We start from the raw sequence: 127,462 nt of genomic DNA, 5'->3' as shown, positions 1-127,462 counted from the left end.
GCCTGGAATCCCTTCCAGCCCAGCCCCTTTGCTGCATGTCACCTATGCTCTTGCTCCCTTTTAAAAAATAGATACATAAAGGCCCCTGTGGACCAAAAAAGAAAAGGAGAATGTTTGGATGAGGAATGGGTGGAGTTGTCTAGAGTATTAAGCACTACATCACGAACAACACCTGCTGAGTTCTTCATAGGACCATTATCGCCGTCAAATCACGAATGTGTTCAGGAGAAGTGAATATTGCATCACAATGTGTCCGTCTGAATGCAAGTTGCTCAGGGCCACAAACGAGGAAACATTTACCAAACCCTGAAATACGCAGATATGTACCATGCAGTCTTAAGGTAAAAAAAAAACAAAACAAAGGCAATAATGTTCTTTGCCAAGTGCTTTATACGTGCACAAATCAGATGGAGTCAAATCAAATTGTACAGTTTCAATAGGCTTTCTCAATGTTATTAAACCCAATAAATAGATTTCTGTATAGAAAACAGAGATGGGTTCATAATGTTCAGAAAAGTGTAAATGCCTTTTTTAAAGCCACTTCTTTTTGTGGGTGGGGGAAACGTTTATGGGACAGTGTGCAAAAGTTGCAGTTTCGCTATTTGGCTACTACTGTCAAGATCATTACTCATGTTGCCAAATCAAGTCTAATTTGATGCCACATGTTTGAAGTAAACAAAAGTAAGAAATTATCGGTTGATAATTAAGGAAAGATCTTATAAGCAACTGTCATGGTTGATGTAACCAGTCGCCATTAAGTGAACTGCAGTCAGAATCCTGACGGCCATGCTTATGCACATGCTCACAATCTGTCAGCAGCTACACGCAAGTGTCCAGGGCAAAAGTTACACTGTTATTATCATAAAGTAGTTTAAACTATGTTTGCTATAACAGACTATCAGGTTTTTTTTCATGTGTGCCCTGCAGCCGGCACTACAATTTCCCCAGACATGTTCCAGATGGGTGATACGTGAGAACGCAAACGACTGCATCAGACACACCAGACATTCTGTGGAGTTCCACAGAAGTATCATCGCTGGCAGTGAGGTAGTGTGCACGGTGAAATCAGCTGCTGCTTTTTAATGCCTGAATGTAGCTCATCGAGGTTACGTGTAAGAGGCGTACCGATACACAGGAACAGCCATCATTATGGGTAAGTGGGAAGGCTAATCCATCATCTTTAATGTGCTGCAACAAATAAAAAAACTTTCACAGTCTACTTCTTACATCAGGTCCTGCTTCCTGTGCGCTCTATCCAAGTGCCACTAGTAATTCCAGTTGTGACCACAAGAATTTCCTTTGTGTCGTGCATGTATGAATAAGAAGTCGCACATCCTCTTTTGCTCGTGTCAGAAACTTCAGTCTCTCCAGCTCAGGTTTGGTTTTGGTCTCCAAAGCCCATTTGGGGGAGGCTCCTCCGTGAATCATCAATGCTGAGCTTTAGCATCAGTAAAATGCGGATCTTTTTCTTCTGGCCTGTCCAGTCATTTGATAAAACTCGCTATATATTTTTTTTTGTGCTTATGTGGACTTTGTATTGGATTGTATGCCGTGTGAGGCAAATTTCTAAGGGAACGTTAGCATCTTGCACACTGTTGGTGCTGTAAATGAAACATTTCTGGATTTACCCGAAGAATTTGACTTGAATTCTTCACACAGAAATCAGTCCACGGGATGTTACAGGCAACGGACAAAGTCATGGAAGTCACAGTTGCTTCACATTCTTATATATGTTACCTTTAATCACATAAAACCCAGAGTGATCCGATTAGTTTTAAAATGACTAACAGGAATTTATGATACATCCTACATTAATTCATGATTTATAAAGTCATCATGACTCATGCATTAGTTCCGCATTATTTGAGCATGCCATTTTGTACCCTTACTATTACACTGCACTGCTAGCTAAAAGCTTTTCTAAATGACTGGCCATATGCTCTGTGGCTGTAATCCTGATTATTATTGATTCCAAGAAAAGAAGGAAAATTCTGCTGCTTTGCTGAAGAGTAACAGTGCAGAACTGACATTAGTCTGCCTTAGGGGTCTAAACCTCACACATTCTGCCTGAAACATCACGATAAAAATCAAAGGTTTGCTGCTGTAAACAACTGTGTTTTACAGGGACGCTTTCATTACTCACAAAAGAATTCACCAGTTTATTTTTTTTTACTTCTAGTTTTTTTTTTACCAACTTCCATTTTTCTCAATTTATTAGAAAATAAAAACAACTTCCACTTCCATTGCCAGCCAGTCATTCCCAAGGTCTGGGATAATGGCCTATTTTTGTGCTCAAGGCTGAATAGACATACAGTTGTTTCTGTTGTTCTGACTCCCTGTTGTGCTGAAGTTAAAGTGAGATACTGCGCTGTCATTACTGGCATCCATGTACTGGGTAATGCAGAAACAAGCTTATTCATAAAGTTAAAGCCAAGCTCATCTCCATACAGTTCATTTGTCATTGCAGAGCTCCTTCTCTGGCCTTGTGTACCAGTAAATTTAGCTGTCAGCCCTCAAAACGAGTTCATTTCTCACTGCATCAAGGCTGTTTCTTCCAGGTGTGTGTGTTGTGTTAGCCCATGTTTATGGATACGTTCTCTTCTGCATGGCTGCATCGTACCATGTGTTAACTTTTGGGCTTTACATTCAGGTAATCACAGACAGGGATTCTCTATTATCAGTGATGTTCTAAGGTTAATTGGATATTAGCTGAAGATGTGAGTCACATGAAGACAACTTTATTGAGCAATTACTGCGCATCCTGATAAAAGACATCTTAAATATTTTGGAGTTCTTGTGGGATCAGATAAAAATAGGGTGCAGATGAGCGGAATTATCATCTGAGGTCTTTGAGATGCACTGATGACGTCCCGAGTTTGTGTGAAGATTAAGCCTCAGAAAAGGGAAACACACTCACTTGCTACCTAGAGACAAAACTGGAGCTTTGTTCTTATGTACAGTTGTGCATCGCCTCTGTGCAAATATGTGGTTTGTGACTGCAGATGAGATATTCACACATCAAAAAGAAATGTAATTTGTAACACTGCCTTGAGGCATCACATAACCTCTCTTTGATTAGATTCTGCACAAGGGACTGTTTGCTGCAGAATATGGACTCTTTGCAAGACAGTCGTGTGTGTGTGTGTGTGTGTGTGTGTGTGTGTGTGTGTGTGTGTGTATGTGTGTGTGCATCTTTGTTGAAACGCTCGATGGTGGCAGAAAGCTCAGAGAGGTAAGCATGGAGCTGGAGGGTAGATGCTGATATAACGGTCTGGCATTATCAACTGCCACTCAGCATTAGTTGGCCCCTTACCCTCACTCCATGTCGGCACCCCCGCACTGACTCACACTCTACCGCCTGCTAGGCCACTCACACAGTTTAACACCGGTGCACCATGCTTGCATTTAATGGAATACGCACACTGGAGAACACATACACACCTCACAGTAATAGTTCCATTTCTCCCTTTGTTATATGCTCTCTAACACGCACACATACATGCACAGAGACAAACACACTTCCCCTTTCCAACACTAATGTACATTACAGACAAATGAACCTTAGGAGGAGGTTGGGGCATGCTGTCACTGATGGCTCCCAGTAGAAACTGCTAAGACAAGAGGCGATGACTACACGTGGATGGCCTTTTGTTCCATTTAATTAACTTTTTCTTTTGCACTGTTGGTATTGCACTGAGCAGGGTGGCAGGGTCGTGAAGCAGAGCTGAAAAATCGACATGCTTCAAATGCTGGAAGATAGGGAGAGATGAATGCAGCCATTCTGGCCACAATTATAGTAATGCAGGATGGGGATCTCTCAGCAAGTGTGCTAATGCAGCTCCCTCACTCAGCACAGCAAAGGGTCTGTACCTGGAAGTGATAAAATAGAGCTCGTGATTAACAGAAGCTTTTTACGCCCACGCCACTATGTCAGACGAGGTAAGAACAAGTAATTGTACCGTAAGGTTCCTGCAACACAATGCAATGCTTGGACTTGACGATGTGCTGGGTTCGGGCGCCCACACTATCATCTGCCGTACGAATTCAGCAGGTACATGCTTTTCAAAAAGCTTGAAACTGGTTAGCACAAAAAAATTCTGACATATGTGTATACTGTCACCAGAACCTTCACTTTGAAGGAGTTGTCACAGCTACGTTGCCCATGTCTTACTGTCAAAATAAAAGCTTTGACATGTTTGCCTCCATGTCTGCCTGACCTCATCTTTGAATGGTGCTGTGTGAAACAACGATTACATGTCATACAGTATGTACCTTCCCCAGCCATCTAAGCTAGGTGCCTCTGCCATCATGTGACATTGTGAGGCTGGTGAGGAGCATGGGGTTATATAAGTGCTGTATTTAATGCATAATCATGTTTTATTTTCTTCCTGTAACCGTATATACATTTTTAAACCTAACCACTTGTCAAGTGTGTTTTATTGAATCGAGAGAGGAACCCAGACAGCGTAGGACAACACACTACATTTATATCTATGCGGAATAAAGAGAAAACACAGCAAAAGAATGCTCTTTATGATCTCAAACGGAGAAAACTGACCATAATAACTCCTCTTTCCCTCCTGCTCGTCAGACTGTGACAGTACAGGCTGTAAATAGAAATAAAGACTTAAGCTTAAAAGCTTAAAATGATCACTCAGTCAGAACAAGATTGTTCACAATCGTTGCTCCTTACGAAGCCGTTGAGAGGCGGCTGGACTTCTGGCGATCTATTTTTTCAGAACGTACATTTTTTTAACATGATGAGCGATGTTGACAAAAAAATCATGTTTTTACGCCTCAGCTTCTCATGGTAGATGTTGACTCCAAAGCTCCCAACGCAACGAGGCCAATACCAGGTTCAATGTGGATATTCAGTATGTACATTTTGGCCCGAACCTTGCCAACTTCAAAGTCGAGTTGCCTCGGATGTATTAAATTGTCCCATTGTGAGGATACACTTGTAAATATCTTTAGGAGCTTGGGGTTTGAATAGTGAGGTCTGAGGATCACAAGGAACTGATTAAGACAGTGCCTCGAATTGACAGAGCAAGCCTGACCTCCGTAAGGCTCTGTTTCCGGGTCTCATCATGGGTCTGAGTCACCAGCTCTTTTTCACATGCAGTTTTCATTTCTATACATGGATGACAAATGAACAGATTGCGGTGCATAATAAATGTGTGATGCCTTTCTTTCAGAACCTAGATTCTGGAGAGGATATCTGTCCAATGCTGAAGGTTGAGGCACTTTCTAAAGAGGGTGAATAGGTATGCAAATGTTTTCAAAACTAAAGGGAACAGAAAGGATAATGAACCTACCCTGAAATGTGACTTAATTTGCAAGTGGGTTTGATGGTTGATGAAAGGAAGGTTGTTAGGAGACGATGAAAGCGGCAATAAACAGAATTACGACAGAGTAACACAGTGATTGAGAAGAGAAGAAAAATTGAGAAGAAAGAGAAAAAATATGTTTACTTAGTCAAACTAAGCTCTGTGGATGTTTCAGTAACAGCTTCCATGTTGCCTGCCCTTCAAGTAGTTCTTGATTGTTCTTGATAAACCTGACTTGGGACCCATAAGTGCATAACATGCTAACATACACTGTTAGACACTGGGATGGGAGAGCCAGCTAGTTTTTCAGATCCTCTGGTACAGCCAACAGATATCCAGGTAATACAGGAAGCATTCTCGATCAGATTTACTGTTCCATGTGCCAATTATTGTATAGATGCAAAAACAAACTGAATAAAATAGCTTAATTATGGTATGACTGACAATTATTTTGAGACCATTTACCCTATTGAGTGTGTTCTTCTTCCTTTGTGCTCCAAATGATGTTGACCTGAATGCAACTAAATCCCACTAAGATGTGTTTGATCAATACCATGAGCCCTTAAAATGGACAACAAATAGAAAGCAAAACTTTTGGAACCAAAATCATGACAATCTATGGACAGCAGGTCTTATCAGATGTGAAGTAGCATGACACTGCTGCAGAGACACAATCGCAGAGTAGCTTTTCACATGGCTATGTCGTCTCGACTTGACCATAAAAGATGTAATTTTATGGTCCTTTTAGGCCCCTTGGCCAAATTCATAATTGATGCATGAACACAAAAAGCATGCACGCATCTTTTCCTACATACAAACTCGTATTTATGAAGAATGAACGTGCGGTGAGAATGTGTTCTCAAAAAAAAGGCAACATCTTAAGATGTAACAAAACAGTCATTTCACAGAGCTTGCTTATTAGCATGGTAGTATTTTTTTTCAGATTTTTTTTCGTTCATTTTCATATGGTCTTGTTTAACTGTGAGTACTATAATTAACGGTAATAGTAATGTTTGTGCATCAGGGAGGCTGTGCTGACAGTGTTGGAAGACCTTGTTTGTGCAACTTTCAAAAGGGAACCCATATGAAGATGTCACCCAGTTTATCTGGCACAAGATAGGTTGTGCACCACTGTAGGCTTCTAATGCTGTTTAAGAAAACAGTTAACATACGATGTGCCACTTGTGTCTCCCTCCTGATCATCTCCAATGAAAGCTGTGTACTGCACAGGATGTGTTCATCCACTGGAGAAAGCAGTTGCAGGCACTCTATCTGTAGCGCTGATATTTTTTGATCGAGGTGATATGTGCTTTTCCTATTCATTTGTAATAAAGCTAAAGCTTAAAAAGCTTGGACGCTTTTGCTACTTTTGTCTGTTCAGCAGTTTTTGATGTTTGTGTTTCTAGAACTTAGGACCACCAAATAAAACAGATTTAAATCTCTCACAGTTCACTGATGAGTGTCTCATTTCACATTTGTTAAGACTGAGCTTTACCTTTGTTGTCACTGTCACTTGTTTAGTTGTGGTACAAACAGTTTTTGTATATTCTGATGATTTGTAAGAAAGAGTCTGCAACTTTTCCTGGCTAAAAATGGAAGAAGTAAGGTTTTGCTCGCCCAAAAAAAAAAAAGTGTAGTAATACTTTTGCCTCTGTGCTACACAGTTTTAGTCATGAAACCTCACCAAGGTTTAGGCATCTGCATTCCTACAGTTTTTAGGAGTAGTCAATGGGTTCATCAACTCAATGTAAGAAGAGCACTGATACACAGAGAAGAATAATAACTGATTTCATAACTGAAGTTTATGAAGGGGTGGAGGAGAAACCATTATTTCTTAGATGGTTCCCTCTGGGAACAAGTAAAGGCATTGGCCATTCAAAATATGAACCAATATCCCTTTGATTTCCCTTAAAATGGAGTGCTGCTTTAAAAAAAAAAAAAAAAAAAAAGAATGGTGAGTAAATAAATGTTTTGAATGAAAAAGAAGGCCCTGAAGGTAACAACTTCAAATGTTCCCTGAAATGTGTGGCTCCCATTCTTGCTGGTTCTTTAAATCTTTTGCAAGCACTGCATGTTATACAAGCTTTTGAATGTACACCGTCCCTTCATAAGTAATCTGTGATGGGTTAATATATGTATTCACCTTGATAAATAAGGTGTTAAAAGTCATATTTAAATCTATACGCAACATAAATGATGATAAGAGCAGCCAGTGACTGCCAAACACCTATTAGGCCTATAAAAGGACTTATGGTGGGAGTGTTAGGGCCCTCTTTGAAAATGGATTCAATGTGAAAAATGTGTGCACATTGTGGTGATTGTTGTCCCATTTTCTCATTGTCTGCTACTCAGAAATGATTTCCCCCCCCCTGGAATATTAGCTGTAAAACGTGCATTGCAAGCTTTGAGGAACTGGGGGTGTCAGTGACGGATGGTGTTGGAGGCCAGAAGCAGGCAATGAATTTGAGGTTGATGAGGCGACTCATAACAGGGCGTGCGACATCAGTGCTCACCATCAATCTCTTCCCCTCTCCCCTGTAGACACCTGGCACATGCATCAGCAAACACACTGCTGAAAGAGAATTGAACCTAACCCTGACAAAAATGCATACACACTGCAGTGCAAGGCCTCATGACAAGACACTAGGCCTGTAGCCGAATACCTCTAATGTAATACAGTAGAGCCTAGCACGAGACTTTATTAGAACACTAGTTTGCATCCACCTCGTTTGCTGTCACTGCGCTTAAGGGCACAGATGGAAAACTCGCAGATATGGTACAGTTTTGCAGGCACATGTCTTTTATTCACGTGAATGAAGTAAAAGGGGTGTCAGTGCAGGTGGTAAAACTGACTCAGCTCCTGCTGAATCACATCCGGTGCTTGCAGTGGCTACTCAAGACCACTTACCAGGTGGATTTCTTTGAAGTGTAAATTGCACACTTGCCATAAAAAAATTGCCAAATTTCAAGACTTGTGCATCCATATGCATTGATGTGTTTTATTTTATCTTTGACACATTTTTCACAAATTAAATTGTTTTACTATAAAACAATTCTGTTACACTCTCGTTGTCAAGCTACCAAATTTTGCTGAGGTTCAGAGAGATTTTCCCTTGACCCACCGAGCCTTGCATCTTAACCAGGACTCAAATTCCATTCCTTTCAACAGTTAAACTGCACCCAAAGAATGCATCTGTTTTCCATGGGCAGAGCCAATTCATGATGGTCTTGTACTGAAATAAAACGTTGCTTTTTTCAGGATACCACTACTATGGATATAAGCCTAACTATGTGGTCAGGACATTTCTGAATGCAGTAACCACTTATATTTTTTAATTTGCTTGCGTTTTACTCAGGGAAGTCATTTTTAAATGACTTAATGCGCTTTCAAAGATGTGAAAATGCTTTAATTATTTGTGTGGTGAATAATATAGGATTAAAGAATTCATATGCAATCTCTTTCATGCATTTGGTCTGGAAGTGCCTCTTAAATTGGGTGAATGAGATGCCCTGCAGATCATCAACAATTTGCCAGCTCGAAATAGCTTTCTTTTATGAACAAAGCCTATTAAAAAGGCTTTACTTACACAATTTTCTGCTTCAAAGGTAAATGGATGTATTGTGTTTCTGCAGCAGCTCTGTCAACAAATGTCAGACTATTTTTTATGACTAAGAAAAATAACTCACATTACAAATAATCTGACACCTTTGCAGAAACATTGTTAGTTTTCTTGCTGGCCTGTAATTACTGTAGTGTTTGCCTAATGCTGGCAAAGGCTGCACTACAGATGTGCCTTGAGGAAAACCAGCAAAAGGAAAGATGAGTCCTCCAAAACTCCTTGTTGAAGTGAAAACTGTTATCGGTTATCAGCGCACAACCCGACTGGAAGGGAAGTAATTTGAAAGCTGTTTGAAATGTAGTAATTTGCCAGTGTGACTCATCGCTGACACCTACAGTGACAAAACCTCTGATCCTCCAAAGGAAGAACAGGGTAACGTAACTGTGCAAGTGTGTGTGAGCGTGTGTGTGTGTGTAAGATAAACCATGGTGTTTGAGGTTAGCAGACACAAAGCTATAGAAAGAAATGTAGCTTTAGTTGGTTAGTTGCATAATCATGGATCATATATTTCCTTGTTATTGTAAAAAAAAAATTCGATATACCGCTCTGAGCTCCAGTTGGTGACCTTTAATTAGTATAATAAAAAAAGTCCTCTTGATCACACACACTTTTATTATTCACTGTCAACTGATGTTTCTATTTATAGACATTTGGTCCACATTTAATACTGACACCTCATAATATATGGAAATAATCTCAGTGTTGGTTTTACAGGCTATCTGAGGTTGGCAATAAATATCAAACTGATATCAGGCAGGAAGCTGTTGTCCAGTTAATACAATTTTAACGACAGCCTGATGGTATCAAAGGAAATGGAGCACACTCACTTAAGGTGTCAGGGTGAGGAAAATTATCATGATTAATCCAGGGTTACAGCAAGGCAGGAATGTAATCAGTCTCTCACTTGTTAATCATTATCTCTCTCTGATTAATTTTGGCTCAAAAAGACATCATGCTTCATTGTGTTGGGCAAAGTCCTTAAACAAGACTTTTAATCATAGGCCCTGTATAAAGAGAATTATCAGGCATTGGACTTGTAACACGTACAAAATGACAAAGATGGTGACTACAGCCACGTGTGGAATTTTACCATAAAACAGCTTCAGTTTCAAGTCAGCCAACAAATCCGAACAGAACTGTCAGTGTATCTTGAGAATGATTCCACCCACTGAGTGGAGTTTTACCTAATCTATTGTCTCTGCCTTTTCTTTTCCTCCTATATGACCAACAGGTCAAGTGTTAATATGAATGTAAATGTTAATGAGTTCCACAGATGATTGGTCACAACGATCCTAGTTGAGACCAACAGCATTTAATCTAAAATGATAGTCATTGTTTTTTCTAACAATCCCACATGTAGCAGAGGCAGCCATGTTGAATGTTTTGCCATTCAGGGTCCATTAATGCAAGTGCTCAGGTTGGTCTGGTTGGAACAGTGACATAGATGCATAATTCTCTCTAGAAGTGAAATGAAAAAAGGAACTGCTGTCATGCCTGTGATATTTTGAGCAGAGCATGTCAAATATTTGATTCATATATTTTACTGTCAAGTGTGACCTTAAACCCATAAAGGTTTAAAAATATGAATAAAATTCCAAACTAACCTTAATCCCTCCCACAAGATTAGCATTTTATTAGATATCTGGAATTTATCGTGTCTGGAACTGCTCCATTTCAAGGGCTTTAGAATTTTTAAATATTCGATAAATCTGCAAAGTGTTAAACATATTTGCTTGATAAGGCTCTTAAAAATGTGCCAAATGTTTACACGTCACAAATATGTGGGAGTATAATTCTTGTAGGGAAAAAAGATACAACGATATGATAAATATGTGAAAATCTCAATTTGGCAGGAATAGTCAAGTACAGGAAAACTGTTTATTTTCAAGTGTGTATATTACTCTTTTAACATTTTTGCCTGACCAATAATCGCATTCAAGTGTGAAACTTTAATCTTTACATCCCAGAATTAAGTGGGAAAATGAATTAATATCACGGAGGTGGCTGTTTTCAAAGCTTTGATAAGATTTTATGAGGCAACATGTCGAAAACATGAAATAATTCTGTCTTGCATTCTCTAAATACATTTTCCAACAATGTCATGCCAGTTTTAAAGGCCTCACAGGGACCCAAAACAACCTTCGATTGTTGTTATGCGACATGCTACAAAAGTGGTGGTTGGAAGTAAAGTACACGTGAGTTTTTAGAAATTATCTGATGCTTACTTCTTGAGAGATACTGCTGTGGCCACAGCCCAACATACAGCACATGTCTTTTATTCATGTGAATGAAGTAAAAGGGGTGTCAGTGCAGGTGGTAAAACTGACTCAGCTCTTGCTGAATCACATCCAGTGCTTGCGGTGGCTAATCAAGACCACTTACCAGGTGGATTTCTTTGAAGTGTAAATTAAGTATCTCAGCTGGTTACCCAAAAGTTATTGCGATTAAAGATAAAGTTGCCGAACAGCTATGAAGTGTGTTGATGTTAGATAAGCCTTTTGATCCATTAGTGCGTTTCACATATTGGATTTTCACCATGCTAACCGATAACAGGGTTGTTCTTAAAGAGGTAGATTGGCATACATTAAGTATAAAAAAGGAAAGGAGACATATCATGCCCTCTTTTGACACCATTTCCTGAGGTCTTGACAAAAAAAAGAAAAGAAAAAGGTTTTATCAGAGTTCATTCTGATGGGGACAACCATAGTAAATCTAATGATACCTACACACTGTCAAGCTTGGAGTTGGCTTTATTACAGAGCATTTTCAACTAGAATGCTAACACGCTAAATAATAATTCTTACATACAGATGGTAAGGATCCCTCTTAGGCATGATGTTCGAGTCACGTGTTGTACTGACCTAAGATAGTGAAGTAGTCCCACTAAAAGAGATTGACAAAAAAAACAGATTATCTCTTATCATTGCTGGAACATTGCTCCTCAAAGATAAAGTCTGTCCATATCAAATCAGTCCACAGCTCCTATATCTTCTCAGACTGGTGGTCACAATGGGGTAAGCTCTGGGCAGCTGACGACAGAGTACTCCATGTGCTCAATTCCTGGAACAAGCTCAACAGTGGCTTCCACAAAAATGGAACAGCTCACTCGATTACATACTGTCAGGCCTAGGCGCTCCTAGATCTTTGTTACAAATCATATGTGTGAAATGCCTAACCCTTACTAAAGGAAAAGGACTATTCTCTTCACATGAAAATTCCAGATGAAATTTCATTGTTCTCATGAGCAGATGACATTTATCTGAATTATGTCCATGGACCGGTGATTAGGAAAAAAAACTCAGAAAAAAAAGAGACATAGATAGTAAGAAAGCAAAGATGTTCTTCTTCTTCCAAAACTAATACCCAGCCACCTTCTGAGAATACTGGATATTAGTTTACATAATCTGTCTTTTTTTTTTTTATTCCCTGAGACAGCCAAAGAAAAGGTCTTCATGTTGCCAGTGGGTAAATCCAGAGCTTTAAAATGAAAAAGGAGCTTTAAAATGAAAAATAAAAGACTGAGTAAAGCTTACATCCAGTAGCTGAGTATTCACTAAATCCATTTTCCAGATAGCAGAGTAAAATGAAACTTCCCATTTCTTTGTCTGTCACTTCTGCTAATCCAGACACCGATCTGCCTGAAACAAAGCTGTTTTCTGTATGCAACTAAATGTCATAAACTCCCTCCACCATTATCATATTATTTCATCACCTCCCCTGTTATGGTTACATGCATTTTGTATCATTCCCTTTTCCCAGTTCTTGCAAATGTTCTCCTTTATATGTGTTATCTAATGTATAAACATGCAGATCACTGAGTTTATGTTTTGAGTATTGACATGATTAACAAAAAACAATAAAGTTTTTGCCCTAAAACATAGAATAATTTTAGGCTTTATTTGTTAAAAACAGTCATCTCTCTGGCCCATTGTCACTTTTAGAATCATTTCCATGAAGAAACCAAAGAGTCTTATCACTTGTTACCACAGAGATTGGCTAAACCCTTTGATCATGGACAATGCCAATGTTTTGAAAATGCAAGCAGACATTTTCTATTTTACATTTCAGAGAACTAGTTATGCAGCTCTAAAAAACAGCACAGGAAATTAAAAATAAAGAATTAAATGTATCATTTGGGCAGTCCCTGATCATGTAGAATCTAATGCATTTTTATTCAGTAGTCCTACTTTTCTGTCTGCACATCTTAAAAGGAAAAAAAAATCTGACTGGACTTGATGTAAAAGCTTTTCAGGTGCTACGGATAATGAATTAGTTTGGGACTTGGCAACAAAATGCCTGTGGTCAGCTGCCTTGGTCACACACTTAATACGTCCAAGTGCATCAGTGATATATGCAGTGTTCATTCAGAGAGCTTCAGTGTTGTAATTGAAACATTTTATCTTGTGCCCATCCTGATCTGGACAGATATCTTGCAGATTAACTGCTACACTTAAGATTTTCTTTTTCCTCCTGATGGACAGTCTCCCCCGGGGAAAAAAATCACTTCATGAGGTTAAGTTTACTGAATCTTAACATTGCCCTTGGAGCCCTAACAATAAGGAAGAGAGTCAAAGCTCTGAGTCTATCATTATGTTTTAAGTTGTGCTTAACAGTCGCTGATCTGTTGAATTTGCATGAAACTGTTTTTCTCTAGAGGTTTTCTCAATCTGCTGATGTATCCACATGTCAGCGGATGTCTGACATCACGAATAAGCATATTTGTATGCCTCTGCACAGCTTTGCCACAGGAAGTGAGTGCTTGTTAGACAGCAACAGTGCATGTGAACTGTACCAACAATATAGGCTGCATATTCCCACTGTAGTCCCAATAGTGGCGATGTTTCCTTTTGAAGTGAAATCAGTGGAGTAAGTAAGTAAGACAAAGTAAGTCATGGCACAAGAAGCAGAACATCATTGCAGGGCATTGCCTTTAACATGGTTTTTATGCAGGCATATGACGTGTGCTGTATAACCTAAAAAAACTGGAATGCATTAATATCAGGATTTTTTTTTGCTTCATTGTGAGTTGATACACCTGTTACTGTCACTACCAGATGTGAATTACTGTATGAGTCATGCGTAAACTGCAGTGAACCCACCCTTTTCTCTTATCCATTCAGCACAGGGAAAGGGGTGAGTTAAGACTACAATAGGGGTTACATAACTATATCTTTAATAGGCTGTTGCTAGCTACTGGTTTGACCAAAGAAAGGTTGGCAGTCAGAGATGTAAAGATGGCCACCTACGGACCTTGATGGCTATTTAAGTGTCTAACTCAGCAAAAATAATTGGCTCAGATGTTCACAACAAGGCTAAAACCAACAGAATGACACAGACTAGAACTCAGTACTGTCCCTTTTAATGCACAATATACCACGTACATGCAATGCTCGAGTCTATGAGTAACGCAAATCACGTGGTTACAACGTCCTGCAGTCTGCTACTCAGCACAGCCTACATCTCACAATGCGTCTTGCCAAGATGCCTGGAATTGGAAAACAGTTAAAGTTTTTCATATAAATGTATCAAGAACCCTAAAGATGAGGAAGACGTGAAAACACGCTGATAGAAGGATGGGAACGAACAAAGCTGCATCCTCTACAGTGATCCTTTCAGACAGTAGTTTTACAACCTTTCCACAGAGACCTTTAGGATGTGTTGCCATGTTACATTTTGAAGCACAACTCCATATAATGTCCATTTTTCTTTTGTAACAATTGAACATCTTGATATTTTTTAAACACCATCATGTCTACATCTTTTTTTGTTGCTACTTTATCAGTTTCTTTTTTCATTTTTTATTGAACTTTTTTTAACTTTTGGGTCAGGGGGGCGACCGTATGCTTTTTCATTTAAAAACAAATCTCTCATTAGGCGTCAAGCTGCATGGCAGCTGGCTTTAAAAATATACAACCAAAATAACCCTTGATGTAACCTTAAAATTTGGAATTACGTGGTTAGAGTTAGGGAATAAACTTAAATTACCACCACAAACTGTTATTATACTTTACTCAGCAGCATAGACATTCGGTTCCTTTAGCTGTGGAAGGCCAGACCTACCATTTCACTCCCTAGCCTTTGAAAGCGCAACATAAAAATTTGAAACGCAAGTGGCCCTGTGTCCTTGATTTAATTTTTTTTAATTAACTTAGTCAGTGGCAATCTTATGTGACGTGTAATGTTAGCTGTAGTCGGTATATAAAGAATTATATTTGCCATATTCAATAAGTAGAATCTATTGTGATAAAATCAATAAAGCCTCAGAAATTCTCCCATCCGTTTGTCTGTCCATTACGGTTCAGGGGTTGATGATACAATTCAGTCAAACCTTGGAGTGGGCTTGACTGAACTCAGACAGCTGGAAAAGATTGATCACAGATCACATGCTGTTTCAAGAGCAGGTCCTCTTGCTCAACTGGATTTGGACTAAAGCATGGACAGTACGTATCCATTTCTTAGCACTCCGAGGTATTTGCAACCCAGTGTCATGAGAGACTGTGAAATAGTCATGTGATGTTAACAGCTTCACGCTAAAGGCTAAAAAATGACACAATACTATGAATTTCTTAATACTTACTGTGTTTTCCAAATACAGCTTGAGTTCCTATTCATCAGCATATTGATGTTCTTCGCCTCTATACCTGCTCCAGTGTGATAATGTACTTTTTTTTAGGTCTCACTGAAGTTGAATTGACCTTTGTCAATTGTTATATTATATTATATTCCAGCATTGTTATTCCCGTCATGTCATGAGAAGGCTGCCAGGATACGTTTATTACGTCGGGATATGTTACCATCCCACAATTTGCAGCCAAGGATTGTAAAACTACTTTTCAACATGTGGAAAACTGTATGCATTACATGTTTCCTGCTGGGCTGGATGGCTGCAAATAAGTAAGTATCAGGATAAAAAGGTACATTCCTTATGTTTTATGATATTAAAACCTTGTTTGATGTAGTTGGATTTTGTTTTTATCAATTAAATTTCACTTGAAGATCATTTTGTAATACCATCACAAACAAATAAAAGACAGTAGTTGTTTTACATCGTCAGTTGCTGTTGAGAAGGTCAGCATTAGCAGTCACAGTGAACACAGCAGCAATCATCCGAGGTGAGGATTTAGTAAGAGTCAAGGACCGCAGAGGACACTGATCACTGCCTATCTGCAGCCACAATCTGGCATAAAAAGAGGTATGAGAAGCACGATTAGAGCAAACACAAACATGCATTAACTGGAAAAGCAGTGCAAGACCTGTTAAACAACCCGATTTCCATCTGTGGGAGCCTGAGCTGGTCACATGTCAAGCTGGATTTTCAAACCATTCAGAGAACTGTAGGACACTTGGATAACATGTAATAGAAAGACAGCATCTTTTTATTCAGTCTGCAGTTTTCCTTTTGCGAACAGGTAGTTTAGCTGCCATCACTGGATCAGCAGTATGTTGAATGCAATGAGTTGTGTTAAACAACATGCTGCAAGCCATGTCATATATTGCCACAGCTGGCATGAATTGGGAGCCAGTAGGAAGGCAGGATTGACAAAATGGGCCCAGTTTTACTGTCCTGGTCAAGCATTTGAAGCTGTCTTTGTAACAGCTTGAGGGAACCAAAATGTTAAAGCCATCTGGTTGCCATTTTGATCATTGTAATGGGTTGGATTTTTGTTTGCAAAGATGTGGATGTAAAATTGGTGTTTTAAAGCTGGTTTTTATGTGTCAATAAACCTAAGCTTTTTATTTTTATTTTTCCAGGCATATTTTGGAGCAATTTAGTATTTACTGACAGCACAGAGCAATAAGGAAACGCGAACAAATGTGAATGACTTGCAACAAAAGCCTTAAGGTTAAAAGTGAAATGTTTGAAGATAATGTAGCCTCATGATGTGTGTTTTTTAATCCCAAGGTTTTCTGAACTCCCCTGGTTCTAGGTACTTGTGACACAAAGTCAACAATGAGAGGGTATCTTTTGTCAACACAGTCCAACAACATACAGCTTTGTGGTGAAGGATTTTATTTAGGCTTTAAAAGTTGCAGTTTTTCCTGAGGGATCCTGGGAACCAGCAGCAACAAAAGGCCCAATTCTGTGTCTCTTCACCTCTGCTGCAACAACCAACTGCTAATTGGGTCTATCCTCTGCAAGAGAGGCCATAACTTTGCAGTGCAAAAAAGAGCAGTGGACTTTGCCTTATTCAACAAGGTGAAAGACATAAGCAAAGCCCTGTTTGCATGTATTCAGTTTTTAGTATCTAACATACAGTACTGTGCAAAAGTCTTGAACTCCCTCTCATTTCTTTCTATACTGCCAGAAAAATGAGAAATAGTTGCAGCGCATTATTGAAATATGGGAAAATAAATATATACATATGATATGAGACAAAATTGTAGAGTGTGTACAATTCTAAGGAGTTTGAAAGTCAATATTTGTTATGAGCTCCTTTATTCTTCAACACAGTCTGAACCCTCTTAGACAAGCTTTCTGTCATTTCTTTAAGTATTCTTCAGGAATAGTTCACCAGGCTTCTTGAAGGACATCCCAAAGCTCTTCTTTGGATGTCGGCTGCCTTTTGTTCCGTTCTCTCTCAGGATGATCCCACACTGCTTCAATAATGTTGAGGTCCGGGCTCTGGGGAGGATTCATCCCTCCATCAGACCTGCTGCCACTGATTTTCAGCCCACTTCTTGTGTCATTTGGCACAGCTCAGCCTTTTCTCCCTGTTTCCCTTCCTTAAGAATGGCTTCCTGACAGCCACCCTTCCATGGAGCCCATTTCTGATGAGGCTTCAGTGAACAGTAGATGGATCAGCTGAAGGTTCAGATGTATCTCTCAGCTATTAGGTTTCTTCCTATTCTTAAGGACATCACTTCCAGATACTGTTCCTCTATTGAAGTTAGGTTTTTTTTTTAGGTCTGACACTACTTCTTTTGTTCACTAAATGTCTAATTTCCTAACTAATTTTTTCCTTTTTCTTCTTAATAGCTTAGTTGTCTGTTATGTTTAGATGCAACGCTGATTCATCCCTTGAATTAGGTGCCTTTTTGATGCTCGAATGATACATAGGACAGGGTTGAGTGGCTCAGCAAACAAAAGTGAACATTCCCCTGAAAATGATCATGTACTGGAAATGAGTGAAAAAGCAGCCAATGTTCAGAGAAAAACTCTAAGAGACCCTCAAAAAGCCTGAGGAACTATTGCTCAGGGCCACTTACAATTACAAGAAAATTCTGTCTCCTGGCAAAATATAAGAAATGAGGGGTTGACTGAAGACTTTTGCACAGTACTGCAGTTCTAGCTCAGTTAGGCAATATCACTATTAAAGTGACATTAATGTATAGAGCCCGCTTAATTGAACTGCCAACCAGAGTGATCTCTCTCAGGAATGGACCGACCCAATGCTGATCCAACGTATTGAATCAGTTGAAAAAAACATGCAGAGATGATGGTACATTACAAATTTAAAAGATCAGAGATACAAATATCCTCGACAGTCAGTTGTTGTCTTGATCTTTAAGGGCTTTAATAGTTAAAGCTGGAGACAAGTCTCAGACAAATTTCATGAAACTCAACCAGGTTTTTTTTGTATTTTGTTTTGTTAAGTTTTTGTCAAATATGTAGACAGACAGCAATGATCAAAATGGATCCAAAGTGACCATTAACAAGGCCCTGGAACAGGCAGAATCATTGAAAAATGGAATGAATAGCTAAATTCATATAAATTTTATTACTATAGGCTTCTAATCAGCTTATAAAACATTTTATATCTGCAAATATCAATATTTATTTATGTATTTTTATTTGTTTGTTTTTGCGCACACATTTGAAGTAAATCTATCTTATTTTCATAGTTGCTCTGAAAGATATATTCAGAAAGTGGGCTACGTGGCCTTGAGGCAATCATTTAAATGCCACAGACTGATACTATCATCAAGCCACAGTATTTGCCAAGCATATTTATTTTGTGCATCCAACTCGTGCGCTATTAAGAGTCTGTATTGTTTGATGTCTGCTTCAAGCAACTTCTAAATTCGAGCCATAAAATTTCAGATGTTTCAAATAAATGTGGGGTAATCTGTTGGAGTTTGGCACTGTAATGTTGAGTCATTCGCCCTCTGCAAGGCTGGGATTTTGAATTATGACTGCTGAATGTTGAGTTGTGCATTCCCCGCATATCTATGCAAATTCATAAACTTCAAAAGTTGACGAGTAAAAGTTTCAGTTTGATTTGATGAGTTAAAGCTGCAGAGTGAGGAGGTGTCACACAACTTCTCTTGCACCATTGCACTGCTGTCTTGACGTAAACTGATCCAGACAGATTATTTTGTACTGCATTAGGTTTGACTGTTGTGTCACAGGTAATCTGTTCAAAATAAAGATTTAGAAGTATTTTTAGATTCATTCACGTGGGCCAGAAGAAAGTATCTTTATCAGGAATGTCCAGGATGTAAACGAGATTAATGTGCTCATGTTGGAACAAGATTATAAATAATACTCCGGGAAACCCTTGAGCAATCAAACTGTGTGACTTTGTTAATGAACACACAGCTTATGACATCGGGGTGCGGAATACCTCGCATTATCACTGTCGGAGGATAATGGCGCATGATCCCCTGTGACAAACTGTAACAACTAATGCCGAATACAAAAAAATATTGCACTCAAAATGCGATATTTCATCAGGCAGCTTTGCTAAATATTTGTGAAGGCTCTCCCGGGGATAAAACATCTATCAAGAACAGAAGCATACTGGCATACATCCGCTTAGCCACATGTTTTGTGTAACTAATTGGATAACCACACCAACTAAAGCACGAAATTGCCTTTTTTTTTTTTTTTATCCCTCCTGCAACAGCAGTGGATGCAAGCCCTCTCTGCAGGGCGTTGGTGGGGCACACACATTTTATGAGTCATACATTAAATATGCTCACTCTTCCTACTCATATCATAAACACTCAGGGAGTTGGACATTCAGAAGAGATTCTCTCCTCTCTGTCCGTTTGAGTATTTGTCATTCCTACTCCTGGTGCCTCCTAAATCTTTTCTTCAGCCGACTGGTACTGAAAAGTGCTGCTTTGACCCTCCTTGCTGCGTGAATTTTGAAAAAAAAAATTCATTTGTTTTTAGTGTGTGTGTGTGATTGTGTGTGTCTTTGTGTGTGTGTGTTTGGCTGAGAAGATAAGAGATTAGCATGAGTCAGATAATGATTCAGGACACCAGGTGGCAAATGTCTCAAATCATGCTCTCCCTCTTTCTCCCTCTCATTTCCTCTCACTTGTTCACAGCCTCCTCTACTTTCTTCACAGCACCCACTACCACTGCTGCTCTTTTGCTCCCCGCCTTCTTTCACCATTCCCACTCTCGTCTCCTCACAATTTGTCTCTTAAGTCTCCACAAAACTCCCTCTCACTCCTCTTCCTCCCGATGTCACTTCTTGTTCTCGCACTGCCTGCAAGTGTGCCAAACTTAATAACCCGCTGGTTCACGGGTGGGCGTGGAGAGGTTAACAGTGCAGATAAAGAGGGTAAAGACAAATCGAGTGAAGAGGGAAGGTGGTGGGGGTGCTGAAGGGAGATCGATGGCCAGATGTGGAGAGATAAACGGGAGCGTGTCGGATTGAGGTGGATATTGAGGACAAATCTCAAGGAATGTACAGTGGAATAAGCGGCTGCTTGTGTCGTGTGTGTGCCTGAAGGGAGAAGAGGGATGGTGGGTAATTTAGAAGGAGTGGGACATAGGAATGTGTAGTGAGAGGCAGAGAGGGTTATAGAGAGCTGTGTAGAGGTGGATGGAGGCAGGGATAGAGAGATAGAAGGAGGGGTGGTGATCCTGGGGGCCTGATGACTCATGGCTGTGCTGCGGTTTGTGCGTCACTGGCGCTGGCTGGAGGAGGAGATAGTGGAGAGGTCTACGCATTTAATTACAGCCTTCCAATTTAGACACACTGTACACACACACCTAAACACACACACTTGCACAAAATAATATCACAAATAATTGTCTTACAAGTACACTAATTGGTAACACACATGCATAAATGGAGGAGTTCGCACAGATGTTTGCAGCATCTTTGGGATACCTGCAGACTGAATGGAAATATTCTTTTTTTTTTCTCTCTCCTACGTTTCTTTGTCGTCACCGGTGTCAAGCTGTAACAATTACGGTTCATGAACGTGTTGAGGATGCACGCTTTCCGTCTGCAGCCATCCCATCCTAGACAGACCTTGAGGCACAAAACTTGTCAAGCCTCTCCCACCAAAAAAAATCAAAATACTGAATTGCAGCTGCACCACACAGTTTGTGACTAGAATATGAAACAGACAAGGAGAAATACAAGGGGATGTGCAGGACTCGCTTTGATGATGCAGTAAAGCGAACTCTTCTCTCAGATAATACAGCACGGTTGAGAGTTTTCACAATCCAGCCGGCGCCACATGATGTACAAGTTGTCCTGCTGGTTAAAGGTCATCCTTGTAAAAGCAGGATTTCTGCATCGCCCGTCATTTATGCTTTTAGATTTTTTATGGTTGAATAGTTTCGAACAACCTGTGCGAGGCTGGTGATTTTAAAATACCACATCTGTGGCATTTTGAAAGGCTTTACGTTGAAGCAAGCGTTGGAAAATGATCCACCAAATATCATAGTCTTTACGGGAAACTTGCCGTTCCTCTGCTGATTTCCAAACAGCGTCTCAATTTGAAAAGCTCTTTTAAACATCTGCTTCCCATCAAGCACCATGACAAAAAGAAAAGAAGGGATGCATGCAGAAACAACAATATTAAGAAGTAGAATAAGAGTATCATGAGTACCAGGAAATGGAGGGAGAGTCTTTGAATCAGAACTGAGCAAAGTGTAACAGCAGTATTACACGGGGTTGAGTGCACATATTTATGGGAACGTTTATTTACAGCAAAAAAGTCTGAACAGCTACGATACAGAATGAGCTTTAAAGATATTCTATGCTGTAGACTACTGATTTGTTTTGGATTTGTCATCTTTTAAACACAGCACATATTTACACATGCAGTACAATTTGATACATGTAGAATTTCATATGTAGTTCAGGATGATTCATTCTTGATTCTTGTAAAAAGAAATTGACAGATCTCCTAAACAAAACCAATTGAGTATTTTTAGTGGTTATAACCAGACATTTGAAAAAATGTTCCAACACGTGAAGGCAGGTAAAATGTCAAACTGCAGCTATACCCAACATAATATTACTCCTGCTATAAGATGCCGTTTTCACATGTTTGTTTATTTCCAGTGAACTGTAATTTGTGTGTATATTCACCATTTTATATTTAGCGGTTTTGTGATTTTCCGGGAAACTAAAAGGCTGATTCCAAAGGCCCCCCCTTGTCTTTTGCCGTGGCAGAAAAAGAGCTGCAAAACACAGGACATAAACGCTGTGTGTATGAAATCAAAGTAAAAGCTCATTTCTGAGCTTGCTGCTTTCACATTTAATCTCAAATGTATACATTTAAATTATTTAAATTATACAGCCTCTATTCACTAAGGCCCATCTTTATTTTAATTTCTCTTTTTTTGACTTCCTCTTCCGGTCCAGACACATTACCCTCCTTGTGCACCAATTACACCCTAAGAGGCAGTAAGCCTCACTCTTAAACAATAGGAGCAATCAGTTGCCCTCTCTAGCTCTCCCCCTCTGTGTTCCCCTTTGCTCCACTCTATTTTCCGGCAGAAGGTGCAGGGAGGATCATTTTTCCAAACAACAGAGAATGGCAGGAGGAGAAGAGGCAAAAAGAGATAAAGACAGAGAGAGATTGGCCAGGTCTTGTCAGTTCAGAGAGTCTAGAGGCGCAACTGACAATTCAACATTGCATGCAGATGTTTGCTGTCTTAAGCTGAGAAACGCAATTGCACAGCTCCTCTATAACCCTTGACAGAGAGTCTCTAAACCGTGAAATAGGCACAAACACAGCCACACTCTACTCACTAAAATGATTCTGCAACAAAGGGCCTGATGGAGATCTATATTTTTGTGAGTTCTAGAGAGAATGTGTCACATCTACAAGATCTCAAGGAGTGAAAGTATTAAAAAAGACAAACATGTATATCTCAGTTACTTTTTTTCAATTTCGTTTTGAGACTGAACTAATGTGGTTTGACTTCTTCCTAAATGCTGTAATTTCTTTTGTTTATTAGTGTGTTATTTTAATGATTTCATATATGTATGTGTGTGTGTGTGTGTATACATATATATAGAGAGAGATATATTTATATCTCTCCATATATATATCAATATATATATATATAAAGATTTATAAGATTTTCTAAAATAAAGGAATGATCTGTGAAATTTGTTATATCTAATATTTGCACAGTTCTACAAGTATTTGTTTTTTTTTTTACAATTATTATTATTAATTCAGGGGTGTTTTTCTCCCCAGCAGTTTCCCAGGTCCTTCAATTTAATGCCTATTTCCCCCTTCCATTCATGTCTGCTATCATGAGTCGTCAGCAGCTACGTCCCGAGGGAGGGAAATCCCAGCTGTCACTAAATAACTTTTCAGATCGCACCAATAAAGCTAATGTTCACGGACACTAAAGGCTGTGGAGTCCATTTAACAGCCACTTAATGCATGAGCACACAAGTGGCACACAAACATGCACGCATGTGTGCACACACAGACAGATTCACACACAGCGTGTTGTGGATTAACCTAACCAGGCTAATGATCTCCTCAATGGGACAACTGGGACTCTTCTGAGGCCGTCTTCAGCCTGGCGTCCCACTGGGACCGGGGGAGAGTCTCTGGGGTAATTATAATGTAAATGCTGCATTTGTGTGTGTGTTTGCGTGTGTGTGTGTGTGTGTGTGTGTGCTATCCTGCCTGTATTTGCTGTTCCAAGATTGGGCAACTCTACAACTGTACACTTTGTCAGGGAAGTTTTGTATGTGATGGCCGTAAAAATCGCAAAAAAATTCAGTTAGCAATTATTCGTTATTTACTGAGAAAATAAATACATATACAAACTCTGTTATGTATGCATCTGAGCACAATGTTATTATTGTTTCTTCTTATCCCCATTGTATGTTCAGTGTATGTTTGAATCCATTATATGAAAGAATGAAACTGTAAAAGCACAGTAACATAAAACAAATCTATCTAAAGAGTTTGGGATCAAATACTCAGCAAAGTTAGATCAAATTCTTTAGATTTTTTTTTCTCAGTAAACATGTGCTCACGTTGACAAATCTGAATTTTACAGTAAATTGTAGCATCCACATAGCATCCATTGGACATAAAGAGACAACATTTTAGAGCACCTGCTCCGAGAGATAATGACCATTTAAAATTAAAGGCAGGTGAGCAGAGGAGCAGAAATGGAGGGGAGAGTGTAATTGAGAGGGAGAGCGGGATGGGGTAAATGGATGTTTTACTGATGTGATTCTGACGCTGGGGGAAACAGTGAGAGGTAAGAGGGGGGACAGAAAATGAGGCGGCATCCTCACCTCTTTTTTTTTTCCACTCTGCCTTTGTTTCGGTTCATAGCCCTCATCATCACCCTCATCATCATCATAATTATTTCCCTTTCTTTCTTTCTTTCTGTCTGTCACTAGCCCTTCGTCCCACCCCTCTCTGTGACGCTCACCATGCCAATCATATCGTAACATGACATTATGGCTCGTTACAGCTGGGCTGAACGCTTTGCTGCTGGCGGCCAGCTTTCTGATTGTGACACACACAAAACAGAAACGCGACAATGACACGTCCTCAAAAGGCAAAAGCTCCATTTATTTATCTAATCTCGTCTCTGTTGCATCCCGGGCAGAATTGTAGGGGATGGAGCTTTATGTAATCTGGAGTTAAAGGTATGTCACACCAGCAGAAAGCAAAAATGGAAAGAGATAGTGAGAGGTCGGTGCTGGAAAAATAGAAGCTAACAAAGATAATCATAGGAGAGGCAGAGGTAGAAAAGAGAGCAATGAATGCTCAAGTAGCAGAAAAACATTGTGGTCATCTGCAGTGCGGTGAGTCACCTGTAGGCAAACACACATACACACACGTATGCGCACAAGCCCAAAAAGAGACAGCCTATGCAATCACAGCCCACAGATTTGTTGTTACAATGCCACACTGTCTCATGAACTGCGTCCCCTTAAAGATTTACATCGTCAAATCAAATAAACTGATGGAACACGAAAAAAAAATCAAGACTCTACAAAATGCTTCAACCTTTGAAAGCCTCGCTGGTAAATTCGAGTTATCATCCTGATGATTAACTGCCAAACAAAATGTTAATGAAAGAGAGAAATTAGTCTTTAGACTGTTACAGCCGGCACGATGTTGCTACTCTTGTAATTAGTTCAAACCAAATCTGTGGATGAAATCAGCCATCTGTATCTTGTATACATATTTCCATCTCCTACCCTTCTGCTCTTCCTCTTTTAGGTCAGGCTTGAAAAGGTTGCGTCAAATGTGCTGTGATCAGACTGATTCATTTTTTTACACATTACCAAACATACAAAGTATGTAAAGATAGAAAGTAGCTGCAAACAATGATTCGTTTTCTTTCCATCTGAGTCTTTTTAGGCATATATTTAGGCCGTGCGTGAGAAAAGTAGACAGAAAAGGCAAAGTGTAACACAATTCTTTTTCAGTGTTGCAAGAACATTTATTCTGACTCCTTGCTTTGTGTGTTTTCTTTCATTTTTTCAAATTGATCATGTGCTTACAAGTTTGAATTTTTTTTGTTGCCAAAGATTTTCGAAACCAGCAATCGGTGGCTGCCATTGATATTGCTCTTAAAGGGGCTTTACATTTCTATCACAGCCTGTATCGTCACCTTTGGACCACTCTGAGCGGCTTAATATTTGTTTCAAACCAGATAACAAAAATGTGCTTAATTTCCGTTTTCCTTTTTTTCTGCAACAAATAAAAGGTACCCTTTAGAAGCATGTCACATGGCCAGAGATTGCGTTATCGACCAACTGGCCTGTTTTCAATTGATTGTTTGGTCTATAAGGCAGGAGATAACTGAAAAAAATGCATGAAGACATCCTGCAACACATGTTGACATTAAAAAACACTTGGCCTATATTTTACGCTTATGTCTTCAGTTTTATTGTTTCAGGTTTAATTTCATACTGAGTTTGTTGATTTTTTTTAATCAGAATCAAAATATTTCTTCGCTCCGGTACAGGTAAAGAACTTTCAGGCAAAACTTTACATTTCACTGGCTCGTTGCTCGGTGGTTGTTAAAAGCATTCGTGCCGCAGCCTCACAGAAAACCAGAAGAGTGAAGGTGGTGATATTGTGCTGTTATTGGGATTTGAAATGTTGGGTCGTGTAGAGACAAACATTCAGATTCAAATAGGGACAAATCTTTTCATCATTCATTTTAATTCTCCCTATGTTCTACTCATATTCTTCATTCCTCCCTCCCCCCTTCATCTCTTTTCAAGCCTCATCACCGACAGCCAGCACTCCCACCGCTCCGCCTCCCCACCACATTCCCCTCCCCAGTTTCCCCCACCCATCTTCACATTCCTGAATGAGAATTGAGACTAATTCAGTCCATTTATATTAATAGTCGCAGCTCGTGCTCATTTAAGTTCTCTAAAAAGCGGCGAAAAGCAATATTCATGGTGTGGGAGTTGTGTGTCGTGAGCCACCACCCCACACTGTGGAACCTCAGCACTGCGCCTGCACTCTCTCCTGTGCAAATATGCTCACAGCTGCATCTTTTGAAGTATTTCAGCAACATTCTAGTTAAGTGATTTATGCAAGTTTCAGTAGACTGGAAACATTCAGGTGCGAAAGACCACAGAGAAGTGATTAGCTTTTTCCCTGTGTTACCATGGCAACAGTATAAATGACAGACATTTTGATTATTAGTATTTCACTACCACTTACTGAGTTTGGAACTTTACATTGTGAGGAAAGCAATGGGAGACATGTTGAGACTGTTCCTGCGCAGATGTCTTTGTCTTTGTCATGAGAATGAGCTGCTCCATCAGCGACCTTTAGAGTCTGACCACATATTTAGCCAAACTCTGTTCAAATATAGCGTGTGACACATGGACAAACATCCACTTTGGACCACATCCTAGAGAATTAAGATCATTCTCTGCTCACTTCAGAATCATTTAGAATTGATCTTATCAAATATCCATTTCTTTCAAAGACTTGAAATGTTATGGAGGATGATAACAGGGAACAAGAGCTATGTCCAGAGATAGAGATTGATTTATCCTCTTCATTTAATTGCGCTACTTGTTTGTTTGTGTGTGCACATCTCAGTTCTACACAAAAAAAGGAAGGGACACATTTTTTAACTATGTGCTTCTCTGGAGCACATTCAGGGTTTTTTCCTATTCCCTGGCACAAGTATAAGACTGTATTATTCAACTAAATCAGTTGAAATTGTGTTCATAAATCTTTATCCTTTCCTAGATCTGTGTCTTGACACGACTGTCTTGCAGGTCTGCTGAAAATGGCATCAGCTTTTGGGTTTGGGTCTCATGAATAGATTGGTGACGTCTTAATTAACAGCAATGAGAATTGAGGCTACATGTGTCACAGGATGTTGTGAGACAACTAACAGTTGGACTTGACATCATCATGATCAAAAAATCCTGAACTTACAATGAAACATGGTAGAGGTTTCATCGTGCTGTGTGGCCGCTTCACTTTCTCATTGAAAGTATCAACGGAAAAATAAACTCAGAAGATTGCCGAGGTTTTCTGGAGTGAAAGGCTTTTTAGAAAGGTAACAAACTAACAGAACAAAAGGGTGACAAAAGAACAAAAAGGCCGACTGCTTACAAATGCGTTAGCACTTCTGTTTTCTGCTCCATACCAAAGCAAAAACTTTGTCCTGGTTAGATTTGCTGCACAGGGCAACATGTTTTATCTAAAACCTACACGTCTGATAAAAGACACATCACAGTCAGGAAATGTCTTTGTTGTATAATTTGCTGACGGAAATACAAACTTCTAAAGCAATCGGGTGTCGGGCTAAATGCGTTCATGCGTGTTATTTATCCCAGCAGAGATGTCACTTTTTTTCTTTTTTTTTCATGTGTCAAGAAGTCAAAATAGTGCCAGAACTTCTTATATTACACAAACAGGTATGCTGCAAAGAAATGATAGTCCGGACACCTGTACCGAACTAATGAGCTACATACAACAGATGTTTGGATGTCTGGTCCAAGCTGTTTGACTGCTCCAGAAATAGTCTTGATGCATCAAGGTTCACATAAGCATTAATTGCTGTTAATCAAACTGAATCTGTCAGATGTGAAAACAACATTTAAAAGGACAGCTCTGGGTCCTTCCACCAAATCTGAGTTTGAAAGAAATAGACTTTTTTTTTTTTTTTTAAATCTTGGGAAGGAGCTGAAATCAGTTCTTACATAAAGGACCAGCGGAGCTTATCTCTCCCTAAACAGACGACTAATTACATATTTAGATACTGTATGAGATACATTTAAGAGACAATCCAGTTTTACACAGAACAGTTCCGTTTGATTTTGCACCACTTTCACCTCTAGATCTGAGCAGGGCATCTGGCAGGTGGGCCAGCTTTGGTTTACAAATTCAGCTCACTCTGTGCAAACTGGCACAGTAATGCTGCGCGCCCACTCTTATGTTTTTATTCTGACGCTAATATGTCAGTCACACCATCAACCAGAACCATTTACCATCAACATCAACCAGTTTTTGACACATCATGGCATATAGATGTACGGTTTCAACTTTACTTTATTTGCATCAGTTAATCAGAGATTTATCTGATAATCCAAAGTCAGGGGTGCATTTGTTCCCCCAACTAGTTGCTGCATGTGACAGGTGCAACTCTTTATGGTGCACTGGCACAGATGTAAGGGACTGAATCTGAGATCATCTTAACTAGTTTGACAGTAAGTCCTTCTATTTATATCTATTTCGTAAACCAGACGCGGCTTTGTTGTCTCTCTGTTGTCCCCACTTTTCTCAGTGTTTAGGGATCGATTTAAAGAGCTGACACTCAAATTATCACAAGCCGCTGGCTGGTTTTAGGTACGATGTGCTGAAGGTGAGGCCAGGTGCCTTTTTCCTCCCGTGACTTTCACGTCAGAACGATCACCTCCCACTTCACTTCCTCAAACAAGATTAAAAAAGAAGCTGAAAGTGAGAGAAACAGGTTGCCTTCTCTCCAAGGTCAACCAGCTGCCACAGTCAATGAGACTCTTCAGCCTATAAGCCGAAAAAAGCACCGAGTCGCTTTCAACCAAGAATTTGTTATCAATAAGACGTCCCTCTGACCCTACTCATCAAACAATAGCACATTACCATGCAGTATGTAAGCTTAATGAGAGGCTTTTTACTGACTCAATGTGTCCACAGAAACCTGTTTGCTGTCCGTGTGAGCAGTCTCTGAGACACCCTTTGGTGCTGTCTGTTTGTGTTTACTCCTGCGGACAAACCACCAGCTTCATCAAGGGTGCTATGGAAAGGACAGTGTGTCATGAGAAACCGAGCGGCACGGTGTCGCATTGTTTTAGTGGCTGGATGACTCACGGGAGACAAATCAGGGCTGGTGGCATTTCAGAGGGCTCGTCCATTGCATTAGGATGGCACTGTTAAATCAGCAGCGGAATTATAATGTGTTCCCGTGGTGCCTGTTTTAGCAGGTATGACAAGGAACTGATTAAGGCATAGTCTAACCTAATTACCGGAGAGGCTCGACAGTCACATGTCGTGACTGTAATTTGTTTTTGAGGAAGAAGAATACCACTCCTCTGCTGTCTCTCCTCACAAAGCTGACGAAGATTCCCAAAACATCAACCCATATTTATAGCACCTGCTTTACAATTTGAGTGCAGCATCACTATGACTGTTTCACGTAATTTCTATATGACTCACCGATGAAATTAAATGGCTCGTACATCATCAGAAGCAAATTCTCCTTTGCTTTAGTCATGGCTGAATTATTTTTCATCTGTACTGTCAATTTTTGGTGAGATGCGTCCACGCTCCAATTATCGGCTCCTTTGACGAAGTGTAAAATGCAAGTGAAGAGCTTGGCAGCATGGAGACTTAAACTGCAAATGCAGTCATAAATATGTTAGACGGACCCCACCCTCTCCCCATACCTCCCACCATCTCATTCAGATTTTTACCACATTTTAACATAATGGCTCTCTGTAGGGTTCTGCTTTCTCTGAGTGGCTGCCTTTGATTTTGTTTCTTTATTATCCTGCCTGTACTGATAAAAGGAAAATTACACAAGATTGCCCTCATAGTTAGGGCACAGCTTTAAATGCATTCATTTTGTTTTTCACTTTCAGCTCATACACATTTGAATGTCAAGCATACATCTATGGAGGCGACAGACTGAGTGTAATCCCTTTTTCTCCTCGCTTTCTCTTCTTCATGTATCCACCTCTGTTTTCTCTTTGTGTCTTGTCCGCTCCCTCTGACCACACGCTGCCGACGTGAGATAGCAACGTCTGTGTGTCCAGTGTGTCATGTGTGATAGCCTGTGACGTACTGCGTCACGTGCCAGCGGTTTTTCGGGTTCCACAAGAGGTGGCTTATTGTTGTTATCGTGTTTAGGCATCATCATTATCAGCTGGAGCAGACGCGGCAGGTCCCTCTGCGACATTGTTCACTCCAAAAACCCCTAAAGCTTTCGCCGCCAAAGCTACCCACAACATCATCAACAAATGGGCGGGGGGAGAACACGTCAAAAATCACTCTGGCGCTCTTTCAATGTCTCTCCTCTCATCCTCGGCCTGCCCACCGCCTCCTCCTCCTCTGCCTACCCTCTGCACTCTGTCTCCCTTTTTTTTTGCCTCTCTATTAAATGTTCAATTCTTTTGTCTCATCCACTCTTTCCTGTTCCATCGCACTCTATCTTTCTGCGTGACACGCTCTGCCCTTATCCCTTCTCTTGTGCCGCCATTATCTCAAACACCTATCTCCTCATCTTTCCTTCAATTCCACTCTTTCTTACTCAGGAAGAATTTCACAGCCTAGACGCACATATAAACCCCAGCATATTCTCTTACCCCCCCCCCCCCATCAATGCCACCTTCTACTCTCTCAACACCCCCACCCCCCAACCCTCTAATCCTAATCACACCACCACCGCCGTCATCAGCCCTTATCTCTCTCCACCAAATCTGCTGTGACTCAAAACAATTTCCTCTCATTTGCGTTTTTACCACCCCCCCGTCTCCTACACCTCTTTCAACCCAGCCACCCCCTCAAATAAACCCCCTCCACCTCCACAGTAGCCCGGCACTACCCATCCTGCACAAACCCCACCCAAACGCACAAAAACGCACACGTACAAACACACACCGTGAGAGGTCGCCATTAAGAATGACGGCTCGTCGTGTGTAAGCGGTGACTTGTCGGTGTCATCCAATGGAGCCTGGGAAGAACTGCAGTGTGACGTCACAGCGCACGCCAGCCCCGCTGGTTGGTGGAACATATTTACGTGTGTGTGATTCTGTGCGTGTGGTTGGGATGGGGGAGATGGAGAAATACAATTTGGCTGGTGGGAGGACCCGTTGGGCCTTGCTGCATCACTGAACCAGGAAAATGAGTGAGAGCCAACATTAGGTGTCACCCCGTTCATCTCCTGTTTGCCTCCGCTAATTTTCCTGCATATGTTCCTGTTCTTCTCTTCTCCGTTTGCCTCCCAAGACAAAGAAAGCAGTTGAATCTGCAAATATTGACCATGTATTTTCCCAATTCACATTCAACAGTCTTCTGCAGAGTCTCCTTAACTGGGTTCAATGACTGAACTCACCTAAAGGAGTACAAATGTTTATAATCTCTGATTAAATGACAGAAAAATCCATTCAAAGTTCAGCGAAGCAGCCTTCTGTGTCAGAAATTTTAGGTGCTTGAATTTCAGTAAGAACAAAACAGCACCACCCACTGGGAGGTTTTATACCCACAACTGGAGAGAGAAACACCTCATTGAGAGGTGTTACTAAGACAGAGGAACGCAGCGTGTACTACATGATGTGTTGACAGGATACAAACATGAGTGGCGCTTTACCCTGACTGACTGTGATTTATCTCAGTGAGGAAACGAATAAGCAGATCTGTCTCTGAGTGAACAACATAACATGATTTTATTCTCCGTCACTGTCACTGAATGCTTTGTTAGGTTTCAGCCGACAATGTGCAGTTCTTACTGGTAATAGAATTTCAAATATTGCCTATTTGCATATTGTGCACGTCCACTCCAATATATTTCTACTACTAGTTACTAGTTACTAATTAGATAAAGCCTCTACACGCTTGATTCTAGTGTAAGCTTTCAACATACAGCAACTTGTTAGAAATGATCCCAGTGGTTTCCAACCTTTTCGGCCTGTGACATCTTACAAAAAACACTGGGTCGTACATCATTTCACGCGGTTTAACTTCAGGAAATGTTCAAGTTATCCAACTTCTTACCAGAACAGACAAAAAAATTTAGACAAAAAGACCATAAAGTTTAAACAGGCTTTTGTATGAGAACTGTCTTCTCTGATCAATCATCTTACGACCCCCTTTTTTTCTTTTTTTCCTGCATATACATCTGGCTCCACTTCAAGCAGCTGCAGCAGTTTTCACGCTGCTGGGCTTTCAGACTGATGCCTCTGTATTGATGATCTAGTCATGTCATAGATAATGGCATATGAGTCAGAGAGAACAAAGCAGTAATTTTACTTCAATACTGAACATTTTGCTGTGGAATCTTTAGGTTTTTTGTGATATTTTTTACATTCCTGTACCAGTAATCCAAAACTGCAGTTCGTCTCTGTCGACACACGATCATATCTGTTGTGTGTTGTTGCATTTAATTTCATTATGTCTACACAAATACTTGTTCATTACAGTATTTGTGTAGATTTGGGCACAAATTCCTGCATTAAAGGCACAGGAAACATGTAATGGTGATTTTTTTTTCAATAAATAAAACCAAATTCTGTTTTTCTTTTTGTTGTCCTGCCTGTTTTTTCAAGAGCTGTTAACTCCCTCCTTGTAATTTTCTTCCTTAAAGGTGTTCTATACCATATTTTTTATACTAGCAATGGTTCAAATGACAGCATTTATCATAAATGTGGTCACTCATAGTTACAAAGGCACTTAGACACGTCACTTAACAGTGCACTGTGACTCAGTCCTCTATTATCATTCAGCTTTGGTTAGAGGACAATTGAAAATATAACAACAAATCTACAGACACAGATCAATCTAAGCCTTAAGACCAGAGACTGTATAATTTTTATCATTGCATGAATAGCATTACAATATATTTGTCTTTCATTTTTGGTGGTTTTGAAGATGTGACTTATTCTTTTATATAATCGTTAATTGTCAGCGTTATAACCACAGACAGGGAGAAACGGAGTGAAAGCTCTGTTACTCATGCAATGTGTTTAATCATATGCATGTGTATTTACACTTTGATTAAAAAACACTTAATTCGCTTGAACTTTGGTACACAAGTGAAGATCTGTGATGCTTTACTGACATTCAGCTCAGTTCCTTTGGGGAGTGTGCGGCTTGTCGGTAGGTCGGAGGTGGAGATCTCTGGCTTGTAGAAGTGCCCCTGCAGGCTGTCCATTCACAAAGACGGGTGGGCAAGGTGGGCAGACACAGCCTTAGTTATCGATTATTATCCGGGTAATTAGTTATCGATTACCTCTGGCTGTCCCTCTTTGTCTCTGAGGGAGATTGTACTGTACAGACATAATTCAGTTTGAAGCTGAGTTCTGTTTTTTTGCCAAATCTCATCGGAGAATGGAAGATTTAGCGAGAAAAAACACATGTGGCAGAGTGAATGGCCAGACGAAAACAGACGAATCACCTTCTCCTGCTGCTGGCAGTGTTGACTCATGCTGCAGATCCTGCCTCACAAGCCTCAAACTCAGGGTATCTGCAGACTACAAGAATGAAACGGTTAAGTTTTTAAAACTGGCAGGACCCGTGGTAAGACGCAGTATCTTATATCATTTTATTTCTCCAGTGTGACATTTTTAACTCAGAATGTTTTAAGTTACTGCAGTGATACTGAGAATGATTTCTAAGATAAAAGAAACAGCTGTCTCATTACCTTTTGTGGGCTGGTTTGCATGTCCCTTATGAAGACGAAGATAGTGAGCATTTTTGAGTTCCTTTTCATTTGAAAAACAGCTTGAATGTCTTTGTTAATCAAGCATCAAGGAAAATGTAGCATCATTTGTCGCTGTTCTCAAAGGATAAACTGAAACAAAACATTCAAATCCTCTCCAATAATCTCACATTTCTAGACTTGTTTATGCGCAATTAACAGATATTTAGCATTCACAAAAGCGCATTGTGCTGTATGTGCACAGGGGCCTCATCAGCTGAAAACTGTAATTTTATGAGTAGAAAAGCAAAACGCAACCCTGAATGTATCCACCTTTGACATAGAGTTTTATTTTTTTGCACAAGCCCAGAGCTTAATAGAAGAGGGTATTTAGTTTCCTTTTGTGCAGACATTATGATGCCATAAATCTGTCAAAAACCAACTCTATGTTTTGAAAAGAAAAGTATTTAAAGACATTTAGAGGTACAAAAGAGCTGATGGAAAACCGAAGCATGATGCATGTCAGCTTTCTGAGCAAATAAACCTGTTTTCTTACCTGAAGGCCTCCTGAAACAATTCTTCATGACTCAAAACTCAATCAACTACTCTTATGTGTTGTATTTGGAGTTTAATGTTTCATTCATAATTGGCCAAGTTCATTTGTGTTTTTAATGTTATGACAAAGAGAGAGCTTGATTCTGTTTTTCAGTTCATTTCACAGTTGATGAGCTTCCTGATCGGCTTCGTCAGCATGGTGTTCTGCGGTCACCTGGGGAAAACAGAGCTGGCAGCGGTGGCATTAGCAATAGCGGTGAGAGATCTTTTGTTTCTGCTTTAATGGAAATTCTGCTTTCAAAGATAACTTTGATAGCTTTGTTTTTGCATTTGAATAGACACTTTACTCATACATTCATCTTTTCAAGTGTGCTTTTCTGCTTTCTGGAGTTTTATTTAATGAAATCTAATTTCAATGTAGGTAATAAATGTCACAGGTATTTCCATTGGCTGTGGTTTGGCATCAGCATGTGACACTCTCATATCTCAGGTATTCACATTTTATTTATGGAACCAGCTCCTCAGCAGTTACAGCTACATTTGTCTTCCTGTGTCAGTTCTGACCTTATTCGTGCGACTCAGCCTTATTAACTTGTTTGGTTTTCTGATCCTCTTCCCCACAGACTTACGGGAGTGGTAACCTAAAACGTATTGGAGTGATTCTCCAAAGAGGAGTTTTGATTCTACTCTTATCCTGTTTCCCTTGTTGGGCTGTGCTTATTAACACGCAACCCATTTTGTTGGCTGTAAGACAGAGCACAGAGGTCGCCAGGTGAAGCCTTTCTGCGAAATTTGCGCATCATAACTATACAATACCACAAATTGGCATCCATGCTATACACTGTATACACTTGTTACATAAGCATCAAGTTGTTTAGAGTGTATTTTGAACTCATTGAAAAATGTCCTCTTTTCCGTCTGCTGTAAAGACTCTCTCAGCTGTATGTGAAGCTCTTTATGCCAGCTCTGCCAGTGAGTTCAGCTCCATGTCCTTTATGTCTCCATCTATATATACTGTATGGAATGGTTGCTGTGTAGCATCCTTGATCTAATTAACTCCATTCAGTGTGTTGAATTCTGCAGGCTGCCTTCATGTACCAGCTGCAGGGGAGGTATCTTCAGAATCAGGTGCTTTTCATAAGCAAAACTAAATAAGTTAAAAAGTTTATCTGTGGTGAGATTATTTTGTTTGAGTCTCAAACAGCGGAAGCACTGCCCGTGAAACTACATGCTTTCTCTCGTAGGGCATCATGTGGCCTCAGGTGCTATCTGGAGCGATGGGGAATGTTTTAAATGCATTCATCAATTACATTTTCCTCCATGTTCTGGATCTGGGGGTTGCGTGAGTACAACCACCAAAACTCTAATAGTTCTCTCAATTACCAAAGTGATTATTAATCATAACTGTCAGCTGGAGGTTTCATCTGACGCGTTGTTTTTGTGAACATGTGCCAGTAACTGTATGCTTTGCTTTTCTTCAATTCCTGGTGTTAAATCAACCTAACGCGCAACTGCAGTGGATCTGCAGCTGCCAACGCCATCTCACAATATTCCTTGGCGGTGTTCTTGTTTGTGTGCATTTACTCCAGAGGGCTGCACAGGGCTACATGGGATGGTAAGGTTTGGTGACTAAACTTAAATTTAATCATGATTATTTTAACAAAATCAGCTGACAAACACGTAGGAAGTTGAGGCGTTGCAGAGAGAGGTGTGGTAGAAATCTTCAGAGATCGCCATCGGTGGGTTGGGGTTGTTTTTTAAGCTTGGCAACAACTTTCAGCCAACATCCCATGGCAGATGATATGAATTCAACATATTCCATGCTTTCTTTCATCAACTTTATCCAAAAATAAATTAAAAAAACGGAAAATTAGAATGGGTGAAAAAAGGGATGTAGAAAAAGTTCAATAAAACAAATTAGAATAACAGACAGATTGGAAGGTTTTTGCATATTTCTGTCTCTAAAAGTGCAGAATATCATTAAACGATTAACTTAATCTGCATTTATTAATGTGTAAAGGGGAAGGGTGAAAGCCTAAGCTCATCATCCATAAAAGCGTAAAAGCGTTTTATCAGCAGCAGGCTTTGTGATGGAATGGGGTTGCATCATTGATCTTAGCAACAGCCCATTTACACTTCTTTGACTGCAACATATGCTGCCTTCAAGACAACACTTTTTCCAGGGACGTCGATGTATTTTTCAACAAGACCATGCAAAACCACATTCTGCACACATCACAAAGGCATGGCTGCAAAAGATGATGAGATACTTGGCTCTCCTGCCTGCAGTCATGTCCTGTCCCCAATAGGGAATCTGCAGAGGATTTCGAAGTGGAAAAATGTGGCAACTACCCTGTTCTGTTGAACACATTCTGGATGTTTTTACAGAAATGAAGTACCATCTGACAACCTTCGTGCTAATATTCTGAAGAGCAGATAGTCTTTAAGGTGTTTAAGCAGGGGATGTCCTCATCATCAATTTGTAAAAACGTTATTTTTCCAGGAATGTTTTGCAGGCTGCAGCTGAATTCTGTTGAAGAGAACAAATGTGAAATACCATGAGTTCATACTATTAATGATGAGAATCAGTGCTTGTTTATGCATTTTCCATATAATCTAACCTTTTTCTATTGTGGGGATGTACATTGTCCGAAGGTAATTTGTTTTTAAAGGTAATTGCTGTTCATTTTTTAATGTTCAGCTGAACTGCTTTGCTTTGACTGTAGGCTATGATAGCTTAGCCATTGATTGCTAAGTTACAGGTACTTGGTGTGTACAAACTGAATGCTATTTTGACAGTTCACAATAAGTGTCAATTTTTAAAATACTTTTTTTTTTAAATCAGCATAACTGCTTCAAAATTTCTGCTTTAAAATCAGAAAGCGTAAATACTGCTAATCATCTGCTTACTTATATTGATTAGCAAACAGCAGCATTCTGTTATTTAACACCTGCAAAAGATTTCTCCAAATTGCTTTAGCACGTATGTTAGCATACAAACTGTAGCATTTAGAGTGGCTGCAGATCCCGTTTTATCTGTTATCCAACATTAGCCTCGCTCTAATGAAGGATTGCTCTGCACTGTAGACACTGTTGCGCAGTGAAATGCAGCAAAGAGGCTAAGTAACTTCACAATGAGCACTGATACACACCAATAAGTCCTTCATTCCTCCCTTTATCTCCAAGGTTGGTCAGGAGACTGCCTGCAGGAATGGGGCTCCTTCCTCCACCTGGCCATCCCAAGCATGCTGATGCATTGTCTGGAGTGGTGGTTGTATGAGATTGCAGGGTTCCTGGCAGGCATCATCAGTGAGACAGAGCTAGGCGCACAGTCTATAGTTTATGAACTAGCTGCTATTGCGTACATGGTAATGTCACTTCTGTTTTTTGGCTTTTTTTTTGCCATTGTGTGCTAAAGTAAGATTCAATCATATACCTGTACGGTTTTGACCTTTAGGACCTCGCTCTGAAATCTTCACCATGTCTGGCTGGATCCTAATAGTTTTCATTTACGTCATCCTATTCCACAGTTTCCCATGGGTTTCTCTGTCGCTGCCAGTGTTCGTGTTGGAAATGCTCTTGGTGCTGGGAACACAGAGCAAGCAAAACTGTCCAGCAAGGTGTCCCTCATCTGTGCATGTGTGATTAAAGAATTTACTCTGCCAAAACCCATATATTTTCATCAACATTCAGACTCATTCATATTTCTAATAACTGCTGCTACCACTCAGTCTGATGCACAAGCAGTGTATATTGTATGTGTTAGTGGTTTATTGCTTTGTGATTAGATTAGCTTGTGATGGTTTACACACAACTTATTTTACTTTTATACTCTGCTAATGATTGTTATTTTTTATTTTTTTATCTAGTGTAGCTAAACTTTGAGAATTCATTTGTAATGTCAGGCTACAATAACCTTTGATTTGACTTGATAAATGTCAGAGGAGACAGTGACAATTTAGGTGGGTTGAGGCACAAGTTCTAGGATGCTTCTTCTTTTGTTCTGGTTTACAAACTTAAAATTGAATTGATTATTGAGTCTTTTATTTGATCTGTTTGTTGTTATTCATATATTTTGGCTCGTATATTTTTCACCTTTTAGAAAATGATCAGAACATCTTTCTTATACCCAATACAGTTATTGTTTCATGTGTCATTGGAGCCTGTCTGGGTGTGGCTAAGGATGTGATTGGTTACATTTTCACCACAGAGAAGTAAGTATATGTTAATATCTGTTTAAGATTCTTGGGTTTTTCTATTCTCATAAGCCGGCCTCTCATTTAGTTTAATATGTAACACCAGTCATCTTTACCAGCCAATGTGCTTGGATTTTTGCTTTTTGCTATTTCATTCTCCTTTACAAGGTAAAAGATGATGTAAGCTAAAAAAATATTTACTTCAACTTTGCACTTACTTGCCTGATTTCATGTTTACATGTCTTTAACTTCAGAGACATTATTCAGAGGGTGGCTGATATCATGAAGATATACGGTTTCATCCATGTCACTGAGGCTTTTTCTGTGAGAGAACAAAGTCATTTTAATCCTCTGCAGGGCAAAATAAATCTGGCATGTCGGCACAGATGTTAGATTTTGCTTTGTGTTACCTCCACAGGGTGTGACAGGAGGCATTGTCAGGGGAACGGGAAAGCAAATGATTGGAGCCGTGTGTAACCTGGTGGGATACTACTTAATTGGGTTTCCCATTGGAGTTTCTTTAATGTTCCCTGTCAAAATGGGCATTGTAGGTGAGGATGGATGAAATGTCTTATAAGTGGACAATTTAATGATACCTCCGTTTGAACTAACAAACTTTCCACTCTTCATCTCTGTTACAGGGCTTTGGTCAGGGTTTTTAATCTGTGTTGTGTTGCAGTCCACATTCTTTATAATTTTCCTGTGCAAGCTTAACTGGAAGAAAGTCACTGAGGAGGTAAGTGATTCCAGTGTCACAGAAGGAAAATGTTTAATTTAGGCAATTGCAGACAAAACAATGATAAATCAAACCTATCCAAGTTCAACAATAGAGCATGGGATTTTTGATATTGTATCTTGACTTTCACATATGAATATTCCTCATTTATATCTAAATAGGCACTGATTAGAGCAGGAGTCCATATTTCAGAGAAGGAAGATATAGGTAAGAAGACATTATTTTATGTACCTATTGCTAGAGTTGGTCATTTTTGGGGGGAACTACAAAATTAACCATGTGTTAAAACTCTCCCTCACAGCCCTGGAGTCTAGTGAAAAACAGGCCCATATAGAAGCCCGTCCAAGAGAGGAGAAGCTGGAAGTGCTCAGCACAGAGGAGCAGAATTCAGCTGATGTGGCATTGTCATTCAGGCAGCTGGTGGTACGACGTGGCCTCTCTGTGCTGCTCATGTTCATTATTCTTGCCACTGGGGTCGTCATAAGTGAGCTGCTCATCAGACATCTCGAATTAGATGAGTGACCATTATTAGACCACATGTGTGCACTATGAGGCAAAGCTTGGTGAGACTGAGAGTACAAAAAAGAATGCTGTGGAAAACAGCTACTTAAGTTCATGGAGCTTTGTCTGCAACATAGATTAAAAAGAAAGCATGGACGTTGTCTGAAGTGTGGAATTAACTTATGAGCGCCTTAAACATGTATTCTGATTAAAAGAAGCCAAATTATGGAAAATTAAATGGGAAAATGCTACTTCTCTCTAGATTTAATACCTCAGTGAATAGAATTGTTTTTAGGGTGCAAACTGATGAGTCTTTATAAATATTTTACATTCTCTTTAATATATTTAGTTTAATATATCCCATTCATTTTGAATGTTCGCATTTCAAGTAAAATAAGAGAAAAAGCAAGCTATGGTTTCAGGGCAAGAATGTTGTAATTGACAAGTTTCCATCGTATGGGCATGTATAGTATCCTGAGGATCAAATTCAAATCCATCTCATCTTCCCCTTCAGTGCCACCTTTGTATAGAATAGTGAGAATGCATCTGATATCATTGTATATGTGACTGTACTAAGGTTACTCCCGCTGAGTGGCAAAAAGACTGCAAAGGAAAAAGCAATTTACCACACAATGAGCGATGTCACTGTATGGGATAACAGAGGCAAACTCTCAAAGTACGGATAAATCTTAATTTGTTTTTCATACTTACATGCTTTGAGTGAAAAACGACATTTCTATCCATTCTGTACACCTATGACCAATGATTGAAAATAAATGTAACTTTTAATTACTGAGTATCAGCAAAGTAAAACACTTGTTTCATGAACTGCAATGGGAAATGTCTATATAGCTACAGAACATTCCTGAGATTTCTATCTGTATTCCATCTCAGATTGGTTGCTCTTTCTATTTTAGAATTAAACTTACTCTTCAGCTGTTACATCTATTATGTTTGAAAAATCTATTTAGAAACAAGACTCCCCCTTACATTTAGACTATCAATGAAAAATAAAAGTGGAAAAAAAATTATGTATAAGCTTGTTTTCTCAATACAAACATGTTAAATTAAATGAGGTTCGAACAAGGTAGCTATATATTCTCTCATTCTGCAATTTATAGTATGAATGGGTGCCACAATTAGAAAGTGCTTGATTAAATGTTATATTTAGGCTACAGCACGTGTGGATGTGTGCTTTCATCATCAAAGACAGAAAGGATGCTCATTCTCTTGGGTTTATTTTTCTTTCCTTTGATCTGTGTTGCCAAATTTGATGATAATGAAAGGTCTGTACACTTACACAGGAACGTGCCGGCTGGATGAAGACATGTCATACTGAGCTATTGAACCTTTTCCTAGTTATCATCTAGAGCAGATAACTGGCTAGCTCAAGCTTCTTAGTTAGAAACGGTTCATAAATACAGAATTCACCTTTGTTGGCACAGAAAAACTGATCATATCTGATTTCCTGAAATGCTTTCATATATGACTTGACTTTTAAGATATCTGTGATACCTGTATCATTAATATGTAAAGATGCGGCCTCAGAACCTGTTAGCCTAGAATGTCTGTGCAAAAGTTAAGTAAATCTGCCTATCAGCGATTCTAAAGCTTACTTATTTACAAATAATGTCTTATTTGGTTAATCAGTGCTTGTGCATAGCCTTTGTCTTCTTTTGCAGGGCCAGTTTGGCTGCATCCTCCTTCTTTTAAGTCTTTGTGCTATCAGTCACTGGCTGTGGCTCTATAGTGCTGGTATAGGGAGAAGGGCCTTAGGGAGAAGCAAACAGTTCTGTTTATTGTACAGATGATACAACTCATCTTCTAAAATGTAGGTGGTAGACGATGGTAGTTTCAGATATTTCTTTTTTTAAAAGAACTAGTCAGTTGTTTCAAATGTGGATTTTCTTTAAGGTACCCACTGTTGAATAGAGGTTGTAGTCAACTCACCGCTGTAACAAATTGACACCATCACAAGAAGAGTTACACTTGTGCTGCCATTACATCGGTGTTTTACCATACCGTGTCTCGCACTTTCCAGTGATTGTTGTTACCAAGAATGTTGCTCAATAGCTGAGCCATCTAAGCAGCTTTTGCAACCACCAGACTCCAGTACCTAAAGAAGGCAAAAGTTACTGGTCAACCGCTGCTGTTATCAATCACATTGTTGTGACTATTGTGTGACTTTGCTTTTGTGATGTGTTAAGTCAGATCCAAAATGACCAAGAGCAACCTCCAGGTTAGCAATGCCAGCGATTTAAAGTGCAGGGTAAAAATACAGGGAACTATCTGAAAGAATGTTTTCATGTATGCATGACTACATAAGATAGAGGTTAATGTAGGAATGTTGCACAGTCTAAATGCATAGCTAGGCACAGATGTCACAGAAGGGAGAAAGGCCAAGTTCGGTGAACTTTATAAAACATACAGGTCATAAAACATGCAGATTCAGTGGCGGGCAGTGGTAAACCAAAGCAGTGGGGTGTCAGAGATGATAATGAAATTCACTACTACCTTTTACTGAATTCAAGTCATCATGAAGAAGAAAGCTCACTCTCTGTGCTGCCTGCACAGAGGGGCTGGACTAGCTGTCAGTCTCACATGGTTCTGGCCTCTAAATCCCATCATCAAATCTCCAGATACATGATGTACCTGTCTGAAAAGAGCACCTCACACGACCACTGGGAAATCCTGAGTTTTCAGCTACACAAAATGCAGACAGGTGTGAAAAACTAGCTCAGATTGGTGGAGGAAAAGTGTGGACTTTGCAACCTGCACAAACACAGTGATTCAACCAGATGAAAACTGCCAAAAACGACAAACCACCAAGTCACAACCATTTATACCGTTCAGAGCGGTGAAGCAGTTAGTGCTCTCTTATGTGAAGTCATATGACATCTTGTGGGGAAAAAAGGTATTTTTAAAACTACTGCCCAAAATGCCTAATTTTCCTCTGCATCGATATTTACCTTTACTAAAACAAGTAAGATTTATCATTAACTTTTAAAACATAGGTTTCTGTTTAATGTGATTTTCAAATGATTATGTCATTATGTATTGTAATTCTCATTCATTATTACGGTCTTTAACGGTCCCCAGTTAAGGGGATAAAAGAATCATCACCTGGCACATAGACGCAATCCTTCATTCTACAAGTTTTCAACTTTATTGAGTGCACAGAGATGTTGACAAAAATAGCATATAGTGAATATAGCATTTCTTCATAAAACCATCTAAAAACAGCAGCTCTGATAAAGTAATTTTCTAATTTAACAAAGAGATTGACCTGTTTGCCAAAACGTATGACGTAAGTGTTAACTGAAAGAACAATACAAATCATATTGAATTTAAAAGACATTCATGTTCTTGTAAAATTATTTTTTCTTCTTGCAAGACACTAACCATAGCATATTCTGGTGGGTGTTAACTTCAAAAGAGCTATTTTGTTAGAAAGGTATTGAGAAAAGTTTCTGCTCTGTTCTACATGAAGACAGTTTACTCACAAGCCACTGTACTTGCAGCAGATTGACGTTTGCCACAGTCACAAAAAAAAAGAAAAAACCTTGCATATCAATTCATCATTATTCAACATGTAAATCAGGTTGGATTCATGTGTGGAAACATCACGCTCATCAGCAGAGACATTGCCACAGGCTCCTCACAGGGACTGCAATCCTGGCTTGCTTACCTCCAGAGACTGCAATCAGTAACATGCTGTGGCATCATTACCAAGTGACTGTGTAAAGATTTTCTCTCAGTATTCAGTGACTACGAGTTAGGATGTGCTGTAGCAGCTAAAGGAATCTCACATTAACTTTTTGGTTGTCACCGAGCAGTGCAATAACGTACCTGAGTTTAACAGTTGTTTGAGCAATTTTGCTTACACAATGTGTGTATAGTGTGTGCCATATGTTTTTATTTTTATTTTATTTTTCTACCCCTTGTCCTGTCCAGCATTATGGCAGCAGAATTGTAATCTAAATACCGTTTATGCTAAACACATTTGCTATGCCAAGGGAAGCTTTATGAATGTAAAGCCCCCCCATCAACTCCTCTTTTTTATTTATTTATTTTTGTTACATATTTAACATGATGTGATAGTGTGATAGTGCCGAACCGGACCGGGGGACAGAGAGAGAGGGAGAGCGAAGAAGGGGAAAAAAAGGAACAGAAACATGAAGAGACAAACATAAAAAACAATGAAAAATCAGACAACCAGCTGCTACACCTGTAAAAACAAAACTGAAGACAATCCACGGCTTTTGTGGGGAATCCAGCCTTAGAAGCACCAGCAGCACCTGTAAGCAGACAAGCAGAGAACAAACACACAAACAAACAAACAAATATGTGTGCCATATGTTTGACAACAATTTCTCATGTGAATGTTTCATAAAGGTCTTTTTTTCCATCGTTTCTATTGGATCAAGCTGCATTTTCTGCTACAGCGTGGCTGCTGTTGGGTGATGGGACAATAGCAACACCTCAGTCACTGATCACAAATCTTTCCCTGTTGTTAGCTTCTTTGCTTATTTGATACTTCAAATGCAAGTCTTATTGATTAAGATACACGGAAGTACATTGAATTATTATAAAATATTTATTTATCAAATCTGTCCAGAGTCACGCAAGGGCAGTATGTCAATGACACAGGAATATAAAGTAACCATAAAGTATCAGCTATTTGTGCTGTCACTCTGTGTTTTACTTATGTATATGTCTACATCGAAATATTACATAAGCTTAATATAGATATTTACATTCAATCTTTTAATATTAAAACAAGAAAACGACTGAAGGTCAGTGAGAAAGGAGATTCTGTATATTTCCCAGTACCATATATAAATCAAATCAAGAGTAGGTTGAAAAATCAAAAGCTATCAGTAGAAAAACACATGTTCTTAACCGGTGGTGAATTTGTAATAAATCCTGTTGTCTGAGCGAAGCATCTCAGACTGGACGGGTCAAAACATGATTTTACAATAAGACATTTTTCTTTCTCTCAGTGTCAGGGCCATTTGACATTGCTTCCAGCTTTCTGTGGATTTACTCAGCAGCGCACCACTGAAACATTTCCCGTAGACATCGCTGACCAGTCAACCCACGAGAGACTGTTTACAAAGAATTAAATGTTCCCTGCTCTTGAAATAAATGTCTGTTTGTGAGAACTGTAAGCAGCAACAAGGTGTTTCCATTCCCAGGTCAAATAAAGCTCAGAAGGTTGGCGTTGGGATTAGTGAAGCCAGTGGTGTAGGAGTGGAGTAATTGGTCCAGCTTTGGGTAAAGTTGGTCCTACTCTGAGCGCTGGGCTCTGGTGGCGGGAAGGCAATGTGGAATGCAATACCTATGGTCAAAATAAAAACTGAAACCAACAAGGTGAGTCCCCGACGCATGATCAGTTGAGAGACGGAAAACTTCCCTTGCTGCTTGACACTGGAATTATTTTTGCTCTGCTCAACATCGCTCTCAGTCCTTTCTTTGGTAGCGTTGTTTCCCTCGGCCTGGTGAGCCACCTTTGGCTCCCGATCCTGGGTGTTGACAGGGCTGTAGCCATCTGTTTTCTGAGCTGTTTCGCTGTTTAACTGGACCTTCAGGATGCAAAGATAAATTTGTTGATGAATGTGTGAGTAGCCTCGATACCATAAGGTGAGCACAATAACTCTCCAAGATAACATGATGTAAAACTACAAGCTGCACTTACCATCTCTGGGCAGTCACTGATATCTGGCAGCACTGCTTCATTCAACAATATACTAGCAGGACGTTTTGATGCCACTACTGTCGTCCCAGCTCGCACTTGAGCCTAAAAACATGTCGAAGCGGGATGCATGAATACCACCATACATGATACAATTATTTGCAAACCTCGTAAACAGTATTCAATTAATTAAAGAACATAGAAAACACAGCAGGACATTTTACTATTTCACGAACAATACGAGTTCATCTTGAATTTGATGGCAGCAACACATCTCGAAAGGTTTGAGGAACATGTATGCCTATGAGGAAAGATGAGTCTCTCACCTTGAGTGTGACTTTTTTCCAGTTGAGTTTAAAGATCAGAATAAGGAAGAAACCCGCTTGGATGGAAACACAAATTAAGAGACCCAGCCACAATCCTAAAAAAGGACGCAAATTCAGACACACTCATTAGTCACAGTGTATTTGTATTTACTTGACACATAGCAGCAGTAATAACTCCGATCATCAGAGACGATGCTTATACTAAAGTACAAAGATATACAGTCAAAGTTGCAGTTGAGGCTGAGCTTACGTTTCATGTGATGATAGCACATGATGAGGAGTAAGTGGATTACCGAAGTGAATACATTTTATCACTGTGGGTAACTTGTATATCAATTAGAATTTCAAGACTGGCCTCTATTGAGCCATGTTGCAGCCACATCTAAGGACAAAGATGTGCTAAGAGCATCACCACAAGCATTTCTTTCAATCGGACACTGACACAGACTCCAACATATGCTCTTATGATACATGGGGAAGATGTTTAGTCGGCCATTACCATCAAAAACAAAATTAAAGCAAGAAAGTGTTTTATTGATTTGGATGCTTGTCCCAAATTTCTGTGAGTCATCAAAGAAAAAGCATTAATAGAGGCAAGAATGCGCACCTCTCTCACGGTCAGAGGACTGATGTACATTGAGAGATTTGTGTGCATGCACAGTCGCATGAAATGTTCAGAACATGAACACTTTGAGTGAACAGCCAAGGAGCTCCACTATAGCAGGGGGTAAACTGTGGACTGGAGGGAAGAAAATTAAATAGCTGTTGCAGCTAAATCCAGTGGGTTTGTGGGCTTTGCTAATGACCCCTAATTTAAAAACACAATTTAATTTCCAGCTATTTTTCTTTTTTTTTGGTTCCCACTACTTGAAAATCCAAATTCATTATGAAGGCAAAACTTCGGTCCGTGGTGTCACTGAAAGAAACTAAAATGAGTCACTCATTTTTCTTAAAAAAGAAAAAACTGAATTTATGATAATTAAAGATGCTTGTTTGCCTGAAAGCTGCTGAACCATGCTAAAGAAAAACTCAATCACTATGTCCCACGAGGTTAATGTTGCCATGAAGTAAATATTAAATAGCTTGAAGTTGACTTTTTAGACACATGCCTGTTTACTTTAATTATACAGTAACTAAACGTCAATATGATTTGGGGTTAATTACTGGGTTACAAGGGACTTATGAAATATATTAGGTAGATTCTATTAGTGCTATTTATATGTGCTGCTAAACAAATACCAAATTTCATACATTTTTAAAGGGAAATTCCACCAATTCTACCCATCAAAGTCTGTTTACAAGTGTACAAGACTGTGTCCAACACATCATTAAAAAACAATACACAGGTTTCTGTGGTGGAGGCTGCAAAATTTCCTTCAATAAAAGAAGTGTGCGTGTACTGTATGACACCTTTATCCTGCTGCTCATCTCTGCTTTACTTAACTTTACTTTGCATAAGTGCAGCACAATCTTACGGTGCCCGTGGTTAAGTTGCAAAGGGGCACCAGGTTCAGAATACAATAGAAAAAATATCTAAATCCCTGTCTTTAGTAACTTTTAAACCTTTGTTAAAACTTTTTTTATACTACTGTTATAGTTTGAATTCATCTGAAAAAAAAGCATGAAATCCCCCACAAATTTAACATGGCCAGACTCGAGGTTTACATGTAAACTCTCCAAAACGTATTCATTGCCCAGCAACAATTGAACCAAATGTTACAGTTGCATTATCTCTTACAGCTAATGAGTTAACAAACACTTTGACCTGTTAATGATTGATGCGACATGAAGTATTGATTTAAGTCAAGGGGCAGTTACCCAAAGGTGACACTTTAATTTTAGTGTGGCTGCCTGCAAGCGTTAGTGTGCTGAGTTTAGTTCGCTTTATATCAAGTCCAGCATTCAAATGAGATGAGACACATTTCATTGCATCTGGTGAGATGAGAAGTGTCCTTACAGTACAGTTTACTCTGCTGTAGGTAATGGGCCTTGACTGCTGACTGAAGGGCGAACACAACCACTTGGTAAAATAAGTGTAAGTTCTTCCAAAATACTTCACCGAAATCTTTCTAATTTGTAGAAAATAGACAACTGAGGAAAAAAAACATTTGCAGTGAATAGTTTTGTGGAACTAAAAATGGAAGCTTCGGATACTCTCTTGGCATCAGTGTGATGAAAAGATTACCTAATATTCTCAGCTCGGCAAGAAACATCAGAGCTATTCCTACTGGTAGTCCGATGAAGTAGTAATTAACCAGGTTGGACACGGCAGCAATTTTCTGCAAACCACATCCTACAAGAATCCCTGTGCAGACACACTGAAACAAAATAGCAAAGGCGGTGATTCATGAAAGCAAGCAAACAAACTGTGGGTACTTTTTAACACATGCACTCGGTTCAAGAAAAGACAAGGACTGTAACATACCTGAAGTCCATCAACGAATTGTAGAAATATGTAGACTGTCAGGTTGTCCGAGACAATCGTCACAATTTTACTGCAGAGGACAGAATAAGATAATCAATACCGAGTTGCCTTTACACAGTACAGGAATGAATATGTGTTGGTCTGAAACTCACACATCAGGGGTAAATATGTAGCCAACGACTGACTTACAGCCAGCGATGCCGACACCCTGGAACACAGCAAGCACTCCTGCAGCAGGGAAATTGGACACATTGGACATAATACCTGACAAGGTGCACAAGTCCAACACATCTTAACAATACAGGTTTTTTTTTTTTTCTATGCATGTCACAGTTTACACAATCAAACCAAATCCCATGGTCTCAAGTTAGATAATGAATTTTCTGTCCTTTCCCAGAGGTGAATTACCACAACCAACTAGAGTACAACTACATCAGAGCTTCCTGCTCGTGCTGTATTTATAGACACGAAAAATAAAAAGCGATTTTCACTGGTAAAGGTCTGTGTCATGTCAGCTTTGTACAGTTGTATTCACAAGTGGAAATGTATCTTCGTACCTGACAGTACAAGGCTCACTTTGCAGGTTACAATGGCTCTAGCTGTGTCGCCAGCTCCCAGAGCATTCCCAACACGCACACAGGCAGCTACGTGGACACCTAAAGGAAACTGTAACAAACATATTCTTATTATTTGTGTCAGTTACAGTTTGAGCTAATCCTCTATCGAGAGCTGCAGTTTTCAGAGTCTGAGACTGTAAACTTCACCGAAGTATGTAGAAAAGAGAAGAAACAAAATACATCATATTCCACCTTTTCTCTTAAGCTAAATTTGTGGATGATAATGATACTGTAATAATTACTGTGTGTTTGTTTAATACCATACACACGAGGGATGTTGTGATATACCATTATTGATGATGTTAGAAGAATGAAATGTCAATATCATGTCGATAGTGCACATAACATAATATCCTTATTTAATCTCAGCTAAGAAAACCAAAACAATAGGAAAACAGGCTGCTTTCTGTGCAATTCTGAAGTTCCTTCCCTTTTATTTTGAGTGTTTCTAAATTGACTTAAAAAGAAAAAAAAGAGTATAAAAAAAATGAATTACACTGATAGCAATATTTTTTTCAAGCATTCTAGGGATATTTAAACACTAATATTGTGGATGCTTTCGGCTGTGATAACTGTGCAGGAAAATTCAGATGTTGTTACATCTAATACACACTCAGCAAGGGAGCCAATATAATGCAGTTAATTCATATAGCACCAATTTACAACTAAATCTAAGTTGAATTTAAGTTAATTATAATCCATTTATTTCCAATTCAGTTCAACGATTTAATTCTGTGAGATGGTGCTTATGAAATATCAATTTGTAAAAAGTTGACAAGCAAATGAAAACCACGATTGAATCAAATCTTCACTTCGATTCAGTCTGAGTCAGGTAGTCACATATTACTGTTTAACATATTGAGGCTTTGTGTACATCGAAAATGATATTTCATTAGTTTTCGACTTTGAAAAATTCCCCTAATGAATCTGATCTCTTCAACCACAACACAAATATTTAATCTTTCGATAACTGATATAATATTTCCTCACTTCCATTCACTGAGCCTCCCCTGAAACTGTGTGAAACCCCTCTTGAGAGGCTCGCCTCACACTTTGAAAAACCCTTGATAAAAAAATTGTATAATAGTACTGATGATCCATACCATGTACATGATGGTTCCTATTTCCGCCAACACATGCTGGGCAGCAAGATCCACCTCTCCCAGCACACCTGATATGATATCATGATACGATATTAGAACATCATCAGATTCTGGTGCATTAAAGTCACATTGAGAAAGAGTGAGCACTCACAGTCAGGGAACACCACATGTACAGGGAAAAAAATAATAAAGAGGTCAGATGGTTTGAATTTTTATCTCAACTTTTTCATTTAATATATCCAACTTGCAGAAAAGTCTTTTTCTCCTTCAAATGAAGACATTCGTTTATGTGTTCCACTTATTCCAATATTAAGGACTCGTTAACTGCATGCTCTGCATGTTACAGTCATTTGAAATGAAACAACAGGTACCAGTGTGCTACGTTTCAGTGTGTCGTAAAGTATTCCAGTCGTGTGCAGCATAAAATCGAAAAGCCATTTTCCTAAGTTTAGTGATTGCAGATTGGACTTTGAGCAAGAGCGAACCACTTTAAGGCATCCGCTAATGATTATATAAGAAAATAATAAGAAAGTTGCAGTCAAGACCTTTATAAATGAAAAAGAGCCAGAGCCTGTCACATCTTGCTATCAGAAATACCTGCCCAAGATTTTCACACAAAAGGAAATTACATGTAAATGACAACTTGTATGACAAAAACTTTTACTGGAACTGTGCAAAGTGCAGTCCAGTTTTTTATAGGTCAAGGTCAATTTGATTTATACAGCACATTTAGTGCTGTCCATTAAAAATACAGTGAAAAGATAAAAAGCGGAAACATTTGAAATAAATGCTCAACTGTGTTTAAAAGTGCAAAGAAGTGGATCTTGAATAGGGACTTAAAACATCAGACTGTCTGAGCCATTCTGTTGTGGAGAGGCATAGTTTATGATTCATAAGTATTTCACTATACCCAAATCTGTTTTGTGTGTGTGTTGTTTGTTGCGTGAAATCATATGTTCAGGGCTGTAGAATGGGCAGCAACACCCCACAATAGCTGAGTATTGTAGCTGCAAAACTAAATGTTAACTAAACAAATCACTTTCACAAAACAAACAGTCTGCAGCTAACTTTATTAAAGATTGGAGGTTTTGTGTATTTCTTTAAAAACAACCGACACAGTAGGATATGGGCTTAAATATTCAAATTTAAGTTCAAAGACTGATGGAAGCATGACTGTGTGTTGCAAACAATACTAACCTGAAAGGAAGCCGCCAACTTCCCAGACCCACCATTCAAAGCAGACCATGAAAAAACTGGGAATAGCCAGCTTCATGTAAGAGCCCCAGTCCTGCAGACAGTCAGTGGACCAGCCTGCACAGAGTCCCAGACAGAGTCATACTCAATAAAACCAATGTCTCAAGACAGAACTACTCACATGCAGCGATTTCAGAGATTCATTTGACCCGTATGAATATCTAAAACTGTGGGTTTGGTCTCTTAGTATTCGACAAAGCAGTTTCATGCTAGATTGTATGATTGATATGTAAGTCCGCAGTGCGAAACATTGCAGTTTCACTCAAAAAGAAAAAATGATAATAATAAAAGAAAATTGAATAACAATATTGTCTGCTTCGTTACATCGTTACATGCATACAGCTTCCTGTTAAAGTGGAAACCTAAGAAAAGAGATTTTATTCAAGTAGAACTTTTAAAATGTATATAAAAAGGACACTTTTGACAGTCATGCAGTAGAACCAAGTTCACCCAACATTGTCCAAAGACTTTTGACTTTTCTACTTTGCTGTCAGTTGTGGCTGGTTAGGATTAAGCGTAAAACAATATATAGATTGTTCATATAAGTTAGATGTCAGATTAAATATTAATGAATGCATGATTACAAGTTTGCAACATGATGCCTGAATGCTTCCCTTTACAACATGTAAATTAAAATGCACCCATCTCACTATTTTTTGTGTCCTTGTTAAGGCAATCCAACATTTTGGACATGTGGACAAGCATACCTGTTACATGTTTTCTTGTGAAGCTGGGCTCTATTTAAATTCCCCTTTTTTGTGTAGACCTCACCTCCCCATGTCTGCTTATGGAGCTTCTTCCACCGGATGTAAGCAAGCAACAGCAGGCAGGTGGCAATCTGAGAGAGACTCTGAGCGATTGCTGATCCCCTGAAAACACACATAACAAAGCAATACCACTTCTTTATGTGTTGGACATCAAAAACAGTCAAAAACTGTGATTACACTTATTTATCTATGCAGATACTTTTGGAAGGATCACACAAAGAAATGGTGAAGATCCAGACAGTTAAAGTTACAATGTGGTTTGAGGAGAATGGAATTCGTACAGTAGAATAGGTCTTCACAATTAGCAGGGGTCCCTGCTTGATATAGGACAGGAGGGGTGGAAGCCACAGGACCCCAAGCAGAGAGGCCTGATTGGTCGACTGCCTGATTAATCAAATGTTTGGCCAGCTGGAACAAGATCAACTCCTGTCATGGTTCTTTCTTCTTTCTCTGCCCTATGCTGCCTCCCTCTCTGAATGAGCCAAAAAATAATAAACTCCAGTGCACTGCTGACTCGGTTTAAACAAAAACAAATCACTCCACAGAGACAGATTATGAGACTGAATGCATAAAGAGTCTTCTGACTTGGTTCTCTTTCCAAACTCTTAGATTTTAGCCTATAGCCCTCTCTTCTTTGAATGATTGAGCAGTGTTCAGTATTGAAAAAGAGATTTTCTCTTCCTCTAATGCTATAGGTGTTTTACTTATATATTTTTATCTGTCAGTGACGCCCGATAACATATCAAGCAATACAAAGTCCAACCAAAATTTAAACAGGCTGCTTGACACACTTACATGACACCCAACTTGAGGACAGAGATTAAGACATAGTTGACCCCCAGGTTGAAAATGTTTGCCACGGCAGCCGTGTACATCTGAGGCATAATGATCCCCTGAAAGATAAATAGGACATGAAATCCAAAATTAGTGAACCACTCTGTAAAGGTAACAGTCAAACAGAATTAAAATCGTACAATTATGTACAATCTCTGAGTTACAGCATGGTCTATTAATGTTTCCCTAAGAGAAATGTAGGTAAAAGTTAGAAATCCACTAGATTGTGCTAGATTGAGAAGAATAGAATAGAATAGAAGAATAGAAAAATACTTTATTCATCCCCCAATGGAGGAAATTCAAATTAGTCAAGTAGCTCAAAAAATTATTAAAATTTACAATGATGAACAACAACAATAATAATACCAATTGTGATAAAAATACTACTACTAACTAATAATAATGATAATAATAATATTAATAAATGACTAAATAAATAAATAAAATCAATTAATTTGAGAAGAACTCAGCAGTCACTGATGATAATCACCAATAATGTATCACACTACAAGATATTCCTAAAATTACTGCGCTAGAAGTGGCGATCACAGAGCACTGCACGTGGATTTCATGTGGTAGAATTGTGTAAACAAGTTGGAGACGAATTACAGGAAATTAACACAAACTTTATGGCCCCACAATACAGGAAAAAGAAAACACACAGGCAAGAGGTTAAACAGGTCTGGTTCAAAAAAATGGTTTCAGAGATGCAGTCAAGTCGGACTGTCTATTCACGCACTGGACAGGAAATGTTCATTTAGATTTTTGTCAACACATGCCAGCTAACCATATAGTTTTAAAGTTATATTGTTCACAGTTATGCGGAAACTGCTTAGCTTAGTTGCGCTGATATCGTAAGCAACAAGGTTAAGACTTAAATATTAGATATTTCTGATATTGCCTGGACTTTCCTGACTAGTGTAGAAGCAATTCAAGCGATGTAAGACTGCCTCTGTGAATTTCATATCAAGCTTATAGGCCTTTAGTCTGATCTCAGCATAAGAGCCATGAGGGCGTATTGTTAGTTTTGCTTTAACAATAACAGGAATATGGAAATACGTGCGGAAATTTTGGCCTAACAGTAAAACCAGAGAAAAATTTCATCAAAGTTATACTACATCATCCTGAAAGGAACATAAATGTCTGAAAGAATGATCCTCTACCCCCATCAGTGACACCACCAATTAAAAGCATCTGATTGATATCAAAATCATCAAGATGAACAGAATGAAGTTCTGCTCAAGTGTGTGAGATCACGGTTAAGCATGACATCCTAATATGAATGCATTTTACACTTCTGATGGCTTTTGTTGACCATCGAGTGACACCTTTTCCTGATTTTGATTTGTAGAATTGAGCACATCAAACTGTCATTTATCACAGCAGAAGTGTTAAAGCTTCTCCTGCTGGATTTACCTGGTTTTGTAGGTAGGTGACCAGCAGGTGGTGCAGGAACAAGGCCTGTAACAGGGAAAGACAAAGCAGATTAAGAATCGAATAAAGCTGGCAGACAAGCGTGGATTTTTGAAGCAAATCTTTGATCTGATGAGAAAAATTCTGCTGATTTGACACACATTTCTCGGTGTATATTGAAACTACGCTGCTTATATATAGTTAATATGCAGAATAAGAACTGGGTTAACATGGAGCTGTTATTTGATGATTACTATCATTGCAGCTGACAGACATTTTAACTCGATTATCTCAAGTCAAATTGAGGGGTAATTGGAGTAAGCATATCATGACTGACAGAACAGAAGTAGAGTGCTTGTCTTCCTTTTGAATCTCGGAATCATTTTAACATTTCTGTATGATACCAGGAAAGATGTCTGCATATCTACAGCTGCTAGATGCCCATTATTGCAGCGATGCAGCTTCCTGTGCGGTTTTCTTTGATTGCTATACTGCTTCGAAATGTAATCTACCAATGTGCTTTGTGTTGCATTCAGAGTTTTCAGTTCATTCACTCACTGGAACAGCAGGTAGAAACACCATCAGATAGAGCTGGGCAATTCTGAAAAGTAGGAAAATTAAGTCAATTTCTTTAGGTTGAACATACAGAAAGATGTGTAGACATGTTCCTGTGAGTACACAGGATCAAAACATATGTTCACATTAAACCTTAGCCTAATTGCCTGTGTTCCTCATACTTTGATAAACAAAAGTGCCACCATAAAACACAGTGTGTTAACGTGTTGGAAATCTGTTGGGGTCATATCGTAGCTTTAAGGCCTTGGTAAATTTACATGAAAAAGCCAATCATTAAAAGATTTCAATCAAGATAATAGAGACAGTAATGTCAGTACTGCTGATAAGAATTATAGACATGGCACTAAAGATAAAGAACTGCCGTTTTTAAAAATCCTAAACCACAGTTTGTCTTCAAATTAATTTGAAGACAGAGTATCAGTCCATGGATTTACCTGGCCACCTCTTCGTCTTGGTGCAAGAGAAGCAGTAAGTTTTGAGCGTTTACTAGAAGACCCCAACAAGGCAGACAAAACAGCACCAGGATCAGTGAACTTCTTTGTAGTATTACTCCCACTCGCTTCATGTTCTTACTGCCAAACGTCTGTAAACCAAATGTGAGAAAATCTGATTGTTTCAAACTTTTTTTTTTAACCTCACAAGAAAAGTAATGCATAAAACATGTAGTTTGCTCACCTGAGAAATGAGTGTGTCACAAGCTATAACAAGGCCATAGCCTGTTGGAAGTGTGGTCACATTAATGGTCTGAAAGGTAAGGGGGAACAGTTGCGAGTGAGACCTCAGTTATGAAAGGCTGTAATTAAAATATTTTGTATTCATGTACATTTTGATTAATTTTGTCCATGTCCAATTTTATCATGATCTAGCTTCTACAATTAAATGGCCTGTGGGCTGCTTAAGGTCTTTGAATGTCCAAGGTACATTGAACCAATCGCTTCTAATTCCATACAATGAGAGTGTTATCTATCATTCATACACTTACATACATACAAAAGCATTATGGGGTTCAGCATCTTTGCTCAGAACACTTGGACATGTAGCACAACTGTTTGCTAATACGTTAGCCATGAATCTATGTATACTTAAAAGCTGGACTGTTTGTTCAATTTAAATATCCATTTATGACCTTGTATAATCTGAATTATGTTGTGTACCAAATTAACTGACAGGAAAAGAGAGTGGATTGCTGCCATACTTAAAAATTTATATTGCACAGATGTTGTATCATTGCGTTATCAATTTTCTGATTGATTTACACTTAGAAGTAATGACGACGGTAATAAGACTTTTTAGACTTTTTTCTGTCCATTTATATTCACTGATTTATATAGTTACAGTATTTTTTCATGTTTTTTCGGTTTATGTCCATTTTTATGCATAAAGGATGTCCAATGAGTTTATTATATTTTCTATTTTATGTAGACACATGTGCCCATCCAAAAGAGAGCCTCCCATTGGATAATTACTGCATGGAAAAAGAAATCTTGAATGATCGTGATCAGCGATCACTTTGGTCAAATCATATTGTAAAAAAACAACAGTAACTCCCGGCTATGATTAATAGTGAAAGTTTACTGGAGCATTTCCACATGCACAATGTGAAGGGAACTCAAGGGATTGGGACTAAACAGCTGTGTAGCCTTAAGAAAACCACTTATTAGTGAGGATAATCAGAAAAAAAAGCTTCAATTTGCTAGGGAGCATTGAGATTGGACTCTTGGACTCAATGGAAGAAGGTCATGTGGTCTGATGAGTCCAGATTTACCCCATTTTTTAAAGTGATGGGTGCATCAGGGTAAGAAGAGAGGCAAATGAAGTGTATAGTGCCTACTGTGCAAGCCTGTGGGGGCAGTGCTATGATCTGGGGTTCTGCAGTTGGTCAGGTCTAGGTTCAGCAACGTTATGTGCTCACAGAATGAGGTCAGCTGACCACCTGACTATGAATGACCAGGTTATTCCATCAGTGGATTTTTTTCTTCCCTGATGGCACGGGCATATTCCAAGATGGCAATGTCTGGATTCATTGGGCTCAAACTGTGAAAGAGTGGTTCAGGGAGCTTGAGACATTGTTTTCACACATGGATTGGCCCGCCCTGAACCCCATTGAAAATCTTTGGGACGTGCTGGAGAAGACTTTGCATGACAGTACGACTCTCCCATCATCACTACAAGATCTTGGCAAAAAATTGACGCAACTCTGTAAGGAAATAAATGTTGTGACATTGCAGAAGCTTATCGAAACGATGCCATAGCGAATGCTGCTGTAAAGATGCAAAGCTAAAGATGGTCCAATGAAAAATTAGAGGCCTGACTTTCTTTTGGGAGGGTCAGTGTATATATATATTCTATGCACACATAGAAGGTTTAGTCTTTTGTTTAAAGTCTTTTTCGGATTGATGCTGTTTAAATTGTTTCCATTATATACTCATAGAGATAACTTTAAATTGAAAGAATGCATGAGTTTTCGAGCATGAAAGTCCAACAGTAACTACTTAATTCACATCTTAAGGTTTATCTCAGCTCTTCTCACAGAGAAAAAGAGTGCTCGTTATCTGATACTATCCAGGCGTGTCTCAATGGAGGTTCCAGTCAGATAAAAACAAGAGGCAAATTTTTCTCTTTGTCTTGTCTTATGCACATGGTGTCTGGACCTGTGTACTATCTTTGGGTTGGACTCACACCATCTGAACCTCGACCTCATCTTCATTTTTGCTTTCTCTTGTCCCCCTTAAAGGGACAGTTCGCCTCTTTTGACATGAAGCTGTATGACATCCCATATTAGCAATATCATTTGTGAACATTTTCTTACCCCCTGCTGCGTCCTGTGAGCCGAGTTCCAGCCTCGTTTTGGCGTTGACGAAAGTAGTCCGGCTAGTTGGCCAGGTCCCGAAAATAAAGCGTCTTGCTTCTCAAAACAATATGCGTTCAAAAGAGTAATACATTTGCATCACAAAATCGTTCTCCGGGAAAAAGTCAGACCTCACAATCGCTTGGCGCTATTTTCTATCCCTTCATATCAATGCGTACAGCTACCTGCCGATAGCCGCACCTGTCGCGGCGTTTACTGCTCGGAAGCAGGGGACTGCTCGGTCTGCACTTCGGTCTGCACAGTTTACACAGCCCGTAGTGATACGAAGGTAGAGAGAAATAGCACCAAGCAATTGTGAGGTCTGACTTTTTCTGGATAACGATTTTGTGATGCAAATGTATTACTCTTTTGAACGCATATTGTTTTGAGAAGCAAGACGCTTTATTTTTGCGACCCCAGCCAACTAGCCGGACTACCTTCATCAACACCAAAACGAGGCCGGAACTCGGCTCACAGGACGCAGCAGGGGGTAAGAAAATGTTCATAAATGATATTGCTAATATGGGATGTCATACAGCTTCATGTCAAAAGAGGCGAACTATCCCTTTAAAGGGGAACTGCGGTATTTTCAACATTAAGCCTCTTTTCTGAGTCGTCTGCAATGTTTTAGAACCCCCCTCACCGCTTTTTTGATGTTTACTGCTGTCTCCGGTATTTGCCTAATTTTGATTCTTCTCAACCTGCTTCAGAATGGCAAGTCATGTGCATGTCTAGAAAGGTCCGTAAAAGCACAATAAATGTTCGTTTTCAAAATAATCAACTCACCGGAGCGGTTACTGGTGTGCACTGGTAATCCATATCAAATTTTGTTGCGAAAAGTTGCCTCTGTCGTGTTTTATTTGACATTTTGTACTGGATGTTCTTTGATATTACTCCGCCACCGCTAAGAAAATAGTGTGAGCATGAACGAGCTGCCAAATAAAACACGACAGAAGCAACTTTTCGCAACGAAATTTGATATGGATTACCAGTGCACACCAGTAAACGCTCCGGTGAGTTGATTTTTTTTGAAAACGGACGTTTATTGTGCTTTTACGGACCTTTCTAGACATGCGCATGACTTGCCATTCTGAAGCAGGTTGAGATGAATCAAAATTAGGCAAATACCGGAGACAGCAGGAAACATCAAAAAAGCGGTGAGGGGGGTTCTAAAACATTGCAAACGACTCATAAAAGAGGCTTAATGTTGAAAATAGCGCAGTTCTCCTTTAAGAAAGTCTATAGAATTAGTGGCTGCTTTTTTTTACCCCACTAATCAACCTTTTCCAGTGTAACCTCAGTTAGTTTATCTTAGTTTTATATGTGCTCATTACCTCATAAGAGAAAGTGTTTATTTTTGTGTCGGGTGGCCACGGCCCAAGGCTAACAAACAATCCCATTAAGAACTGTGTCTTGACAGAGTCATCATCAACCCCTGCAACATCCTGGAACAGAGTAGTGTGGTCCAAAAGGACTGCTACAGACACGGAACAAGCAGAACCTAGGAAGAACCCAATCCAGCCGAAGACAGTGACTGAGGCTGATTCAAGAATTTGATAAATTGATTGTATGTTTTATTCATAAATACACTTCATCTTCCTCTTTTTAATCAGGTCACTTAATCTTAGAATTCAAACTTACATGCATTTTCCTGTTCACCACACTACTACCACATGTCAGAAACAGTTTATGCTAACTCAAGAGTTATACCCTTCATTGATTTGCATTTTATGTTGTCTATTTATGTTGTGTCTTTCTTGGTTGATAGTTAGTTAATTAATAATAATAATAATAATAATAATTAACTGGATGTTTTATCATAGCATTAATTCAAACTCCCTGACAACTTGATTGATGAAGATGATTGCATTGATAAAATTCTACCTTTTAGATTAACTAATCAACATCATAAATCAAATTTTTACTTAGCGTTACTCTTATAATCAATAAGTACCTGGTTAGGTTGAGGCATTAAAAAGTAGTTGGTTAGGTTTAGGCATAAAAACTACCTGGCTAGGATTAGGAAAACAGCACAGTTTGCATGAAAATTGACACTCTAAATGTAAAAATCTAAGGATGCCGAGTTTTATCCCCTCAGCACAAGAAGGAAATTATTCTGGAAACACAAAACAAACCTCTTGCTGAAGACCAAGCTTTAAAAGTCATGCTGGGTGACATGAAAAATGCACAATGTATGTCCCTCAGCACAAAAAAAAAGAATTTGGTTTCCTTATTCCCAAGACAGTAGACCTGCAATCTGCAGTACAGATAACCAATAAGGCAACCCCCCCATCCCTCCCTCCTCCATGTCTCAGCTGTCACATGTCACATACACAGACACATGCAGGGTATGTTATACTTAATATGCATAGGACCATAGATCATACCGCTGAGGCAAGTGCATATCCAGCCAGTTCTGCATTGCCAATGTGACCACAGAATATGGTGGTTACAAACGGCATGAGAAAGTTAAGAATCCGAGACAGCAGCTGTAGAAACAAACATAGATTTTACTTTGCAGACAGCCCATTACTGACACAGCAAGTTATTCCTTCAGACAGCTTATCAGTACTCGGCAAACTAAAGCAGTGTTGTGAAATCATCAGGCACAGACTGATATGTTCATATACGGTAAGAATAGACCTAATTTTTTCACTTATTGCACACAATGAATATTTCACAAGTGATTGCACTATTAGATTGGATTATACACTGCAGATTTAACTCTTCTTTGCACCAAAGAATAAAGTGATGAATGTGCATGTACTCCAGTTACAGTGCTGAATAACAAACAGCTCCTTTGACCAACACTTAAGCTTTCCCCTACTCACCAGTGGTCCTGTGAGACGTAAGACGTGGTAGAGTTCTTCCCTGTAGGCTGGTGGTAACCAACGTTTCACACATGCACACCAAAAGAGCTTAGAGCTGGCCATGGTTGCCCCCTCATCCCCCACAGGCCCTGCCACCTTGTCAACAGGAACCCCTGCAACGGGCCCCGCAACAGGCCCTGCAACAGGCCCTTCACCCGGCAAGGGGTGTGCAGGTTCCAGAGAACCCAACTTCTCCATTAAAACACAAAAAGAGAAGACAGGAGGGAGAGAGGAAGAAAAGCTACGAAACAACAGAGGGAGGGAAAATGGGAGGGAGTAAGGGTAAGAAGGGCAATCAGCCTATCTGGGTTCAGAAATATAACACATGTGCTTCTTTAAAGTTATTGATTGTATAATGTTTGGAGGAGGGGGAAACTCACAGTATGAATAAAAGAGAGAGTGAAAAAAAAGCCGACACAGTAGAAAAAGCCCTGGATTAATCCCCTGGACTGTGTGGGGAAGTCGGGTTGATTACATATGTACTGTAGCACACTCTCATTCCCATGGGCGTCAGTTTGATTTCAGAAGTGCTGGGGACAATTACCATAAACCTAAGTAAGGTTTGAAAAGTGCTGGGTACAAGCTAGGCCCATTATTTCCGAATTGAGGTTTCATGATAAATAATTGGCATTGTATTAGATGATGCGTATTGACGCGATATTGTCCCCATATTAAAAGTTAAAAGCCATCTGCGCGGTCTTGTTTAGGCCGTCGGAAACATCCTGGGTTGGGACAAACTTTAGAGTAGGCCCTATTCGTATTTCAAAATCCGCATTTTAGTACAAGACACGATTTCGGTTATTGCACAGCCCTTGACACACCAACAAATCTCAGACAAACCTCGACCAAGCAAGAGCGCATTAGGAGCCGTAGCCTGGCTACAAACAGCCCTTGCCCTGACAAAGTTTTCAAACATTGCCAGGCTATGAAACGACGGGCAAGAGTGAACGAGCAGCAACCCTTCTGTGAAATAAGTTTTCATTCAATGTCTATCTCGCCTGATATGCATCATAAACACTGACGAATCCTCACCTGCAACACCAGCGACGTCTTTCATCGCTCGTTTACACTGTAACAGACTGCAGACCGCAAGCGCAGTGTGTGGGAGCGGAGCGGATTCAACATAGTTGCTATTCAGCAATGGGGGCTGATGCCCAAAGAACAGGCACACAGGGAGGGTTACAAGAAACTGTGGTGACCCAGCAGTGACAGAGCAGTCAAGTCAGAGCAAGGTTATTGTCGGAGGGATAGATGGTGTTTGAGTGTTTGGCCAGTGTACAGCACGAGTGAGTAAGTAGTTTTCTTGGTTTCTGGGTTTGTGTTAATGGTCTCTCAGGGCTCAGTAGTAATCTGATAAGGAATGCTTGTTTGCACCATGCATACAAGGAGCTCTGATGGCACAAAGTCTGGGCTTCGAATAATTGAATCCACTGATGTCTGTGTGTGTGTACATGTATAAACCACTGATCTTATCTGAAACTCAGTGTACTTTGACCGCTATTTTTTTCCCAGAGTTCGCCCTTCACGTGTCATGTCTACACATACAAACATAATCACGTGGGCACACAAAACTGCCTTTATCCATTTTTCCTGACACAGCTTGGCAACTTAAACATTTATTCCCGAAAGTTTTACAGGCAAAACCACCTAAATTATTAATAAATAACCTAGTCAGAGTGACTGGGTTGATTTAATCACTGAAACTTACAGTAAGTTACTCTGAAAACACAGTCAGTTGGTCTGCATGATGAGATTAATTAGATTATAGCTTTTGGATAATGCTCCTTATTTGAGCAAGGGCAATTATCCAAGAATATATGGCGGTGAGTAAATGGAATCATTGGCACAAAGCATGTCATACCCCGGTACGATAGGTGGCGCTGTACCCATTTCAACTATTGCTAATAGAGCCACTTCCGGTTGACCTCTTCACCACCAACAACAACAACAACAAACTCAGGCATTCAAGTAATATCGTCTCCTTTGACTTCCGGGTCACGACCCCGGGAAAAAATCTTGAGCAAAGTCCAATTCACCACGTGCTTCAGCGTCTACAAGCACGTTTTGTGTGACTTTCAACCGAGTTATTTATGTTGGGGTCTTAATCCGACTGCGAGTAATCCGATCCGGTCCAATTTTTAGTCAAACTAAGGTGTGTACATGAACTTAATAACTCTGTCTTATTGTAATTTAGCCATTAATCCGATTCTTTCAGTGCCATGTAACCCCACTGAGTGTGGAAGTGAACAGTTGATAATTGTTGCAGTTAACAAGCATAGGAGGCAGGTGACCCTTTAAATCAGGTGAGGAGGCCATAGCTGCAGGTTTGTGGCTAAGGAATAAGAGTGTGTGTGTGAGCAGGTTAGAATTGTGCAATATGACATAGGGAGGACATTCTTCTTTCACTACTGTTCCTGTTGCAGTTGTAGCCAACCTTTGCCCTTTGATTAAACCAAACACATAATGATTTCTTGAACAGAGGGAGCAACCTGTCATATTCAGAGCTTATAATGTGTTAAAGTAATATATGGGCAGGGAAGACTGACGTTCACTGGAGCCATTACCAATATAGATGGTAGTATATAAGTTAAGCCGGAATCACAAGAGTTGTTCTGAAGATGTCAAAGACTGAAGACAGGGTTAGCTGCTACAGGCTCTTAGTAAGTTTTTGGTCTGGTTGGGAGAGAAACTCTGATATAAGGTGGTAACAGCAAATTTACTATATGTGACATGTCTGCTGCCTACTGTAATATAAGTAAACAACAAACATATTCAGTGATGCTTACTGTGTATTCAACATATCATTCTTACATTTTATTAACTTCTTCCAACAGGAGAAACTTTTTCCTCAGATGGTCAATGCTTCCCCCTATGGGGAGGAGAGGGAGGCATGGAAACATGCACATGTGCTCTCATACAAAAAAAGCTCAACTGTATTTAACTAAAAAATAGTACAAAGCCAACAAGTTAAATATTGAAAGTGAGAGTACATGATTAACCATTTTGAGTTTGATTCCAACACATGTTCATTTCAAAAAGGTATGGACAAGGAAATTATAGACTCAAATGAGGGGTATTGCAAACAATCCACTTACTGGATCATCAGTTAATAAATTTAGACGGCATCTGGTCAGTTACATAAGAAAAGAGTGAAGCATGTAAACTGCAAACTGAGTCTTTTCATAGGCAAATATCATAATGGGCTCAACCACTCTGCAACACTGGTCTGTGTGTTACTTACTGCAAAGTAATTTGTGATTTTATTTGCCTGGGTCTATATTTTCTGATCAGTTTCGATAAATTGATTGATTAATCTGGTATGTTACATGTAAACTCGTTTTCTCATTTGGAAAAATTTTGTTCAACTGAGCAACACAGGAGCACTAACGATAAGTCGATCAGAACCCTGAGCGGGACTGACTGTGTTGAGTGTTCTGAAGAGTACATATGGAGGAGAGCACTGTTTTTCCATAACCAGTCAGCACTCTGACGAGTCTGCCTAAGCTCAGTTGATTTTACATTGCTCGGTCCCACTCCAAAAATCCTGGCAAAACTGGTATGTTGGTGAGTAGAGTTAGATTTAGATTTTATTCAGCCAGATTTGTTGGTTTCTATGGTTAGGGAGGAAACAAATGCCCTCCTCCATGTAAAACCATTAGAACAGAGGTCTTCAACAGGGGGTCCGCGGAAGTACTGCAGGGGGGTCGCGAAATCTTTGGTTGATTAGACGATTTTTAACTTTTTTTATTTTTTATTTTTTATTTTTTTATTTTATTTTTTTCAAACAGTTTTTTCTCACAAATTGTGTGCAAACGTGTGCCATCCACAGATGGTTTGAGGATTCATTGTCCCATCTACATGTTTAAAGTTGAAATCTGTGGATTATTTGAATAGCTCAGTGTTGTATGCAAGATGTTTGTTTATAAATGGCAGTGGCACGGCCACCCTGTACCTTGCACATGTTCCAACTCTCCATCAGTTTGGGGGTCCCTGGCCTGAAAAACGTTGAAGACCCCTTCATTAGAAGGAAGGCAATGTCAGACTTGAAAAGCTGTAGACAGAGAAAAAAAGGCAGCACTGCATTACAAACACAAGTCTGTGGTATAAATCATTGCATAGACAAAATTTCTGAAAAACCACTGTTAGTGCACTATGCTTATTGTAAGGCAAGGCAAGGCAAGTTTATTTGTAGAGCATAATTCGTACACAAGGCCATTCAAAGTGCTTTACAGCTACATAAAATCAGAAGAAACCCAATAAAATCATTCCATAAAACATAGAAATAACCATTAATTAATTAAATTGTAGTGCTGCTCTGTTAAAAAAAAATGGAACATCAGTGACATTGATAACACACTCATAGCATCAGAATTTTTAAATGTTGGCAAAGAGTAAAAGAGAGTAAATTAGCTTTAGCTTTTGCTTTGTTTACCATGGGGGCTTTTATAATAGTTTTTTTTTGTATTAAGAACTAATTCTATTTGAGTTTAAATCTACCTGCATCATATTCCTATGAAGCAAAATTAACACTACAATGTTGTAGTATTTGCTTTCCTGAAAAATTGTCAAGTTAATTTGTACATCTTTTTCACCCTTTTATGTCTGAAATAATGAAGTTGCTATTGATAAATATATCTATGAACTAGTAATTAGTAGTAATTACTTTATTACAGAATAATGATTATATCCATAGCTAGGTATGTTGACATGTTGAACCAGCACCTTTATAGCCAAGCTCAGACGTAGATGACTTCTGCTATATCATGTATATAGCAACTATTTGCCCTTTGAGAGGCCTAATCTGTGCTCAGCAAACCGCATCAAGGTATAAAGCATTAGCTTTTTCATTGATCAAGCCTGTATTCTTTTTTTATATAAAGTATACACTCATCTAAATACATTACATACATATTTTAATGGTATGGATGCTGTCAAATGTTAATGTCGTTTGAATAATACGAAAAACAAGAAAAGAGTTCAGGAAATAATTTTCCAAACTTTACTGGTCAGTTATGAGGACATTATATGACACAAGAATGAGATTTTATAGATAAGAATAACGGTTTTTTTCCATCTTATTGAATAGCTTTTATCTCCCCATTTAGACTAGTTGTTGACTTCTATCGTGACTTGATTCATCAACAAATATGCAGACATGTATCGTCAAATGCATTTTAAAAATTACATTTAATCACAGCCTTTCAAAACAACCTTAAAATGATTCTTACAAGGACAATTGAAAGCTATTAAAAATCTTGTAAAATGTGCAGTCACATCTTCACATCCACACCCAGCAAATTTTAGTGCCGCTGTAACGACTATTGCCTATAAAAAGTTTGCACATCATACGAGTGCAACAATAAAAAATAGAGAAAAAGTCGTGGGTCGGGAGGTTTGAAAGAGTGTTGACAGGAACAGGTAAATAAAATTATGACAAAGCCAGTAAGAAAGCCTCTAAAAGAGTCCTGAGGATCATATAAGAGCTGCTGAGGATTCACAGAACCCTTCACATCCTCATACTCCCACACTGTGAACTCAGACGGGGAAACATAGATAAGAAATAAGAAGACACTCACTGACAGGTAAGGGCCTCTTCCTCAGCTGATCTACCACAAAGTTTATAATAAGAGTTATAGTGTTCATCTATTTCAATGGAATGAACTCGGAGAGCACTGACACCATCCTCTATTGAAAGAAGGAAAGGGGTAGTCACCATATTTCTATTCCTTAAATTATATTTATAGCATAGATTTACTTTATTTAGCAAAGAAAATCTCATTGAGATAAAAGAGCTCGTTAAATGGGGCATTCTTTGTGAAAGAGGATGATTCTGCGTCCTTAAAAATTCACTCTTTCAGAGGACAAATTTTGGTGAGAAAATAATGTCACAATAAATTGGTTCCCTTTCTTAAACATCCTTTCCTGGCTACAGAGTAGAGTTTTTTTCTTAAACTTTTGGTTAAGAAAACTAGTGAATACATCAAATTGATGATATTTTTTGCACATTATAGAGATTGAATTAAACATTTTGTCAGTTCCTGAAAGGTTATCTGTGATTGTATAGCGTATTTACAGCAGGGGAATACTGTCTTCTGTTTTGTTTTTGTTTTGTTTTTACTGGAATTGAAAAAAATGGCACCCTGTCATAGATAATATCTGGATGAACGGCCTAGCATTTTTTCTTCCATCCATCCATTTTCTTTCCCTGTTTTATCCTGTTCAGGGCCAAGTGGGATAGGAAGCCATCCTGGATAGGTTGCAAGCCATGTAGTACATGGCTATGTAGTATCAACAATTATTATAAACTGTTAACAGGAATGTTTTTTGGAATGTGAGAGCAGACTAGAGCAACTGGAGAAACCCCACACATGCACAGGAAAGATTAGCAAACTCCAAAAATAAAGGCCAGCAGGTTTAACCATTAGACCACAGGAACGACACACACATTTTTCTTTTTCTTTTTTTTTTTGTTCTTTCAAAAAGTACTTTTGTTCTGGGAATTGAGATAAAATGGGTGTTCTTTGTGATGACCCATCCTTTATTTTCAGTTTTATCCAAGGAAGGCTAATACAATGTTGATGTTCAGAAGCGCTCTTTTTCTTTTGCTCCTGTGCGAAGCAAAGCAGACATTAGGTAAGCTTTTCTGGTCACCTCTTTAAGTCGCATTATTCAAAATATAAAGTACCTGTTCCCTCCATCTTTTTGTGACATCTTTGTCCCCCATTGTTCAGTCAATCCCTGACAATTTCAACATCTCTCTTCTCTGTCCTACCAAGGCATCAATATCCAGTCCACCCCAGATATCAATAGTGGGGGTATTATTCAAGTGGACGCTCAGAAGACTGTATCTCTGAAATGTGCGGTTGACGGTGACATTCCAGCTGATGAAGAACTGGTGTGGCTGAGGAATGGCGCAGTGGTCCAACTGAATGATGACAACAAGAAGGGTCACAGCAGTGTGTGTGTCACACCTGTCCTCACTGAAGATAACGATGCAATTTTCACTTGCCATCGGCACACAAATGACTCGGATAAAGCATCCGTTACCCTGAATGTCACATGTAAGTCCAGAGCCGGCCCAAGGCATATGCCAACTGTGCGGTCGCTTAGGGCCCCCACGCCACCAGGGGGCCCCGAGAGCAATTTTGAATTTAATTTTGATTACAACTTTATTTTTCTGTAAGATAATGTGAATGTCATTTGATTCTATTTTGTATTTATATTTTGAACATTTTGCACACCATTGCACATCTGAAAGAAATTCAACTATTTAACGTGTTTACTATAAATGCAGTCTCCAGCCTGCTGATGTTACTTTCAAATAGTTAAATTAATGAGCCATACTTAAACATCACTCTTTATGTAGAAGTTAATTAAACCATATTTATGAGTTTGCTATCCCTTTAAGGTTAAAAACAAGAAAGACACCTGTATAATTTAAGAGGATTACAAATAATGCTAATGATTGTGGGTCCGTTACACACATAACAGTGTAGCCTATGGAATAATGAGGCATCTGGAGCTGAGGTGATGGTAGGGGGGCCCCAAATTAAATTCTGCTTAAGGCCCCATAAAGGCTTGGGCCGGCCCTGTGTAAGTCCATCTAAAAAAATCCTGTTAATAAAACTGTATATATATATATATTCTTTCAAAGCTGAGAGATACCTGCATTTACCAGAGTTGAAAAAAAAAAAAAAAAAGATCAGCTTTGATGACATTAATACCTTTTCTGATCTTGCCCAGATGCCCCGGCGCTCTCAGAGTCAGAGGAGATCAAAGTGGAGTTGGAGTCGGCGCTGGTCCTGGAGTGTGACATGCGGGCCAATCCACCGATCTCATCTATGTCATGGACACTAAATGGAAGCACGGTGGATCTATTAGAGGGTGGCTTCACTGTGACCAATGACGGCGTTACAAGCCGGCTTCAAGTCAACAGTGTGAACAAGCACTTGCATGAAGCCACGTATAGATGTATATCGGTGTCTCCCATGTATGGAGAGCGCGGCAACACTTTTGATGTGCTAGTGACAGGTGAGTTCACATAATCATCTCTTACTGATTGCTTCTGAGACAGCGTCTCAGTGTTTGCTCATTTTACATGATACTGTATTGCTTGTGAATGATCTGCACACCAAATGATGATGCAGAGGGATGTCACTGACGGGGGCTGATCATCTTCCTCCTTATCTGTAGAAAGGACCCTGAATTTCCCGCTGATGCCCATCATAGCAGGAGTGGTGGTCGTGTGCGCCACTGCACTCCTTGCCATAGTATCACGGTGGAGTAATATCAGACAGGTAACACACGAGACATTCACACAGATTAAAAAGAGACACTCTCAACTACCTTAATCTTATAATGCTTTTGTTTCATTTTAACAGTGCTTCAAGTAAATTGTACCAATATACCAACTCTGTGCATTTCACCAACTGAGGGAAGCCGCAAGGATGTCACCGTTCTCTATTTTGTGCAAAAGTCTATGATTACCCATTTATGTAACTTATTTAATTTCTCAGAAACATATTGATTTTCTCTAAAAGAATACTTGAGGAATGCCAATGGATTAATGCCATGCATATTTCTGTCTGTTGAATATGAAGCTACAGCCTAATGTTACTAGCGTAGTTCAGGAGAAAGACTGGGGGCTCACCAAAGATAATCCCTTTGAACCATATGAAAAATAGTTCATTTCAAATCTGCTGTCAGTTTTTTTTTTTTTTTTTGTAAAGTTTGAACAGATCTAGGCCTGATGTTCCTTCTGTGTTCTACTTGTATGCTGTGTAATTAAGCTAACCACCTGTCGCCATCTTATTTAGTCCAGTGCAAAAAAGTCAATAGCCTTTCTCTATGTACAATAACCTTTCAAATCTGACAAAAAAAAAACATCATTTCATCAACTGTGTGTAAAATTTGGTATTTATTTGACTATTAACAGTGACAGAAGGTTTTCTGAAACCTGCAATCTGATTTTAAGCTTGTTACAATGTGATGGGGGAAATGATCTTGCAGGCCTTTCAGTCTATTGAAGTATGTTCACTTTGTGGTGTGAAAAGTGAACTCACCAGTGAGAACTGGTGATGTATGAGTTATTATAAAAACAGCAAGAAAAGTCAACATTTGATTTAGCAATAAGAGAGGTGGTGGAGAAATGAAAGCTATAACTTTAATCCACGAGGATAGGCTTGAGCTCTGTGGGATACTATATGACTTTTAGCGTGGTCCTTGGTTATGGGATGGTGACATCACTAAATTGTTGGATTTAGAAAAAGATCATAAAATTGGGGTAAAATTTACCCTTTCAGGGGTTGCCTATGTAATGTAAAAATTTGACATTTCTTGCTGTTATTCAATCAGTCATCCTTTCTCTGTTGAGGTTGGACAACAATGTGTTTTTTTACATCTTGATAAGGAGATCCTTGACACTGACTTTGTAGCCTGTGGTGGACAAGTGAGTACATTATACACTTTGATGTGATACTGGATTGGACCTTGAATGTGCAAAAGTGCATTTTAACACTCCATTTCCTGTCTTGTTTTTAACATCTTTGAATAAAATACATAAAAATTAAAAGTGTGCTGGCATTGAAAGGACAATCTTCTTCTGGGAGCATTAAAAGATCAAATCAATGAGGTGATTCGTATGAATGTTACTCTTTTATTTATTTGATTTAATTGTTTAAGCTTTTTTCCCAAATAGGTTGCAGGAGTTTATAGGGACTTGTACAGTCATGTTTTTAAAAAAAAAAGCCATTCTAAAGTTTGATAAATGATAATCTGGCCCTTGACAGACACAGCAGACACATTACACCACATCACTATTTCTTTTAACAAAAATAAAACTAAAAATACTGACACAGTGTTTGAAAAAAATGCCACCACGAGGCTCACTGCACTCTGAAACATGTGCAAACTCCACTTCCAAAAAGTTTTCTAATAGCCAGCAAACTTTGCAACCGAAGTGTTCTAATTCATTTGAATTTAATCAGATTCATTTCTACGACATCATTGTCACTTTCTTGAATTACCCACTCGACTGTATGTTGAAAATATGAGCGATCCAGATCTACAACAACTGTCTCTATGAGTGTGTGACCATGTGCATGTGTGTGTCAACAGGTGCCAACCTGGATGGGTTAAAAGCCGAGGACAAATTTTGTGTGTATGCATGTATACATGACCAATAAATATATCTGATCTTGAAATATGCCATCATCATCAGATTCAAAATTTCAAATTAGTTCTCCTGATTTGCACTGAACTTTGACACCTGACACAATATTACAGTAAAGCGTTGTTAAAATCATGTTATACATTTACCCTTTATGTGACAAAAGTACAAGGACTTTGAGGTTGTGAGGGTCAAGGTCCAGATCTTTGCGCTCTTCTCAATAAAGAATTACTTAACATGTTCACATAAAACAGAATAACATGAAACAAGGATAGCAACCATGCCCACCTTTGATATCAGCTTCTACAGGTGATAACATGCAACAATAAAAAATAAAAAGCTTGTATTGTGAAAGGTGTTGCTTGGATATTCTCACATCTTTGAATCTCTGAACATATACTCGTCTAGGAAACTCCCAGGAGCCACTGAAAGCTCCAAAATTTGTGTTTAAAAAGAGTGCTACAGTGTGCCAACGTTCAAAAATGAGAATAAGAGCGTTGGTCCAATGCTCTAGTTCAGTGGTTCCCAAACTTTTTTGGCCTGAGTACCCCCTCAGCCTTCTTGTCACACCACGAGTACCCCCTCACACATACAACGCGTGCGATGATTCTCCAAAAGTAGAGCAACACAGTGGTTAATACATGAAAATCATTTTATTTAATATCCTTAACTTGAACATAAAATTCTCAGGCTTTCTCTCTCTTTTTTTTTTTAACCTCAGTTGAATTCAACATAAGAATAAAAAACATTTTCTTGAAATATAAATAATTAACCCAAATAGCATAAATAATAAATAATAAATAATCTTCCTTTGTTATCTAACTTAAACAAGTAACATTTCTCTTTTTTTTCAAGAATACATGAACATAACTCATTTCTCTCTCTTTTTAAGAATACATTAACAGGCCTAACTCATGTAACATTCATCTCAAAACAGTCCTCCATAAAAGTGTGACGCCTTAAAGGGGAACTCCGGTATATTTGAAGCGCAATCCCATTGGTAGAGGTTGTCAAATACTGACAGTAGGACACAGACTGGTGCAAATCGGCGCTCCCTGTGCGGCGATTGCGCTGTTTGCGCAGCCTGTCATGCTAGCATACATGGTGGCCAATGGGCAAATTCTAAACCTTCCACGTAAAACAACAACTTGCACACTGCAGAAACGTCACACCACTTTATAAACCATCCGACAATAAAGTCACAAGCCTTACCATCAAAACCATATGCATGATGGTTCTTACATTACTGGCATGGGGACGTTACAAAACAACTTTATAAACAGCATGTAACTCACCGGTTAGTTGTACGCTCGCGCATGTGAAAGCCCAAAAGAGTCAATGGACGATACTCCCATATACAAAACAATTATCTTCTCTAGAAAAACTGCGTTCAAGTATTTAAAACATTACAACAATACATGCCCAGTAATATTGTTGTAATGTTTTAAATACTTGAACGCAGTTTTTCTAGAGAAGATAATTGCTTTGTATATGGGAGTATCGTCCATTGACTGTTTTGGGCTTTCACATGCGCGCGCATACGAACAACCGGTAAGTGACATGCTGTTTATAAAGTTGTTTTGTAACGTCCCCGTGCCAGTAATGTAAGAACCATCATGCATATGGTTTTGATGGTAAGGCTTGTGACTTTATTGTCGGATGGTTTATAAAGTGGTGTGACGTTTCTGCAGTGTGCAAGTTGTTGTTTTACGTGGAAGGTTTAGAATTTGCCCCTTGGCCACCACGTGTTAGCCTCGCATGACAGGCTGCGCAAACAGCGCAATCGCCTCACAGGGAGCGCAGATTTGCACCAGTCTGTGTCCTACTGTCAGTATTTGACAACCTCTAGCAATGGGATTGCGCTTCAAATGCCCCGGAGTTCCCCTTTAATAAATAAAAAACACTCCCTGTGCGCCGCGTACCCCCTGCAGTACCTCCGTGGTACGCGTACCACAGTTTGGGAACCACTGCTCTAGTTTATTTCATTGTGTTAAAAGATGGCAGTTACTGTGTTATGACAGAGTCGACATGGAAAAAAACCCACCCCTCTGTGTCTTCTGTAACGGCTTTGAATGATCTGCTAATTTTACCCTTGCGTCACACCACTGTGTCATGTGATGTTGGGAACCATTTTAACGTGTCGAAGATTTTTCAAGCAGCATCTTTTGTGGGATATAAATGTCTAAAGTTTTATGTACAGACAAGTTTATGTCGACCATGGAGAAGCAAATGCATGAACCATCAGAGAAAAACTGACACAATGGCTTGTTTGTGCTTTCAACAGACCAAAACAAAAAAGGAGGTCATGACAAAAATCTCTTGAAAGCATTTCACGTACAGATCTGTAGTGACATCTACTGGTCACATTCCACTGAATACCATTTATATGTAAATGTGCAAATCGCTGAATGGGATGTTGATGTAAGATAATGACAAGAGTCCAAATGATAAATGATAATGTATGCTGCTTTCACAGGCTGCACAAATGATGTATTTTTCAAAGAGGAATAAAAAAGGCATCAAGGTTGAATTTAATGTTTACGACAGTGTCAAACAACACAAAGAGCAAGAATGTGAGGATCCAACTCATAGAAAATATGTTTGAGATAGGCACAACCTACATTATCTTTGACTACACAGGATAGTGTACTCTGGACATTAAATTGATTATTTAAAAAATATTTCAGTGTTTTTACTATTGTTATTTTGAGAAAGTAAGTCATACTGTAAGGTGCATTAAGATAATTAAGAGATTTGTATAGTATATGAGATTCAATGCTTTCAGTATCCAGAAAATTCCTTTTTAGATTATTAACACAACTCCACGGTTTAAGGTAAACATATTACATTAGACTGCATTCAGTTGTTGCTAAATTAAATACAATCTACGGTAAAGAGCTGAGATTCACGGTATATACATGTAAATGTATCATGTAGCTTTACAGTTACATACAAACTTATAAACTATGTATAAAACTGTACTTGCACAGCATGTTGGAGAGATGGATTACTAAGGTTGTTACAGGAATAGCAAAGATAACCTGTTGGAATTTATTATTGGGTTTCTATTCAATAATGTATTAAAGTAATAGTAAAAGAAGAATTGCTCTCTGCTTATTTTGTCAAGGGTCTTGGAATACAAATGTTACATTTTTGGCAATTCATTTCACATTATCATATAACTATATCAGTCATATTGATTGAAAAATTAATTACCTTTAAATTCCACTACTTCACGTGACAATGTCCTCACTTAATTACAAAATATATTGTAGGTTATGAACAAAAGAACTTAAAAACGTCACAGCATTGCGTTGATTGTGCCCTTCTATGTTTCATGGGTCTATTGGATTTTACTGAATTACACTTGCCATTCAATAAATGTCAGTATCTAAATCAGAATCTACTCTTATCCCATGTCAGAATATAATAAAGAATCACAAGAACACACATAAACCGTAGGCTTATTGTATGGTCCCACACAGCATTCAAACATTAAACATTTCAGGTATAACAAATATACCTTTTCATGTAAAAAATGCAGCATGAAAAAAATGTTTTTTTTCTGTTTGGGGGGGGGGATAGCAATTAATTTAATCTGAGTGTCCAGTTTATTATTTAAAGTTGCCTATATTTCTGCATCTTGAATACAATTTGGACCGACGCAGCGCAGCGTAATACGTCATTATCTTTGCGTAGAGAGCGCGAGGATGCAGCTCTGCGTGCAGTCTTCCTCCTCCTCCTTCCTCCACCGCCAAATTCAAACTGAGAGAGTAAAAAGGGAGCTGGCGAGGCAGAAAGGACGGACGACTTTCCAAAGTGTTACTTTTCCAGGTAAGCTAGTGGCGCAGATTATGGTTTGGTAGTCTATCCCCGTGTCTCTTTTGCTGTATATTGAACTTAGACGTGTTTCTAGAATAAACTGAGCCGAACACGGCAGGTTTTCTTTGTTGTTGTTTTGTGATAATAAGAAAGCAAATGTTTGGGGTGGCGCTGCCAGACGACGTTTCAAGAGTGTGAAATGGAAAGCTTTTTTTCCCCAGCAAAGTCAACGCATGCAAGTGATAGTTTTAAATCAGTTGTTCCTTTCTCCTGCGGTGTTTCGGATACAGTCCCGTTCGTTGCTAAGGGCAAGGCAGCCTCCAAAGCAACATGGTCCTGAACAAAGAAAAGCCAAGGAGGCTGCACTAACACGATTATTGCTGTTGGTCGTTACGGGTCATTTTCACCTTAATTTCCCGTCCTTAGTTCGTTAACATTTTCCACAATTTTTTTTTATTTTTATTTTACAGTAAATGGCCCCTCTTAAAGTTTTCGTTAACACGAGGTCCACATGAACGCGCACAGGGCTATTAATCGTTCGTGTTTGATATGATGCTTGTTACTTCATATTGATTTTTAGAAATAACAAGATAGTTTTTTGTGGGGGTTTTTTCTAGCAATGTCATAGAGTGGAGGTATTTTTATGCCTTTTACTTATAGTGACTAATATGACTGGTTATCTGTCAGGCTGAAATAAAGTTAAAACAAAACTCCGAAAAAAAAAAAAAGATGTTCCATTTACAGAGAAGTCAATTGTACTGATTTATTTATTTTTTTGATCAAGGTCTTTTTATTGAATTTTCAAATAGTAGACAAGATAAACATAACATACAAACAAACAACACTGAGTGAGCAAAACAAAAATGTCCCCCATTCACCCCTCCCATCCCCTCCCGCACCAGACAAAGAACAAACATATTACACATTATACAGCCAGACCACCATTTAAAAAAAAAACAACAACAAGAGAAATAAAGTTACAGACAGTAATTATTTTGCAATGCTGTCAGTGTCCATGTCTTCAACAAAGGTAGGTCAAAAATGGTTGCCAGATTCTGTAAAATTTATTTTACTGATTTATTTTGATTCTAATTCTTTTTTTTCCTTTTTTTTTTTTTTTAAATCTTTGCCCAGTTTAAGAACGGTGTCTTCAGTGATGGATGGTGTTGGTAGAGCTGTGGTTGGGGTCTGGCGGGCGCACACGGTCCTGGATGAATCTGATGATGCTGAGAACTCCCCGGATGCCCCCGACCGTTTCCGTAAGATGCGCTCCTCGTCTTCGCTGAACTCTCTGCGAATGTCTTTGCGCAAGCGGCTCCCACTGCGGTCTGTCCAGGCTCCCTCCCTCCCCGAGCATCCAACAAGGGAAACCCTGAAGGAGCAGCCTAAACCCAACGCAGTCCGCAAATTTACTCGCAGCGCCCGGAACTCCATGACTGGAATGTATCAGGTGGGGGAACTTTTATGGTTGGATGTGGAGGTCTCAGTTCAGAGTATTTGTTTTTGAGTTGTTATTTTTTTCCTTTTTCTCCTTCACCATTATGGTAATCTTCCTCTTTCTTTTCTCCTTCGCCCAGAGGTTTCAGAGGACCAGAGAGTTTTCACGAGAGGATTGTTTGGTAGCCACCCCGGGCCGTGATGGAGATGCTAGTGCTTCGACTTCGTGCACCCCGAGGCATACCCCTGGTCGGGCTGCAACACCCAGACGCACGCCTGGGCGCACTCCGGCTTCTAGAGGACGGAAAACCCCAGAGGCATCAGTACGTGGGGTGAAAACAGGCGGAGGCAGAAGACAACTGGTCCGAATGGCAGCATTACGAAGTCCCTTTGCTTCCCCCAACACACAGAACCAAAGATTGTACGTTCCAAAACAAGCCGCATTCAATCCGTCTCCATTATTTTGTGTGGGCTTCGTTGGTCAGTCCTTGGGGTTTCTGTGATTTTTCTCTTATGGCTGCTTGGTTTCTGTACATAACTCTGTTTGTTTTATCTGCCGTGATAGAAAATTTGACCAAGATTTGGAGTCGGTGTCCAGTGGACTGCGGCGGCTCAAACGCCTGTCCAAGGCCTTCGATGACATCATTGGCAGAGAAAACAAGTAAAGCATTCTTTTTTTTTTTTTTTTTTTTTTTTCCCTTTGATAAATTGTTTTGGTCCCTTTTTGTGTGTTTGTGATACTTAGAAATTCAGCAATTAAATACTGAATACAGGAGAGGTTAAACCTTTTCCAGACTGTGTGTGAATCAAAGTGCATGTGAGTATTGTGTGTATTTGAGGAAGCCATCAGTCCGTTTCCTTGCAGTCACGTCTTCCCTGCATAGAGGAGACTGAGACTATGAGTCCTCTGCACTGAGGAGGCATGTGACTGCCCTCCTCCCACCTAAAGAATCTCAGCCTGTAGTGCAGCTTGTGGGTCCCCAGACTTCCTCCCCCTCCCCCTGGACATTCTTCCCGCCTCGGTTTGACCTGGGTCTGTGTTTCTGGTATTCGGATAAGGAGGGAGTGAGCGGCTGTGGGAATTGGAGACACATGAAATAACATAAGTGGGCTTTTCAAAGACTCGTGCATGATGTTTGCATCACTTCCTGTGTTGACATTCAAAAAAACCGTTAGAGCAGCGTCGGATCCATAAAGAATTTGATACACTGTGAGCAGCAGAGACGCCCATGAACAGGGACCTGGTGTGTTATCTGTTTTCATTACGCTCTATGAAAAGATCTCCTCCTTTTTAGAGTTTTAAAAAAAGTGTTTTTCTCAACAGGCAGCTCAACTATTCCCTTATTATGGAGTAGGACGGAAGGTAAATTAACGTCTACCAAATAATCCTTCTAAGACTTGAAAAGTCATGTAGACGTTTTCTCTGTTACTAACTTTGTGGCATGAAGGCGCATGGCAGAACAAACCTGGCAACCATTTATGGACTGCTTTGCATACAAAACTGTGAAAGTCTGCAATGATTTGGCATCTGATAAATAACCCAAGGGTCCGAGCAAAGGATGTTCTTCTCCGCTGTCCAACTCACATTTCTCTCTGACTTTACAACCCTGAAATGCTCTTATTTCTCCTCCTCCTCGCCATGATGTCTACGAATCTCAGAAACGCCTTTAAAACCCTGACGTCATGTTATTGGAATTAAAGTCGTGATTGGACTGAAAATCCAGTATTTGTTGCAGTTTTAAGAATACTTGAAAATCTACTTTCTAGATGGACAACCATCCAATAATGAGGGCATATTTAAAGCCATTTTAAGTTAAAAAATTGAATCCCCCCACCCGAATACATTTACTGTACCCCATCTTATATGTTCTTAAAGGGACACTATGTAATAAATTAAGTCATTTATTAGCTCAAATCAACATATTCATTCATAAGTTAGTCCTCATTGGTGTAAAATGATCTCTGTCAAAAATCTCACTTATCCTCCTGAGTGAAGAATAACTTGTCTGTATCTACATAGAGCGGGCAAGCTCTATGGAGGCTGCCATGTCCTTCCGGTCAATGAAAAACGACGAAGTGCCGAAAGGGACATAAAGCACTTCGAATCGCGATTTCCCCGCCAGGCCAATGACGTCATTTCCGCCAAATGGCTTATTACAGCCGCTAATGCTAAATAGATTTTATTCCTTGGCACATATGTCTTTGTGTTCATTAGCTTTATCTTTGTAAGTGCATCATGAAGGTCATCTTCTTCTTTTTATTATTATTCTATGCTCCCCCTGGCTATCTTCTTTTTGGCGTTATGCTCACATTTGTAAACTGTTATTTTGTTGATTTACTAATAAAGTTTAAAAAAAAAATGCTAAATAGATTTTTATCTCGTAAATTATCCCACTAATAATGCATTGATTGTTACCAAACTTCTGCCGTAGTACACATTGGCTCTTAACTCACAAAACGAGGCATTAGAAAGTTTGTAAGTTTACCGGGAGTTTATTTACCGCTGCTAATGCTCCTATTGCTAACTCTGCTAATGCTAACGCCGCGTCGACGTCACTTCCGGTAACTCCCGGAATATGACTAATTGCATTGCTTGCACACCAAAGGCTATGTCAACTTATGTTATCTGACATGTTATCTGTCATCTGTATTTATAGTGTTGTTGTATGTGTGTTATGTAATCCTTTGTACTGTGTGTCTTGATTTCTTTTTGTTTGTATGGACCTTGAGTCTGAAGCTATAGCTTCTTGAATCTTGACACATTCCGCTTGCCGTAGTTGCAGCGCACATTTGAAAACGCTTCACAGGCGCTAGAGAACAAATTCATTCGACTTTGCAAAATAAAATTGCACCACTAGATGGGGAAGAAATTACATAATGTCCCTTTAAAGTGCGACAGCTGTGCCAGTGACAGCTGGAGACGCTTTGAACCCCCTCTTGTGTTTGTTCCCTCTGCAGACCCAGTTCAAGGGAACGCTCAGGAGGGAAAGTGTTGAGGAAGTTTGACCCCAGCGGTAAACTCAGTTGCTCCAACCTCACGCGTCGAGCCTCGCACCTCTCCAGCACGCTGGGAGATTGGGCCCAAACAGCTGTGAACACTATTCGCAAACCCAACTGAACTATGTTTGTGTGTAAGTTACAGGACCTTTTGTAGCCATGTGTTTACATGTATTATTGTGGCGCTGTTACATATATATGTAGGTTTGTCGTGATACAGGGAGACTATAGTTTGGCAGCTCGTCTTCATTCTTTTTTTTAAATCTGTGCCGTTTCTAACCGACGGCGTTTGTGTGAATCTTGTGTGTTTACATGTCTCGGGTTAGCTTGCTGTGGGTTTCATAGCTTCACTGTAGCTACCAAAGGGATTTCTTTTATTTTAGTATACATGTTTGTCTTAGCTGCTACAACCAGATGTCTCTGTTACATTTAAAAATATATATATACTAATTCTTTATTTTATTTTCTCACTACGTTTCTGACATTAACTTTAGATAGATTCTGCAGAACCAACACTAAGTACTGATGTGGGAGATTCATTGTCTTCTCTTTTATATGTATGCAATAATGTTACTAACATTTGTAATGCCCTTTTTTTATTTTTTTTAAATGACATTTGATTAAACCAAATTGTATTTTATATTTTTTATGACAAGGGAATTTTGTTTCAACACAGCCGAGGCCGCGTTTAAATGGGAACTTGCTTTCAGGCAGAGGTCAGCGCTCGCAGTGGTCTGTGGATGATTCATGCTACCTGATACTGTACACATAAATCATCCGATAATGTGATGGGGGAAGAGTTAATGGCTCATTACCGGATGACGGCAATGATGATGATGTTATAAAGTAAAACGGAGCAAGTTATTTGTGAAGGGGACAGCCAGGCCGACAGCCCCAAATGAAGCAAAACACTGATTTTCTTCTTTTTTTTTTTTTTTCCTTTGCACTTCCTTTTTCTGTATTCATGGTATTAAAAAAAAGGGAGAAACCATCTGGAAAAGGATCTACACAATAAACTTGTTGACTTTGATACAATAAATCTTCTGTGTGCGTTTCATGTCTGTTCACGTGTCATTCTAGCTGTGTGTAACTTGTGATATTCATGTCATTTATATTCCGACTTGACTTGCAGCAGATCTGTGAAGCAGTGAAACTTGCACCACACACCCACCCCCGTCCCTCCTTGCTTTCCAAGTTTATGCAAGCTAACATTTTGGATAAAGAATGATGAAGGGATTGAGCATCCAAAAGGACACCTTGCTAAATGCTCCAGTCCGATCCACTGCAATCTAATACACAAAATGCTTCTGTCATAAACTCTACTTTTACAGATGCTGCCATCACGGTGAGAATTCTGAAAGACATAATCGTAGTTATGATGTATCCGACTGCGTTACATCTAAAATGTTGATAACATCTCAGCATAGCTGAAGCACAATTTCCTGCAGAGCTGATGCGCAAGATTTCAGAAAGAGTCTGTTGAGTAAAGCTGTCAAACAGAAATAGATGCTGTTCAAATGGCCTAAAACTAATCACAGCATGTTAGTGGTGGCTCTTAAATGATGGACTCATTGAAAATATATGCATAAGTAGGCTACATCTTCAACTAATGGTCAAACTCTTCCGTATACAATCTTTAAAGACAAGTCAATAGGGTCTGTGGCAGCCATTTTTATGCTGGATGAGAGAACTAAGGTTATTAATTATTGCAGTAACAGCTACTGCTTTGCTTTAATTTTAAATGAGGGGTTCAGTGGATATCCACTTCTAAATTGGAGCCCAATTCAGTGACGTTGGCAATAGGCAAGAACTATTGACAAAGGTACTGAATTTAACTTGGTCAAGCACAGAAATAAATATATAGTTCACTAAGTAACTAAAAACTGTAGATTATTGAATAATCCTTTTTTTTTTTTACTTTATCTATTTAAATCTCTTAGACTGGGTGGTTCGGTGAGTTGGTACAGAAAGAAAAAAGACCCAAATCTTTGCTTATTCTTTCCTGTATGTAAGATGTTCGGTTGTAATAGAATATTTTTAAATAGTAGTATTCACATTTCAAGTTGTTGGGAAAATAATAATTTTCCTTTACAGCTATGTGGATCATTATAAGTCTTTATACATAAAGACAATACTGCCCTCTTGTGGCGCGTCATGGTCGCAGCAGGTTTGAACGAGACCGGCGCGGTTTGTCCCTTGTTGTTTCCCGTCTCTAGCTCACGCCTCGTTGAAGTTGCTCCACCTCTGTCTCTCCGGCTTTGTACCCAGAGCTGAACCCACGCTACGGCTATATTCTCCAGCATACAGGGGCTGCACAAACATCGGAAAATGGCTCTTCACGTTCCTAAGGCTCCGGGCTTTGCCCAAATGTTAAAGGATGGCGCGAAGGTGAGGTTAAATCAGCTTACGGGGTTGATAAGGTAGCTTTGAGTGAGTAGTTGTAAACTAGCGTGCTAGCTCCTGTTAGCCACTAAGCTAGCATGTTAATTCACAGTCATGTGCGAAAGTTCTAGAAGGCAGCCAGGCCGCTGGAAACTGCTGGCCGCATAGTTTTACCGATTTACTGCTTTTTTAGATCATAACCGTCCCCTCCACAACACTTCTACATGCCATAACATACGTCTACAGAATGCGTTGTTGCTATAGTGGTTAGAAGCTGTCAAGCTGTAGTCACACCCAGTTAGCGTTTAGCTAATTGCAGCACTGAGGACCCGAAAACCGCCTCAGATGTCTCTGACTGATGCTTCCTGTTCTGGTTCGTCTTACATGTTTAGACACATGGTGTTTACACGGTGTTTGTTTCTGCCTTTGTAAATCTTTTGCTTAACATGTTGTCCATCACGGCTCCCATTTCCAGCCCTTTTTATAGATGGTTACGTTTATGTTAAATAGGTAGATAATAAGGGATAAGGCTGTCATTAAGATGCACTTGCACAGTCCTTTAAAATTCACAGTTGTAGAATAATTATTTAACTATCCATTTCAGCACTACTCGGGACTCGAAGAGGCCGTTTTTCGCAACATCAGAGCATGTAAAGAGCTTTCTCAGACCACTCGCACTGCCTACGGACCCAATGGTAAAAGCATCCCTCCAACAGAAACATTTATGATCGTATTACATCTTTGTTCACACTTTGACTTCTTAAATTGAACTAAAAGGCAAGAAAACAATGCGTCAAAAACTGTGGGACTGTTGCTCCACAGGTATGAACAAAATGGTCATCAACCACTTGGAGAAGCTGTTCGTCACCAATGACGCCGCAACAATTCTCAGAGAACTTGAGGTGAGGAATTGGCCGTCTGTAGTCTGCCGAGACTGGTTGGATTCTCCGCAGACACGCGAGTTAAATCGTTTCCTTCGATGCCATTTGTTTCGCAGGTGCAGCATCCAGCCGCCAAAATGATCGTGATGGCGTCCCACATGCAGGAGCAGGAAGTCGGAGACGGCACCAACTTTGTCCTGGTGTTTGCTGGTGCTCTGCTGGAGCTGGCCGAAGAGCTGCTCCGGATGGGCTTGTCCGTGTCAGAGGTGAACAGATGTAGTTGTTGAATGTTGCTAAGTCTGTGCTGAGTGCATTATCCAACAGTATCACATCTTGTGATAAGAGTGACAGCAGCAGAGTCGGAGTATAGATTTATTGATGGAACCATATTTGCATCTGCTTGTAGATACATTAAAAACAATTCATGTAGAAAATGCCTGTTTTTTTGTTTTAAAAAAAAAAGAAAGAAAGAAATTGCCTCTTCTAGGGGTTGCATTTGATGCCAGGACTCAAACAGAAGACTTCCAAATGTCCTCTATACACGTCACGTAATTAGTGACTCTAAATCTAATTGCTCTCCTCTTTGCCACAGGTGATCGAAGGCTACGAGAAGGCGTGTAAGAAGACTCTGGAAATCCTGCCAGACTGCGTGTGCTCCTCAGCCAAAAACCTCCACGATGTGAACGAGGCCACAGCTCTCATCCGCCCGGCGGTCATGAGTAAACAGTACGGCAATGAAGATTTCATCGCCAACCTCATCGCACAGGCCTGTGGTGAGTCAGCAATCCAGACGACAGCTCTCAGCCAATCGAAGCTCCCTATCTTGATTGAAGTTTTAACTCTGCTTTTATTCCTCACGCTCCTGTTCTGTGCCTTCTTGTTATAGTATCCATCTTCTCGGAGTCCGGCAATTTCAACGTTGATAGCGTCAGAGTATGCAAGATTTTGGTAGGCACCGCTGCCCATTGACTGTATTTTGGTTGTGTCTGTGTCTGTTGTTCGCCTCTGAAGTCGTCCGTGTTGTTTTTAGGGTTGTGGAGTGACGGCCTCTTCGATGCTTCATGGCATGGTTTTCAAGAAGGAGGCCGAGGGAGACGTCACATCCATCAAAGACGCCAAGATCGCAGTGTTCTCCTGCCCCTTTGACTGCACGGTGACAGAGACCAAGGTAGTTCCTTGTTCTGTCGTGCTTTGGAAGCAGCTGAGCGGCGTGAGCTCGTTTAGCTGGGAATGATGTTCGCCGTCATCGCGTGTACAGGAAATTATTTGTCAGCAAGAGACTACTGACTTGACAAGAGTCGTGTCTGTTCCACAGGGCACAGTGTTGATAAATAATGCAAAGGAACTCATGAACTTCAGCCAAGGCGAGGACGACATGATGGAGGCCCAGGTGAAGGCCATCCAGGAGTCTGGTGCCAACGTCGTGGTAACTGGGGGGAAAGTGGCCGACATGGCGCTGCACTATGCTAACAAGTACAAGCTGATGGTGGTCAGGTGAGACCCACAGAAGAACTTTCTGTCCCAATGACGCTGTCATGTAAAACTTTTTTTTCCAGTACTTAAAGGGGAATAAAATGCATACAATTTCTAAAAGTATATTTTTCGATGTGGTGGTGTTTTTTGGCTGTATACCTGTTGTTGTTGTTATTAACTAGCTTTTAAGCCCTAAATCCTTCCTTCCCCCTCAGGCTTAACTCCAAATGGGACCTTCGGCGGTTATGCAGGACTGTGGGAGCTGTGGCGCTTCCCAGGATGGTGAGCGTAGCCCTGCCTCCTCAGATCAGGTGTTTGAGCTATGATTAAAAACAGTGTTTAATGCTGTGTGTGATATTCTGCCCTCTTAGACGGCTCCAACTCCAGAGGAGATGGGTCGCTGCGACAGCGTGTACTTGAACGAGGTGGGAGACACCCAGGTGGTGGTCTTCAAACACGGTGAATCTCTCGTTGCTCCGTTTTCTTCCACAGCCGATCTTTTGCTCCGTGTGTGCGCGTGTGAAATGTGACAAAGTGTCGGGTGTGTTTTTAAACAGAGAAAGAAGACGGCGCCATCTCTACGGTGGTGATCAGAGGCTCCACTGACAACCTGATGGATGATATTGAGAGAGCTGTAGATGATGGAGTCAACACTTTCAAGGTTCTGGTCAGGGTAAGTCAGTCTTATGAAACGCAATAGGTTTTATAATTGTTTTTCTTGTGTTGATGAAAACCCTGATTGGTCTGTTTCTGTGTTGCTCGCCTTCTTTAGGACAAACGACTGGTACCTGGAGCAGGAGCCACTGAGATTGAGCTGGCCAAACAGATCACCTCATACGGAGAGGTATGCGTGTAGCTCTGAGTGTTGTTCTGCTCTGCGCTGCGTGGCAAACTGATAAAATGCAGAAGCACTGATCTCTCCCGTCTCTGCAGACCTGCCCTGGCCTGGACCAGTATGCCATTAAGAAGTTTGCCGATGCCTTCGAGAGATTGCCGCGCGCTCTGGCTGAGAACTCCGGCGTGAAGGGAAGCGAGCTCATCTCCAAACTGTATTCTGCGCATCACGAGGGGAAGAAAAACGTAGGCTTTGACATTGAGGTACGTGGGTGTGCGTGTATGGTCGAATTAATGACATCGTATTTTCTGTCGCCTGGAAATGTTCAGTAACAGGACTTTTTATCACTCACTCACATTCTCAAGTGGTTTGTAATAACCACTAAATTAGCCTCAAATTGTATTAGAGTTTGAAATCCAAGCAGGATTGCAAGGCTTAAAATTTTTTGACTGAGGCGGTGTTTATTAAGCAAAGCACACATATTTTTCACAGTAGCTGAAGAATAATCATTCAGAACTACCTCTGTGACCCCCCCCCCCCCCCCCCCCCCCCCCACACCAGAAGACCTTACGTTCATTGTGTTGTTCTGGAGACTGACTCTATGAGTGTCATGTTTTTCTGTAGGGAGACGGGCCTGCTGTGAAGGACATGCTCGAAGCCGGTATTGTGGAGCCATACCTGGTCAAACACTGGGGCATCAAAATGGCCACCAATGCTGCCATCACAGTGCTGAGGGTGGATCAGGTGCGCACAGAAACACTCATGACACAGGAGGCCAGGGTATCCATGGGGTCTTAAAAAATCTCAAATCCAATCATTTGAATTTAAGGCCTTAAAATGTCTAAAATTCTCTTGAAATCTCATAAAAATGTTTTAAATACGATTTTGAAAGGTCTTAAAAATGTATTGAGGTGACTTTTATTCAAAACAAATGTATAAACTTCAGTCTCGCTTTTAAATTTTTCGATTTTTGAGGACGCTATAACGGAACCAAAGTTCCTGTGCAGCCCGGTCAGAGTTTATCGAGCACAACCTGCTCTATAGTATGCTGTTCGTGGTTGCTAGCAGCGCCGTGACTGAGGAGCGGCTAATCAGTTAACGCTTTGTTTAAGATGGGTAAATGCATATTTGACAATTTCTGGCTTCAGAACGAACAACTTACCTCATGGTTGAAGCTGGTTGATGGAAATATTTATGCAGCACACTGCACCTTGTGCAAGAAAAGTGAAACTTGGCACATTGGGCATCAAGGCGTTGGAGTCCCACGCCAAATCGAAAAAAGCACAAAGCGGTCTTAAAATGCCAGCAGCAAACGCTTTCCATCAGTATTATTCCACATCAGGATCTGGAACATCGAGGCCCAGCGCGACCCGGTCTGCTACAACTCCAGCTGACCTCCGGACAGCATTTGGGTCTACGCCCACACTAAAAGCGGAGGTGCTCTGGACTCTTCACACGGTAGCGAAGCACCAGTCATGTACTGGAACATTTATGAGCTGTTCCAGAACATATTCCCTGATCCTGAGATGGCGAAAACGTTTAAGTGTGGAAAAGACTTTTGTTTTGCAAATAATTCCGAGCCTCCTTTTTGCCAGTATGGATGTGAAATGGGTCTTAAATTGTATTAATTATGGTCTTAAAAAAGTCTTAAATTTGACTTGTTGAAACCTGCAGAGACCCTGGAGGCACAACAGATGGCGTGTCTGTTGCTAATAACAATGCCACAAAGGAATTATCTTTATAAGTCACTGACACGGGCAATATTTGTATTTTCAAAGCGGTGGGCTCAAATTATTTATCCTAATTATTTATGTTCTGCTCATTGTTTTGAGGTGTGTTTAAATGTTTTCCGACCGAATGTCCCCTCCGCAGTCAGAAGCAGTAGGTGGGGTGGCAGCGTGTCCACGTGGTTGATTTTAGTCTGTATGTGTATGCGTGTACAATCCAGATCATCATGGCTAAGCCTGCAGGGGGACCCAAGGCTCCCAAGCAGAGGGGCCATTGGGACAAGGATGGTTGGGACGACGAGCCTGATCATTTTGACCAGCATTAGAGGGCGCACACTCACAAACGCGCTTCGTCAGTAGGTCTCGCATCGTGTGTGGGCTTTTAACTGCCGATGAACTCACTCGTTCACAGGACACTGAAGCTGTGAAATGTTTGGCCTGTCACTACTAACTCTGAATTCAGTGCAGAGAATCTGTGGTCCGACCACTTTGACATTTTTGTCTAACAGCACAAGGTGTGTGTCACTGCGTGAGATAGCACTAAACAGAGTATGGTGTGTTCGCATGCTGCATGCACTCGATGGTTGTTTACCCCGCAGGATTCCACAGTGTTGCATTTAATGTCATTGAATTTGTAAATAACATTTGACCGGGGTTATCTCGCAGCTTTTATCTCGAGTCATTTAATCTGAAGATTTTTTTTTTGGGACGGATGCAGTAGGAGTGGGACGATATGCTTTGGTCACGATTCGATATGTATCACGATTCTTGATAATTGCGATTCTACAAGTTTTGCGATTCGATATAATCAGTAATTGCAATTTTCTTCCTCCTTAAAAACAAACAAGTTGAATCATACACTTCTAGAATGAATGTCGTTCCCATAAACGATACACATCAGTCTGCCAGTCAGTCCAGCAGCTGACATTTATTTCAACTGAGACAAAAAGAGGTACTTAACATGTACAGCATTTTTTTTTCAAGTTAACAGTTACAAAATGAATTCAAATGTCCACACAGCACAAATGTGGGCTAGTTTTAATATAACTTAATGTACTGAATTGATGAAGTTTTTCCGGACACGGATATGACGTAATATAATCGATTCTGGGGAGAAAAATCGATTTTTAAATTCATCCCATAAAAAATCGCGATATGTACATGAATCGATTTTTTTTTTTCCCACCCCTAACGATGCAGCGTTATCAGGCCAACTTCAAAATATGTCCTGGGGGTGTTGTGTTTTGTTTTTTTTTCCCATCGTGCTTATGAAACACCAGAAGAGAGCGAGAATCTGTGCGTTCGTGTTGCGATACTGTAAGACGGGAGATTTAACACCAGCCTGTCTCCCATTCATAACAACCAGGGCGAGAACGTTTAAAACTGCAGTGCCCATCGACTCGCCCTCTCACTTTGCTCTGCACTTTGAGCTGTCGATTAGGGTTTTTTTTTGTTTGTTTGTTTTGTTTGTTTGTTTTTAAAGAATCAGGCATTCTGAGCCTCCTGCGACAGACGGCCCCGGGTTAACCGTGAGGTTAAAGGGATAGTTCGGGATATTTGACATGGATCTGTATGGCATCACCATAACCAGTGTCGTGCATTCAAACTGACTTACCCCCGACAGTGTCCTGTGAGCCGAGTTTTTGTCCAGTGTTGGTCAAGGCGAAAGTAGTCCGGCTTGTTTGCTGGGGTCAAGAAATTAGCGCGTTTTTCTTCCCAAAACAGTACGTGTGCTAAAGAGTGATTTATTTCATCACAAAAACCGAAGCCGGCAAAAGTCACTCCTCGTTATCACTTGGGCCCTATACTGTCTCATTGTGTATCAGTGCGCACGTCATTCTGACCGCGAGCTGTGCGCACGAGTTCACTTTGTTTACTGCTCGGGAAGATGTCTGACAACGAGAGCGACGAGGAACATATTGACTTCCGTTCAGAGCCAAGGGGGTATCTTTATGAACCCGTTTATACTGAGGAGGAAGTTCGCCAAATGGACTTAGATCGGGCAGAAAGAGAGAGGGTGGACAGAGAAGTGATGGAAACAGAAGCTGGAGCCACTGCTGGAGCTGCGATACCCAGGGTGGCCGACAAATCCTGGTGCACTTGTTTGAAGTGCGAAGTAATGCAGACAGAGGTGGAATGTTACTGCTGCCACGAGTGGGATTTAGTTATGCCCCAGATACAAAACCTTTCCATAGATGAGGATGTCGGCGGCCGCGGGACAGCTGCTGCCTGCATCACAAATAACGGTGACTTCCCTGCACTCCTGAATGCAGGCGTCTGAGAACTTTTTTCCATGTTCCCAAGATCAACTGGAAGAGGCGTCCCAGACCAGCTGGACCCGATGGCCAGTTGTCTGCAGAGTAAGTGTTGAGCACTGCCAAAGAACAGAAAGACTCGTGCGCACAGCTCGCGGTCAGAATGACGTGCGCACTGATACACAATGAGACAGTATAGGGCCCAAGTGATAACGAGGAGTGACTTTTGCCGGCTTCGGTTTTTGTGATGAAATAAATCACTCTTTAGCACACGTACTGTTTTGGGAAGAAAAACGCGCTGATTTCTTGACCCCAGCAAACAAGCCGGACTACTTTCGCCTTGACCAACACTGGACAAAAACTCGGCTCACAGGACACTGTCGGGGGTAAGTCAGTTTGAATGCACGACACTGGTTATGGTGATGCCATACAGATCCATGTCAAATATCCCGAACTATCCCTTTAAGGTCACAGGGAAAGTACAAGAAGGAGAGGAGCACAGTGTGTTTTATGCAGCCTGTGGCTAATAAAATTGGAACATTCGGACACAAATGAATGATGTCGGCACACAAGGAGTTGATATTGAGGGATTTGTTTGTCCACAAACAACAGTTCAGCTGAATGGAATAGATTTTCATGTAATCTACTGCTTTGGGACCTTTTCCCTTCAGAATATGACGGAAATGTGATCATTCCTTTAAGTTGTCTGTTAATGACCAAGTTACTTATTTATTTATTTTTTTAGGAGAAAAATCAAAAATGTGTAAAAGCGTTTGTACTTGAAGCTGATTTAAGCAGTTCTCCCCTTTTTATAATCAGTTGGGGGGCCAGAAGTTGATCTGAAACTCTTTTCCATTCGTTTTTTTTCTCCCAGTGTTATTAAAAATGCTATTGAGTCTTTTTATTGATAAATGTGATTCATTTGTAGCATCACGAACAACCCTTGTGGTTCAGTCCCCGCATCATCTGTAATTGGATGAGGGTTAGTTTTTTATCTTTTGCAGGCCAGTTTATTTCAGCTCTATTATTTAAGCGCTCCCAAGTTGTGCTGCATGCGTTTTGGCTTTCAGCACCAGTTTATTTTTAGCAGGAACACAACCGTGTGCACTCGTGAATATTTAACTGCTGTAAGTGGCCTTCCTTGTCATATATGCAAGGATTGGAAAAACACTTTTTCGCTTAAGCTCACAAGAGTCTTAACCACATTTGGTAACTGCTTTATGTTTGCAGTGCAGGTTTTCTAACGTGTGATTTTTATCGTCAAAGCAGATACGTTTCCGTCCTTCCTCCAAACATTCCAACAGCTGCATGAATCTCTTTCTTTAGTCAGAAAGGCCAGACTTTGTTTGTTTGTTTTTTAACTTTTCTCTCATTTCAGATCATCATGGCCAGACCAGCAGGGGGGCCCAAACCACCTCCCCAGGGCAAGAACGACTTTGACGATGACGACTGAACCTGATGCCGTCCCACCCAACGCTCATTAAACCCTGAACGCTCCCACACGGATCCACAAACTTTTTGTACTTGTTTATTTAAAGTTCATCTCGTTGGTTTATTATGTAGAAACGACGATGCGTTAGTCAACAAAGTAACATGTGAAAGTAAAAAGTACAGATGGCTGTTTGCTTTTTATGTTCTCAGTCCCAAATAAAAGCCACTTGCGCTGTCACAGCTTGTGGTTTGCCTTCATTTCTTCCTCGGCCATTTCTTTGTCTTGAATTATCTCTAATGTTGGTTAGTCGTTGACCTGATCTGAGTTTTCTGTCGGTCTGTGAATGGGGAACAAACAGGGTTGGTGTCATTGTGACACAGAAATGCAGAAAATTTCCCAAGGCTTTTTTATAAACATGCATGACTTTATCTTTGGTGTGTTGGGGGAGCAGAAATGATGCATGTTTTGGTTCATTTATGGAGCAGAGATTTTGTTTTTTAAAGATGCATCAGCAGGCTCTCAGGATATATTCATGGTGTTACTGATTTGTGTTCCTTTTCTGCAAACTACACATGGCTCCATGCATTTGATGATGTGATTTACGTAGAGTTGATGCCTGCATGTATGACTGCACGAAGCAGCAGGGGGAGCTGAACTCCACCGAGTTGGCGTGTCATTGGACGGTAAAGATGTGGGCGGATTTTCGCTGACGTTGCCCATACTCGGGATTAACTTGGTTTTTATGTCGCCATATCTATCACGTTTTGCATCGGACATTCAGATCAGCCGCTGGTTACTGTTGTTCTGCTGCGTCGAGCCTCTCATTTTAAAGTTTGCGGCGCGTGTAAGACTGGATGTGGGGCTATGGTGGTCCCCGCGGGAATGTGAGAGTCTGAATGAGGAGCAGACGTCGCACTGAGGTTACGGTGCTGATGTCCCGTCACGATCGAAATGGGGGCCGACGGGAGTAAAAACAGGAAGGTGAGTTTAAAGAAATTCCTTGTTGCTAAGGTGACGCACGCAGGGGGGGGTTCCCTGTTTCCATAGCGATGATTTGATGTCCAGGGTGAACGACTGGTTACGACATAGGATGACAGTACCGTTTGATGGAGGTTTTATTTGGTAGTACATTAAATTAAATCTAATATAACCGCGTGCGTAATAATTTAAAACATTTCTTATAACTATAAGACTTTGTTGTCCCCCACAATGGTTTTCCAAAGGATGATATGAACGCTTTTACTTTGAAGGCAATTAAATATCACGCTTCCGGTGTCGACTTTTTGAATGAGAACATAAACATATTAAAAGGACTCCCAACTCCCAGTTAAGCGTTGGGGGAAGGTGTCTATTGATGGCATTTGTTACACAGCTGAGGAACCACGGATGGGTTCTCTCGTTCGGCTCAGATGATAATGGCATCCTGCATGGCTGATTACATCCATCTTGCATCACAGAGCCTCAGATCTGTCGTGCAGCGCGAAGCCCAGAGGGAGAAGGGTTGTGTGATTGCAGACTGGATGTCAAATATAGGTTTTAACTGTTGTTGAATCACAAATTAGAAAGCTCAGGAGGGTTCAGACCTTTGGGTAGGAAGTAAAATTGTGATGTAGGGCGGAAGTTTCCGTCTGAGCATAAAGTGACAGAGTTTTTCATGGAAGTGGGCGCATAGATGGGAGGTATCATATGGATATCATTACTGTATGTAAAGTTTGGTCATGGAATATTCGTAGGATGTATGCAGCAGTTTACCTAAACCCATTAAAGTCATATATGGGTTTAGAATGAAAGCTTGAGCTTTACATTCAGGATGTTCTCATGGTGTAAGGATTTAGGAGTTAGGACGATTTGTTTAACCCTTTCCTCGGGGGATTTAATTTAACCAGGCCATTGACTAAAAAGTTTTTCATGGACACCTTAAAGGTCTGGAGTGGATGCCAAGGTTTCCAGGTGCATTAGGAAGTCTATAGCCTACTCTCAAACTACAGCATGAGATGGGGTTGACAGTAAATAAAACAGGCCTTTAAAACAGGGGGGGGGGGGCTACTGGTGAGCTCTGCAGCATAAAAAGTCAACCATGGAAAACAATGGCAATGGATAGCTACAGGATCTTTCTTGCAGTAAAGAACAATATATCTCTAACCACATCTATTATAAAGTGAAGATTTCAAAAGGGCTCACAGAGTGCTAAGAACTCGGAGACCTCAAGAATAGCAAGGCCAGATAAGATTTTGATAAACCAGATGGGCCAGTTCTGAAAAGGCACTCTGGAAAGATGAATCTGAGATCAACATATTTTCACAGAATAAAGCCTGGAGAAGGTTTAGAAGCATCTGCCTTGTAGTAGTATTGTTTTTGTAAAGTCAACAATGGAGGCTCTGATAGTACCTTTGATCTAAAGAATGCTAAGTTTAATTCAGCGCTGCAGTAAATCTTGACAAAGACCCAGCATTCACAAAGTGGAATGCCGCCATCTTTAGTGCATCTGTGTATTTGCAGATGTGGTGTATCAAAAAAGTTTTATTCTCTGATCAACTCTGCTTGGAGACATGATCCACAACCATCAATAACAAAACTCAAATTAGTTTATTACAACTGATCTACAAAGCTGCGTCATAAAAGGCTCCTTTTGTGTCCGACACCCCTGAACCACTACAGAGACCCTCTGAAGGGCAGGAGAATGAGCACATCTCATCTGGATGGCGCGGCTTCCTCTCCAGCGTGGGCCTGTCTATCCCAGCGGGCCTCTGTCGCCTGGCGCCCCCTGCACTGCGTCTGGGCCAGCATCGAATGCTCCAGGGCAAAGCCCCCGAGGTCCCAGAGCATGTCCTGAGGTTGGCGGGAGTCGGCCCAGGCAAGCTGAGAGCAGAGTGGAGCCTTCCGGGATTTGTTTCCATGTTCCTGCCCGAATTCCCCCCCAGACCTGTGCCTGGGCACGAGCACTTTCAGGTGGGCCTCAGTTCCAACACAGACACCAAAACCATGTCAGTTTTGTTTTGTTTTTTTCTTTGTCTTCAAGTCTTTGTCTGTCATTATTTGCCTCACTAGGTTCTGGGTTACATCGCCAAAGGTTCGTTTGGGCCCATCCTGAAAGTAAAGGACGGAGCCAAACAAAAAACATACGCTGTTAAAGTGAGTCTTCTGTCATACATGTATAGTTTGACAATCAGTTTTGCATTGTACATATTGAAAGTATTAGAAATGCAGAATGTTTTATTCAGTAAAAAAGAGCCCACAATATCCTCGTTTGCCAGTTCATCATTTTATTTTGGGGTCCTACTGAAGTAGGCTTACATGCCTTCACAAACCTTCCTTGCTGTATTACCTTTTTTAATTATCATCTTGGGAACTTTTAACAAGCACCAATTAGATTGTTGCAGGAAACACGCACTGTGTACTATTGTATGTTTTTGTTCATGTGAAAGTCATTCCTGTCCAGTCCTGTTTGGCCATTCCACCGCAGTATTTGTGTCTGCTAACAGGTCATACCTAAAGCAGAGATTCTCAGACTTGGGGTCTTGGAGCAGTCGAAAGAAGAAGTTATTGTGCAGGTGGGTACTGCCTCCAAATGCACTGTGTTTGCATTGTTAGGAAATCCATACTAAACCACACATAATTTCACAACATCAAAAGATTTAACTCAAGCTTTTAAGGAAAAAGGAGAAAGAGGGTTAGGGTGAAAATATTTTATTTTTGTATATGGATGATGAGCTGCTATATAGCTCTTATTTATTAACCTGAAAGTATTCAGGCTGAAATATACTGGTACATGTCAAGTATTTTTGTTCACCCTTTCTTCAAAAAATGATGTTTGTCACGTCTAACTTCGTAGTTTCTAAACTTCTCTGTGAAGTTATCTCTCAAAAAACTGACTGTAATGAGGGAGTAAAGAAAGTCCAGCCATCTGTTTGATCGATAGTCAGAATTAAGCTTTTCCAGGTTTACAACCTTTGACTTTTACCCACAGCGTCATGTTCGCCACCCATTTGTCCATGACCTCCAGGACTGCTGGCAGACACAGCGCCACCTCTACATTAGTGAGTCAGTCAGCTACCAGTGACCCACTCCAACCCAGATCCACAATCCAAAACCCCTTTTACTCCACCTTTTGTCACTTCACCACTGGTAGCTTTGTCCAGACTCTGCCCACAATCCCCGACCCGAAACTGGCAAACCTATTAACCAAAAGACAAAGCGCTATCAAGCCTTTGAATTCTGGATGTGTGTGCTTGAGCATTACCTAGAAATGCAGACTTTACCAAACCCCTACAAGTCTAACGATTCCCCTGCATTGCACAATGCTTTGTCTTTTGTCCCTTCACTCCAGAGCTTTTACCCTTTTTTTTTTTCCAAATTAGGCACTGACTCAGAAAGTGTGACCCACTTTGTTTGCTTCCCCACCCCCTGATACCAGAGAGCACTTTAGCTCAGAGATCGGAAACTGAACGATGGCGCTCCATGTTCAAACTGTGAATCATCTCTGAATCACGTCTTTAAGGCCATAAATACAGAGGACATGAAAATGACTGATGTTTAAGGTGGAAATATGTGGTCCCGCTGCTGCTCTTTAGCCTGATATTTGTGAGCTCTCTCCAGACTGAAACTTTCTGCAGCAGCTGAAACACATTTTTGCCATGACGACAGAAACAAATTCTCCCGGCGATGCTGAACGTTTGCCTTTCTCTTTGTGTAGTGTTATTCAACAGAGAAAAATGTATTTCCCCCTCACCTCAGGACAACACTTCTCTTTCCTAATTTTCCGTCAGCAGTGTTTGCTCCACCTCTTGCTGCCCCTCACTACCCCGCTCATGTCCTCTGCATCACAGAGTGCGCTGTTTTTCTGATACCCTCTCTCCTCCCGCAGTGTGTGACTACTGCAGCACAGGAGACCTTTACACCTATTGGCAGATGATCGGTCAGTTCTCTGAGGCCTCAGTGCGACTATTTGCCACAGAGTTGGGATGTGCGCTCGGTGTGTATGCAACATGATGTACTACTAATAAAACTAAGGAGCTTAAATACCAGTAGATTGCAATATTTCGCGAATTATTTAAACATTGGATTTTATTGAGAAAAGTTTAAAGCCAGCATGTTGAAATTTACATATTTTATTGATTTTGTTGTATTTGCTCATCTTTTCATTTGGAGACAACTCATCTCAACAAATTCAGGACAGGTGCAGCAAAACAAATTAGAAGGAAGTTGAATTCTAACTTGTTTACTGACTTGACAAATAATTTTCTCTACATTTTTAGTTGCTTTGATGACGCATCTTCTTAAATTTTGTTGTAGAGACTCTGGTTGATTAATGACAGTTAATTTGATCTCTAAACCTGAGTGGAAACAGGTCTGTAGCATGAGCAGGTATAAAAAGAGCAAAAAGAGAAAAAAAAACCACAGTCTCTCTTTCAGTATTTGATATAATGTTTGATAGAGTTTAAGTTAATAGTAAGTCACATTATTCACTTTTTTTTTCTCAATTTTTGCACAGAATCCCAGCCTTTCTGGAAATGGGGTTGTACATATCATATAAAACTTCTTAACCAGATCCAAGTGTCACCATGACCGTTTCCATTGTCATTTCACTGTGAATTACTGTAAACTGAGTTTAATTAGAATTAACTCTCAAGGGGATCTCCCACAGCAACAGACGAGTACCAGGATTTTTTAAATTAAGCCCTAAGAGGGACTTGAATTTGAAACCTGTTCTTTCCCCAGTTGGGGTTGAATGATCTTGTTCTTATGTGTGCTGTTTTTTTTCCGCAGGGTTTCTGCATGATTTTGGGGTCATCCACAGAGATGTGAAAGTAAGAGAGGGAAGAAACACACACACACACGTCTTCACTTCTGTTGTTTGCGAGAGATTGTCACATTAACACAAATATAAATCCGAATTCCAAGGCATCAAAGGTAGCAACATGTACAGCACAGTGCAGAAGTTCTGAGCCGTCCCTCGTGTTTTTATATTTTGCTTCCAAGGAGTCAGATTTACTTGTAATCTTTGAAAGTCATCTCAAGCGATAGTGCTAAATGTAGGTCTTTCAACTATTTCCTCAAACATTGGCCGCTTTTCCATTGACTTTCAGTCCTACCCTTGTACCTGACCACTTGCTGAAGAATGTGGTTTTTTGTTGTCGAAGTTGTTTATTAAGCCACTTGATAATGATCTATAAGTCATTTAAGTATAGAAAAGGCACCTTAGGCGTTGGATGTACCAGTGCTCGGTTTACACATAACAGAAAAAGAACCAATTTTCGGTTGTGTCTTTAGACACTGCTACCAGCAGACTGTGGCAAAGATGCATTTATGTAGCTGCATCTACACAAAATGCTAAAGATAACAGTTTGATGGATATAAAACAGCAGTTTTGCACCAACAAGGTGATTCCGAAAGAGCTTTGAGCCAAAAACGTGGCATATTTTAGCTCAGTGTGCAGTGAGTCCTTAAAGGAAACTGGCCAAGTTTAAGACTAAAGAAGAGTCAGGCCTTGAAAACTATCTACAGCAAAAGAGAAGAACCTTGATGTGATGTGAGGTGTCCGTGGAAGGATGGCTTTCAAGAAACCATTCTTTTGGAAGGGGGAAAAGGGAGTGTCTGAAAAGAAAAAGGTGTGGCTCAAAACTTTCGCACAGTACTGCACATGTAGTATTTCAGGTAACACAAGTGTAAGTAAGACAATCAAATCAACTGTAGCAAATTTCTGAAGAAAAAATAAAGAGAAAGAAAGTTTATTGCTGTTTATAACTTCATAAGCAATATTTTATGTGGTTAAATAAAAAATAAAAAGTGCTGTGAAAATGCTGTCACTGACTACATGTTGCATTTATTTGAATCCAATTATTGAACTCTCATTCAGTTATTTTCTGGGGGTTTTTTCTCGTTTTTTTTAGATGGAAAATATCCTTCTGACAGACAACGGTGAGTGAAATCTTGTCCCCAGCAGAGAGCAGCATAGCTCTGGTATGCAGGAGAACCATGGAAGCTTCCAGAGAGCATCCTGACTGAGCTCAGCAGTAATTTAAGAATGCAAACTGTACATCTGTTGATATTGAGAGTGCTTAATAACGTTGCCATGTCTATATTTTTTATTTTGTCCGTCTAAACTGTATTAGTATGAAGAATGTGTCTCCTGGCCATAATGATGCAGAGAAAATGATTTTTTTCTAGGCCACCTCCGCTTAGCTGACTTTGGTTTGTCCCGTCGCCTGGAGAGAGGAGGGAGAGCCTTCACCATCTGTGGAACTATCCAGTATATGGGTGAGAAAAGCAGTAGATGACCGTGCAACAGTTGTACATGCTGGAATGTTTTTCATGCACCAACCTGTTGAGTATTTTCATTAGTATATTCTGTGAAGAAATTAAGATATTAATGTAAAAATATAAGGTTTAAGAATGGCTGAGACTGTGATCTGTGTGCTCGGCAGCCCCAGAAGTGCTGAGCGGTGGGCCCTACAACCATGCAGCTGATTGGTGGTCATTAGGAATTCTGCTTTTTTCATTGGTTACAGGAAAGGTGAGCTCTTGTTGCCAGTATGTCGACTTCTACTGCATGATAAGTAGGAATTACCCACAGTTAGTCCTTCAGTGACCGCGGAGCTCAGATTTGGCTGTAAAAAGAGGACTGTGATCATTTATTGCTAAGTGTTTCAAATGTTCAGAAGATGAATCACCCTGATTTAGTTTTCCTCATGCGTGCCCACAGTTCCCCGTGCCTCCAGAAGCAGACCACTGCAGTATGCTGTGGAAAGTGAGGAGTTTTCCTTATGAAATGCCCCTCAGCCTCAGCCCCCCACTGTCCTTGTTAATAACTGAGGTAAATCAGACACTAATCATATTGCCCTGGCAGTTTGGGTAATTGAATACATTCTAATTAGCCAAAACAGACCATAACCTGCAGGTGTTTTTCTGTCCAGCTATTGTGCAAGACTCCCTCCCGCCGCCTGAGAACCCTTGATCGTTTCAAACGCCAAACCTTCTTCCACGGGACAACATTTGACCTCGACCTCCTGCAGCGTCAGCCTGTGGAGGTAACAAATAAACTCCTGGCTGTGGCCAGGCTCTCTGATTAACTTCACACACGACTCAGATTGTTTCAAATGTGCCTGCAAGGGAAGTGACTTTTTTTTTTTTACTGTCAGGTGATTCTGGAGCTGAGAGAGAGACCAGACCGGGCCGCCAAAGCTCGACGAGGCCTCACTTTGTCCCTGCAGCCTCTGAGGGGCTTCGACTACGACTCACTCCTCAGTCCTCCCGCCACACCGGACACACAGCTGTATGCAGACACACACACACGCACAGCTGCACCGCTGCCCGGCCCAGCACTGCAGCTCCCTCAGGGAAAGGGTCCATGCAGGGAAGTATTTGTGTGACGTACTTTGAGTTTACAGCGTGGCTGCTGACGCTCTAAATAGAAAGGCCTACATGTTGCGCACTCTTATTCAAATTTGTGTGATGCGCCTTGAAATCTTTTTTTTTGCTAAAGTAGCAGATTCTGATTTAATTTGATGCACAAGTCAACCACGTAGAAGGGAATCAATCATCGAAGTATGTCCCCATATGTTTTAGCAAATGTCATGCTTTTTTCCGCAGTCGTGAACAGCTTTTTTTTCTTTTGCTTGTTTGCCTTTCTAGGCCTAGCACATCTTAAAGCCTCTTTGCTCAACAGTTGTAAAAGACAAATTCCACTAATACCCATCTAGCTTTAATTTTCCAGAGCCTGGTCATAGCTGCCCTGTCGATGCGTTGTCTGTGGATGCTTTCAAATGCAAGCCTTCATGGACAAGTTATGCTAGTTGGCCTCTATATGCTGTATTTGTTTCATTTAAATGAATCTAAGTAGAAATCCAACCAAACCCTTGAAACCCCTGATTTGACTCCTGAACTTTGGCCCTCATTTGGTGTTTTTTGCGTCATCATGAAACCATTTTTTTATGTGTGTGTGTGTACAGAAGTGGATAAAAGCCTCATGTATTGTTATATTTGCTATAAAATTTCCTCAACACCTTTGTTCATGCTCTGATCCATTCACTTACATTTTACTTTGGTTGCCAGTAGATTCAACCTGTGTCTCAGGGGAGTGCTCACCGGTTTTCCTATTTAGCCTTGATTTTGGTGTCCAGCTGTACAGATCTAAGATGCGACTGAGCGCTGACCAGCAATATTGTCTTTTAGATCTGCACTTAACAGAGTTGTTTACCTCCAGTTAACATTTTTTTATATATATGGGGGTCATTTTCTATTGTTCAAGACTGCTATGTATGCGGCCATCAATCTCAGATTAAATTATGATCTTGTAAAGAGTGCCCTGACGTTTACCCAGAATGCCTCACATGCGTGATCCTGCTCTTGCTTTTTGATCACAAAATGCTTGTATATAAACTTATATATATATGAATTTATTCCTCTTTATATAGTTTATATGAATATTTTGGAGGCCACTTGCCGTTGCGTGTTATGTTATGATGTTTGGGTTTTTTGTAATTACCATGTAGCACATATTAAAAATTTAAATCTACAGTTCTCTACTGGTTTGTTTCGTCTGTGCTGGGTGGTTTAGAGAAGGAGAGAAAGGGAGAAGGAGTGCTAAAGAAGTTTATCAGTGAGTGAACAGAAGATCGTGATTGCTTCACCTCCTGAAACATTGTGCTACATTGTTTCCTCAGACCCACGCCGTGCAAGAACTGGGTTAAGAAATCACCTTCTTCATTTACTTAACTCGTGAGAGTTACTCAACATGGCTTTCTTGCAGAGTGATATTTGTAGTCTACTATGTGCATATAAGATACGATGCATTGTTTTACAGTACATTAAACTAATACGCAATATTGGCACATTTGTACAAAGATTCTGCTGTGACGGCTACATGAGATTTTTTCACTGACTGTCCTGAAAACACAAATGTCAGTTTCATTTGAGAAAAGAAAAGAATAATCCCATTTCATCTCATCTTTTTATAATCTTTCTGTATCCCAAAGCAAAGGTTTTCAGGTCGTTTTTGTCCAGGCAGCACAAAGGATTGTGCAGGTCCCATGATTGCATGGATTCCTTGAAACCAGTATTTGGGATAATCTGTACACAAACATTTATATTTACCTCCAAAATATATGTATAGAAACAAAGCCCTTACGATGACCCACTTACTCCCGAAAGGACTGAATTGTGGCGAAAACCATAATACAGGTATGTGGGCAGTCAACCAATCAGTGCTGATCTGCATTTTATTTGGTGTCCTGTGGCTCAGAAAACATCATGACAATAAACACACATCTGGGTAATGTAACATAATCATGCACTACCCATTTTTATTTCTCAATGTCTTTAATTGGAGTTTTTTTTTCTTTTCTCACAGATCAAGCACTGTTGTTGCTTATAAAAGTATCACGATCACCATCATAGGCCGCTTAAGTTCTAACTGACCGAAAGGGAATAGCGGCTAGTTCAGCCCTTATAGGGCCATTAGCACCTTGGGAATTGTTGAAGTCATTTATTTTCCCTTGACCCATTCCCATAATGTTAGTCCTTTGGGTCACGAAAGTTATGGTGCAAATGGAGGAAGAACGTCAGGGTTGTGTTGAATCTGGCTGATAGGTGATGCTAAAGGCCGGGATCCCTGTTTAATGACGGCCCCTTCAGTTAAATTCTGAATCTTTTTCTTTACCAGTGTGTCGGACTACCTATCGGTACAGAAAGTGTGCGTCACTGTCTTCTGAGAAGCTTCCCGGTATTCTTAAAAGGCAGATTGACTGTTGGGTTTTGACATGTTGAGCCGATTTTCCAGTGCTGTGACTTAACCTTGTGGATCTGATGTTTTGTCTATCCTATACATGTAGGTCTACACCAAAATAACTTCTCCTCTCAGTAACAACAATACGTACAAAGACCCCAGAAAAAATCTCAGCACCTATGAGACGGTCATAGATTGCCAACACTAACAGGAAAGGGAAATGTCACTGACAAACCTGACTCATAAATGTCTTTGCCATGGAAGATCCAATGCAAATATGAAGGAGTCACATCTATTTTTATTTGCTTTATTATCTTGGTCACCACCATCTTATTACCTCCAGTTGGATACAATGTTTATCGCAACCGTAAATCGGATTATTTTGTCAAAAAGGTCAAGACGTTGAAACTGGCCCCAGATTAAAGTGTGATGTTATTCAAAGCAACCTGATTTTCAACATGTACACATTCACATTTTAGTTTTAGTTAGTGAACACCTCTTATAAAAGACCACAGCACAATGGCTTTCATGACTTCAGACATGTGCAACTATTTAATGTACAGTGTAAGTTTCAATCAGAAAACCACACCTGTGTCATGGGTTCTCTGCTGTCTGGCACCCTGTATTTCCTCCTCTGCAGAAGGAAGTGGAATTTGAACTGATGTCCTTCCACACCCACACACTGGATCAGATATGTCCCACCTACCTGGGTTAGAATCAGAATCCAAAAGGCCTCTCTTAGCATATCAGCTTGGTGGTCATCCACAGTCCCAATAGAGTGCTAAGAGAGGAAGTGAAGTAACACGGTGGTAAACAAATGCTTGGCCCAATTCCTTTATTTTTTCCTTCGAAATCATGTTGTTGTTCTTGTTTTTTTAAATAAAAATCTTTCTGCTGTTTCCCTGTTAAATAAAGGCTTTCAGAGACATTTCATTCTGTTTTAAAATCCATTTCACAAACTTTGGACAACGGGTTAAAACTTCTAATTTCTTATTTACCTGTCAGGAACCATTGTTATTAATCATTTCTCTAATATGTCAACATGCAGCTATAAGAATCTACCTGGGTCTCTTTAAATTGATTCTCTGATCTCTTTCAGAAAGAAATACACACGTACACTTGAATGTCAGATTTCATCTATGAAATTTGAATCTCCGTTTTACAACGTTTGTGTTTCACGCCTGTAAAGAAAGATGCAGAATCATGGTGCGCCGTTCTCGCTCTAAGCGGTGATGAAATTATTCCAGCGCATGCGCGTTACCTATGGAGCGTCCCTCCGTCACATGACGCGGTGGTGTTGGCCCCGCCCTCTGCTCAGGGCTTTGTAAAGGGTCACGTTGCGCTGCAGCATTGAAACAGGAGACCGCTCTGCATCCTCCGTACACAGCTCACCTACTCTCGAACCTCACTTAGATCTACCAGCAGGTAAGAATCAACCCTGACTTTAACGATAAAATACACTCACACATTCCTTGATTGTTATTGATCACATGAACGATGACGGCAACATTGATGCTGATGGGGAATGTGATGCTGAACCTAAAGCTAACTTTCGCTTCCCAGCTACTTAGCTAGCCAGAAATAAATGGCAACCGGTGTTAAATGTGACTCCTATGCCTGCATTTACTTACTCAAAACCTCTAAACTCTTCCATTTTTAAAAAAAAAGAATATCTCTAAAGTTGCGCGTGTTGGCCCATCATCGAAATACGCAACAGGAAGGGCGTTAAAACGGTGACCTTCAAGGATGGAAGTGAAGGAAAGGAGCCTTTTGCGTCGGTTTTTAATTTGAAATCGACGCACCCAGACCTTAATATGTTAAAAGTTCTCAATTGGAGATCATTTTTTTTGCTTGAAACGTGGATAGAAGCAGTGCTAGGTGATTTTTGGGGGGGAGGGAGGGTGATGACGAATTCGTTTCCTGTCAGGGTGTAGCTGTTCACGAGCACGTAGCACTCTGATGTGATGGAGGCGGGGCGGGCTGAGGAGACACAGCACAATGAGAATATGTACGTAGAAGGAGCGTCACGACTCAGCATCTTCGTACCATAAGATCGTTTAAAGGTAACATGTAGACTGAATAGTTTGTTTAGGTTTATTGTAGAGCCAGCAGAAAATCATTCAGCAGACATTAACGTTTTCTTCTGACTTCAGCTAAATTGTTTTCCCTTTGCAGACAGTAAAGGAAACCTCTTTATCCATGTCATGGCGGGGGAAAACCAACAAAAATGTTTAAGCCTTGTTTTGTGTACAAAATGTTTCATTTAGAAACACCCAAAGAAGATGGCATATTCAAATCTCTGGTTGGTTGTTGACCAACAGCCCAATCCAACCCCATCAATTGCCATACTTACTCATGCTTAATGAACTGTGTTCGAGATGGAGATGTTCCTGTAGTATAACCTGCACATTTTCACACGTGTCAACCTCTCTTTGAACTGCAACAACACACGCAGCCTTGACATCTGCGATAGGCCCCTGTATCAGTGAGCTGGTGACATGGGTAACAGTGCTCCTGCTAGTGCTGCTGGATCAAGGCCTGAAGATAGAAGCAGCCCGAATACAGGGACGTGCATCAGCGCCAAGGCCAGCAGCCCGCCGGGTAACACAATGCAGCACAGCAAGCAGGCTTTTTCATTTTGATTAGTGCGGCCCCGCAGGAGCCATTTCACCGCCTCGAAGCTCGTGCAGCTTGCAATGTAGAGAAAACAACGACCTGGACACGCCTACAGGGGGGGATATTGATACAGACAAGGCAACAGAAAAATAGATCCCATATCTCTTTAATTGTCCCCATCCTCTCCCCTTTTGCTTATTACTACAAACATTAGTATTTATATGTGTTGTAACTGTAATGCCAGCCTGATTTATTCTATTTTTGTTGGTCTTTTTTTATTTATTTATTTATGTTATTTAGGTAGATAAACTGAGATTATCCCCACTCGGTCCCTACCTGCAACCTTAATAATCGCTAGCCATTATAGCAAGCAAGCTTCAACTGTATAGTAGTTAAATGCTTGCAGCAATGCTTTAAAGAACAGCTGCAGCATGATTGCCATAGCTGCTGATGTTGATGTTTGTGTATTTGTGATCTGTGACTGCACTCTGGGCTGGTTCTTTTCAAGGTGAAAGATGGAGGCATCAGACAAGCAAAAAATGTGCCAATTTGTCCTTCTGCGTTGTCTTTAAGAGGTTTGATTCAACCCGAGTGGTTTCAGGGTGTTCCATTTGTACGGCAGGAATGAGAGTTTTGATGTGCATAAATTCTGTTCAGTTTTTTTTCTTTCTTAGTAGTAAGGTGTGACGCAGCTGGGAGTAGTCCGTTCATCTTGGTGTCGCAGTGCAGAAATGACGTTTGTCTTGTTGGGGCAAACCACCCGGAGGGAAATCCTGTGACGTGACTGGGGGAAAAGTTGAGATGACGGCACGATATAATGTCTCGGCTTTCTCTCTTGAAGTCATTATTAATTCGATTTTGAGTTTTTGTCAAATAATGCAGAGATGTGAAGTCTTCAGCGTACTATAAGACTGTCTGAAAACCACCAAAACATGTTAGTGTGACACTTGTTTTTAATGTATAAAGAGGTGATCAGAAGCCTACTTCTGATGTTAATTAGCCGCCAGATATTGAAGCTGTGGAGCTTTTATTAAACATCAGCTCCTCAGAGGTCAGTGAGTCTATGTAACTACAGCGGCGGGTCTGCCATGGGGGAACACATCTGTGAAATGCAGTCATTCTAAGATTTGCTGTCGATCCACTAAAGTTGGAATCCGTGATGGTAGCTCTTCTAGTTTCGTTTGGCATAACAGTATCAAAGCAAAAGGTTTTGGGTTTTTTTTTTTATCTCTTTTTGCAATCATCTTTTTAAGAAGATATAATTTTCTTTTTCAAGGATTCATTCTGCACAACATCACGTGACTAAACAAATGTTTCACCTTTGATTTCGAACCTGTTATAGACGCATCTAGCCTGGTGTCAGCCTGCCAGTTGAACATCCTTTGGAGCGACGCTCGGCGTTTCCTGTGTGATACGGTGAAGCTGTCTTCCCGACAGGAAGCAACGAGCGTCCGAATGAGCTACTCGCTCACTGAAGATTGGCTCGTCTGATTCTTCTGGTGAATGTTTTCCTACAGAGGCTATATCTCAGACATCGGCTGTCGAACATTTGCCCGCCTTTTCTACCACAACACGGTCCCTTCTGACGCCGTTGCGCAGGGACACGATCCCTGGATTCTGTGTTTGGCCGTCACCAGTGGCCATTGCGATTGGTTTAAAATAAGCTCCTGGGGTGGCATGTAAAAGGTAGAACGTGAACACACAGTCGAACGACCCTCCCCCCCCCCAGTCAGCGGTGACGGTTTGTATCTGTGTTGTATTTTTGCTGTAGACGCAAGGTCCTTTGGCTCCAAGGGATTCATCACTTCATCGTTGCCACACTCGATTAGATACGTGTTGTGGTGCTAATTGTAGATTTTTTTTAAAACATTTTTATGCAAATAAACCAGAATATATATATGTATTGAAAAGTCTTTTTTTTTAAATCTGTAGTGTAAGGACCTAACCACGTTACCACGTAACCATTGGATGCGAACGTCGGTGTCTCCTGCCTCCTGTGAGGTGCTGCTGTCTGCCGTTACCAGACAACAACTCGGCTTCCGCCTTGTTACTTTGAAATATCGATCTATGATTTTCAGGAATCTGCATCAGATAATGTCCTCGCATGGCAGAAAAACAGTCCTAACGAGGGTCGGCCTTAATTGTGGCTCTCTTAGAATGCAGGCCACTTTGACCGTGAAGAAAAATCATTTCCAGTGACGAGTGAAATACACCCCCAGATGCTGCTCGATGGATTAAATCTGACTATACAGCAAAGGCGATAAAGATAGATAGACAGATAGATGGACGACTTTATTAATCCCTTTGGGAGGTTCCCCTCAGGGAAATTGAAAGGTGTGTTATGCATAATTCCATTCAGAGCACCTCAGTTAGCTCATCTTGAACTTTCACAGGATGTCAGAAAGTAACAAACACATTAGCACAGACCATTCATGTGTATGTGGATGTGTCAAATGGCAGTTTGTGATTGTCATTGCTCACCCGCTGGTCTTACACTGTAAGCCAGGAATTTAGTAAAACTGCCTCTGATGCATTATTACTGGTGACAGCAGTCCGAAAGCAACGTCCTCTTGTATCCGCAAGGCGTAAATCAGTTATGAGGCTACTGTGAGGAGAAAGGAGGAGAGGGAAAGACGTGGATTTGATCCATTTGTGCTTGTTTTAGAATAAAGGACGACGGTGATCTTAGAAACCAGCTTAAGAAAAAAAAAAAAAAGGATTATTTGGGTCAGTGGCAATTATTGACCCATGTTCTAATTTTTTCCATCTATGAAAATGCAGAAATGAAAATGAACGTCATTCAAAAATTCTCTTGAATCCAGCTCTCAGGTTGCAACTGGCTCTACGCGGCCTTTAGTTTTGGTGATTTATCAGGAATCAATAGAGAAGTGGAGCGACTCAGAGTGGATAATGGAATTGGCATCAGCTCCTCTCTCTCTCTGCCTACGTTCAGCTGATCGTGTGAGGCCTGCGATCAGCCTACAGTGTCGTCTGAAACCACGCCATTGTGTTCTTGAGCTCCATTTTCGTCTGTCGGGGGGGGGGCTTTTTGTGAGCATATGAAATGTAGATTTTACATGGACCTGCAAATAATTTCGAAATGTTTTCTCGGCAGACACCCGAACACATTGGGACCAGAGTCGATGAAAGTGTATTGTTGAGGCATGCAGGTACCTCACGAAAGATTGCAGGTATTTGCTGAGCATGACTTCCGTCTGGCTAACAGCAGAGTGGAGCTGAGCGCACTCAGACAAAGGGCAGTCCCGCATTTTGTGCCTGTGGACTTTTATCAAGTGTAAACACTGGCTTTACTTAACTGGAGATGGCTGCATGCAGTTTATACTCCTGAGGAGAAGCATTGTGCCCCGCTGACCTGGCCTGTTTAATTTCACCTGCATGTGAAATGGAACTAATAGCAGTGAAGTGCTTGTGCAGCAGTACCTGGTGGCTGTTTCATTGAGAGGCCTGTGTGTGCTCTAACTGCTGTTATCTCTAAGTATTAAGCTGAGGATTAACATGGAGGGTACAGAGTATGTCAGGCAATGGCCTATCAAAGCACAACGGCCTCGGTTGAGAATTAAGTGATCACTTGAGTTCATTGAGTTCGACTGTACCCTCTTGGTGCTATGTTTTTAAAATATAAACCAGATCAGATCGTGTTTCTGACTTTAATCAGTATTTTTTTACTTAGTTCAAGCATTTTTTGGTAGACCTATTTGCATCCTGCTCTCTTTTTTTTTTGTTTTTTTTCCCAGACAAGCCTCCGTGCAGCTGGCTGCAGCTAACCTCTTAGCCTCTCATCAGACGTATTGATCCGTAGCTGATCTATTATAACAGCCGGAACAAAGCTATAATCAGTGACGGCTCAGCAAGCCGTGCAGTCAACCAGAAAGACAAGCAGCAGCTTGTCTCCTGGCGTACTCTGCATGGATGGGGGGTTGTGTGTTTTCGGGGTGTGTTTGAATGGAAACTTCCAAATCCTACGTGTTGATCGCCTTACGTGACTTTGGTAGAAGTCATTTGTTGTCACAGCGAGGCGGCGCTAAAAGATGGGGTGATGAAGTCAGATTCAGATTAATCAAAGCAAATGCCCCGTGTGATTTATAGAGTGATGGAAGGACAAAAGAGGAAAAATGGGAGACGGGGGGTTGCTGAGGAGAGGGAGACGAGCATTCAGTCCTGCAGCTATAATGGGGACTGGCAACGCGGTCTATAGGAGCGTTGTTTCATAACACCCCCACCTCTCTGTACTGTGATTCAGATGCGGAAGGGAGGGGGGGAGGAGTTGTGTAACGGCTTATTTACGACAGAGTGAGGAAAGGAAAAGCGAACAGAACCGAGTGGTTTGAGGCCTGTGGTGGCTGCCGTCTGTAACTGAGACCATTTTTCACAAGTCACCAATCTCAAATGAATGTAAATGAGGAAGTGACGCAAAGATCCGTCCCACTGAACATGGTATATAGAGCTATTTTGTTTTTGTTTTTTCTCAAGAAACGGCTCACTGCCTTTGGTTTAATCACATCCCACACACAGGCTGCATCCTTGGATTGATTGAGCACCATCATGTTGGAGTTGTCATGTTCACCCATCATGCTGCTCTGTGATGTAGCCCGTTAGCCATGTTGAAGAGAGGAGAGGGACATGAAATGAGGCCAGTGCTGGGCAGTCGTCCAGATCGACACGCAGTGAAAAGATGTCGCTCTCTGTCTCTCTTTCAGCCGCCATGACTCACCAGTATCCTGCACTGAGTCCTGAGCAGAAAAAGGAGCTTTCGGACATCGCCCAGAGGATCGTAGCTCCAGGAAAGGGGATCCTCGCAGCTGATGAATCCACAGGTATGTTTGAGTTTGTGTTGAATGCTTGGATTATCCTAAAGAGAAATTTCAGTGTTCCGTGAGCGGAGTTGTCACTTGGATAAAAAAAAACAAAAAAAAAACAACCAAAACAAGAAACTATTTGTCGAATATACAGCACCAAGTTTGATTTAATTACATCACGGTCACAACACAACAGCTTTACATTGAATAACCAGCTGCAGGTTAATGTGTTAATGGTTGAAGGTCTTATTGGGCCGTCTCAGATTTTACTTACACAGGTTTTGTTGTGTAGAAATTGTAGGATTTTGAAATTGAAAACCTCTGTTGAAACTGCCTTTCTGTGTGTGTGTGTGTGTGTGTGTGTGCTGTTTACAGGCAGCATGGCGAAGCGTTTGAACCCCATCGGTGTAGAGAACACAGAGGAGAACAGGCGTCGCTACCGCCAGCTGCTCTTCACTGCCGACCAGCGCATCGACAGCTGTATCGGAGGAGTCATCTTCTTCCACGAAACCCTCTACCAGAACACAGACGACGGCACCTCCTTCGCCAAGCTCATCAAAGACCGCGACATGGTTGTTGGCATCAAGGTACACGATGCACAGTGCTGCAGCTGACCATTTCCGGGCCGTTTAAAGCCCATCAGCTTTGTCTTTCTGATCTTTTTTTTTAATTTTTTTTATCTTAATGCGAGAACAGCCTTGCCTGGTTTCAGCGATCAGCTCTTTGTTTACATGTGAAGTTGATCTCTACATTAGCATCCTAAAACATAAGAGCCAGGGTGGAGAAAGCTCAACCCTATTCGGGTCGACTCTTAAAGTCTTCATGGCTCCAGTGTTGATAATAAAAACTGGAAGCCGTTTAAAAGCACCGACTTGGTCTCGGCGTGTTTACACATACAACCCGCCCAAATCAGCAGATCAAGTTGTGAAGACGAGCTGAGCCGAAGGGCTTTTTCGAACGCACGCTCGGGAGAAACTGAAACTTCTCAGGGGTTTCAGGGATGTGCCTGTTTGTCTCTTTGCAGGTGGATAAAGGTGTTGTGCCCCTCGCTGGAACAAACGGAGAGACCACCACTCAAGGTAGGCGGCGGCGGCAATTTAAAAACGCCGTTAGAAACACCTCCCAGACCTCCCAAAGGCGCCGCTCTTCATCTGGGTTGTTCCGTGTTTTGTGTGTTGGGTTGCAGGTCTGGACGGGCTCTCTGAGCGCTGCGCACAGTACAAGAAGGACGGCGCAGACTTCGCCAAGTGGCGTTCCGTGCTGAAGATCAGCGAGACCACACCGTCTGAGCTGGCCATCTTTGAGAATGCTAACGTTCTGGCCCGATATGCCAGCATCTGCCAGCAGGTTGGTGTGACATTACCATGTCGTACAGTTATTATAGACTACAATGATATTTGGACGTTTCCATAGAAATTACAAACTCAGGAGCTGTAATAGATCACAAAATACTTTTGGAGGTTTATATTGTGCTTTTTTAAAAATGTCTCCTAGAATGGTATTGTCCCAATTGTGGAGCCTGAGATCCTTCCTGATGGAGACCATGACCTGAAGCGCTGCCAGTACATCACAGAGAAGGTAAAGTACCTCTAGTCCAGCCTGCCTCAGAACGTACAGTAAGAACAACCAGAACAGTTCAGGGAAATTGCACCATCCCAAAAAGAAAAAGCACTTTTGCACAAAACTGCTTCTCAGCTATAAAAGAATGGAATGAACTCCCCCAACACATAAAGTCCTGCATAAACATCAAAGATTTCACCAAACAAATTAAAATGCACCTACTATTAAAACAGACGTGCTCCCACTGATAATTAGGTTTTTTTTATTTTATTATTTTTTTTATTTTTAATCAGGCTTCTTAAAGACTTTTTTTTTTAAAGAAAATATTAAGTAAAATATGAATCAAAATGTTTAATTCGGAAATGAACAAATTAAAATGATTAAAACAGACCCACTGGTAATTAGGTTGTTTGTTTTTAAATAAAGAAAGGAAAAAAATGATAATAATTGTGCATATATGTTTCATAAAGTTTAGTAACGCTCGTCTCATGTTTGCTGTCAGGTCCTCGCTGCTGTGTACAAAGCTCTGTCCGACCACCACGTGTACCTGGAGGGGACACTGCTGAAACCCAACATGGTCACACCTGGACACGCTTGTCCCACCAAGTTCAGCAACGAGGAGATCGCCATGGCTACCGTCACTGCCCTGCGCCGCACCGTGCCTCCAGCTGTCCCAGGTCAGACACGGATGGATATAAAACAGAAATTCATTCAAATGACTTGAGTTATTAGTGCATTACGCATTAATTTATTAGCATGAGACATAAGGAAGAGTTTAGTACAGATACTGTATCATCTGGTGTTTGTTTGCTCTCACATTAAAGCATAAAGTATTGGTTAAATCCGTCTTTATGCGTAATCCCCTAGTGTTCGTCTTGCATTGAATGTTGTATGACATCAGCTTGGAGCAGGCAGATAAATTGAGTATTTTTGCTCTTTTTTTTTCTTTTTTTTTTCTCTCCTCAAGGAGTGACATTCTTGTCTGGTGGCCAGTCTGAAGAGGAGGCCAGCGTGAACCTTAACGCCATTAACACCTGCCCGCTCACCAAGCCCTGGGCCCTGACTTTCTCCTACGGCCGCGCCCTGCAGGCCTCCGCCCTCGGCGCCTGGAGAGGAGAGCTGAACAACGAGAAGGCCGCCGCTGAGGAGTTCATCAAACGGGCCGAGGTCAGTCGCGACAGAACTGGACCCAAGAGGCATCCCCGCACATTAAACCGAAATCAAAAAGTCTCTCTGATGTGTTTCTCATCATTTTTTTTAATTTTTATTATTATTCTGTCCTTTCCAGGCGAACAGCAAGGCTGCACTCGGCAAGTACGAGTCATCTGGAACCGGTGGCGCCGCCTCAAAGTCCCTCTACGTGGCTAACCACGCCTACTAAACATCAAACTACCACATTCTGCTGTGGCCTAGTTCTAGTCTTCTATCTGCTCTGCTATTCTCCCTCACTCTTCCATCAGTCACTGGCCTGCGCTGTCTACTGTACTTTGTTATCAGTTATTGAGATTACATTGTTAGATATGAGTATTTAAAAGCAAGATGAGACTACAATACTAAAGGGAACAGGCTTTTTTTGTTTGTTTGTTTGTTTTTTTTCTATTTGAACAAACAAATCTAGACGGTTTGAGACTATTCACAACTGAAATATTTAATTTCGTGACTAGCTTTGGTAGGGCTCAGAGACTGAAGTTAGAGGCTACAGAATGTAATCGAGATAATCAGTGAGTATTCATTTCATGCCTCTTTGTAAGCGCGTCTGTCTCCACGTCGGGTGCTTTCTCCCTTTCTCCCCCACAAGTGCTCCCAGGCCGACCAGATCAGCGTGTGTGTGTGTGTCAGTGTTGCGCTTCTGTCAGAACACGGCGTCGGCTCAGTGATTTTTAAAACCTTCATCCACGCCGACAGTGGGACCAACCGATTATTTGTGGCATCCGTACCATCCGTTACAGGGCAAAAGCGACAAGATGAACAGAGTGAAAGAGTTGAGCCGAGTTTAACTGAGTTGATCATCTGAGCATATGTAATACTCTCAGACAGCTGTGGACCCAGCAGAAGTCAATAGACAGACGGTACTGTAATAAACCGCTCCACACCGGGATTCATCCTAATCTCCTTGTTCTTGTGCTCCTTATCATTATCCATGGCAAAAAAAAATCCAAAAAAAATAAATCATCATGTGTGTCTTCTCAGTATAACTTAAGCTTTCAATTACACATGGTAATTAATGTATTCAGTTGTGTGAAGGTGTCGCTGTTACGTGGTGTTTGTGTGTCACCCCCCCTCCCCCCTCCTACTGTTTCCACCTGCCTGCCCCCACTGGAAGATCAGATGAGTTTATATTGACTTACACATAACACGGACCAACGCATTGGGGTCAGCAGCGTGGAAACGGGTCACCGCTGTGTTGGAATACTGTGATGTGATGTTGATATTGTTCTTGAAACACTCGGTGTGTCAAATAGTGGAGAAAATAAACTAAAATACACCTCAATTATTTGTGGTTTCTGCGTGGTTGTTGTTGCTCTTACGTGTGGAGTGTAGTCTGCTGAATGCATTTCTGTTCCTACAACATCCAATAACCTTACATGCTAGTCTTAATTACTCATTTTGATTAATTACAGTGACTTTTAAGATTTTAAACGGGTGATCGGTACAATTAACAGCTGAGGGGCCGCTCTACATACTGAATGCTTTTGATACATTTTGGGCATTATGATTATAGTTTAACAAAACTTTGTAAAGCTACTAAAACCACATTTATGTAATATATAAACAGTAAAGTTTACAGGCAGCACGACTTATTATGAGAAATTATCTCATAATTATGAGATAATTATCTCGTAATTACAAGATAACCTGGGATTTTTTTTATTTTTGAGTGAATGCAATAATCCATCGTAGAATACTGTATCAATTATTTATTTATTTTTAGACTCAACAAAACTGCTTAAAAAGTGTTTATTTTTTCATTAACATCTATTTATAGCCAAAATACACAATAATTAAGTGAATTTCTACTCGGGAGGTCCTGTGAGCTGTTAGTGGTCAAAACTACCACAAGGGGCGCTGGTCACCCAGAATTGTTTATGTGCGCTTAATATTTCCGTCGGGTGTGCCGACCATATATAAATGTCTATGGTGCCGACGGTCAGTGCCCCTCACATTTTATTTTCGCGTTCTTATTTAGTGTGCGTCATAAATACAGGAATAATTTTAAATGATTAAATACGTTTTTATTAAACTGTAATAGTGAGTATAAACCCCGATGCTGGTCCAAAGTGATTCGCCGTATTTGTTTCCCCGTCCCGATCATGTGACGTGCCGCCGCGGAGGTGCTAATGAACAAGCGCACTCAGTTCATTGACAGAAATGGCCACCACGGAAGTAGGTGAGTGGATTCATTCCTGAATTATTTGTAAATTATTTTCATAATTCAGATAGCGTTATTCACTTAGCTTTGTGGAAGTTTTACGGTAAATCGATTTGATGCAGAGGTTGTCTCGATTCCAGCTCGAGGCAGTTGATTTTAATCACGTTAAAGCCCAATGATGCTAACTGCTAACTAGCTGTAGCTGCTTCTTGATTCCCAGAGATGCTGCAAACACACCTGAAGCCTTATAACTCGTGTCTTTCTGCACTTTGACGTTCTCAAGTGCAGAATTCGGATCAAAATGAGAGACCATATGTTAAGATTGCAACCACGTACTGTAACCTACTGATTTCAGCATCTACATTTGTACCGTTTTGAGAAAAAATAAGAAGAAGAACATCTTCTTCTTCTTCTTCTTCTATTTCTTTATGGATGCCCAGTGAGGTGTGTGATCTTATGCTGTGTTATCAACGGTGATATAGTAGCTGTTATGAAAGATTATTTATCTTTTAGCTATTAAAATGAATTTCCCACAACCTGAAACATTCATTCATACCCCTTTGAGTTAAGTCCCCGTCAAATTTGATTCGTGTTTGAGAATGTTTGAATGATTAAAAAATATGTGGTTTGCGTCACAAATACATTAGTTTATGGAAAGTTTTGGACAAAAAATAGATTCGAGCTGCTCCCAAAGGTACTCAAGGCCTTGTCATTACCTGAAAAGCGATGTTCACAGAAAGTACATGAACATGTAGAAGCCAACAGGTTCTATATATTTTATATTCTAACTTTTTAGGGAAGTTGTGTTGTTCACTTGTTTTCCCCGTAAATACATGTAAAAAAAAAAACAAAAAAAAAACAAGTCTATTAACCATCTATGAGCAAACGTTTTTCACGCTTGATCAACAACCTTGTCTGCGTATCTTTGCGTTTCTCTCAGAGCGCAGACGAGGTCAGCTTGCTGCTCTGTCCATAGCAGTGGTGGTCGTCATCGTGGGAGTCCCCCTGTGGTGGCGAACCACAGAAACGTACCGCGCCTGGTTGCCCGTTAGTCAAATAAGGGAACTGGCAAAACTGCAGGTTTGTTTACACCTCCGATAATTACCTGACTCCCATCTTGTGCTGCATGTGTTAACCTCTTTGAGCTCTCCCTCTCTCTGTTTCCGCTGTGCAGCTCCAGCTGTGCACTGATGTGGAAGTCGTGTTTGCGCGAGGCACCGTGACACCCGAGCAGCAGAAGAAGGTCCCGCTGACACAGACGCAGGATGAGGACCGTGCAGTCGATGGTGACTTATCAATCCAGTTTAAGATCCTTTCATCTCCCAATATGAAGCCTGCGCGTTCATTTCTGTCTCCAATCCTTTTGTTTCCAGAGGACACAGTTTTGAGGTACAGGTATGAGACAAGGTACCGAACAGCTACGGTGATGGAGGAGGACGCCCTGAACAAGCCTACTGCTGCAGGTGAGCTGCCAGTCAAATCCAGCTGTTCGCATGTCACATGTAGATATTCAATCATCTCACTGAAATCCCAGCTGGTCATTTCTCTCTGTCGCTCTTGCTCTTTTGCAGAGGCAGATCTGTCTCTGCACATGCTCAGTGAGACTCCATGTGGTGTTTTGGTTGTATACGTGATCCCGGAGTCGTCTGCACTACTGCCTGAGGTTAAGCTCCTCATCGGTTATCATTTTCTGTATATTTGAATTGAAAAGAATGTATAGTCTGGCCAATAGGGGTGGGCTAAAAAAAAAAATCGAATTTTTTTTATGGGATGATTTTAAAAATCGATTTTTCTCCCCAGAATCGATTATATTACGTCATATCCGTGTCCAGAAAAACTTCATCAATTCATCACATTAAGTTATGTTAAAACTAGCCCACATTTGTGCCGTGTGGACATTTCAATTCATTTTGTAACTATAAACTTTAAAAAATGCCTCTTTTTGTCTGAGTTGAAATAAATGTCAGCTGCTGGACTGACTGACACAGACTGATGTGCATTGTTTATGGGAACGACATTCATTCTAGAAGTGTATGATTCAACTTGTTTGTTTTTAAGGAGGAAAAGAAAATTGCAATTACTGATTATATCGAACTGCAATACTTGTAGAATCGCAATTATCAAGAATCGTGATACAAATCGAATCGTGACCAAAGCATATCATCCCACCCCTACTGGCCAACCATCTCCACTTCTTCTATTCACTGTTTTCTCCGTTTGTCTCAGTGCATATTATTTTACTTTACGCTTTAACGAATGGAGTAAATGTTCTGTCCTGTGCTTTCGTGCCTCGCAGGATGTGAATGTGTATGTCGGTCAGCGGCGGACAGCCCTGCTGCGCAGTGGCGCTCCGATGAGAGTAGGCAAGACGCTTGAGCAGTTGCTGGCTTACCTGCAGCCTCGGATCAAACAGGTGCTGCAGGTGATGTCTTTCAGCCACGCCGACATCACCGCTGCCCTCAGCGACAGAGTCCGCTTCAACCCGGGCAGCAAAGAGAGCATCGCTGACAGTATGAGGGCCTTCAAGTCCAGCCCAGGTTGGGTTTTTTGTTTGTTTCGTTATCGTTCAGCCACAAAGTGGACCGACTTAATTTCTGCTCCAGCCCAGGTATGTGTCAACACTTTTCCTCTATACTTCAGGTTATGAGATAACATTCAGTCTGCTGAACCCCGACCCAAAGTCACACCGGCTACACTGGGACATAGAGGGCGCTGTGCAGGCCTACATCCAGCCTTTGCTCACAAAACTGTCCCCTGTGGCCAACTTTAGCATCGACTCTCAGGTACGAATGGCAGCACAATGCGTTTATATTCATGAAGGTGCGGCACTCGCGATGTGATGAAAAGACGCTCAGCACCTTCATGTTCATGTATCTGTTGGTTTTTACAGACCTTGCACTATGCCATGCTCGGCGTGAACCCGCGTTTTGACAGCAGCCGCAACGCCCACATGCTCAACGCAGACAGCCTCGCGCACGTCATCAACCCGGTGGAGGCCAGACTGGGTAAATGAGTGAACTTTTGCAAACGTTGCCCAAAGAAGGAACGCGGTATGCTTTTTGTTTTGTACAATCATACATTGAAAGCTTTTTAAGATGTCATTGTTATTGTTACATTTCCAGGGTCTAACGCTGCATCTTCCAACCCAGTGTTGAATTTTCTCCTGTATGTCCCGGATTCCTACCGTTCACCCCTTTACATCCAGGATTACAAGAAACAGGAAGTGCCCTCAAATGCCTTTCACTCACCCCGTTGGGGTGGAATTATGGTAAGGACATCTAAAGGCAACAAAGGGTCAGAAGAAGAAGATTTCCCCATTACTTCACTGTATAATGCAGCTTTTTGTGCATGTAAAAGCTCTGCAGAGTCACAGATCTCAAGCACATACCAAAGAACACGTTTCGTGTTATAGGCGTGTTTAAGATGATATATGTAGTGATACTTTATCGATCCTTTTAGGGAAATTTTTAATGACATATAGAACTGTAACATTGTGAGATGAGTACAGCTACAGATGCTGCAGCTGCTCTCTGTAGTTGTTCTCTCTGTGGGTGACTCTTCAGCTCATTTTCGTGCAAACTGAGGCTAAATTAACGAAGAAATGACTTAAATTGTAGGATGAGCCAGAAGCGGATCAATTACAGATTCCCTAAATTTAAATTTGATAGGATGCTGTGACTTGATTCTAAGACTGCATTTATTTTAATGTGGCATTTGATTGATTTTTGTCAAGCTCTTATCTTGATGATTGGAGAGAGAAGAAGAATCTATTCATGGAAAACACCTGGTCATTCAGTTTATGCAGGTAGTTAGCTCACCTCTTATGTTTGGGGCACATAACATCCTCAGCCCAGATGTGACCATCTGAGGCAACGCCAGATCACAACTCTGCGCCCATAGGTGTGCACAGTGGGCACTGGGGAGAATAGCTTCAAATCTCCAGCTGCTGCTTCTCTTTCACTGAGTAAATATGGGCCCATCAGACCACATTAACTTTTTGCCGCTGCTCCAGAGTCTAATCTTCATGTTCCCAAGCAAAGTCGAGCCTTTTATTTATTTATTTTTTTTAAATCGACTATTAAACACTGGTTCGAGTTCTACGGATGATTCTCTTGGATTGGATTTCACCAAACATTTAAGTGATCTCCGATCACGATCATTCAAGATTTTCCTCCAACCCCATTTCCTCCTGAAAGATGATGGTTTGCCACGTATTGGTTGTTGTATCAACAAAATTGTTTCCTCCTGTTTCTTCAGGTTTATAATGTTAACAGTTTCTATGGGCCAGAGGCTGAGTTTCCTGTTGACATCAACATCGATATGGCTAAAGTCATGGGGGTCTTCCTCGCACAGCTTCGGTATGCGCTAACCTACACCTACACTCCTTTTCATGTACGCACAAGGTGACTTTTCCTGCAACGTGTCCCGTCAGGCTGTTGCTGGGTGTGCAGTCGTCATCCTCCCCTCCCGGCTTCCTGGTGGCGCCGTGCGGCAGTGCAGGGCTGGCCGATTGGGAGCTGGACCGTCTCATGTGGAGTCGCAGTGTGGAAAACGTTGCCACAGCCACCACCACCATCACCTCTCTGGCGCAGCTGCTGGACCAGATAGGCAACATTGTTATTAATGACAACATTGCCCAACAGGTAAAGTGCACGTAGAGCTGGATTTAATACACGTGTTTCCAAGTTACCTACATTTGCGCCTGTATGGTGGTGTTTAAAACGTGTTCTCCTTTCTTTTTTTTTTTTTCTTCTTTTTTTTTACGAGGGTTGCAAATTTTGGACTCCCTTGTTTTACAACTTAAAGGGATAATCGGAGTAAAATGCACCTTAGATCAATTTATGGGATGTTGGGAGTACATACGTTGAGTTGACATCAAAATCATGTCATTCGGATGTGTTTTGAGAATTTTGATTTGACCGTTTTTAGCCAAAAGTCGTTAGCCTGGAGGTGAGAGGGGCATATCATGTCACCGCCACAAAACGCTATTTTTATACCTCTTCTACAGCTCCAAACAACATAACACTTATGTGGTAGTGAGTAGAGGGTCCCTAAAGCCAAACCGAAGTGTCCCGAGGTCTTCATGTGGTCGGATATAGAGTCCAGAATGAATTTAATCAGGCCAGTACCTGCTCTCAATCAGAGCCTCTTCCGTCAACAGGACGCTACCTCACGCGAGACATCACGTCACGTGACATTTCAAAATTCCAACCTGTTAGTAAGCTAGGCTTTGCTGTTGCATACAACTTGATTTCACTTTCGAAAGAAATACTGGACTATGTTTGTAAAAAAAAAGACGGCAACGAAATTGTGACTTTCCAGAGCGAGTTACTCCACACTCGGCAATAAACTACGGACTCACGTGACGTGATGTCTCGCGTGAGGTAGCGTCCTGTTGACGGAAGAGGCTCTGATTGAGAGCAGGTACTGGCTTGATTAAATTCATTCTGGACTCTCTATCCGACCACATGAAGACCTCGGGACACTTCGGTTTGGCTTTAGGGACCCTCTACACACTACCACGTAAGTGTTATGTTGTTTGGAGCTGTAGAAGAGGTGTAAAAATAGAGTTTTGTAGCGGCGAAATGATATGCCCCTCTGACTTCCAGGCTAACGACTTTTGGGTAAAAACGGTCAAATCGAAATTCTCAAAACACATCCGAATGACATGATTTTGATGTCAACTCAACGTGTGTACTCCCAACATCCCGTAAATTGATCTAAAGTGCATTTTATTCCGGATTATCCCTTTAAGGGAGATCGTAATCATTTCGTCATGAAACAAAAAAATAAACTCTATAAATGCGGTCCATTAGCATTAGGTTAAATGCAACTAAAAACATAGGTATCCCTATAAAAATGGGTAGACAGAGCAGAAAGGAAGCACACTACTGTTTGGTCAGGAACCTCCAAACAAAAAGTTTGCGCTCAAGAACATGTTGTCAGGCAAATGAGGCTGATTATACGGGTAGCATTCAACTGTTATCGATTCTTTTTAATCGACTATGAGGGAGTAATGTCTCCTGTGGTTGTCATCGCTGTCGTTCAGGTATCCAGCGCCGTCATGTCTCTGCAGCTGGCTGTGGCTGAGCTGGAGGCCGGGAACCTCGGTTTTGCCCTGCAGTACAGCAAAGAGGCCATCCTGGCATCAGAGAAAGCATTCTTTGACCCGTCACTCCTCCACCTCCTCTACTTTCCCGATGACCAGAAGTTTGCTATCTACATACCGCTGTTCCTGCCCATGTGTGTGCCTATTCTGCTGTCACTGCTCAAAATAGCGTCTGAGGCAAGGCAGAGATACAGAGAAAAGCAAGCCAAAAAGGATTAAGAGACACTCGAGGAGATGAATGTGTGAGGAACAAGAGGCATGTTATGAACAGTTTTTTTTTTTATTTTTGTTTGTTTGTTTTTTTGTGGCCTCGCAATTTAAGTACAGATGTCAGCGATAAGAAAGGCTGATTCACAGCACTGAGGTTTGGGGTTTGCATGTCAGTCATGTATGATTTTTCTCCTTTTTTTTTCTATTGTTTCATATGGAAATTAAGATTTTATTGAAAGACTGCTGTAACTGTCTGGCACTGTACAGTTGAATTCTTGTAAATGTGTGCAAGTTTTATCTTTGAAATCCACTTTCTATTGTAAGTTATTAAGAAATAAAGAATGAAGTTGGAACTCGAGGTTTAGCCCATTTTCTTCTGTGGGACTTTATTTTGGTTGGCAGGAAAAAAAAAAGAATGACACTTTTTTCTATTTCATTGTAAGTTAAGCCAATGATTGCTGCATATAATCATTTTTTATTACACTTGTGTTTGCACTGAAGAAGCTGTCTCTCAAGTGAATAGCAAAAACATTTTGCAGCTCAGTTAAGAGTAGTGGTACAATATTTGTTGTATATTTGGTCTCGTGTTCTTACATTTATTCATTTATAGTTATTACATTTATTACATATCAGTTTTAGAAAATAATTAAATGCAGGGGCGATTTTAGGATCTGGTCTTTAGGGGTGCCCAGCTCCCAGTGCTCACAGAGGCACATTATTTCTCACTAATTGAGGCGAATTAGTACATTTATAAATTTTGGAGCCGTATTAGTTTTGCTTTGCGTAGTGTTTTCCCCTACAACATTCAATTTTGACCTCTTCATATCAAAAGACTGTGGCTTGACAGGGATAACAGAGAGCCTGAGACAAATATTGAAGATAACTCAACATTTATTTTGGGAGTTAAAACAAAAACAAATGCTAGAAAATAAATAAAATGGTCCCTAAAATAATGCATCCTTGAGCAAAAAAAAAAGGGTTTTTGCATAATATAATATTTTAAAAATGTGCTGAGCCAGGGGGTGCCGAGCTATCTCACGGTGGTGCCTTGGGCCCCACTAAAAATACCCTAGCCTCGCCCCTGATTAAATGGATTTAATGTGATTGTTTTTATCAACGGTTGTTTTCACGTTCAAGACTTTTGGAGTCAAACCCTCTGGTGCCGGTAGATGGCGCTATGCTTAACTTAAAGCTAACTATCTATTGTTCCACACCGAGGAAGAAGACTTTTGGAGTAAAACCCTCTGGTGCCGCTAGATGGCGCTATGCTTAACTTAAAGCTAACTATCTATTGTTCCACACCGAAGAAGAAGGCGAAGGCGCTAGTTGCAGCCGTGTCTTACAATTCCAGCTACAGTTTATCTTACTGTTTGGACGGCTACCCTCGTGTTTCTCTGCTTCTATCGAGCCGCAGCGTAAATGTAACATTGTTAGCTTTATTTTTTATATTTTTTGCAGGAGCTAAAGTGTGCTTAAAAGCGCCAGAGCTTCCACCTTTTGTTAACTAGCTAGCTCGGGTTAGCGCTATCATGTCTGCTGGAGTTGTTCGAGGACCCGCGGGTAGCAACGACTGTCGGATATACGTGGGGAACCTGCCCCCAGATATCCGCTCTAAAGACGTCGAAGATTTATTTTACAAATACGGAGCCATTCGGGACATTGATCTGAAAAACCGTAGAGGAGGACCGCCGTTTGCCTTCGTGCAGTTCGAGGACCCGAGGTGAGCCGCAGCGCCCCGCCACGTCTCTGCACAGTTAGCCCGCTACACCACCACGCTGGTTTCACAAGTTCAGATATAGGTGCATTCATTGAGCTCCCGGCCTATTATCAGTAACCTGTTCACAAGTTCGTGATTTTTGGGACATGCTTTGACTCTAGTTTACAGTCTGTCTGGTGGCTGTTGGATGTGGTTCTGTTTTAAATTTATCCCGCTTAGAGGAGGTGGGGGGTTATCTGCGCTCCGTGAGGCCTGCTAATGGGGTGTGCCCTATTATCTGGCACGTGAATACAAGTTGTGGTGCCTGCAAACAAGCCTGTTTTATTTTTGCATTTATTTCCTGCGCCAGTAGCAAACTGACTTTTATATGAGCCATAAATAGAAATGTACTTGGCTGCTAGTTTGGTATTAGGCTTCTACTTTCAAGCAAATATATTCATTGTATGTTCACTCATTGTGTATGTTCCACTTTTGGAACTAAGAGGTCTTGGTGAACATTTTCTTTAGTGCTAATTTCAGCGACCCATTAACCTGCTATTGTTGGTCACGTGTCGCAGTTTATTTTGTTTCCTTTTTTTTTTTTTTTTTTGTCTTAGGTGCATCTCTACTAAGGAAATTAAAAAAGAAAAGGATGTTAAAGAAAAAGTTTAGAAGTATTTTATGAATATCCAACAATGGAAGTGTGGATAATGGCATCACCCGCCTACCAAAACCTGATCGGTGCAGACAAATAGTTGCTTGATGATCACCTGATAACCCTGTTAAATGTTTTTTTTTTCCCAGGGATGCGGAGGATGCTGTGTACGGCAGAGATGGTTATGATTATGATGGCTACCGCCTGCGTGTGGAGTTTCCCAGAAGTGGAAGGGGGGGCGGAGGGGGAGGTGGTGGTGGCGGCGGGGGAGGTGGTGGTGGTGGCGGCGGTGGAGGAGGAGGTGGTGGTGGTGGAGGCGGAATGGGACCCCCGAGGGGAAGGTACGGCCCACCATCCCGACGCTCAGACAACAGGGTGGTTGTGTCAGGTGGGTGATGTTTTCCCATTTCTGTTTTTTTTTTTTGTTAAATTTTTATCTGTAGTTCGACGTCTGAATCTCATGTCGTCCTCTTTCCTGTTAGGTCTCCCCCCCAGCGGGAGCTGGCAAGACCTGAAGGACCACATGCGGGAGGCAGGTGACGTATGTTATGCTGACGTGTTCCGTGACGGCACCGGAGTGGTGGAGTTTGTGCGCAAGGAAGACATGACATACGCTGTGCGTAAACTGGATAACACCAAGTTCCGTTCTCATGAGGTACGTAAAAGATCAGAGCGTAAAGTTCACTAAGGAGTGTCTCTGGGACTTCATTTGGGAGAAATGAGGAGTACTGTATTCTATGCTATAGATGTCTGGTACGGGAAGACTTTTCAGTTGTAGGTATGTATGGCTAATGTCAAATTCAGGTGTCTGCTTTAAAGGGAAACTGCGGGATTTTCAACATTAAGCCTCTTTTCTGAGTCGTCTGCAATGTTTTAGAACCCCTTTCACCGCTTTTTTTATCTTTACTGCTGTCTCCGGTATTTGCCTAATTTTGATTCTTCTCAACCTGCTTCAGAACGGCAAGTCATGCGCATGTCCAAAAAGGTCCGTAAAAGCACCATAAACGTCCGTTTTCAAAATAATCAACTCACCGGAGCGGTTACTGGTGTGCACTGGTAATCCATATCAAATTTCGTTGTGAAAAGTTGCTTCTGTCGTGTTTTATTTGGCAGCTCGTTCATGCTCGAACTATTTTCTTAGCGGTGGCGGAGTAATATCAACGAACATCCAGTACAAAATGTTAAATAAAACACGACAGAAGCAAATTTTGCCAGTGCACACCAGTAACCACTCCGGTGAGTATTTTGAAAACGGACGTTTATGGTGCTTTTACGGACCTTTTTGGACATGCACATGACTTTCCGTTCTGCCGCAGGTTGAGAAGAATCAAAATTAGGCAAATACCGGAGACAGCAGTAAACATCAAAAAAGCGGTGAGGGGGGTTCTAAAACATTGCAGACGACTCATAAAAGAGGCTTAATGTTGAAAATACCGCAGTTCCCCTTTAAAGGTAACCATGTCATCTCTGGGCTCACTAAGGGAGGATTGATGGCTCACCCGAAACAAACATTGAGTCTTTTGGGTGTCTGCATGAGTCCTGGGTTGTGGTTCATTCATGGTAACAAATGGGTTTGTTGTGCGTTTGCATGTCTGTGTTTAGGGAGAGACGGCCTACATTCGTGTGAAGATGGACGGCCCTCGCAGCCCCAGCTACGGCGGCCGCTCTCGCTCTCGTAGCCGCAGTCGAAGCCGGAGCAGGAGCCGTTCTCGCAGCTACTCCCCACGTCGCAGCAGAGCGTCTCCTCGTTACTCACCCCGCCGCTCACGTTCCCGCTCCCGCTCTCGCACTTAGATCGGGCCGAAGCAAAGCAATGGTGTACTGGAGTGTAGCCGGAGAGAGAGTGTCCTCATCACATGACAAATTGTGTATTCACCAAGGATTATCTCTTGTGTCATGTGTGCACCCCGTTGTGTTGTTGCGTTGCCCTTTTCCTCCACTTTACTTTGCTTTTTATTTGACTTTTTTTTACTTTTTTTCTTTTTGTTGTCATTTTTGCAGAACTGACGGTCTATCTTCATGACCCAGTGTGGCTTCTTTCTTTCTTTTCCCCCCCCCACCTTCTCATAAACACTCTCTTTCTACTATCCAGCCTTCCTCATCTCTGTAATTCTCTTCTCCTGACTGTCATGGTTGAATGCTTTAGTTCCTTTTGCAAAGATTTTTTACTTCTCAAGCATTATACAACTGTCCTTTGACCTTCTTGTGTGTTTCTCTGTAGAGTTCAGAGGAACAGGATAGGATGGGAAGAGAGGAATCAGTTCATGTTAAGATAAACAGGAGGAGGAGGAGGAATCAAATGTGGCACCAATGGTATGATGGCTGTGCCTTGTCCACTGTGAAATCTGCATTCTAAGGCTTTAGTGAAATTTTTTTGTTTGTTTTAAACGTTCACTTTACAATAGTGTGCCGTTGTTGAATGTTACAGCAACATGCTGTAAAGCTTGTTGTATTTGGAGACCCTGAGCTTGTTTTGCTTTTTCACTACTCTTACTATTCAAATTAAATTTGGGCTTGATTATAGATGGTGTCCCCCCCTTTCTTTTTTTTTTTTTTTCTTTTTGTTTCCCCTCAAAAGTAAATTCCCTGGTAGCTGCAATTATTGACATTTCTTTAAAGTATTTTCTGAAGGTGTGATTCTAACTCGCCTCCTTCTCTTTGGTTCTGCTGGTATTCTGAAGGTTTGGACTGGGCTCATTGTCCCCCCATTCCGGATCCGGATCAGGATTCAGGATCAGATCAGGATTAGGATTAGGCTTCAGGATGGATACATGGAGCACGACCCTGGCCCTGTCCACAAAACCCAGCAAACTGGAAAGATTGTAGTAGGATTATAAGACAAAATTGGCTTTTCCAAATTGTTTCTTCCACTTTGCATTGGACCTCTGAGACACAGTTACTGACGGCACAGTGAGGAACCATTGTTTTTTCCAAAATTTTTTTTTTCTTTTTTTTTTTTAATTTGGAAAAAAAAAAAAGAAGAGCAAAGCTTGGATCAGAACCAGAAGGAGGGCTGGGAGGTGCAGGATGGATCCACACACGTAAGGAGAGTGGTAAATAGTGGGCAACCTTTGACAGTAGCGGAGGGAGGGAGCTCTGGGAGGCGACAAGGGAATGTGACTTTCATGTGGTTTGTACCTTCTTTTTTTTTTTTTTTTTTTTTTCAGTTTTTCCAATTGTAGATGTTTCGGATTTTTCTTGGGTATAATCTCCAATATTGCAAAGGTTTATTCTCTTTTAATAAAAACATTCAGTAACATTGAAATTGATTTTTGTTTTTCCTTTCCCTGCACTTCACAGTAAACCACAGAGATGTGCACATTTAGGTGGTCTGAGGCAGTTGACCTTCGAGTGTCCTGTTTCAGATTTCCTAGTCGAAATATCTTTTGCTTGTCATTTTTTGCCTTTTTTCCTCAAAGTACACAGAGTGCTTGAGCAGAGATCAGTTTGCAAATTATATTCGAGGGTAGATAAGCTGAGTGGCCATGAAGTGACCAAATGCAGGACAAAGTATTTGTGGGACATCAACAGTGCTGAGTGATGGCCTAAAATAATGAAAATTGCAGGAATGTTGTCCCATTCTGCTCTGATACAGCGTTCTAGCTGCTCAACGGTTCTGGGTCTTTTTGTCATATTTTGCTTCTCATGGTGCGCCAAATGTTTTCAGTTGGTGACAGAATCCTGCACCTGGATTCTTTTATGAAGCCTCAACTGTTGTAATGGATTCTGTATACCGTTTTGCTTTAAATTTCCAAGACTTTCACTAAAAACAGGCCATCCCTTGGAAAGGATTATATGTTAATCTAAAACCTCTTTATACCTTTCAGCACGGAGTCTTTCCAGATGTGCAGGTTTCCAGTTCCATAGGCACTAATCGACTGTTCGGAAGTGCAGACTTTTCAACTGAGCGCTCGTGACAAGCCAGAAAGTCCCTCTCTAGTTCAGTGGAGCACCCTCTGTGCACAGGGCAGTGCATTTAGAATTGGCTTCGGTCAAGAGAAGATGGCTGCATTTCTGGAATATGTTCACAAATTCTTCTTTTTCACTAGAGCTTTAACCTGCATTTTTTTTTGGATCATGTTCACGGTGAACCAAGCTCAAACGGGAACCCACGCCAAGTTTTCTATGTTCTACTTTAAATAAAATGGTGCTTTGTGAAAATTCCAAATAACTTTTATTCACATTTTCACACTGTGTCGACATTTTTTAGAATTGAAAATCCACCACTTGCATACCCTGGGAAACTAGCCAGTCCATCACATTCCTTATTGGGATTTGGCTAAATTGAAGGATTAAACAAACAAAAAAAAAAGGCTTCTCCGCTTTGCCTAGCACGTTCCCCTTGATGTTCTGGAAGTCTTCCCAGTTCTCCCTCAAACTGTCTGTCATATCTACAAGTTAATCATGGATTGAAGAGTTGGGAAAGGAGCCACAGCTATTCCTAAATAGTTCAACTATTTCCACATGTGTGAAATCCCCTTTTGCCGCCTTGATTACCCACAACCTGCGATCCAACCTGAAAATGAGACTGTCAAGACATTCGATTATAAATTAGATCACCTCTCAATGAATAGCAGCTAAGACTCACTCAGTGGGCTTACATGGCACTAAAAATCAGATTATGGGCTAAATTACAATAAACCACGAGTTATTAAATTCATGTATACACCTTAATCTGACAAGAAATGGGATCGGATCGGGTTACTCGTGATTGGATTAAGACCCCGAGATAACTCGGTTGAAAGTCGCACTAAACGTGCATGTGGACGGGTGAAGCACGTGGTGAAGTGGACTTTGCGTTCTGCGCATAGATTTTTTTCCCAGGATCGTGAACCGGAAGTCAAAGGAGACGATATTACTGTTGTCGCCGCCGTCGGAAAGAAACAAACAACGCGATGTAGTAGTGTAGCGTTAGGCATGCCTAAGTCTAGCTCTTGATGTAAAACAGCAAATATCACTTTTGTTAATATAACATGAACAAAAGGCTTATTCTTAGATTCCCTCTCATTATTCAGGACTTCTGACTATTTACCTAATCTTAGTACTGAAGGTACAGACTCGGATATCAATGTGATCTCTTGAAAATGTTTGCCTACATATACCAGCTCAAGTGGCCTCTTAATTGTTCATAACAGTAGTAGATCTTGATAAATTAGAGCAAACGCACTAATAATTCAATTATGACACGGTGGTATTGGTGAAAGAATCCACAGAATCCTTGGTAACTTTTGTATAAAGATTGCCCCGTGCACTCTTTTTTTTCATTTGCACCTACAGTATATAAGATGACTGTATCACTTTTGTGCCTCTTTTAATCTGTGCTGCTCTACAGAGAGCTGCTGAACAGTTTTTCAATAGAGATCTATTCTGTTTTATATACTCATTTGAGAAAGAAAAAAGTATTTTCCGTTGCTGCATGAATAACGTTGGATAAAAAAAAGCAGACATGGTCCTGTACCTTCCCAAATGACATTAAATACACAATATTTACAATAGATTTGGCGACTTTGAGTCCCTGTGTCTTTGCACAGCATCACGGTCATTTGTCTCTTTGATTCATATGTA

The 127,462-nt window shown here is 40.6% G+C and overlaps 9 protein-coding genes across 13 annotated transcripts; 8 read left to right on the top strand and 1 right to left on the bottom strand.

Annotated features, from left to right (window-relative positions):
* The first annotated feature begins 33,706 nt into the window (after window positions 1-33,706).
* slc47a2.1 (solute carrier family 47 member 2, tandem duplicate 1) lies at window positions 33,707-40,025 on the top strand. The gene is made up of 16 exons (XM_075487121.1): window positions 33,707-33,895; window positions 34,726-34,827; window positions 34,993-35,061; window positions 35,195-35,343; window positions 35,501-35,543; window positions 35,655-35,699; window positions 35,816-35,913; window positions 36,089-36,186; window positions 37,758-37,939; window positions 38,102-38,210; window positions 38,710-38,785; window positions 39,022-39,091; window positions 39,186-39,318; window positions 39,409-39,503; window positions 39,665-39,723; window positions 39,803-40,025. Exons 1-16 carry the CDS (start codon window positions 33,707-33,709, stop codon window positions 40,023-40,025), a joined length of 1,740 nt encoding a protein of 579 aa, XP_075343236.1.
* Window positions 40,026-44,587: 4,562 nt separating this feature from the next.
* On the bottom strand, window positions 44,588-60,923 carry slc47a1 (solute carrier family 47 member 1). The gene is made up of 17 exons (XM_075487120.1): window positions 60,694-60,923; window positions 60,250-60,351; window positions 55,690-55,758; window positions 55,449-55,597; window positions 54,997-55,039; window positions 54,442-54,486; window positions 52,987-53,084; window positions 52,196-52,293; window positions 51,368-51,481; window positions 50,171-50,238; window positions 49,008-49,116; window positions 48,603-48,678; window positions 48,451-48,520; window positions 48,211-48,343; window positions 46,026-46,120; window positions 45,703-45,804; window positions 44,588-45,589 (listed from the first exon to the last, which is right to left on the bottom strand). The coding sequence occupies exons 1-17, from the start codon at window positions 60,793-60,795 to the stop codon at window positions 45,215-45,217; spliced, it is 1,848 nt and encodes a 615-aa protein (XP_075343235.1). The 5' UTR covers window positions 60,796-60,923; the 3' UTR covers window positions 44,588-45,214.
* tmigd1 (transmembrane and immunoglobulin domain containing 1) lies at window positions 60,794-69,125 on the top strand. Its single transcript, XM_075487367.1, has 5 exons — window positions 60,794-60,905; window positions 67,509-67,793; window positions 68,476-68,763; window positions 68,926-69,029; window positions 69,114-69,125. The coding sequence occupies exons 1-5, from the start codon at window positions 60,794-60,796 to the stop codon at window positions 69,123-69,125; spliced, it is 801 nt and encodes a 266-aa protein (XP_075343482.1).
* A 5,528-nt stretch (window positions 69,126-74,653) lies between these two features.
* On the top strand, window positions 74,654-80,195 carry pimreg (PICALM interacting mitotic regulator). 2 transcript variants are annotated; one of them, XM_075487119.1, is made up of 6 exons: window positions 74,654-74,734; window positions 75,857-76,172; window positions 76,300-76,580; window positions 76,725-76,820; window positions 77,484-77,522; window positions 79,118-79,184. In XM_075487119.1, exons 2-5 carry the CDS (start codon window positions 75,879-75,881, stop codon window positions 77,512-77,514), a joined length of 702 nt encoding a protein of 233 aa, XP_075343234.1. In that variant the 5' UTR covers window positions 74,654-74,734; window positions 75,857-75,878; the 3' UTR covers window positions 77,515-77,522; window positions 79,118-79,184. The 2 variants fall into 2 exon arrangements, with proteins under 2 accessions (XP_075343234.1, XP_075343233.1); XM_075487118.1 differs by lacking the exon at window positions 77,484-77,522 and having other exon boundaries at window positions 79,118-80,195.
* Window positions 80,196-81,387: 1,192 nt separating this feature from the next.
* Window positions 81,388-90,378, top strand: cct8 (chaperonin containing TCP1, subunit 8 (theta)). 2 transcript variants are annotated; one of them, XM_075487553.1, is made up of 16 exons: window positions 81,388-81,544; window positions 82,143-82,233; window positions 82,361-82,440; window positions 82,536-82,685; window positions 83,012-83,192; window positions 83,306-83,367; window positions 83,450-83,587; window positions 83,735-83,913; window positions 84,108-84,174; window positions 84,264-84,351; window positions 84,450-84,565; window positions 84,665-84,736; window positions 84,826-84,990; window positions 85,352-85,471; window positions 86,676-86,810; window positions 90,088-90,179. In XM_075487553.1, the coding sequence occupies exons 1-15, from the start codon at window positions 81,485-81,487 to the stop codon at window positions 86,778-86,780; spliced, it is 1,674 nt and encodes a 557-aa protein (XP_075343668.1). In that variant the 5' UTR covers window positions 81,388-81,484; the 3' UTR covers window positions 86,781-86,810; window positions 90,088-90,179. The 2 variants fall into 2 exon arrangements, with proteins under 2 accessions (XP_075343668.1, XP_075343669.1); XM_075487554.1 differs by lacking the exon at window positions 86,676-86,810 and having other exon boundaries at window positions 81,389-81,544; window positions 90,088-90,378.
* Window positions 90,379-90,854: 476 nt separating this feature from the next.
* On the top strand, window positions 90,855-99,627 carry rskrb (ribosomal protein S6 kinase related b). Its single transcript, XM_075487552.1, has 13 exons — window positions 90,855-91,122; window positions 92,800-93,090; window positions 93,190-93,273; window positions 93,624-93,692; window positions 94,109-94,178; window positions 95,006-95,113; window positions 95,908-95,948; window positions 97,032-97,059; window positions 97,309-97,398; window positions 97,566-97,654; window positions 97,844-97,954; window positions 98,055-98,168; window positions 98,280-99,627. Exons 1-13 carry the CDS (start codon window positions 91,093-91,095, stop codon window positions 98,508-98,510), a joined length of 1,356 nt encoding a protein of 451 aa, XP_075343667.1. The 5' UTR covers window positions 90,855-91,092; the 3' UTR covers window positions 98,511-99,627.
* A 2,551-nt stretch (window positions 99,628-102,178) lies between these two features.
* Window positions 102,179-112,348, top strand: aldocb (aldolase C, fructose-bisphosphate, b). 2 transcript variants are annotated; one of them, XM_075487551.1, is made up of 10 exons: window positions 102,180-102,289; window positions 106,596-106,671; window positions 108,199-108,315; window positions 108,673-108,884; window positions 109,322-109,376; window positions 109,484-109,644; window positions 109,792-109,875; window positions 110,360-110,534; window positions 110,825-111,024; window positions 111,146-112,348. In XM_075487551.1, the coding sequence occupies exons 3-10, from the start codon at window positions 108,204-108,206 to the stop codon at window positions 111,236-111,238; spliced, it is 1,092 nt and encodes a 363-aa protein (XP_075343666.1). In that variant the 5' UTR covers window positions 102,180-102,289; window positions 106,596-106,671; window positions 108,199-108,203; the 3' UTR covers window positions 111,239-112,348. The 2 variants fall into 2 exon arrangements, with proteins under 2 accessions (XP_075343665.1, XP_075343666.1); XM_075487550.1 differs by lacking the exon at window positions 106,596-106,671 and having other exon boundaries at window positions 102,179-102,289.
* An 852-nt stretch (window positions 112,349-113,200) lies between these two features.
* pigs (phosphatidylinositol glycan anchor biosynthesis, class S) lies at window positions 113,201-119,904 on the top strand. The gene is made up of 12 exons (XM_075487117.1): window positions 113,201-113,245; window positions 114,168-114,307; window positions 114,402-114,513; window positions 114,601-114,690; window positions 114,799-114,890; window positions 115,524-115,764; window positions 115,868-116,010; window positions 116,118-116,232; window positions 116,350-116,495; window positions 117,485-117,585; window positions 117,660-117,870; window positions 119,277-119,904. The coding sequence occupies exons 1-12, from the start codon at window positions 113,227-113,229 to the stop codon at window positions 119,553-119,555; spliced, it is 1,689 nt and encodes a 562-aa protein (XP_075343232.1). The 5' UTR covers window positions 113,201-113,226; the 3' UTR covers window positions 119,556-119,904.
* A 941-nt stretch (window positions 119,905-120,845) lies between these two features.
* On the top strand, window positions 120,846-125,162 carry srsf1b (serine and arginine rich splicing factor 1b). 2 transcript variants are annotated; one of them, XR_012773283.1, is made up of 5 exons: window positions 120,846-121,266; window positions 122,047-122,285; window positions 122,380-122,552; window positions 123,500-124,210; window positions 124,579-125,162. XR_012773283.1 is itself a non-coding variant. In XM_075487548.1 (4 exons), the coding sequence occupies exons 1-4, from the start codon at window positions 121,076-121,078 to the stop codon at window positions 123,689-123,691; spliced, it is 795 nt and encodes a 264-aa protein (XP_075343663.1). In that variant the 5' UTR covers window positions 120,846-121,075; the 3' UTR covers window positions 123,692-125,162. The 2 variants fall into 2 exon arrangements, 1 of the variants encoding a protein (XP_075343663.1); XM_075487548.1 differs by having other exon boundaries at window positions 123,500-125,162.
* The last annotated feature ends 2,300 nt before the right edge of the window (window positions 125,163-127,462 follow it).

The sequence above is a fragment of the Odontesthes bonariensis genome, chromosome 16 (genome assembly GCF_027942865.1).
Source record: "Odontesthes bonariensis isolate fOdoBon6 chromosome 16, fOdoBon6.hap1, whole genome shotgun sequence".
Lineage (NCBI taxonomy): Eukaryota > Metazoa > Chordata > Actinopteri > Atheriniformes > Atherinopsidae > Odontesthes > Odontesthes bonariensis.
Note: the sequence above shows the minus strand (reverse complement) of the source record. Positions and strands in the feature narration are given on the sequence as shown.

Excerpts from the sequence above, each read along its gene's own strand:
- cct8 (XM_075487553.1), top strand. The coding sequence starts at position 81,485 with ATGGCTCTTCACGTTCCTAAGGCTCCGGGCTTTGCCCAAATGTTAAAG. Across the intron at positions 83,588-83,734 it reads GCACGGTGACAGAGACCAAG|GGCACAGTGTTGATAAATAA; the intron begins GTAGTTCCTTGT and ends TCTGTTCCACAG. Across the intron at positions 85,472-86,675 it reads CAGTGCTGAGGGTGGATCAG|ATCATCATGGCTAAGCCTGC; the intron begins GTGCGCACAGAA and ends TGTACAATCCAG.
- aldocb (XM_075487550.1), top strand. The coding sequence starts at position 108,204 with ATGACTCACCAGTATCCTGCACTGAGTCCTGAGCAGAAAAAGGAGCTT. Across the intron at positions 109,876-110,359 it reads GCCAGTACATCACAGAGAAG|GTCCTCGCTGCTGTGTACAA; the intron begins GTAAAGTACCTC and ends GTTTGCTGTCAG. Across the intron at positions 110,535-110,824 it reads CGTGCCTCCAGCTGTCCCAG|GAGTGACATTCTTGTCTGGT; the intron begins GTCAGACACGGA and ends TCTCTCCTCAAG.
- slc47a1 (XM_075487120.1), bottom strand. The coding sequence starts at position 60,795 with ATGGCCAGCTCTAAGCTCTTTTGGTGTGCATGTGTGAAACGTTGGTTA. Across the intron at positions 55,759-60,249 it reads GATATGCACTTGCCTCAGCG|ACCATTAATGTGACCACACT; the intron begins GTATGATCTATG and ends CTTACCTTTCAG. Across the intron at positions 54,487-54,996 it reads TGTTTCTACCTGCTGTTCCA|GCCTTGTTCCTGCACCACCT; the intron begins GTGAGTGAATGA and ends TCCCTGTTACAG.
- srsf1b (XM_075487548.1), top strand. The coding sequence starts at position 121,076 with ATGTCTGCTGGAGTTGTTCGAGGACCCGCGGGTAGCAACGACTGTCGG. Across the intron at positions 121,267-122,046 it reads GTGCAGTTCGAGGACCCGAG|GGATGCGGAGGATGCTGTGT; the intron begins GTGAGCCGCAGC and ends TTTTTTTCCCAG. Across the intron at positions 122,553-123,499 it reads CCAAGTTCCGTTCTCATGAG|GGAGAGACGGCCTACATTCG; the intron begins GTACGTAAAAGA and ends GTCTGTGTTTAG.
- pigs (XM_075487117.1), top strand. Across the intron at positions 114,691-114,798 it reads GAACAAGCCTACTGCTGCAG|AGGCAGATCTGTCTCTGCAC; the intron begins GTGAGCTGCCAG and ends GCTCTTTTGCAG. Across the intron at positions 117,871-119,276 it reads ATGACAACATTGCCCAACAG|GTATCCAGCGCCGTCATGTC; the intron begins GTAAAGTGCACG and ends GCTGTCGTTCAG.
- tmigd1 (XM_075487367.1), top strand. The coding sequence starts at position 60,794 with ATGGTTGCCCCCTCATCCCCCACAGGCCCTGCCACCTTGTCAACAGGA. Across the intron at positions 60,906-67,508 it reads ACCCGGCAAGGGGTGTGCAG|GCATCAATATCCAGTCCACC; the intron begins GTTCCAGAGAAC and ends TGTCCTACCAAG. Across the intron at positions 67,794-68,475 it reads CGTTACCCTGAATGTCACAT|ATGCCCCGGCGCTCTCAGAG; the intron begins GTAAGTCCAGAG and ends GATCTTGCCCAG.
- pimreg (XM_075487118.1), top strand. The coding sequence starts at position 75,879 with ATGGATGGTGTTGGTAGAGCTGTGGTTGGGGTCTGGCGGGCGCACACG. Across the intron at positions 76,581-76,724 it reads AACACACAGAACCAAAGATT|AAAATTTGACCAAGATTTGG; the intron begins GTACGTTCCAAA and ends CTGCCGTGATAG. Across the intron at positions 76,821-79,117 it reads ATCATTGGCAGAGAAAACAA|ACCCAGTTCAAGGGAACGCT; the intron begins GTAAAGCATTCT and ends TTCCCTCTGCAG.
- rskrb (XM_075487552.1), top strand. The coding sequence starts at position 91,093 with ATGGGGGCCGACGGGAGTAAAAACAGGAAG. Across the intron at positions 93,091-93,189 it reads CTGGGCACGAGCACTTTCAG|GTTCTGGGTTACATCGCCAA; the intron begins GTGGGCCTCAGT and ends TTGCCTCACTAG. Across the intron at positions 93,693-94,108 it reads AAGAAGAAGTTATTGTGCAG|CGTCATGTTCGCCACCCATT; the intron begins GTGGGTACTGCC and ends TTTTACCCACAG.
- slc47a2.1 (XM_075487121.1), top strand. The coding sequence starts at position 33,707 with ATGGAAGATTTAGCGAGAAAAAACACATGTGGCAGAGTGAATGGCCAG. Across the intron at positions 39,504-39,664 it reads GGAAGAAAGTCACTGAGGAG|GCACTGATTAGAGCAGGAGT; the intron begins GTAAGTGATTCC and ends ATATCTAAATAG. Across the intron at positions 39,724-39,802 it reads GATATAGGTAAGAAGACATT|AGCCCTGGAGTCTAGTGAAA; the intron begins ATTTTATGTACC and ends ACTCTCCCTCAC.